The sequence below is a fragment of the Liolophura sinensis genome, chromosome 6, assembly GCF_032854445.1.
Source record: "Liolophura sinensis isolate JHLJ2023 chromosome 6, CUHK_Ljap_v2, whole genome shotgun sequence".
NCBI lineage: Eukaryota > Metazoa > Mollusca > Polyplacophora > Chitonida > Chitonidae > Liolophura > Liolophura sinensis.
The window spans coordinates 50,403,621-50,547,799 of NC_088300.1; the positions used below are offsets into that span (position 1 = coordinate 50,403,621).

At 37.8% G+C, this 144,179-nt stretch overlaps 6 protein-coding genes across 9 annotated transcripts; 3 read left to right on the top strand and 3 right to left on the bottom strand.

Moving 5' to 3' along the window:
* Nucleotides 1-4,314: 4,314 nt before the first annotated feature.
* On the bottom strand, nt 4,315-67,609 carry LOC135468692 (dynein axonemal assembly factor 9-like). Of its 2 annotated transcripts, none has more exons than XM_064747080.1 (34): nt 67,455-67,609; nt 66,640-66,722; nt 65,958-66,048; nt 65,564-65,592; nt 65,164-65,285; nt 64,308-64,413; nt 63,179-63,257; nt 62,610-62,637; nt 62,221-62,298; nt 61,846-61,904; nt 60,154-60,199; nt 59,068-59,123; nt 57,711-57,846; nt 57,082-57,163; nt 28,965-29,013; nt 20,212-20,296; nt 19,534-19,616; nt 18,962-19,006; nt 18,444-18,601; nt 16,928-17,001; nt 16,024-16,141; nt 15,034-15,137; nt 13,195-13,341; nt 12,816-12,892; nt 11,994-12,086; nt 11,623-11,740; nt 10,238-10,326; nt 9,768-9,917; nt 8,952-9,028; nt 8,273-8,321; nt 7,669-7,750; nt 6,024-6,113; nt 5,450-5,536; nt 4,315-4,364 (listed from the first exon to the last, which is right to left on the bottom strand). In XM_064747080.1, the coding sequence occupies exons 1-32, from the start codon at nt 67,532-67,534 to the stop codon at nt 6,042-6,044; spliced, it is 2,745 nt and encodes a 914-aa protein (XP_064603150.1). In that variant the 5' UTR covers nt 67,535-67,609; the 3' UTR covers nt 4,315-4,364; nt 5,450-5,536; nt 6,024-6,041. The 2 variants fall into 2 exon arrangements, with proteins under 2 accessions (XP_064603150.1, XP_064603149.1); XM_064747079.1 differs by having other exon boundaries at nt 28,965-29,016.
* Nucleotides 37,723-49,429, top strand: LOC135468694 (FMRFamide receptor-like). 3 transcript variants are annotated; one of them, XM_064747085.1, is made up of 2 exons: nt 37,723-37,924; nt 46,150-49,429. In XM_064747085.1, the coding sequence occupies exon 2, from the start codon at nt 46,362-46,364 to the stop codon at nt 47,376-47,378; it is 1,017 nt and encodes a 338-aa protein (XP_064603155.1). In that variant the 5' UTR covers nt 37,723-37,924; nt 46,150-46,361; the 3' UTR covers nt 47,379-49,429. The 3 variants fall into 3 exon arrangements, with proteins under 3 accessions (XP_064603155.1, XP_064603156.1, XP_064603157.1); XM_064747086.1 differs by having other exon boundaries at nt 37,723-37,910; XM_064747087.1 differs by lacking the exon at nt 37,723-37,924 and adding an exon at nt 39,242-39,277.
* Nucleotides 67,610-67,878: 269 nt separating the features above from the next.
* Nucleotides 67,879-76,815, top strand: LOC135467654 (protease-associated domain-containing protein 1-like). The gene is made up of 5 exons (XM_064745446.1): nt 67,879-68,018; nt 69,976-70,106; nt 70,517-70,626; nt 71,649-71,816; nt 72,791-76,815. Exons 1-5 carry the CDS (start codon nt 67,946-67,948, stop codon nt 72,909-72,911), a joined length of 603 nt encoding a protein of 200 aa, XP_064601516.1. The 5' UTR covers nt 67,879-67,945; the 3' UTR covers nt 72,912-76,815.
* A 2,142-nt stretch (nt 76,816-78,957) lies between these two features.
* Nucleotides 78,958-85,898, bottom strand: LOC135468034 (E3 ubiquitin-protein ligase KCMF1-like). The gene is made up of 8 exons (XM_064746041.1): nt 85,718-85,898; nt 84,823-84,990; nt 83,849-83,988; nt 83,411-83,512; nt 82,596-82,755; nt 81,938-82,037; nt 81,024-81,182; nt 78,958-80,638 (listed from the first exon to the last, which is right to left on the bottom strand). The coding sequence occupies exons 1-8, from the start codon at nt 85,731-85,733 to the stop codon at nt 80,035-80,037; spliced, it is 1,449 nt and encodes a 482-aa protein (XP_064602111.1). The 5' UTR covers nt 85,734-85,898; the 3' UTR covers nt 78,958-80,034.
* Nucleotides 85,899-86,402: 504 nt separating this feature from the next.
* On the top strand, nt 86,403-92,526 carry LOC135468673 (dihydropteridine reductase-like). The gene is made up of 6 exons (XM_064747050.1): nt 86,403-86,492; nt 87,727-87,916; nt 89,009-89,149; nt 89,732-89,840; nt 90,978-91,061; nt 91,862-92,526. Exons 1-6 carry the CDS (start codon nt 86,403-86,405, stop codon nt 91,959-91,961), a joined length of 714 nt encoding a protein of 237 aa, XP_064603120.1. The 3' UTR covers nt 91,962-92,526.
* A 5,001-nt stretch (nt 92,527-97,527) lies between these two features.
* Nucleotides 97,528-137,753, bottom strand: LOC135466764 (adhesion G protein-coupled receptor A3-like). The gene is made up of 14 exons (XM_064744431.1): nt 137,688-137,753; nt 128,165-128,308; nt 127,650-127,813; nt 118,500-119,047; nt 117,167-117,310; nt 112,841-112,935; nt 110,180-110,417; nt 106,285-106,489; nt 105,877-105,978; nt 105,514-105,617; nt 104,959-105,077; nt 104,201-104,386; nt 102,697-102,876; nt 97,528-101,801 (listed from the first exon to the last, which is right to left on the bottom strand). Exons 2-14 carry the CDS (start codon nt 128,266-128,268, stop codon nt 99,554-99,556), a joined length of 4,437 nt encoding a protein of 1,478 aa, XP_064600501.1. The 5' UTR covers nt 128,269-128,308; nt 137,688-137,753; the 3' UTR covers nt 97,528-99,553.
* Nucleotides 137,754-144,179: the final 6,426 nt, after the last annotated feature.

Below are 144,179 nucleotides of genomic sequence, written 5' to 3' on the forward strand. Positions count from 1 at the left end.
CAACAGTTAATATGGTCTGCAGCATATCACAACAGTTAATATGGTCTGCAGCGTATCACAACAGTTAATATGGTCTGCAGCATATCACTACAGTTAATATGGTCTGCAGCATATCACAACAGTTAATATGGTCTTCAGCATATTACTACAGTCAATTGGGGCTTCAGGATATCACTTGTCTACAGGGCCTGGCTGTTCAAAATTGTATTAGCAGTTAAGCCCGGTATTAAGTTCAGACTTGATTAAAGAGCCATTAGTTTTGTATTAGTCCAGATTGGTTTTAAGATTGAAGTCTGGCTTAACTTTTAATACACTTCTGAACAACCGGACCCAAATATTAGGGTCTTCAGGATATCACTACAGTTAATAGGGTCTTCAGGATATTAGATACGGGTACATGTAGGGACAAATCATTTATATTGTGTATAAGTACGATGGACAAGAATACAACACTTGTAATCTTGTAGACAGCTCTGACAAAAATATTTTTCATCATACAGCCAGATCTTAAATTCGATTTGATTGAATGGTATTAACCACTTCATGCAAGTAGAAGATCTTCATAAAGGGGATGCAAAGGAATTGCCAAGACTGGTAAATTCCAATAACAGCTTAAGCGTGCAAACAATTAACTTAGATCTGGCACCAAGGCTACCAAAGAGCTCTCCAGTAGAGGAAAAAAATGTAAAACTTTAGCTCAAAACTAATTTCATTATTAACAACACTGAATGTAAATACATACAGGGGTGCTGATCCTGTCTGTCCCCCATAAGGCTTATGTACTGATGGCCATTGTAAAACCAGCCCTCAGGCAACTCGGCCAGGTGACTTTCTTTCTGAAACAGATAACAAATCATATTCAAGTACAATCTATGCCATCGCTAAATGTTTTACTCGTCTCAATTCCCACTCGTGCTTGTACATTAGCATTTCATTTTCAGAACATACAGAACATACATTGTAATTCACAAGCACTACATGTATTTTGTATGTTAATGTCTGTATAAAATTTGGATGATATTAAAGTTAGAAATGACATTCATCCCCCCCCAAAAAAGAGAACAATTTTTATGAAAGGAATCATATATTGTTTTAATTATTCAGCTTTCTAAGAAATTGAACATGTAAAATAAACAAAACAAAAAATAAAATAAAATAGAAGATGGACTTTATTAACACACAGCCTTACGTGGATTTCCTTGAGAACGTCCTTTGTCAGACTGCCTCTTGTCAAGAATGCTTTCTTCTCAGGTCTCTGTGAAGACAGACAGAGCCCCGAGGGTGTAAGATGTCATTATCTGTTTATTTATTTGTTTGATTCGTGTTTTACGCCGTACTCAAGATTATTTCTCTCAAGATTGGGAAACCCATGACCATCCGGAGGTTGCTATCAGACCTTCCCACTTACGGCCAGAGAGGAAGCCAGCAAATTATCTGTTTATAACTGCATTCCTAATTATCTTTAATACAGTGTTATCATACATTGATATACTGACACACTGGAGCTTAGAGTTTTTCCGGACACTACATATAACTGTATTGTTATACTATGTGCACTTATTTTGTATATAATTCACTATTTTAAAAATGCTTTGTATGCAGTTGCTATACTTCTTCACCCTTAATTTTCAACAGATTTCATCTTTAAGGGATGCATAAAGACAAAAATAGTTTGAAAACTTCCAGGTGACAACTACTGATTTGAACTCAATCTTTACTTCAAGAGGACAACATTTTACAATTTACCAATTGTAAAGAGCCCTATCCATAAATGCCTAAAGAGCCCCATCCATAAAACACCTACAGTTAAAAATGTGATTGCTATCCTGTATGCACAAGTTTATATCAATGGTTGTCACCAACACCAAAGCAGAAAATTTCATGTCATCTTGCACTGAGTCCCCTTGTTAGGTCAATGGCTCAGACAGAATATTCAACTTACACATCACTTGTTTAAAAGTGTATTAAAAGTTTAAAGTCACTCTCCAACATTTCATAATTCTAGTCTCATCCTATAAATACATAAACAAAATATTTGTCAAGAGTAAAACAAAATATCTGTAGGGTATAAAGTTACTATAAGCATCCCTAAATCTTAATACACTTTCACACTTTGGTCTAGATTAACTCCTAAACATGAGCAAAGAAAAGAAACACTGTTAACCTCAGAAATAATACAAGCATTATTTCACAACTGATATTTTCTCAAAGTATCTGAAAAACATTCTTTTTTTATCATTTCATCTTTTTTTGTATCAGTAGCTACTTACTTGTTTAGCAGTTGTCCTCAGCCAGTCCTTCAGTGTCTTTTCCTTCAGTTCACATCCTGTGAACACCATGAAGTTACAGCTGTCCTGTTTACCTCCCTCTGCTGGCTGTTCCACTGGCTGAACCACCAACTTCTCTGTCTGAACCACATAGCGGATTTCAAAGAATTGCTGGGAACCTGTCAAAAGACATAATCACAGACATATTATCATACATTCAGCAAGTATGACAACACTGTGTAGCAGATATTGCAGTGAAATATATTTGTTTTATTTTAACTTCTCTGGGTAATATTCCAATACACAAGTTTACAGATTTGCATCTGGAACATAAATAAAGAACTGTGGTGCTGCTTAATCAAGTGGGGTTTTGTTGCGTGGTCAGTGGCTTAACCAACTTCTTGTTCTTTTCGGCATGCCCAAAGTTTGTGTACATTCTAAAGAGTGACCTACTTGACTCTATCAGGCAACAGTGTGAACTCGTGTTATTTACAACGGTTTTTTTATGAATAATATCAAATATATATTCAAGACGTCAAATCACTCACCAATAAAAGATGTCCTTCCTCGAACATGGTAAATGTTCCCAGTACAGGGATAATCTATGTTTGAGTTTTTCAAGCCTGAATAAAGAATAATGAAGAACAACTTTCAGGATTTAATCTGTGCTTGGATCCATGATTAATAATTCCCGGGAACAAACCAAAAGTTCTATAATACTGCCATACAGATAAAAGAACAGGTTTCGTTCAATGTATACGTCCAATACAAAAAGTTCGCAAAACTGTCTAATTTCCCGAACAGGACAAAAATGACTATAATTTTCAGGACAATGGATGATATGTCCCAAGGCTTGAACCTGAACTCTGTGCTATCATGTTGAAGTCATCTACCAAGTTTCAATTCAATACGTTTTCAAAAAATGTCTGGTGAACCGAAAGCCAAGGTACTGTCCATTCGTTTCGGCAATGCCCTCATTTTAACAGCTGGCTGAACAGACAGAATAAAGGGAGGTAGCCTAGTCAAGAGACGCATATGGCATTAGCTACAGGAGTAGGAAATATGTTGCTGTGCAATGAAAATGGAAAATTTTGTTTGATGCAGGGTAAAAACAAGAGTTCAGGTGAACACAACATATGCCCCAACAAATACATTTGTTTGAAATATATAAAAGTATATCAGCAGCAGTACTGTGGTGAGTATAATCCCTGAGGTGACTCTTCATGTGTGTTGATGATGTGGTTACCATGACAATCGCGCAAGTGGCCAAATGTGTCCATCATAAATGAAAACTTTATGCTGAACACAGCTGTTGTTGCCGGGACACAAAATTGTTTCTATTTATATAGTATATATGAGGAAAACAGTTACCCTGTTACTATGACAGTGTGAATCGTGATATATCGGATCTGTGTATCCACCAAAAATTAAAACTTTAAAAATCAAAAATTGTGGGGAAAACTGTTTGAGTCATATCTACTTACATCGTATACATAGGGAAAATGGCAATTTGGTAGCCATGACAACAGTGCAAATGGACAAATGTGAGTCACGACAGATCATCATCTGTTTATGTATGCAGCTAACAAAAATGAAAACTCGATGTGGAAAACAGTTTGACTCACAGCCTTGACAAGAAATCATATCTATTTATATACTATATATAAGGAAAATGGCTATCTGGTCACCATGACAACCGTGAAAAACTACAAATGTGAGTCGCGACCCATCATCATCTGTGTATCTATGTATCCACCAAAAATTAAAACTGTTGGATTTATAGCCTGGACACGAATACGGACGGAAGGAAATACGGACCAAATCGCTATAACATAATACGCTCTACCTATTGGCGGAGGCGTACAAAAAGGTATCAGGGAGCATGAAGGTATCTGGAAGGCTTAAATTTGCTTAATTGTTTATTTGTTAGTGTTTCATGCTTGCTATAGTCTTGGAACTGTACATGATGATAATTCTTCCATAAGGTTACCTTTGAGTTTATTAATCAGCTTGATCCTCTCCAGAGGCTGAGAAAAGCGCAGGATGACTTCTCCCATGTCAGGCTCTCCGTAGATGCTGTAGCAGTCAGTGTCCAGCCTACCAACAAAGGATAAGGAAAGGTATACATGGACGAAATGATCATTCCTTCCAACTTCTAGGTATCTAGCTAGGGGTGTAAGTATAAGTGAGTTAGATGAATAATCCAGTATTAAAGTCTACTGCTATCTGTTAGGCCACACCAGTTAAAGTGTTTGTTTTATGGCCAGAAGGAATCTTTCTTCAGGAGGGTATAAAAATAAAAATAAGACTGGGAAACCATTTAATTTCTTGGAAATGTGGGCTGAGAAAACAGTTCCTGTTAAAGACATGTTTATGTGAGTAGAAAGCCTTGAAAAAAAATTAAGATCAGTCAAAATTAAAACGTAGATTTTCAATTCTCTTTTTATTCTATTTTTGGATTTTTTTAATGTGGCTGCCCGTAAAACACAAAACAAAATTGGTGTCGCCTTATTGCCAAATTCCAAGGACAACCTTCAATTAGCTTTTCAATGTTCAATGCACAGTTCATCACTGACTAAGCGAGACAAGCCTTTTTATATGAGCATGCAAGATTATCTCCCCTGTCTTGCGTCTCCTACGGACATACTGACAAGCTAATCACATCCACATACTTCTTCATTACTCACTTGTTTACAGAAAGAAAGTTAACAATTTGGGTAAATAACACAAAACAGGTTGTTTCCAGTGACATCATTCAGATTTTGATGGACATTTCACTTTTGGACACTTAAAGTAAGGCACTTTTTCAGGTGATGCATTTTGAAAACTTCAGAAGTGTAAAGAATTACTACTGAAACAAACCAGTTCTAGACAGTACAGTAGTTTGTTGACTAAGGGAAATCGTGTAATTTTAAATTACACTCTGGTGATCTTAATCGAAAAGGTCAGCTAATGTAAGAAGACAAAAAAGTGGAGTGCTAAAATAAAGAATTAGAACGTCCAATACCAGTTATTTGATATGTAATTTTGCTCATTCCTAAAAAACAACAACACATATAGCTATACACTTTATTAGTTGTGGCGGTATCACCTACTGATAAAATGGCATAATATCACACAGAATTTCCTGTACTGTTTACCAAAATGTCTTGCTGCTTGTGATACGAATTTGTTGTACTCACCAGTCTGGTGTCATCAGGTATCTAGATCTGATCATGCTGTCAGCACTAAAGGCATCGGCACTCAGAATCAGAGCAATGTCAGTGCTCCTGAAATAAGCAACATCCCCGTTGTAAACATTTTGTGCTAGTGCTAGAATTGCGCTATTTTCTGTCGTTTTACTGGAAATTTTAACCTTCTGTCAGCCTCAAAATTGTTGCTATATAATTCTTACTTCTAAAATCACTCTCATTTAAACCAGAGAAATTCAGAATATCTTCGCACACTTCACAAAAATAATGTTTACATGTAACAGTTTACATAAGGCTAAGGCCGGATTGAAAATCCAGAAAATAATGCAAAATGACACATAAAATGCTCTCATGTAACCTAGGAATTATCTCAGAGAAGAAGGCCCACTTTCACAAAACTTCGTAAATCAGTATTTCGTAACTTTTCTCGTGAATGATGTTGCCTCAAGGATCCATAACCAAGATGTCTTCTACAGAAAAAGTTACGAGAAATATGACTTACGAAGTCTAACGCGAGTGGCCCCTGATGTGTAACAAGACAGGGTACAGAGTTGCCTCCCCTCACCTGGTCACCTGTGCCTGCTCAGCTAAGGATGAAGGCCACATCATCATTCACACTGCGGATAAGGTCCTGGATCTCCATCAGTGCAGGTGTCTGCCAACCAAATACAAAACGTGTGAAAATATATGGGGTTCAGTTGCACTTCACATCTGTGTCTCTTAAAGGCATGATGTATGCAATAATGGACACAAAAAGTGGTTAATTATCCAAAATAGTTAAAATAAATCCTTTTAATAAATCCAAGCTGTACTTCCACATGCCTCTCTCAAGTAATAGTGCTACAACCTGCTCACCTCAGCTAGAGCAATAAGTAAGCAGAGATTAGGGCAAAGGAAGGTTCTACACTGAAACTGCTGTTAAATGCAGGCAGATACATCCATAGATTTACTATATTTCACCCGTTAAAGTTTAGCATTTTCCAAATGACACACTTTGCTTGATTCATCCTTTTTATATGGTCACAAGGCATTCACACTTTTGTGAAGTTTAAATAGTTGTTAGAGCTACAGCCTTCCTACAGAGGTTTGCCAGGTTTGTACTTGCTGGGTGAGAAAGTTTTCCCAATGTTCAAGTTCTGCTTGATTTCCTCTGCTCAAAAACACAGTAGTCATGTACATGTACGTGAAATGTTCTTGAGTAAGAAGTAAAACTTTTCCGGTCAAATAAATACATTTTTGCAAATGGATTACCAATAAACAGAATGGTATTATGAGAAAATGAGTGGATAACCGATCATGCAACATCTGTAATGGTATCAACAACACAACATTATATCCCTGTTCTAACAATATGTGAGATAACAGCTAGGGGATGCGCAAGCTTTCCTGTTCCTGAAATATGAGAGCTCATTATCAAGTGAGAAATTGGTACTGTAATTCTTCAACCTTTTTGCATGTTTGCAAGGTTATTCTGCAGGCATTTTTCTGTGGTGAAGCCCTAAAATTACCCATCCATCCAATGTAGTTTTGTCTCTAAAATCAAATTAAAAATGTATATAGCACAAAAAGTTGGTCTTTTATATGCGAAAAGTTCGAGGAATTAAGAAACATCAACCATTCATGGCACAAGTGTAGACACTGCATAGGAAAGAGATTACGGATTAAGTTATATGTAGAGGATATTGCACTCTGAAGGTCAGATATTGAAAATATTGCTTCAGTTAGAGGGGGAAATGATAAGCAAAGCGATGCAAAGCGTCAAGTAGGTTATCATTACCACTTCCACAAGAAAAATAACAATTGGTATTTAACCTACAATGTGCAATATTCTATTTATTATTTATACTTTGACACATATCATGATTTTGTGTATCTGAACAAGTTTAAGCAATGATTCTTAGTTGTAGGCCTAGACATACTTGTACATATGCATACCATGGTTTCATACATGTAGTGTTATATGATGTCATGTGTCAATGCTACTTGGCGTGGAATGGTGAAGTTGACTAAACTTTTGTCAACATGTCATCCCACTGAGCTCAGACTTGAAAACCATGAAACAAAGTTTTCTTTTTGATGTCATGTCATGACTTGAAATATCAAAACAAAACAAAAATGATGTGAAATACTGTATAAACACTTCTATCAGTGATGCAAATCCTGACTTTTCACCTACCAGGATATATAAATAATATCTGGTCTCTACTCACCTGTGGTGATGTGGAGGAAGTAAAGACAATGTTGTTCACCCAGCCCAGAGCACAGTGGTTCAACAAAGATGGGAAAGTCAGCCTAGATAACATGGACACACAGGTGGGTCATGCAGAGGGAAACAATACTTGTTCAGAGGAAAGCAACGAGTTCCAACTATTTCTGTTAAATACTTAAATACAACTGAGATATGGATAAATTGTATCCCATAACCCAGGCCAGACGTACCAGGCCAGGTTGGCTTCAACGTTACAAAGAATTTTATATAAGCTAAAGTATCAGCCTTACGTACTGCATTTATTTATGTGATTAGTGTTTTACGCTGTACTCAAGAATATTTTCACTTATATGACGGCGGCCAGTATTATCGTGGAAGGAAACCCCCAAGGCCCGAGGGAAACTCATGACCATCTGCAGGTTGCTGAAAGACCTTCCAAGGTAAGGCCGGAGAGGAAGCCATCATGAGCTGGACTCAGAGAACCTCTTACAAATTTTTGCTCTTAAGTCATGTTAATAATGATGATCAATTATACAAATGAATGATTATGAATTTGAATAGAAAATAATGACAAACACTGCAGATCAGATGAAAATCACACCAACCTGTGTTCCATGAAAGCCGTATGAGGGTCAATACAGCAGGTTATGGCACCTGAAATAGACAGTTTGACAATCTCCAAATTTGAGAAGGTCTGACCATGCTATATCGTCTCACTAATATGTGTTGATCCATTATAAATAAATACCGTTACCCAATGCCCATCACCTGGATCACGTCTCCCTACCCTCCAACACAAGCATACACACACAGGAAACCGGACAGAGCCCAGGGGAAACCCACCACAATCCACATGTGGCTGAGAGATCTTCCCACATACGGTCGAAGAGGAAGCCAGCATGACTTGGACTTGAACTCACGACTGCATTGGTTGGAGGCTCCAGGGTCATTGCGCCGTGCTGGCATGCTAAGTCTCTCGGCCATAGAAGCCCAACTAAACAAAAATTCAGAACATTAATGTTATTTTGTCACTGATAATACTGAAGATCCACATCACCACCTTTGTGGGTCAAGTTTCTGGCTCATTTCTCATTTATATCTTCATTTTTAAGTATTAAAAACTGGATGTCATGTATTACAGACTTAGTTCACAGATACATGTAAAACCAGGTTTACGGACCCAGAGGTATACAATGGACCATATGAACAAAACAGAACATTCATAAATCTACATGTAGGCCTCAAGAAACCTGACAATATGGTATGTAAACAGTGACAGCTCACCAATTCTATAGAATTCATTGACACTGGGATCAGGGTGAGAACAGATAGCCTTTACCACCTCAATCACATCCGTGAACCTGGACAGAAATAAAACAAAAAGTATTTTAATGCAATTATTATATACACCATACAACAACACCTGAAATGACCAGTTCAGTGATTCTGGGGTAACCTATAACAGAATGACAATTTTGTGTGCAATGATCGATTGACACTATGTAATGGTTTGGAGAAAATCAGTAATGATAATAATAGATTTGCTGTTAACGTTTTGACGAATATGGGTGAAATCCATCAGCAGGATTTAGACGAATGTATATAAATGTACATGATATTTACTTTTATTTGTCCATCTGGCCTTTGGTGGCTCAATGGTACTAGGTGATACTAGGTGCTTCACTGGCCAGAGGATGTGGCATTAAATAACAATCAAATACATACATAAATCAAAACCAGGTTGAACTTTTCATTGGTGGGTGTTTAGGGAAGGACCACGTTTCTTATAGGCTCTACCAGCCTGCTTTTCTCCAGGAAAAGTCCTACTGTCATAGCTAATGTGAAAAAGCTTCAAGTACAGCATACAACACCAATCAATTATTATTTCATACTGTCATTCATCTAGCATATTTCAAGAGATAAATTTGCTTGTTTCTGATTGATTAATCCACTTTATGGGGCCATGTAAAAGCCTTTTTTGTGATGTCTGATTTATTTATTAAAAGAAAAACTTAATTACTGGCATCAAAAGTATCACTTTAAGGCCTTCATGTGCTTCTGAAAGTATTTTTAGTGAATGCTTTTCTGTTTGAAGCCTACCCTGGGGTAAGGATGAGAAGACTTGGCTGACGCGTGCTGCTTGTCAGGCGCTTTTTGCGGACCACACTCAGAGTGGAGGAGAGGGACTGTTGTAAGGCTTTTGGGTTAAAAAGACTGGCCTTATCAAGTGGTTGCTTGAATATAATCCACCTGTAAATAACAAGAATTAAGTGGTGGCTTCAAGAAAATATATACCTTCATCACTTTTTGTAACTTGGCTATGTTTTGATTTTGAGCATATTTAATGCATTACATGTACTCTTAAAAAAAATCTTTAGCAGTATTTTAATGTATGTCTTCCATTACTGAAGAACCTTTCTTTTGTTTTTTTTAGTTTTCCTTCACTTTAACAATTCATACGTTCTTGAAAAAGAAAAAGGGGTTTGATTTGTAAGTAATGCCCATGTAGGCACAGCTTGGATACTTGATCAGTTACTGTAACCATACAGTACCTATGTTCAAAACCATACCTGTTCTGTTCTTTGGCCAGGTTCATTAGGACTTGACACAGATTTTCCTTGTGACTACCAGGTAAACCACTGATGATGGTGATCAAAATCTTCATGAAAATACAAAAACAATAATAATTACAAAGTGTCCAGAGTACGAATTAAGTAAATATTTGAATAAAAATCCTTTATGCAGTGGAACAGTGGCTTTGATGTACTCTAGTCCTTACACTATATGCCAGTTCAATGTAAAGTTGTATGGCCATCAGCTCAACTGATGTGCTCTAGTTCAGTCTAAAGTTTGAATGGCCATCAGAGACTGGGACCAATTCAACTGATGTAATCCTGTCCTTACATTGTATGGCCATCAGAAACTGCGACCAACTCAACTGATGTACTCCAGTCCTTATGTTGTATAGCCATCAGAGACTGCGACCAATTCAACTGACGTACTCCAGTCCTTACGTTGTATAGCCATCAGAGACTGAGAGCAACTCAACTGATGTAATCCAGTCCTTATGTTGTATGGCCATCAGAGACTGAGAGCAACTCAACTGATGTACTCCAGTCCTTACGTTGTATGGAGAGTTCCAAAGGGGCAATGTATGTACTCCAGTCCTTACGTTGTATGGCCATCAGAGACTGCGACCAACTCAACTGATGTACTCCAGTCCTTACATTGAATGCCAGTTCAATCTAAAGTTGTATGGCCATCAGAGACTGAGACCAACTTCACGCAACTGGTCAAGTTGAGCTGCATCTTAAATTCTTGTGTATGCTGAGCTTTAGTGACTGAAAATCTTTCTCACTCCATAAAAATAATCTCTCTAGATCAATTAGTGTATTTATATGCATTAAGTAGGCAGTTTCAGATAATTTTGCAATGAACACATGTTTCAATGCACTTAATACTGTGGGTGTATATATATATATATATATATATATCTATCTATACTGTCACTAGTTGCTTTCCTGCCAATGTGCACGAAATGGCAACCTCATTCATCAGTGGCCAACACCCTACTGCCAGATTAAGGCTTTAAATGTCTCAATTTGCCTCATTTCATTCCTGTGATATGTTTTTTTTTTTTAAAGACACTTTACTCATTAGTTGGATCCATTTATTTATTCATTTATCCATTTGGTTGCAATTTTATGCTGTGCTCATGAATATTTCACCAGCATTATGGTGAGGGGAAACTGGACAGAGTCTGTGGGAAACCCATTACCACCTGCAGGTTGCTGACAGACCTTCCCACAAACGACCAGACAGGCAGCCAACATGTGCTGTGCTCGCATGCTAACAACTCCTGAGGCTTCTTCTGATGTTCCAGGGAGCTTTTTTTATAAACATACATATGTACTTATCATTTCATCCAGAAACATCTGCAGGTGTAGATACAAACCTCCTCTGGGTTTTCTGCTTGACCCACCCTCTCTACAGGCTGTTTCAAAACTGCACCAAGATCTCTCTCTGGGATAGCCACATTCCCTACACTGCTGGCTGACAAGTGATCCATGAACCTGAAGCACAAAAAAAAAAAAAAAATTAAAACATTCAATTAACTATATATTTCAACTATAATGTACTAATTCCCCCAAAACAGCTTAGCTGTCCAACAAAAGGAGAGTTCCAAAGGGGCAATACTCTGCTTGTTACAAGAAAAACATGCAAAATAAGCACTGATAAAAACATGAACACACATGGTATACTGTTATATATAATAAATAGTGTATAATAATGACTAAATGTATTTAAGCCCACTGATGTACTCACTTATTGAAGTTTTTATTTAACATTGCTGTCTTTTCCATTGGTTTCAAACTTGCTGTGCTCTCAGCCAGGAATATTCTCTCCAGATTATCGTAGCTGGGGAAAAAAATTAGAAGTTTAGTAGCCACATTGACTAACACTTGTCTTAATGTATAGTAGAGTATTCACACATAATTTCTATCATGTATAAATTCAAATTAATTGTTTCAGATTTCAGATTTGAAAAGAACCATTATTTCTTCTCCTGAATCATTTGTTTAAAGACAACAGCAATGCTCCCAGCATTAGGATAAACAAAGCTGCTAAATGCACACAGGTCATAAATGAAGACCATCCATTAAAAGTATAAAGACTCAGGTCAGAGGTACTATTTCTAACATCTATCTGTTTGCTACCCTAATTCTTCTCATTTCTGGGGACACTGTTCTACTTTTTTTTAGCTTAGTTCATTTGTTAACTATATTTAACACATTCCTTTTCACCTTATTCTGCACATACCAAAATGGTGTCTTCTGGTACCAGTCTGATGTCAATGCTACATAGTTTATAATGCTGCTTCACTGGAACACCATACTGAAGATCCACTCAGTCAAAGTGCAAGTATACTGACACAGCTCTGAGCACTTAGCTCTGCTAGTTCATAGCAATGAAATATTAAAACTGCAAAATAATTTAGTCTTAGGTTATGACCTGACAGAGAATAGAACCTAGGTTTCCTAATCATGAGGAAACATGATCTTTAAAACACATGTGTAGTAGACTTCTGTTATAATGCCCTTCTCAATCCTTCTACAGACAAGGCACAGACACTTGACATTGACTTACATGGTACTGAATTTCTCTGGTAAAACAGACAATCTCTCCAGACCCCAGTTACCCTCATCCTTCCAAGCTGGTAGTACCTACAGGAACACAATTATTCATACTGTATAATAAACTGACTGTACAATGACTATATTACATGTATGTATGCTGGGCATTCTGTTATAAGAAGTGGGGTCACGGAAGTGCATTTCACAGGCAGTATCATATCATACTGTTGTTGTTCATTAACCCATTTACAAAAGAAACTTCAAATAACATAACAGAAATATATGAGTTTTTTTTTACTGTAATAAAGGCCATCATATAAAGAGTTTTCAACAGAAACGGTTAGTTTTGAAAATAGGAAAGTTTTGAAATAAAAAAAAAAACAAAAACGTACACTTGAGAATAGGTTTTTATAGGCCCTTGATTTTGGGAAGAAGGCCACTAGAAGGGTGTTATCTGGTGATCTGAGAGAGGCAGGAATGAACATCTGTACAGAGGGAGGATATCCAACAGCCAGAACAGCCACCTTGCTAGGAGAATCCTGAAACACATGAGCATTGCAAACATCTGAATAATAAACTAGACACAATGAAGTCTGACTATCATGTCAATATTTGAAAGCATTTAATATTGCCCATGTACAAAGATATCTTCTATTTTCTGTACTGTACAATTTTTGACTGGAACTGCTACTTTGATTGGGGTATATGTATATGAACTATACGGTACTATATGGACCTGTGTTACCATTCAAACTGCTCCACTGATTGGGTTACAACACACAGGCATTGAAGTATCACATACAGTCAATGACTGAGGTACAAAAGAGTCATCAAGGTACAACAGAGATAATACTGTGGTGCAACATACAGTCATTGAGATACAACACATCAATTCTGATACAACAAAATCATTAAGGTACGACACACAGCAATTGTGGTACAGCATCTGAGGTACAGTACATGGGTGTTGCACAACATGCTGCTGCTGAGTTTTTACCAAACAGTCATACTGAGTTTTACCAAACAGTCATACTGAGTTTTACCAAACAGTCATACTGAGTTTTACCAAACAGTCATACTGAGTTTTACCAAACACATACTGAGTTTTACGGCACAAAGACACACAATTTCACAGCAGTCATTAAGTTTTTACAACACTCAGTCACTGAGATAGACCCCTAGTCATCAACCACTTGACAAAGCACATAATAAGGAAAGCTATCCCAAGAACTTCCTTACATGCATTAAACACCAAATGGATCAATTAGTTGAGGTCCTGATGAAGATTTAAGAGTGCAATCAGCAGTGGTTCAGACAGCTTCCTGCCTCAGACATGTTTGATCCCCTTGGGGGCTGGTACATGGGTAACAATGAAGGTCATCTACAATTCTGACAGTTTTCCATTGTTTGGACGAGAACAAAAAAATTTCTCACAAGTTTGATTAAGCTAGGAATCATTTCAGTCCTAGGAATGTTAGTGTAGTGAACCAATAAATTGCTAGCAAGAGCCTTATAAAATGGAATGCTTTGGGTTCCCAAGCATTACTAACAATATCAATTGACACAATTTAACCACCATATTATAAGCTGTAATGCATGTTACTGAATATTTATTTATTTTAATGGAGATTGATGTTTTGTATTGAGGAATTCACTAAAATGATATACATCAGGCATACATGTAGAAAGAGAAAACTGCCGAACTATTTTTGTTGTTATGAAATTTTTCACTTGAATGAACTGTCATGTCAGAGCTAGCGGAAACCCTGGAGAGTAAGAGAGAGAGCCATGCAGAGTAAGAGAGAGCCATACAGAGTAAGAGGGAACAATGCAGAGTAAGAGGGAATCAGGCAGAGTGAGAGGAACTGGAAGAGCAGGAAGAACCTGTGTAGAGCAAATAGGAACCATGTAGAGAATGAAGAAATCCTGTATAGCAGGGAGGAAGCTGTCACAAATGACATGGTTTTGAATAAACCTGTAGACATGACGACCTAGGGAGAACTGAATTCAAATGCTTGGCTTTATTATATGGTCAAGAGCTTAGTGCCCTCAACTATACAGGTACATGTATACTCCAGATATAATTCTGTATATAGTGTATTCACAAGAATATGAATCTTATTGCTATAATTTGTCCAAAGGCTGTAACTGTTCTTATTATACAATTGTGTTGGACCATATCAAACAACCCGGGTCGATCACATCAACTCACTAATGCAGCCTGGTCTTACCCCATCATACAGCTGTAAAGATGCCACCTGCTCTTTGGTCAGACAAATCTCCCCCACTTGTTGGTGTGAGAAGACAATTGCTCTTTCAAATATAGCCGTCTTTCCTGTAAAACAGAAATAGGTGAAGACAGAATCCCCTGAGAGTGGAGATCAGGGTCAAGCTAGTAAACTTCATAATTGATGAGGTCTCAATACTTCCCTCAGCAGCACAATTAACTTCTCGAACCGGGCTCAAAAAAAAACAACAAACCAACTCAGATCTCAGCAAACTTATACAAAACAGGAAGACATTGGACTTCTCCACACAAAATAATAGTGAAAAAGCTCTTGGAGTCAAGTGTGGAATGGAAAAATATATTTTGTAAAGCTAATACATAATATGAAATGCAAGTTATATGCCACACACATTTTGCTTGTTTTTTTTCAATTTATTAAATATATTATACTTGGTTTTATGCCCTTTGGAAATTTAGAAATTTGATAAAAAATATTATGCAATTCAGTAAAAGATGAAATAGAATTGGAAATCAATATAGCTCTTTAATATCTACTCAAGAATGAAATAACAGTCTGCGGGTTTGCTTAGATGAGTGTGTTAGAATTACAATCATTCGAAAACTCTATTTAAGGGTGTAAAGGGGGAATGGACAGCGCTACATGCCAAGGCCATTTTAGATCTGGGCAGGTTTTATCAGACAATTACCATGCTACCTCTGCCCAACACTGTACCAAGGCGGCTGTGCAACACAAGTGACGCAAATTGATTTTACCGCCAACTGAAGCAGAATTCCCCGATTTTTGACAACCAATCCTTAATCTGCTTCTTGGAGAGGAAATAGTCTGTAGGGAGAAGTGAGAGAGCTATTAAGCTCTCGGTGCTAACAACACATCAAAGCCTCATAGGCAAAGCATTTCGAACAGTTTTAACTCTAGATAAAAGCTCTGAGCTGCTATGAGATGCCGCGTTACAAAGACGCAACATGTTCAGACCTTGGACTGGGATGTTTGAGAAAGCATTGCGGGCGGTGGCCTGGCTGATTTCTGCGGGTGAAAGGAGCTTTCCCCATCGATCCTCTCCCATACTGCCTTCCTTTCTGCGGCAGCCATCCTGGATAACAGAGAAAATTGCCCAGTGATAAAGCGAGATTAGGAGTGTCAGATACGACGACATGCAGCATCAACACTGTGGGGCTGTCAAAGATCTGATGAGGGTGATGTACTGTCACCAGCACCCCTGCCTTCCAGCCTTCATCTACCCTAAAACAGAAATGTACATCTCTTTACATATATACCTAGGGTAAACAGTTTTCATTGTGTACAATGACATCTGTTTACCATATGGGAGACTGATCATCACACCAAGAGCAATGTACATGCACACCACTAAAAAGTGAATAGAGATCTGTTAAAATACAGTACCTTGTGGTATATTTTATTTAAATAACATAGCAGTTAAATTCGAAATATTAACTGACCATTTATTTATACGCAAGTAATGATGATCATAATCTTAGAGTTATGAAACCTAGCTTCTTCCAAAATGAAGTTTAACTTTTTGGGTTAAACTGCTCTTAAATTAAACTGCGTAAAAATGATTGAAGGAAAAACGCACTAAATCTTAATAAACGAACATGATACAAGTACAGTTCAAATATTATATGTAATCAAAGCAGCAGACAAAAAATCAGCCACTATTGTGGTAATTCAGGATTCTGCTGACTATTTGCAATGGTTGTTTCCATTCCCCATTGGGGTATTTACTTGCGGGGTGATGGAATCGACCAAGAATCAGACTTTGATAGCTGAAGAAGCTTAGGTGTTTAGAATAGACAGGCTTGACTTAAGGGGAAAATAAAATGAGCACCTTAATGGAAACTGACATTGATCTACTTACTGCTGACCACGTAACTAGTCTTGGAATGTCTGCTGTTAATACCAGGAATTGGGCATCGAGTTGTTCAGTCCCATCTGCAAATGTTGATAAACGCAAAAATAAAATATCCACTTAAGATCCTTGAGTTTGTGATCCCAAATGATTTAGACACAGAAATTAGTCCAAATTTCCACTCACAGGACATAGGAATTTTTGATCCTACAATATTGATTATTTGAAAGACAGAAGCTTATGGAATTTTTTAAAAATTATTCCTCGGATGACTTTGTGACCAAAAAAGAATCATCTGCGGCAGAATATTTAACAAGAATCAGCTGTACAAACAAAACTGTGTAATGGATTTATATCGGAGTTTGCTTCCTTACACAAAATGTTCTTGTGTAAATACAGAAGGGGATGGGGTGGCTTAAGGAGGTTACAGTCTCCAGGGACTGTCTGAGGTGACTCAAAGGCATAATAGAGGTTTTGGCTAAACACTGGAATCACAAAGCACTTGCAACATCACGTTCACGTAACTACCGATGTAACAACCATGGCAACCAGCACTACAGCTAGGTATTACATAGACATGACACTCACTTTCTTGTAATGTTATACACGTGAAGAGGGCTTCATGAATCTGCTCCCTAATCAATGACCAGTGTTCTTATTGTAAGGGCCAAAGAAGGAACAACACTTACAGAGATTGGCAATTTTAACACCTCAGGCCTGGATTGATTTGAAAATGAGCCTGAGTATCCCTTTAAATTTCCAATGGCAACGCATGAACTGCAGTTCTAATATTTTTAACTTCTCTGTTGTTTCATTAGGGTAACCATTTTAACATGCAAAGGTATATAACTTCGCGTACTGTTACTTTTTATGATAGCCGAGTGAATAAAGAGATGCAGACAGGTTGGCTTTGTCAGTTGTAGTAAGATTTTTCCTGTAAACTTTACATATACCTTACAGAATCCATATCATTTTGGCATCTATGCAGCGTTTAGGCGCATGTCCTTTCATGAAGAAACAATTTTTCACAATTTAATGACAAAGTAACATTTGTTCAGGTCTATCTACAAGAGCCCAGTGTATGTATGAATTCTTTGGGGTTTAACGTACAGCAGCCCAGTGAGTTCTTCAAGATCAAATAGTGTACACATAATTGTACTTGAGGCTATACAGTTGAAAAGGTACTTGTAAATGTATGTCAGGCTACGTTCATATACATATATGTGTCAAAACTATTTTCTTTGAGGTCGAATGAAAGTTTGGAAAAGCATGTTGAGCTAGATAAGTAGTATGAGCTGAAAAGTTTGAAATATCACATGTCAAGCTGTCTTAACACTTCCACAAACATCCATTTCTGGAAGGATCTGAAAGTATCAAGGGAGATGGACAAATGACAAGGAGATCTGAGACTTAGCCTCATTGCTGGCATAAGAGTAGCCTAAATCTAAGTGTTTTCAGGCTGACAACCTGTCAGCTCTATTCCCCAGTGGCTTTCAACATAAGAGTGATATTGCTGCATCTCTACCTGGCTTGCTGACTTTGATGGTGGAATCTAGGAAAGATTCTGCAAACAGCACTGAGCCCAGGGTTTTCCCAGGGGAATCCCCACTGGGCACATCATACACTGTGAGGGTGACAGTCTTGACCAGGGGACAGGCAACCCCCTCCGTCATAGGCTTCAAGCTGCAATATGACAAGACAGAAATAGCTAGTAGAAAGGTTGATGCGGTTTATACCACAAATAGACAGTAATTTATCTCGTATTTTCTGGACACTATTAGTGGTCAAATTAAACCCCATGGCGCATTGTTCTGTTGCCCTTTATACTATAATTTCTGGTTGTTATCAGCTGTATTTCTCTGAATATCTCCCAATGTCATCTTTCACCTCGTCGTTTGTTTCCCACTGCCTCGCATGACTTAAGTGCTCAGATGTCCATGATCTTGAATTACTGTACATCATGTGTATTTTCATCAGTAATTCACTAAAGGAGGGTCAATCTCATTTTCAAGAACATGCACTGATGAACAATTTTACACTTACTTTCCTTTTCTATCATATGCCTTGATTGAGAGTGAAACATTTCCACTGGAATGACAAAGACAGATAGTTATATTGCAATACTGTGATAAAACAATGATAAATGTAATTAAGATATCTGCTGAAAATCCATGAGCAGGCTCAGGGAAAGTCATGCTAAAAAGACATAATTCTACACAGTTCCATTTTAACTGTCATGACATAAGGAATAGCACACATACATGTAAGTAATAAATCTACAGACTGCCAATAAAAAGATATAACAGGACAATTTACAATTTAGGTCACCCATCAGCCTAATTTTCAATTCATAAATCAGCCTGGTTTCCACCCACCATAATGCTGGCCGCCGTGGTATAAGTGAAATATTCTTGTGTACGGCGTACAACACCAATCAAATAAATAAATCAATTCATAAATACATAATCAAATAGTCAATTGCATTTAACACAATATTCATGCAACTCCTTCCACAGCTGCACAATGTTCACTGTTCAATCTCATACATATTCATGTGTACAGAGTCATACATTTAGCTTATTTCCATGCAGCAAAGAAGGGATCCTCATACATACATCTTCTGAAGGTGTTGCTGTAAGATCTCATCTTCTATCAGGGAACATTTCTGTTTCAAAGTCAATAGGGCTTCTTTCTCTGTCTAAAAGTAGACATTATAGTTTATAAGAAGCCTAAATTAAACTTTAACATCTGTAAATAGTGAATATAATGATACATATTATATGGTATTGCCATGATAGTTACAATAACCAGTCTATATGAGATCAGATTGGTAATTCATGTATGTCGTACTGAGATCTGGTTTTAAATAACATTATTCATGTGGTCAGCCAGTTTTCACCACTTAAGAATATATCCAGAAAGTGTACTCTCAATGTTTAAGTCTGCTAGCATATATAACAGCTTTCTGAGACCCTGGGGAGAAACCAAAAAGACTGAAGGAAACCAAAGGGCTCGCTCACCTGCCTTAATGGGCAGGCAAACTGATGTGTGGCACACAGATTTTTACCTGCAGAGACTGCTGGTAATGTACATGTATTTCCATATTGGTAAAAAGGAAACGATCTTGTAAGACCATCTAAACAGCCAAACAAGTGTGGTGGTAGATGTTTTATTGCCACCGAGGCCACAAGAACAGCAGAGGCTGCTTTTGGGGAAAGTGGCATATTCCTGTGCCCTCCTTATCACACACAGACTGTAATACATGTACATGTATATAAATGTGCTAAACAAACCTGCTTGATGGATAGAGTAGTAGTATACACTGTCATTGCTTTATCCACAGCCTCAATTACAGCAGAATATAACATCTGGAAATGGCTGAAATAAAACGAAACAATGCACTTGAGCACTTTACTTTTATCATAAGTATATAAAATATCCATTGTTACTGTACGTACATGTTTGAATTGTTTCACGAAATTTAAATTCTTCTTCACTTAACTTATTTGACTGGTGATTAACATGGACCGACTTGAAGGATACACAATGGCACCCAGATTTAGGGACATTGGAAACCAGAGTGCCTAGACGAAACTAGAGTGCCTAGAAGAAACCACAGTGCCCAGAAGAAACCAGAGAGCTCACAAGAAACCAGAGTGCACAGAAGAAATCAGAGAGCCCAGAAGAAACCAGAGTGCCCCCAAAAAAAAAATGGAGTAAAATGGAGCATCCCCCCTCCACTTTGGTAAGCTGCCTACCCTTAATTTGAGACAGTTTCCCACATATGACACAGATTTTCCCTGTGTGAGTGACACACACAGTTTCACAAGCAGATGGTGAGCTTACGGTGAATGCTGTATTGATGGAAGGAAGGAAGGCTAGATTATCTCAAAAAAAATTCATGCAAGGCCATTAACTACACAGCTTTATGAGGGTTGCTGGTCACTAAATACTGCCACCAAGGTTCAAGTAGCAATAGTGGCAGCTTAGGTGACCCATATGAAATCATAGTGGCTGGTGATCATTCACAACATAACATTACAGCTTGCCCGACATTTAATAACTTCATATTGTGGTTGAGGTGTTGAACTTGTCTGGCTGGGCTAGGTAATTTATGAGGCCAACCCAGGCCTCCACAGATTCCAACAGTATATCCTCTCTGAATAGTCATCAACACTTTCCTTAATCTATACCACTATGTAAATCTATATTCACTTTATCAGCATGTGAAAGACCGGAACAGATGCAATGGATTTAAATCTCCATACTTAATATTAAAATTAAATATATCTTTTTACATCTATAAAAAGCTCAATGACAAATAAATGTACAAAAAGTCTTTTGGCTGGCTTCAGCTATAAAGCATGCCAGCTTTGGAGAAGTCAAAAGAAACTCCTAAAAGCTTGAATGAACACTATGCTTTGTGGCTGTGATTTATTTGCAGTACATTTATTTTTTTCCTCTTCCGAAACCAGGCAACAATCATCCTATCACAAATTTTTAGGGCGTTCAATTTAACTCCCACGAAACGAAGGCCGAGACTGACAATCACTGCCAATCACATGCATCCATCCAATATACTCTCCAGGTTTTGTCCACTCTGTCACAATAACAGGCAGTGTATAAAGCATGAGGACTTAACAGCAGTGTTGAACATTTGACCCTTCTCCATCCTCTTCCCACAGTACATACTGTTTCATTAAGCTTAATAATGCCTTAAGAACATCTCAGTCTTATAAAAGCGTTGCCTCCTCCAGAGAAGAAGGTGGCGGTGTACATCATTTCGTAATGGTGATTTAACAGAGGCAAACTTCCATGGACAGCAGACATGATACCCCATACAGTCACATTATCCTGACATAGGGCTAACCCGGCACTGATTTATCTTTCTTAGGCTATCTGCCTGGCTGACAATAAGCTCTGGAGATTTCATGTTAAATCTTTACTGCCCAGCCTAAATAATGACATGTGCTGTGGTAAAACAGCCAAACTGAAATGTCATGACAATGAACATATGCAATCTAAATGTTAATCCATTTTCCTTAACAAATACCCAACCAAGCTTCAAGGACCTTATAAAGTTACACCATATTGCATTCTGCTGCAAACATGTAATATAATTTTCCTTTATTTTTAGGATTACTTGGAATTTGTCATCGATCACTTGGATTTCCTCCAGCCTTCAAAATTGCAAAGGTTCAAGAATGCAGAGAAATGATTAATTGGTAACGATTTATCAACAATCTATTTATGTTTCACAAATAGCTTTAGGTGCTGAACTTGTTTTGCTGCAAGAGAAAAATTTGATTAACAAACTTGTTTGATGAACCAGTGTGGTTTTGAATGATGCTTCCAGCAATATTTTATCAGGTTTTGTTGATGAAAAAATCGGAAGAGAATCAAACCATGTGACCTTCAGAAAATTACTTCTTTAAAACATGCTGTTGGAACTCATGGCAAACTAAATAGTGATCCAATTGAAAACTTAAAAACTTTAGATTACATCACAAATAATCCACAATTTTTAATGTGTCGAAGCTTAATGTTGTCCACATATTGTGATTACATTGGAAAAAATGAGTGTTTAATTCTATTATAATTTACATCTACATGTGTATGAAAACAAGATTTACCTAAACTGTTTTGCCATTAAAAGTTCTTAATAATACCAGAAAAAGAAAAAACCTTGAAATGCCTTAAATACATCTACCCATTGTCCATCATAAAGAACAGTTGCAAGAGATAATGTTTACAGATAACGAGCAATAAAAAATGGGTCGAGGTCATTGAAAAAACCCATAAGGCTCTTCTACATGAGTAAATTCAAATGTGGTACAAGTTTGATGACAATTGCTTGAAGAGCTCAAGAGACACTTACTGTCTTTACAAGCTTAATCCCCCCCTCTCCCCCCATCAAAATTTTTTTTACCAAAGTTGCAAATATTAATACTCTTTCCAATGTCTACATGATGTAAGTGTAACTGTATTAATAAATTTGGTAAAGCTGACTAGAAGCATTTTAGAGTGTTTACAACGACAAAAAAATGGACAGCCAGATGGACGCCAATTTCAATACCCTATGGCCAATTACACGTACATGTAGCATCAAAATGAACTTGATACATGTAATGGATGATCACATTCTCTCGTTCCCACCTACAACATCCTCTAATCATGTCAAACTCAACTTCATCAATTCAGATTGCCTCATGATGACCCATCTGCCAAAATTTACATCTCCCTTTTTCCCTCTCTTCTAGCCACATCTTTTCCTTCTTCTCTCGTTCCATGCTGACACCTTCTTTTCATTTTTTTCTATTAAACATCATTTTTCACTGTAAGTTTCCTAAATTTTATCCAGCTAATTTCCTTTCTCATTAGTGAGTTCATCTTTAATGTCATATCATCCTGCTCATCTTACTCTCAATTCCCAGCCCACATTGCCAATTCTCTGCTCTTTTCCGCTAGCTTCCCTTCTAATATTGTGCTATCAGTACTAGTATTAAGAATTATGCTAATGTCCTTGTCAGATCAGAGCTTACCTGTCTTGTCACATCATGATCAGTTCAAGATTATATTTTGGTCTGACCAGGGTTACATCTTTGTTATCTTTAGCAGGTCATGTTTACGTCTTTGTCTGATCAGATGAATGTCTTATTCACATCAGGTTTACATTACAGGGTAGAACTAACATAATGGGGCCACTTTCACAAAACTTTGTAAGTCATATTGTAACATTTTCATAAAAAAACATTGTCTAAGTTATAGTGCCATATGGCAACATCATTTATGAGAAAAGTTATGAAAAATTTATTTAGAAATTTTTCTGGAAGAGGGCCATATGTGCAGTAAAAATGCATTCGATTTTGTACGTGTGTAACTCTGACAGATCAGTTTTACGTCCTTGTCAAATTAAGTTTACATACTTTACATGCTTTCTCAGTTCTTTGGTGGTTTGTGTTAAACATCTTTTTGGGAATTGGCCTTGCGATTATTGTCCTGGAACATCCATCTTGCCTGATGGCTGGCATACGAATATCTTTCGACCCATAGATATGTCAGATGTAGTTCATGCCCATACTGAGATCCAGTTTACGTCTTTGTCAATCAGGTTTACACCTTTATCAGATGTGGTTCATGTCTATACTCAGATCAGGTTTACATCGGTGTCAGATTTAGTTCATGTCTATACTCAGATCTGGTTTATATCTGTGTCAGATGAAGTTCATGTCCATACTCAGATCTGGTTTACATCTGTGTCACATGTAGTTCATGTCTATACTCAGGTCATGTGTATATCTGTATCAGATGTAGTCCATGTATATACTCAGATCAGGTTTACATCTTTGTCAGATGTTGTTCATGTCCATACTCAGATCAGGTTTATGTCTGTGTCAGATGTAGTTCATATCTACACTCAGATCAGGTTTACATTTGTGTAAAATATAGTTCATGTCTATACTCAGATCAGGTTTACTTCTGTCAGATGTAGTTCATGTCCATACTCAGATCAGGTTTACATCTGTGTCAGATGTAGTTCATGTCTATACTCAGATCAGGTTTACATCTGTGCCAGATGTAGTTCATGTCCATACTCAGATCAGGTTTACATCTGTGTCAGATGTAATTCATATCTATCCTCAGATCAGGTTTACATCTTTGTCAGATGTAGTTTATGTCACTACTCTGATTAGGATTGCATCCGTGTCAGATCTGATATCTGTGTCAGGTCAAGTTTACATCTTTGTCAGATCAGGTTTATAATTCTTTGTAAACATCAGGTCACACATGTTGAGTCACACTTTAATGCCACGTTTTTTTTTTTTTCAATTAATTCTCACAGATACGATTTGGCCAACACTGTTTCCAAGCGACATCTGGGATTTGTTTATTTCATCCTTTCGTGTTAACAGCACAACTACTTGATGATACAGGAGTAGCTTCCATACAATGAGTATAACAATCATGATTGCAGCCTTACATGAAGGATGAGATCAACACTGCAGGCGAATGCCTGAGGGTTTTTTCTCTGTTGTCTGTTGTTGTCAGTTTTACAGCCACTTCCTACCAGTCATTTGTTGATTTTTGCAACCTATTAAAGTTAAGAGTGTGATTTGAAAAGTGTCAAAAGCAAAAACACATTAATGTTGTGCAAGGGATGTATAATTCTGAAAAAAAAATTGACAGATGGAAAGCACTGTAAATCTAACACCTCTAGGTTGGCTCGGAATTAAAAGCATCATAAGTAAACAACACCACCAAGCTGGCAGTCGACAGCTACCTGATGCATGAGCGGTTTCTTTTCTTTATGTTAGCTTGAAAGGTTAACCATTAATTGTGTTAACAGACTATAAAACATTCTCAGCTAAATTAAAGCTTCTGGCCATTGACGCCAAGATACATGTACATGTGCATCTAAATGAATGATTCAAGCCACCTTAGCTGAGCACATAACATTTAAACCCAATCTCATGAGAATGGACAGTTTGACATGTTACCACTGCTCGTCAATCAAGAAGAATATAGGACTCCTAGCTTTAGTTTGGACTGCATGTAGTTAGATTAATCAGACTGTTGGGCTGTTCCCTTACAGTAAAAGCCCTTTAGGGGTTGAATAAGTTTCAGCCAGTAAAATTGTAACAACTAGGTAACATATCAGTTCTTGTTATTTATATGTTAACATAATTGACTTGGGAGAGTAGTCTTTACACCATCACCTCATCACCTCTATGACTTAAATGTGCTTTAAAATGACACTAGTGGTAAATACATGTATATTACCATATGCTCATTTTTTCATGTTCAAATATAATTTCAGCATAACCTTTAATTTCCTCTCACTGCCTGTTTCATGTCCTCCGGTGCATTTCCTCTCATATTTTGGTTCTTCACCCATCCCCTGATCTTCCCATCCTCTGGTCCCCAAATCTCCCAGTTCTTTTCCTCTCATACCCTGGTTCTTCCCCATCCCCTGATCTTCCCATTCTCTGGTCCCCAAATCTCCCAGTCCTTTTCCTCTCATACCCTGGTTCTTCCCCCATCCCCTGATCTTCCCATTCTCTGGTCCCCAAATCTCCCAGTCCTTTTCCTCTCATACCCTGGTTCTTCACCCATCCCCTGATCTTCCCATCCTCTGGTCCCCAAATCTCCCAGTTCTTTTCCTCTCATACCCTGGTTCTTCACCCATCCCCTGATCTTCCCATTCTCTGGTCCCCAAATCTCCCAGTTCTTTTCCTCTCATACCCTGGTTCTTCACCCATCCCCTGATCTTCCCATTCTCTAGTTCCCAAATCTCCCAGTCCTTTTCCTCCCATACCCTGGTTCTTCCCCCATCCCCTGATCTTCCCATTCTCTGGTCCCCAAATCTCCCAGTCCTTTTCCTCTCATACCCTGGTTCTTCACCCATCCCCTGATCTTCCCATCCTCTGGTCCCCAAATCTCCAAGTTCTTTCCCTCTCATACCCTGGTTCTTTCCCCATCCTCTGATCTTTTTCATCCTCTGGTTCCCAAATCTCCCAGTCGTTTTCCTCTCATACCCTGGTTCTTCACCCATCCCCTGATCTTCCCATCCTCTGGTCCCCAAATCTCCCAGTCCTTTTCCTCTCATCCCCCTGGTCGTTTTCCTTGCCACACCCTGTTCTTCTCCCATAACCTTGTCCTTTTCATCCCATCTCCATTTCCTTTTCTCCACTTCCCTGGTCCTCCCAATCCCTGGTTTTTTCCTCTTACCCCTGGTCCTTCTGTCCTCTGTTTTTTCCCCTCTCACTCCTTTTTTCTCCCATACTTTGGCTTTTTCTAGTCAATGTACTTTGAAAATGAACATATTCATCCATATCTTTGCACTTTCTCGCCTTGAAGATCTCTCCACTGCTATACACTATCTCATTTACCTCTCATTCTACAAGATATTCACTCTTAGGTCAATATCAGCAGCCCTATACATATAGGGTACACACACACACACACACATATATATATATATGTACCTGTTTATTAATCAGTATATACAGACGGAAGCTATTGGAAGCTTCAGCCTATCCAGATAAGCAAAGGCCTAACTAAACCCTAGCATCACACAAGCATAGTAATGAGTTTACAGGTCCCTCATCTCCAGAAATGGCCAGCAGAGATGTGGCCTCCAGAGATACTATATATTACCCAGATATTACCAAGTTTGACAAGTCAACTGATAACTTCCCTGAAACGATAGTATATTTCCATAAAACAATATTACTATTTCACTTGGACAGTTTAATGGTGTATTCCTCCATGCTGCCACTTCGCCCTTCTTCTCAGGTATTCTGGTCATATTCCAGTCAATCACCAGCAGTAAACTGTAGCGGAGATTCAGCTGGGGACGTGACCTTATTCCAGTCTGCAATTTTCTGGATCCGCTGAAACCTAGCTACATGGCTATATTATAGAGCCATTTCTGTCAGAGCCTAAGATATATTTCCAGGAACTCACCAGGTGCTTATATTGCTATAGGTTATATTTAGTGCTTACAGGAGAAGGAAGCCTCAAAAACGTGGAGTAGACGACTGATTGCTTCCTAAAGCTATTCAGTAGAAGTCAGATCTACATTATAACTGACCAGTCTCCACTGACCAAGGTGCATACCATCACGTATACCCACTTGGTTAGGGTTAAGGGAAGCTTTAGAAGGCTGTGCTGGTTTTAATTACCAAGTAGCCCCGGTTGTACAGTAACTGAAGTCCATGTTCCAGCAACTTCATGATAAAATAAGCTATAAAAAGGCTTGTAGATGTAGGTCCTGTAGATGTAGGACATAAATAAACTGACCTTTTGGGATTTTACATCCATCATTAGCGGCAGAAATAGCAATTTTAGACTGTAAATGAAGCATAACTCCTTTCCAACAGCAGAAATAATCTGTGGTTCCCACATGTACAGGGCAAAAATGATTGTGTCCTACCCAGTTAGATATACAATTCTGGCCTGTTCAGAGAGGGTGGGTATGTCCTCATGTCTTAGAATTCCTTTAAAAGGCTCCTAGAAATATGTAGTGTTCAAAATGCTTCATGGAGACGGTTAGAAAGTATGTACACAGCAGAGGGAAACAGTTTTCAACTACAGTTCTGAGACAAGGTTGGGGCACCAATCCATGATGAGTTTCCCCTTAAGGAAATGTAAGATTAAAAATATCAAATTTAATACCTTCCTTTTAAATTTTAAAATTGATAGTGCAATGTACTTGCAATCAAAGTTTGTATATTATACTGTCTCTGCCAAAATACTGCACAAACTTTGCCTTAAAACTCACAAATAATATTATGTTTTTTAGTATGTACATGGCTCTAGAATTAAATCTGGAACTGCCAGGTCACAACTGTGGTTTCCTGCATTGATGTTTTTGATACTTATTAACAAGGCCAGCAGCTGATAGGTTAGTAGCTCTCATTGAATTATTATGTGACAAAATGTTATTCTCAATGGCCGACAGTGGTCAGTTATGAAAATCTGTGCTTTAATTCTATGACTTAAATAGTCACTGTACAAGTATGAATTTGACTGGTTGATAACTAGTCAAGTTGCCTGGTTCACAAGAACATGTGTGACAGACAGACGGAATGACAGGCACACAGAATCAAAGAAATCATTCCCATGACTCTTCAGCAATTTATGGCAAGTGACAATATAACTACAGTGACGTCCAGAGGTTTGTCACGTACCAGGCAAAGTGAGATCCTTTTAATCTGGTTTCCTCAGCTTCCTGCAGTCGGACTAAAATAATTTACTGTACGCCACCAACGTATTGTACATATACATGTAGTCTTTGGTACAAGCTATCAATGCTGGAGAAAAGGGAGGGAGAGAAAGCCTGCACCTAATGCTGGCTTACTTAAGATTACTGTCAAAATGCTGACCCAGAAGGTTTTGTGATATCTAATTCCACAAACAAGCTCCACAGGACAGCTGATTAATCAGTGAGGAAAGGAATTTAAAAAAAAAATACAATCCTCCACAAATTTCATTAGGAAGGTTAAAACAGCAAATGCCAAGGGGTTGGAGACATTCAACATACCGTGTATCTTGTGATTCTTTGCTGCCAACATCTCCCATTCCATCCAAACCTGCTGCCAAAATAAAGAAAGGAAACAGAAATTATCAACAGTAGTCATTTTTAGCTATACACTACCTGTGCGGAGTTATTTTAATATAATGTATGACATGCACTTTCTTGATAGAATTCAATTTTACCAGCAAATAGGTAATATATGGGATTGCATCAGGAATGGCCATCAATTGCGGCAGAGAAACTTCTCTGTAGCACAGTTAACCCACATGTGTATGCTGACAGAACAATATAAATGTAGTTCTAGGAGTTAAGGGTATCCTCATGTGGACATTTGTCAGAAAATGGGCATATTTGTATTTGACTTTATCTTTGTCCTTATTTTATACAGCACAACAACCAACCCACCAAACTGTTCCTCAGAACACACTAAAGCATACATATCAAGGTAGTGGACTAATTAAATCCTTACTACTTATATGGCATACCTTGTAGGACAATGGAACGGACAGGAACATTCAGCATTATCTAAATTTTAAACTTAATGACACAGACAATGACACAAAACAAACCTTGTCCCTGCATCCCTTTAGGGTACCCTACGCTTATGTTGGTTACATTTCTTTAGCTGTTTAATGATTTCAAATATGATTTTGTCCAAAATCACAGGAGAGCGCCCTACACTGACACGAGTGGTGTTTCATGTGATAGTTTATACATGTATATGTGAAATGCAAAAGAGAAATGAAAGTTTTAGTCCATGCTATTGTCTTTGAACATAATTAAATTAATCTTAATTTCTGGTGGTTTTATAAATCTTATCTTGAGAAACATTTCCTTTATTATTTATCACTGAAGAAGGGTGAAAATGGATATTATACCTAATTAGCAACAGCCATTGTGCTCTGAAGTGCTTGGTAACTCAATAAATCAATTTTTAATCTGAGAGGCCATGGGATGTGCCATGTTGGCAAAACCATAAACATGATGTCATGTCACTCATACATCCCACTCATATGGCTAAAAAGCAGGATTTGTCACTCATACCCAACAATCAGATGGCTAAAAGGTAAAGTAGGGTTCGTCACTCTCACCCAACAATCACATGGCTAAAAGGCAAAGCAAGGTTGGTCACTCATACCCAACAATCACATGGCTAAAAGGCAAAGTAGAGCTTGTTACTCATACCCAACAATCACATGGCTAAAAGGCAAAGTAGAGCTTGTTACTCATACCCAACAATCACATGGCTAAAAGGCAAAGTAGGGTTCGTCACTCGTACCCAACAATCACATGGCTAAAAGGCAAAGCAAGGTTGGTCACTCTTACCTAACAATCACATGGCTAAAAGGCAAAGTAGAGCTTGTTACTCATACCCAACAATCACATGGCTAAAAGGTAAAGTAGGGTTCGTCACTCGTACCCAACAATCACATGGCTAAAAGGCAAAGCAAGGTTGGTCACTCTTACCCAACAATCACATGGCTAAAAGGCAAAGTAGAGCTTGTTACTCATACCCAACAATCACATGGCTAAAAGGCAAAGCAGGGTTGGTCACTCTTACCCAACAATCACATGGCTAAAAGGCAAAGTAGAGCTTGTTACTCATACCCAACAACCACATGGCTAAAAGGTAAAGTAGGGTTCGTCACTTGTACCCAACAATCACATGGCTAAAAGGCAAAGTAGAGCTTGTTACTCATACCCAACAATCACATGGCTAAAAGGTACAGTAGAGCTTGTTACTCTTACCCAACAATCACATGGCTAAAAGGCAAAGCAAGGTTGGTCACTCTTACCCAACAATCACATGGCTAAAAGGCAAAGTAGAGCTTGTTACTCATACCCAACAATCACATGGCTAAAAGGTAAAGTAGGGTTCGTCACTCGTACCCAACAATCACATGGCTAAAAGGCAAAGCAAGGTTGGTCACTCATACCCAACAATCACATGGCTAAAAGGTAAAGTAGAGCTTGTTACTCATACCCAATAATCAAATGGCTAAAAGGCAAAGTAGAGCTTGTTACTCATACCCAACAATCACATGGCTAAAAGGTAAAGTAGGGTTCGTCACTCTTACCCAACAATCACATGGCTAAAAGGCAAAGCAAGGTTGGTCACTCTTACCCAACAATCACATGGCTAAAAGGCAAAGTAGAGCTTGTTACTCATACCCAACAATCACACGGCTAAAAGGTAAAGTAGGGTTCATCACTTGTACCCAACAATCACATGGCTAAAAGGCAAAGCAAGGTTGGTCACTCATACCCAACAATCACATGGCTAAAAGGCAAAGTAGAGCTTGTTACTCATTCCCAACAATCACATGGCTAATAGGCAAAGTAGAGCTTGTTACTCATACCCAACAATCACATGGCTAAAAGGCAAAGTAGGGTTTGTCATTCATACCCACTCATGTGGCTAAAATGCGAAGCAGGGTTCAAGAGAAATAAGTGGAAAGAGCTGCGCATTCCTCGGTTGTTGAAATAACTAGCACCTTCTTGGCTGAAACTGATGCAGTGCTTTCCTCACTGTGCATGATTTTGCCGTAATTTGAACTGCAATATTACAAAAATAAAAAGATATGCTTTTTTAGACTTTATATGGGATACTTCATTCATACATATATACATTTGATCTAGTGTTGTTTTTTTTCTTTTAATTTTAAAAATACAGTGACCACAGTTCAAACTTTTAAACATTGTGATTCTTCACAAACCAGTTCCAACAATGTTTTGTGGTAGACTCAGGTTTAAGGTCCTACTAGGTAAGCATGAGTCTGGAAAGACTACAGGGCCTTCAGGTCAAGTCAAAACAAGTGAAACATGTTTCTGCTAGTAATTTACCATATCTATATGCTGAGATCGTAGAGGCTAAGGGACACTGAAGCCAGCAGGGCCCTGACTTAATACAGCCTAGCCATTAATCAAGAGATATTGCCTGCCAAGTTTTTCTCCTGCTCCAAATGTCTGGCAAACCAGGCTGGCTGGATGGATGAAATCAGCCAATAAATGTTGACTGTCTGAGACAGCAGCAGAGGTTGACACATACATATACCTCTGGCACAGTATTTCGGCATCAACATAATGCCCATATAGCCTTTAGGGCTCCTAATGCTTTTTTCCTCTCTTAGAACTTTTCTTTCTCCTGGATGTGCACAGCGACAGGCTAAACATGTTGGTTGAACTATTAGAGAGTCAGAAGGGTGCAACTGTCAGCCCAATGACAGAGTCTTGAATTATTAAGTATTTACTGATACAACCCACAGAAAAAAATACATGTGGCAGCATCTACATGCACAGAGTAAAATGTGTGTTTGAGTTCTTTAATCAAAGGCAAGGTGGAAAACAGTAATTTACGAGACTGCCTAGTGCATCCAAATTCGGACCACTACACCATGCACATCTTTGCTTTAGGAGCCGGCAGATGGCATGATTGCTTATATGCATCATGAAACTAGTTGTCTTTCACACACTAGATATAATAGATGATTCCAAGAATAGACGATCTTGATGTATTCCCCTCTGTATTATAATGTTGCATCAGAATAGAATAAATAAATGTAACTGTCACTAACAGTTACAAAATCAATCAATCAATCAACATCAAATTATATACCACAGGTTTAATGTCAGACATCTGCACATGTAACTATTTCGTGTGTATGGTTGTCATCTTTTTTTTCTATGCCACTGGACACACTGAAAGAATTGTGCAAGTCTAATGAAATACAGCAAGGGGCTTCCTAAACTACAGTTTGACTATGCTGACAATTATTGGCGGAGAGGCCAGAAAATCAACGGCTTAGGAACGTTTTGTAACTTTTGAGCTAAAATTCTAAAGGGTGCCAATTATAAATAGTAAAATGATGATGAGGCAAATTTCCGTCTATATTTTCTCTTAGCATTGAACATTAAAAATAAGAAGAACAATAATTTAAAAAAAACTGCTGAAAAATCTGATAAACAATGGTTTACCACCATATTACAGGAAATTTGCTGCCTTGATAAAAAAAATGAAGAATGGCCAGAAAACCCAAGGATACCATCATTGGAGGGCTTTCCTAGTTGATGATGACAGGATTAGCATTCAAACGTCACTAGTATTAAACTCTAACAGTTATAAGTAATCCTTTCAGATATAAAAAGAATGGAAGCCTTTCTTTCACAGCTATTTTTAGTAAAACAGTGAAGGAGCTAAGAGCTGATGAGATACAAGGAATACACAAAAGGTCCTTGGAAAGAGCGAAAATAAATGGCATAAAATCGCATAGATCCTTAAATGACTGACAGAGTAACAAACACTTTCTGTCAGGCTATACAAGAAATCCATGGCGACTATCCCCTTTTTTACACAGGAAGTTAAAGGTCAAATGGACAAAAAACCACATCACATTTTAACCGGAGCTTTTGGTTCAAACAATGCGATAACATAAAAAAAATGAGAAGCTTTCTCATGACAAATATGAGTTAAACATTAGTTTACACCAAAAGCAGACACCTGTATTCCAGAAAGACTCTAGTCATGTGCACGCACATTTACATTGTCAGATGTTCACTATCGGAATTTGAAGCACAAAAGTGGAAATGAAATATTAACTAACCATGGTTAGAACTTTATATGATAATATAAATAAAGTCAGTTTTACGAGTGGAAATCTGAATGCACTGATCAAGTCACCAAACTTCGGCAATACTGACAGTATGTAAGAAATCTATTACAATACTGAATGCTAGTGCTTTATAGAAAACACATGTTTATTTTACAGTGTAACGTAGATAATGAGTAGAACAAAAAACTATCCAGGTATTTAATCCAGTAACCCTTTTCTTCACTTTTGGGGAGTGAGTGGGTGAGTGCTTCGGGTTTTCACTTTTTGGGGGGTTAGTCACCTGTAAATTTATGATGCACGTGAGCACATCTCTTATAACATAACTACTAACTGTAACTAACAGGCATGTACACATCTCTTATAACATAACAACTAACTGCAACTTACTGTAAGTAACATACATGTACACATCTCTTCTAACACAACTACTAACTGTAACTAACATGCATGTACAAATCTCTTCTAACATAACTACTAACTGTAACTAACAGGCATGTACACATCTCTTATAACATAGCTAACTGTAACTAACAGGCATGTACACATCTCTTCTAACACAACTACTAACTGTAACTAACATGCATGTACACATCTCTTATAACATAACTACTAACTGTAACTAACATGCATGTACACATCTCTTCTAACATAACTACCAACTGTAACTAACACGTATGTGCACATCTCTTCTAACACAACTACTAACTGTAACTAACATGCATGTACACATCTCTTCTAACATAACTACTAACTGTAACTAACATGCATGTACACATCTCTTATAACATAACTAATTGTAACTAACATACATGTACACATCTCTTATAACATAACTACGAACTGTAACTAACACATATGTGCACATCTCTTCTAACACAACTACGAACTGTAACTAACATGCATGTACACATCTCTTCTAACACAACTACTAACTGTAACTAACATGCATGTACACATCTCTTCTAACATAACTACTAACTGTAACTAACAGGCATGTACACATCTCTTATAACATAGCTAATTGTAACTAACATGCATGTACACATCTCTTCTAACACAACTACTAACTGTAACTAACATGCATGTACACATCTCTTATAACATAGCTAACTGTAACTAACATGCATGTACACATCTCTTCTAACATAACTACTAACTCTAACTAACACATATCTGCACAGCTCTTCTAACATAACTCCTAATTGTAACTAACACGTATATACAAATCTCTTCTAACATAACTACTAACTGTAACTAACAGGCATGTACACATCTCTTATAACATAGCTAATTGTAACTAACATGCATGTACACATCTCTTCAACCACAACTACTAACTGTAACTAACACGTATGTACACATCTCTTCTAACACAACTACTAACTGTAACTAACAGGCATGTACAAATCTCTTCTAACATAACTACTAACTGTAACTAACACGTATGTACACATCTCTTCTAACACAACTACTAACTGTAACTAACACATATGTGCACATCTCTTCTAACAACTACTAAATGTAACTAGCATGTATGTACACATCTCTTCTAACATAACCAATAACTGTAACTAACATGCATGTACACATCTCTTCTAACACAACTACTAACTGTAACTAACATGCATGTACACATCTCTTCTAACACAACTACTAACTGTCACTAACATGCATGTACACATTACCCACCCAATAGTGATACATTCTGCTTCATTTTGATTGACTGATCCACATTATAGGTTCACTTAGAGAGTTTTTTTGTTTGATTAATTTCTAATCACAAAATGAAGTGTTGGCATCAGAAGTATCATCTTATGGCTTTCATGCACTTCTGAAAATGCAATTTCACTGGACACCCTTTGGGTAAAATGTAATAAGCACTGCATGTTATGTTCAGCTACATGGCCTACTAGCCACTATATTGCCGATATAGCAGCACAATTTAACGTCATGTACAAAAGAATGTTTAGGAGGCAGCCGAACTCGATACATGTAACTAGTACAAGTGGACAGATGTGTAAAATTGAGTGGAAAACCAACTTTAAGCGTAAGAAGAACATGAATTAACAACACGCATGCTGTTGAATTCTTCCATTTTTGTGATGCAAACAGATGTATAAGCGGACAGGTATCTTAATGATTAATCAACTCGTTTCATTGTTTATTTACAAATATACTGTACATGAAACTGTTGTGCAATGTGCTTATGCTTGAATTTATTTTGCTTCTTCACAAAGATCAACTGTATGAAATGTTTGAATTCTCCAGGAGACTTTGTACGTTTGTTACATTGTACTTGATTGGGCTTCAACATCAGTGTATATACTTACTTTTGTGTCACACGACATTTTAAAGACATTACACTTTTAAGACATTTAAGGAATATTAATACTTCCAGTGATGTGTGAATGGAAAACTGGTTGTTTAAGACACCAAAAACAAAGACTGTGGCCAGAAGGTTAATAGCTTGATTCACTGAATTTAAATAGGCCTGGGGGATCACATAGGGCTGACGACATGTCTCCGTGCCCGCATGGATATATAGGGTACCTCTACATGTACATGCTGTACAAGCTTCACTGAACTCAATCATTTGCTGTAAACATTTATTTACTTGACTGGTATTTTACACTCTACTGAAGAATATTTTTCTTATACGACGGCGACCAGCATTATGGTGGAAGGAAACTGAGAACAGCTCGGGGGGAAACCCATGACCATCCGCAGGTTGCTGACAGACCTTCCCACGAACGGCTGGAGAGGAAGCCAGCATGAGGTGGATTTGAACTCACAGCTACCGCATTGGTGGGAGGCCCCAGGGTCACTGGAGTGGTAATCCCCTAGGCCACAAAGGCACGTAAATAAAAAGACCAGCTCCAAGTCTCTAATTTCGTTTAACTACTGCTTTACAATCATGTCTGAGAAAGAAAGCTCAAAAGAACCCAATTAATTTGACTTCTTAGGAACTGATGAATTCCTTTTTGCAAGGAAGTCATTGTAACATAATGGCAGTGGTTTGCATCAAGCTTGGATATATTATTCATCACTATGAAATTAATGAAAATTGCTTCTCCAATCCACTGGGATCTTAGTTTTGAATGTTGACTGTTAAAAAGTTTTTTGACTATCCGAAATGGAACAAATTCCCGTCAAAGACATTATGAGCATATTGATGTGAATAATGCTACCTGTATACATGCGTCGTATAGCATGGAATTCACATATACATACTCATTTGTCATTTGATTACTGGTAATATGCACTTATTTCCCATTAATTATATAATCAATGAATATATCAATATACTTGTGAATAATTACACCTATGCTTGAGAGAGTTGGCACAGAAGAAAAAGACAAAGAGGATATGGTCTATGTGACATTTAATATTAGGTACCGGTACATATATTTTAATTATGCGTCTGTGTCTTTTGGGAACATAAACTGTAACTTACATAATTTGTGATTACAATAAATTATCTCAAAACAAATTTGCGTCCATAAGATATTAGAGCTGCATGTATTTCAATTGCTTATCTGCTTCCTATTATAACATTATATTAAATATTAATGATTTTTTTTTAGGTTGTGGAAGAACAGTAGTCAGCTTTTGTGTGAACAGGTAATCATATATAGATCTGTAATTGCATTGCACAGTCATGCGTGACAAGATGTGCTTGTGAGGAAGGCTTTGCCTGCTGTAGACAGTTACAGGGTAAATCTAGACTGGCCTTTTAGTGCCAGCGATACATGCATTATTTCAACCATTTATCATCACTGGGGATGCCGTCAGCCACTACATGTGTAGAGATAGAGGAAACTGTGATCTGGAGAGCTGATTTGAGGAGGGGTGAAGAGAAAGAGAAGGAGAGACAGAGAGAGAGAGAGAGAGAGAGCTAAGATCCTAGACAGCTAGCCACAAGCCTGCACAATGCTCAGCTGTGTAACCAGCTAACCAATGTGTGCCCAGCTTGAGAGGGGATATTTTACGTTTCCATAGAAACCTATTAAATACATGCAGAGAGGAAGGAAAAGGCAACAAAGCCAGTTGGGCAATTGGTGGCGAGAGGGTGTGAGGGCATTGCAGCCAATCCTCCAAGACTGAGTAACAATCTCTTTTTTCTTTTAAAAAAAGGGGTAACCGGCGGCAAAATGCAGATCTACAAAGAGGGGGACTGAAAAGGGGGTCAATGTTGTGGAAGGAATTAAAGCTGTGCAGCTGATTTTAGTCAGTTCTGTGAAGAGATGACACAAGCAACAGCCAGCTGACATAACTATTCAGCTTTTTCAACAGGAATCAGTTATTGGAAATCCATCCTCAACCCCAGACAAAGGAGACTGCTGTGAGGACACAATTGTAAGTACACCAGACTACATATGGCTGTCCATAATGTATACTGTACATGAAACTCAAGTTGTTGAAAGCCTATACTAGTGGATTAGAGATACACAGTGTATAAAGAGCTGTGTTTAAAAATCTATTGTACTGTACAGAATGCAGGCTGTTTGAATTGTCACATGAAATTCTCCTGCATGTACATCCTGTCAATATGCTCTAAGGCAAACACGTTGTTATCAGATAAAGATCAACTTTAGCTAAGCTATAATACAAAGACAAAAAGGTTAACTCCTATTTTATTTCTGAATCTATTTAGAGAATTAAGCAAAATGTTGTCACAGCATGCCAAGATAGTCAAGGGCCCATGCTGAAAGCCCGACCACAACCGCACTATATATAAGCCATGCTTTCCACATATACACACTTTTAAACCATGGCTGATCAGAGCAGTCAAGCAATGTTCATGCTTAATGGAAAGATTGATGCCAAGCTCATCACCATTGTCATATGTAGTATTACAGTTCTTAGGAAAGCAGCAAAAAACAAAACCTGGGTGATGAAAGAGATATTCCTTAATTAATTGACTTATTTTTTTTTTATTGTAAAGGGAAAGCATCAGTCAGGCAATGGACATACATGTGTGAGAGCATCAATCACTACAGTAGTAACCTTAGATGAAATCTGCAGCTGTGTCTGCAAATTACCCCCTCCCGTTAACCCCCTCTCCCCAACTGAGTACCCAAAATGAAAAAAGCCTTAGCCACAGCCTTAAATTACATGTAGCTTTGGTTGGTTCTGGTGCTGTTTTTGCTGTACATATATACTACCAGACAGCTGCTCCATACTAATCATACCAGATTTGGGCAACTTGGAAGACAGTTCCGAGCTAAGCAGAAATGCTATATATGCCTAGAAGTAGCCTACATAGTCTCCATGTATTCATCTAAATTCCTGTACATATCCACATTATTAGAAATAGTTATAAGAGCTGGTTTTTCATCCATCTGGGTACATTTAAAAAATATATTTCCAAAAAAAGAAATTAAAAATTGTACGAGTCAATACATTTAGCTGTATGTAACATGGGATAAGTAAAGTCACTGTAGCAACATGAATGCTTGCTGACAGAGAGCGTTTACACATAAACCTAACTACATATATTATGTTCAGTACACTTATTTATCTGATAGTTACACGGAGAATAAATGTTAAGTACACAGTCACTATTGCTTATTATACTGTAATTATCATTTTTAAGGTCCACACTATAAGAGTAGTAATCAAATGCTACAGTAGGCAAACATGTGCTAGTTATTTGAGCTTGATATTTTCCTTAAATTATAGGCCAGGGTTGGGGATCTGCTGACTAGGGTGAGTTAAAGCTATAATATACAGTATGATTTTCAAGCTGAGTTGTGAAAATGACTCCACATATATCCAGAACATGCTATGCATTCGGGCTACAAAGAGGAATTGGTTACCAGAACTGCGCAAATATTTGGTTTTGGATTGATCTCGAAATAATCACATTTACCAACGGTACATTGTGAAAACATATGTGGAAGCCTGTCAAGTCCCAAGCCCACATTTGTTTAAATCTGCCGCTATTATTCATTTTATTTATTTGATTGTTGTTTAATACCATGCTCAAGAAGCTTCACTAATCAGACGGCCAGTTCTATGGATTATGAATTAATCATAATCGCTAATTCAGAATTATGTTTGTGTATCAATTACACCACAGCTTTATGAACACAATGTACATATACAAACTTAAATATATGTCCATGCATTGAATTAGTAGGGCCATGCTATTTATATTAGATAAATCTAGAATCTAGGACCAGTTTCGTAACAAAGTATTTGATACACTCTTTTCAGAAAAATAAACTAAGCAAACAGGACACAGAAGTACATATAAAACATTTTCATATTCTGAGAACTGAAACTTTCGCTGCAAGAAGACGTGATGTTTTCATCCATGTACATGTATTACGGCTTCAGAATACATGTATGAATTCACAGAGCATTCATAAACTAGGCAGAGTTTCAATATGCAGTTATTGAAGGATTTCCATGTTGATCTCAGTTATATTTTAATCTATATGAGCATGCACAAGTGGTATATGAACTTTACAGGTCCCTTTGACACTGTAACTGGTATAAGAAAGAAGTGCCTGCATTCATCCTGCATGGACAGATTACCTCATAGAATATACTGTAAATGGCCTACATTTTCACCCCAAAAAGTGCAGTTTTAGAGACAAAAAATGTTATATAATATTACTTTTGGTGCCGAAACTTACTACTGTACGTTCTGAACAAACCTCAAAATAGCTTTCTACGATCAAGGTAACTCTCAGAATCCAACAAAATGTGCAACTTAAGTCATGGGTGAAATTTAGGTCATTTACTGTAATATGAATAAGCAGGGATCCACAGCAGAAATAGGCCTAAACACCAGGTGTTCTATTTGATAGCCTGATGGAGAGGACAATAAACTGTCAAATGTCAGCAAGTGTTATAAAGACCTCCCTGGTTTCCTGTCAACAGTCAAAGGTGTTAACAGCTTCTATAGAAAAAAGCTTACAGACAGCTGGCACAGGCTGAACACAAGCACATTATAATATTGCTATGATTCTGTCATGCACCAACTTGGTTGGTGGGATAGAAGCTATAACATACTGTATGGATGTAAAATCTGGAGATCTAGCTGGCTTAATCCAATATACAGCAACTTCTTACATTTCTGCACAAAGCGACCTCAGAACATCTTTTAAACATGAACTCCCAGGATCAGGAAAAATCTGACAGTAACTTGATCATGTATACATTTTTAGGTGCAATCTTTACAGTCCTTTGTGTTGAATTCTTGTCAAACCCTTCACAACCATGCAAGTTCATAATTGATGTTGACATTTTGCAGACTAATTTTTCTTAAAATGAATTCCAGTATAGCAAATGGCCAAATACAATAAATGAATTCAATATGCACACCACTATTGTTGTGCTAAAATTGGGTCGTGTTTCTGTGTACATCATTTCGTTGTCTTTATTAAGGCCAGGGACACAAATGTATGAAACTAACTGAAATTTAGGCATAAACACATTGTACATCAGGGGATCATACAAGTGCATGAGAGTCACAAAGTGTGATTTGCGCAGCTCTTACGAGGATCCAGCGTAAAAAGTAATCCCTGGATACCTCAGGTGGTTTACATAACAAAGGCACATCTGATTCTTTAGCACTGCAGGGTTCCACTGATAATTACCAAACACAACACAAATATCCCCAGCCATGTCATATAAATTGCTTCAGCCATCATTCTACAGCTGCTCTCCCAGAAAATAGCTTTTGCAGCATCCTGTTTTGATTTTGCTTTTACCGCTGTGGGAAACTGAGCCAAACTCCAACGCTGACAACAAACACAACTGACCTTAATGCCCTCCGAAGAAAAAAAAAAAGGAAATGTAAAGATATATCACCTTGAAGGAAACTCAGATTGGCAAGCAAGTCTAAAGGTATATCTAGTCTCTTTTTGGTGATCTTACCGGAACTGATTTCATATTGTCACTATTAATACCAGAGTTTTAATACCAGAAAAAGCAGAGTTGACGAAGAAGAAAACAGAAAAATGATAAAAAATGACAAAATCAGATGAAAGAGTGCCAAAACTTATTTGCAAATATGATCCTTAACATTTTTTTGGATTTTTTTTTTCAAGAGAAAAAGGTATTTGAAAATATTTTTGCATGGTTGGTATTTGGGACCGACTTTTGGTATTTATCATTCTTGCATAATAATGTTCTAAATAAGGATGTGATGCTTGTCTAATAAATTTATTTGAATGTAAATTTGTTATTTATATTGAAACATATGCATTTAGCCTAAATTATGATAATATTTATGAACATATTACAAATATAAATATGATCCAAAAGGAGGTTTAATACATTTGTTTGCTGAAAAGAACAAATCATAGTGCAAAAAAACATCTTCATATATGACATTATTAAACAAAGACTATAAATACCAAAAAGTGGTCCGAAATACCCACCATACAAAAATTATTTTCAAATGTCTTTTTCTTCTTAAGGAAAATTGTAAAAAAATACTGAAGACCACATTTAGGAATAACTATTCTCACTCTTTCATCCGAACTTTATGTCATTTTTATGTTTTCTCCACCTTTACCAAATTGTATGTATATATCTACACATATTTTTCTCACATAATTAATACATGATTCACAATAAATTCGCCCAAGTGTGTGCAGAACTTTGTACTTGTATAACCAACCTTATACAATCTAATCAAACCCACAAAGGCACATCTACATCAAACTATGGAGGTGTATAGGCCTATGGCATACATCCATGATCAAACAAAACCTTCGACCATAAGCAAGCAATTGGACATCAACTGACTCGCCCATCATGGTGTTAGGTGTTATACAATTTGGCATTGTCGTCATAGCTACAGCCACATGCAGACATATTATAACACACTGTGTCCAGTCTGGCTTGAAATTGTGTTCACTTTGTCTGCAGTAGACAGGCCTGATTTGTGCTCCATAATTACACCGTGCTGATTGCATAGTACTGGATTCGCTTGTGTCTTGGGAGATGAACAATTCAGGACAGGAAGGAGGTGCACCTGTTATTAGGAAATGGGGAGGGAAGGGGAGGTAGAGGGTAGGAAAAGAGGGAGGGGTAAAGAGATAGGGGTTCAGAGAGAGGTGACACAAGCTATCATCAGCCGAAATTGCGGTAGATAATAGAATAGTTGTCTGAAGCAAGTAAGGGATAGATATATGTAGCCATAGCTATAGCGCATACATGTACATCAGAGAGGCCAACAGGATTGGAATAAGCAGCCTCACTGGTTACAAACTGTCACTGATCTTGAACCAATTTACAGGGTTTGGGCGTGACTAGTTTGGGCACCCAAACATGGAAATATCACATCAAAAAAAAAAAAAATAAAATAAAATAAAAAATAAAGAGAAAAGTGCCTTGCCAAACAAAGTGAGTGCTAGACTGCCTTGTGTGGGTGACCAAACTTTTAGCCTACTGTACATCGATGAGCAGGCCCTGAAGGCTATAACAGTCTGAGACCGTCTTAGCACCTTTCATCCAGCAAAGACGATACTACACCTTTGCCCAGTTGTTCAAAAGAGTATTAGGACTTTAGCTGGGTATTAACTTTAGTCAAGCCTAAAGTGCCATTTACTTTTTATTAGGATGAGACTTAAGATTTAAGCCTGTCTTGACTTTAATACACTTTCTGAACAACTGGCCCCTGAACTATTTCATGTACTCTCACTGTAGATTACGTGAATGTATGCAATTTAATTACATTGATATAATGATGTGTATATTTCCATAATGTAGATGCAATTAAATAGAATCATTTCACTACCTTAAAAGGTCCAGATGAAAGTAAAGTGAAGATTTGTCAGTAAGCAATTATGATTGTAAAAGCCTGGCACAGCTCTGCAAAAAAAAGGCTGAAACTTTCATGGAAAACATGGTTTTAAGTACCATTAAAAATAAATAAATAAGACACCTATAGCCACACACATTACCACAAAGGTAATTTTCCTGAAGGAAAATAGGAAATCTAATTGAGTGGGTGTGCAACTCAGTCATGTCACCTAACAGATGTATATCTGACTGATGAAGAGGCAAAAAATAATGGCTGACAGGCTAAGAGTGCCACTGGCAGGTCCGCTCATTGTAAAGGTCATAAGGAAATTAGTCCAGCTTTTGTCTGCATTGTCAGAGCATCAGTAAAGGCACATGAGCACTAGTTTCAAGACAAATTCCCTAATCACCTAGTTTAACGCCTGGCTGAGCAACGCCTAATCTACCTCAGTCAGTGGAAGCATCATTAGACAGGATCTAGTCTTGCCAAGATGGGGTGCTTCCTTAATTATAAAGATTATCGAGGCCACAAACATAGCCTGACTAATTCACACAGAATGGGTAGAAGCAGTTCAGGTTTCTAAATGTTAATGATGTTAATTTTAGTTCAACATACTTCCTTTGCCACATGTCGCTGTGGTCGCTCACCTTATCATTACATTTATTTATTTCACAATTATTTTTAGTGATTATTGCTTAATGCCATACTGAAAAATTTTTTACTGATGTCATCCAGTTTTCATGGGTGAAGGATGTGCCCATGCAGAGTGAACAAATAACCTTTGTCAAATTACTGTATAAAGTTTGTATGAAGACTTCATGATCAGTCCCACAGATGCCAAGCAGTCACTTATTTTCATCAAGGCCCTCCCAACCTTGAGAGCAGGGAATCAAGAATCTCACTCCACCGTAAATTTTGTTAAAAATCTTCAAACAGTATATTTCCTGAAGAGTACAATGTGCAATAAACTCCAACTACAAGGTCATGACATATCGTCTTTAAATTAATAGTTATAAATACTTTATATGGAATGGTCAGGAATTTTAGACCAAGCAGCTGAAATATAATTGACTTTATATAAATTATGAGAAAAACAGTCTACAATTAATTTTTTCACAAGCCTGAAATTTCCATTCCAAACAGGAAGAGACAAACCCTGCAGCCACTGAGGTTGCACAATCGAGGTTCCCTTGACCTATTAAGCCTTAGTGTGTTTTTTTGAACAAGAGGCCATTTTTTGTCTCATCCTAAAAGGTTGGGTATCACTTTGTAAAGGTAATAACTTGGCATCCACATACCAGTGTAGCATTCCACATACACCATCACAAAACGTATTCATGTACATAACAGCCAAATTGTATCCATTAGAGACTTTTTTCTTCATGTAAGTATACAATTACAGATACCAATGTCACTATTCTGTGTGGTCTCTGTGTCATGTATCTGTTGTACAAAGGCCTTTCACAAACGTGCGTGCAACGGATATCAGCCATCATACAGAAAACTAAAAAATTACTATGGTAATTTGATTAGTTGAGTCATGCAGCTGATTGAAAACCTGAACAGAATTTATAAACAACAAAAAGTGTTGCCTAAAGCATATACACACTGCCTCCACTTATGACAGAAAAGGAGAAACAGAAGTTTCTTCGTCTATGAGTGCAAATGTTGGTTACAGATATCATTTTCGTATCCATATGTGCATTTCACATGTACAGAGCCTAGTGAAACAGCTCTATTGCTTTGTTCTTTACACATGGTTCATGTCTTCAGTTGAGAAAACAGGCAGTTACGAGTAATGGGATTAAATCGAAGAAGATAAAAGAGCTGAACACAACATCACAGATATCATCTGGTTTATTTATCAAGTAGTCCAAATGTTGTGGACACAATTAAACATCTAGTCAGTCAAATTACTGGTCGAGACAAAAAATACCGAAGCACATCAAATTGCAATTTTTAACAGTGAAGTCATTCGCTGTTACTTTCCCCCATAGGACAAGGCTTGAGCATTTAGACAGAATGGGCTGGAATACAATGGAAGCTAGCATTTCTGTTAGAGAGAGAGACTTATTTATGAGAGCTTAGGCCAGTAGGTCTGCCAACAAAGACCCATATTTCACGCCGCATCTCGCCTTCTCATAAGTCAAATCACTGCCTGTGCCAATCTGCATACAAACAGTCACATATATTGTCAGCAGGCAAATCAGTGAAAGCATGCAGGTAGCCTGTTGTCAAAATAACCTGTTCAGCAATCTAAAAGCTGTTCACAAAGGGACAATTGAGTCAACTCTGAAACTGACATGGGCTCAATGATATCTGAGAGAGTTAATGAAATGACTTTGGAAGAAGTGGGGTGAGGGGGTCTGTTTAGGAATCAGATCAGGGGGTGTTTTCGTCGCGGTGTCTAACCCCCTATGAGTATGAGGCTGTCACGGCCCTTCACATAATCAATACCCGGTAGCCGTTTGCCCAGTCAGAGCTTTCCTTGGTCACGCGCTTAGCACAAGCTGCAGGCAGGTTTAGTTTAATCTCTCCTTAAAGGACTGGGAAGCAAACCTGAATGATGGTTGTGGCGGGTAGGTTGGCATAACGGCACTCCAGATGAGTGCCAGCCTTGTCGCAGTCTTGATCAGATTTCCCCCCCGCAGTGGGAGTGTAAACTGAAAGTATGATAGTCTCTTAATCGATACTGACAGTTGTAAGGTCCATAGGTCAAGGTACGCAGAGGCCATTGGTCTGTCAGTGACTTGCAAATGTCCACACTTCAATATAATATGCATCTCATTTCCTTTGGTTTGTTCTCTGTTATCAGGTAATACAGTCTTGGATCTTTACTTGCGCATCTGTACCTGCCTGTCCAGGCACACTGACTCCACCATCTGCCAGACACAAATCAGTCAACAGGAAGTCCATATTCACCTCTGACGGACAGCCAGAGACAAACTTTTAAAAGCCGACCCATGACTGCCTGATGGTGCCACGAGCCAGGCTGTCTTAAAACTTTCAGCAGTATAACCATTCACAATGGATGACAGTGCATCCCTGAAAAGAGTGGAAGCGGCGAAAATTTCCTTGACCATCGAAAACTGGCATGATGTGGTGCACATTGCCTGCTACTACGGACTGCCCGTTATTATCTGTGTGGGCTTTCTGGGTGGGATTATTAACTTCATCGTCGTGGCTCGTCACCTGACATCCTCAATAGAGACCTACACCCACGGGCTTGTGTTGGGCACAGTGTTACTGCTCAGTTCTGGCGCCTTGTTGGACCTGCACAAATACATAGGCTATGTACAAATCCTGGAGATCATCCGCGGTTACGTGATTAGCTGTAAAGACTGGTTCTGGTACACCACCATTTGGCTGATGGTCATCATGAGTTTGGAGCGCTTCCTCTCCCTGACTTCTAATCGGGCGAAGGCATTGTGCAGCCCCTTGCAGGCTGGCATCACGGTTCTCATGGTCTACCTTGTCTGTCTGGTCAGTGCTCTGCCGCGCTTCTGGGAATTCCAGGCAGTTCAGCAATTTGACCCGCGCAGCAACCGCACCTTTCTGCTCTCAGAAAAGTCCAAGTCTACGGACACCCCTGAGTATAATGTAATGTACTTCTGGTATGTCACTACGATCACCATCTTCCTGCCCCACCCTCTCATGTTAGTCCTAGCCATACTGCTGTACGTCAGCATACGCAAGTCTCTACACAGTAAACGCAGACTCTCCAAAAAGCACAGCACGGGGCAGGTGCTAAATCGCAAAGTCAGCGACGAAATCTGTCTAACCCGACTCCTGATAGCTTTAATGCTTTCCTACCTTGTGCTGACTAGTCCAGATATTGTTCTTAAACTGCTCATAAAAGTGTCCCCCTACACCATTGAGAAGGGGAGTGTACTCTTCGAAACACTAACTGAGCTATTCAACACGCTATTCTACTTTAACTATATGCTGTATTTTCCCTTCTTGCTCATCTACAGCAGGATCTACAGAATCACGTGTTGTAATACATTCTGCTGCTGTTGTTGTTGCTGTGATACATCTGCCTGAAACCAATTCCAGCTGGTCCTCCCTTCCACAAGAAACGATCAACAACAATTTGGCTGATGTATGCGTGTGTGTGTATATGAACGAACTAGTAGTAGCTCGCAAACATTTGTGAAAAGTGACACAACTATAAACAATCAGGGCAGGATGTCTAAACATCTTCTTTCTTGATGAGCACCATTTGGTGGGAGATTCACCGATTAATGTAGCGGGTGTAGCCCTTATCTTCTAATCTAAAGGTTAGTGAGTTATCTCGCCAGTGTTTTACATCTTTGACGCTGCATTCAGAAGTAACATGACAGTGAAAAAATTCTTGTGAAATGAAATAGTGAAAGCCTTTATCAGCATGGAGAGACCCTTGAGGGATGAGATTGAACACTGCTTAGGAGGTTCTTCCCCGCTCTTGAACGCTGCTGCTAAATGCGAGTCAAGCAAAATCAATATTATCCAGGTGAGCTTGAATAAGGCCAATGAAGATATCAGTGGGTATTACCTTAGGCGGCTTGGCTCCATGCCTTGTGTAAATATACTCAGAAGCTTCAGTACGATTTCTGCACTGAATAGTTCCTTCAGTAGCTGGCAAGCCATTGCACGAGACACAAACAATCATCGATATCGCTTGAGAAGCTAACGGCATGTGTGTGTGTGTTATGTAAAGAGAGAAACATTATTTGATATATGTACAAAATCAGCTCACCTGGTGTGATCAAACATGTCTAAGTGTGACCAAACTGTCGGTTCTGTCATGTGAAATAATTGCACACTGATCAACATGTAACAATGGGGATGATCATTCAGTTCACCAGGAGAGAATGTTAAATGAACATTTGTTTTATACAGTATACCTTTCCTATCCATGTGAAAAAATGTTAACAAAATGATTAATGGGCCAAAAAAAAAAAAAAAAATGAACAAATGAACCTGACATTTCAGTTTAGGAACATGAGTTATCCAGTCTCCATATATAACAGTAGAGTATCTTCCACAAATTTTTCAGAAATCGTATTAAAACAGTTACAATTATGTCAGAGAAACAGGTGTTAAATTCTTCGTGCATATTCCTAGCACCTCACAAAATGGAAAAATGTGGTGAGTGGCGACAACACTATGATATCATTCCAAGGATAATGGTTCACACAATAACATCCATGTCTAAAGCAGCATGTTTAGATGCAGTCTACCTTGATAAATATACATGTATGAAGGATCACAAGAAAAAACTATTTAGTTCATGCCTTTGAAATTTTGATTTCTTGAGTATCTTTGAATTCAATATGAACACTGGACCCATTCCCTGAAATATCAGTACCATGGCTCATCGTTGCTAGTAATCTCTCCTCAGTCACACATACACACCCTAATTCTACGGCATTTCCAACCATGTCTGCAACCAATATTTTAAAACATTCTGAGAGAACTATGACTTCAGAGAAATAATTAGCACATTAGTTTTATTAAGCTTATATCTTTAATGAAAACATACAAGTAATTTTTAGCTTCTTTTTCATAATAATTGTAAACACAACTTTCCCTGAAAAAAAAAAAACGGCTTTAGTGGTTGAAAAGGTTGAATATTTGTAAAGAAGTCAGTTGGCGGCTTCAGATAAATATGGACTAAATAACATGTGTTCAACTGATTCATCATGTGTATCACTGATTCAGTGTGTGTGTCACTGATTCATCAGGTGTGTCACTGATTCAGTGTGTGTACAAGTTATCCTCTTGTCAAACCTATAAAGACATGGTATCACTGCCATTATTACAAATGAGGTCACTTGCTTCAACTAAGACATGTTGGATGCAAATATGGAACACCAAACTGGATACTGCTGATGAGAGCTGAGTCTGACCAACAGAACTAATTCAGAAAATACTGATTCATACATATATGTAGATACAGTATATCTACTGCTGCTGTTTGACACAACACAGTCTAAATCTGCTGGGTACTGAAATCTTAAATTCACTCTGATTACATTGTATTTACAACAATTTCACTTACATGTACAACAATACTGTGAGAAATATTGGGACCCTGTCTTTTTTTAGTGGTTTTTTTTTTGAAGTCGACCAGACCATAAGTTGAAATGAAACTAAGTCATGAGAGCTGTTTCAGACATTTAATGTTTTATAAATGTGCATGATTTTCTGATTGATAACTATTGTCTCCTATATAAGATGTTGACATTACTATTCATTTTATGTAACTATGAAGGTATTTTTGTCTCTATTCTCATTGTATACTAATGTCAGATATGATATTGTGTTTGATCATACATGTATTAAATGGTTATACACACATTGTACAATTTACATCATACACAAATGAAAACTGTATTAAACCTGCCTGAACTTGTACAGTATTCCAGTTTTCCATATCTTTCATTATTGCTCTCGAAACCATTGTTGAGACTTTTATACATTCCTGGGGTCATTCATTCATAGAGTATAAACTAATTTTTTTCTTTAATCATTACTCATAATATTACATTAATGAATATGTGAAAGCTGACTCATATCTGTAAGGAAGGCTATGGGTTTATGGATTTATGAAACATAATGTTTCCAGTGTTCCTTATTTAGTTTGATGTATATCTTTACATGTAGGGGTAAAATTTTCATTAGTACATTAATGCTGCTCCCAGATACATTTTATATTTATTATAGGTCTGCCAGCAACCTGCGGATGGTTGTCGGTTTCCGCTGGGCTCTACCAAGTTTCCTCCCACCATACTGATGGCCGCCGTCGTCTAAGTGAAATATTCTTGAGAAAGGCGTAAACACCAATCAAATTAATAGACAAATATTTATTATAATATCAATAGTTTTAATACATCACACATGACATGCTGACTGAGGAGCCTCATTGGCTTTTTCAGCCAAAACAATGCTCTGGGCTCAGTCAATTGTTACTTGTCTGACCAATCAGGTCACAGGCTCAAATTCAACTCTTGCTTTTGTTTGGAACAGATCTAAGTCTAACTGGAGGTTTATCATGAGTGCTTGGTGATGGAAGGGCACTACCAATTACTCAAGGAAATCTGGTTCTACTACCAATAACCCTGACTGCCATTCTACAGATAGAAAACATTGGAGTCTGGTATTGAACGCCTATCAAACAAATAAATTATACCCCATTAAATACATAGACATTGGTGTTTACCCCAATCTGAATTTTCAATGGATATTTGTGCACAAATCATTTTTACTGTACCATAAGGCAATCTTATTGAAAAAAAAAAGTCTTGGTTGTTTAATGATTTCCACATGGCTCGCAGACATGGCCTGGTGCTTAGTAAATTGTTTACTGGGAATGCTAACATCTGCTGAAATATCTTCTTACCAACACAGATCTTTGTGCTGACACATATTCATCCAAAACAAATACAACAGAATTCTCTGCCAACCCCCCAAATAATTAATGGGATATGCACCTATTACACACATGTACACACACACCCATGCTTTAATCAAGAATTTACTAACATAACCTTTCTTCATTTAACAATGAGATCCCCTATGATGGTGCTTTGTGCAATTCAGGTCTAAGGGGATAATGGCATCAAATCTGAATTTTACGGACACATTCAAGTTGCTGTATCTTTCAATACCTTTTTCGTATACTTTGTAACATCATCTGCATCAATTTTAAAGAACATAATATGTCCGAAGAAATTAAGTCAGAGACCCCAATAGACCCCACTGCTGGATCCATTTCACATCCTACAGAATACTGGCACATACGCAGCTAGTTACATGTATATGGGATTTGCCTTATGTAAAAACAATTATAAAACGAAAAAAGAAAAACTTAAAATATACTCTTTTACAATAAATACATGAAACTCAACCTTTACACGAGCCTGTGGTACCGGATTGAGTGTACACAGGAGTGTTGACCTCTCAGTTAAGGCCTCAGGGCCTCTGTCAGATCATCAGAGAGATCATGGCTATATGAGAGTCAAAGGTGGCCAAAGTAACGGATAATTAGAGCTACGCACAACAACATGTCTCTAGACTAGCAATTTGAGAAGGTCTTTGCTTCAATCTCACCCAGCCAGACAGAATCAATAGATTCTGCGCCTCCCCACATCGACACATTACTAATGACTGCATACACAACACTTTTCACAAATTCTCTTCTGTGTGTATCCATGTATACTGGGAATGCGATATTATTTTGGACTACTACTGGCTGTTTTGTTTTCTTTTTTAAGAAAGCACAAGCAAATAAGACATTATCACCACTAGATATAATATCTCAGAGACAGACACATCACAATGATATGGCTGCAATATTGCCAATGAAGTTAGGCCACAATTATTCGTTCAGAAATGCAGAGTGAACCTATGAGAAGAAAAACATAATATGTACTATAGGAAGGAGGACCCAGTGGCACAAAAATGTCACACATGTATGACAATCACACATATAGGACAATGGTACACTAATAGTGACAAACAAAATATCATACAACAAATGTTCATTAAAAAACATGTTGCCAGCCAGTTTGTGAAACTAGGCCTAGGTGTATACATATGGTACAAGTACAGCAGGTCATATCCAATATGACCATGACTGTGCCTGTAGGTCACTTCACCTGTACCTTCAGACACACACTACTGATGCACAGGTAAATATATGTATAACAAATAAACCAGGACAAATCATCTCACAACTTGTGACAATGTTTACTTTCTATAGTCAACACTTCACATTAAGGGCCAATACAAATATGACAATGCTCAAAATGATCAGTGTACAGAATGCAGGTGTTCTATGTGGAGTCTTTTTTGAAGCACTGCATTTCACGTGAAGTTTGGTATTTTGGGGGCTCTTCTGGATGCACATTAAGGCTTTAAAATGATACTTCTAATTAACGAATCTTCACCTAAAAAAACCCTCTTAGGTGGTGGCATATAATCAATGGATGAATCAATCAGAATCAAGAAAAATGTGTCACTTGAAAAATGCTGAACTTTATGAGAATCCATGGTAATTTGCTTACAAGGTTCTTATCCTAGGCCACAGTCCTCCAAGTTTTGTTATGATGTAACTCTCTGAGTTAGTGTACCAACATGCCACATAGAGGTCACAAAATTTAACAGACTGAGTGGAACATGTAATCCTACCAGGAGTAAAATTATAGCCTCAACCATTGGTGCACATTACTTGATATCAAAAACACAAATCTCCAAATCTAATCTGTATCTGGCAAGAAAACATCTATATGTAAGTGCAGTCTGGTTTGCCATATAGTGGTCTGGGTCAAATTTGGAATTGGATGGGATTAAGCATAAACAGTTTATGTTGTGAGTATAGCTCCAGCGAAGTGACTATGATGAATGAGGGCTATTAGTATATTCAGTGCTGATTAGTGTGTAGGTGGATTGTCACAGAATGATCACTTGATGAAAAGGACAAGATTATGTTAGTAAAGGATATGACTCCAATACTTCATTGTCCAGGCAAAAAAAACATCTGTTTTGTAAAAAAAAATCCATTATTTCATTGTGCATATACATACTTGTTGTTGTATAAAAAAATATTACAAACATAACGAGAAACATTTGTCTTTAATTAAATTTAAATTTGTGGGTTGAAAGTATTTCTTACGTTCTGAGCGTCAAACATTGGCTCAGCATAGTGTTGATACTTTTTATTTATTTAATTTGTGTTTTATGTGTATCAAGAATATTTCACTTATACAACAGCGATGAGCATTATAGTGGGAGTAAACCAGGCAGAGCCCGAAGGAAACTAACAACCATCAGTAGACCACCATTGCTGTCAGATCTTCCATGACCTGGACTTGAACTCACAGCAATCGCATTGGTGATTGGTCCTGAGTCACTGTGCTGTCCTAAATGTTCGTTCTACTGTAGGAAACAAAAACCTGCTGGACAGAACCGTAGCTATTAGTAGAGAGAATTAGCATTACATACCAAGGACAGTGAACATTGCTAACACCTTTGCATGTAAGAAGTGCCTATCCTCAGATGCCAGAATCATGGTCAGGCCGTACAGTCTGCTACAAGTTCATCTGTGTTAAAGTAAACTTAAGATTCAGACTGCAAAAAACATGTTTGCATAAATGTCTGTCAACATATCCTTGTTCTTCTTTCTTCAAAAATTATTAATGCCATGCTTTGTAGATCACGTAAACATTTTTCTTTTGCTGATCAAGCGTTTCTTCACCAGGTACTTTACTTCAAGTATTTCAATCCTCCGGCAGATGTCTGTACATGTGTAAATTAAATCTACCAGGACTTCCTGATATAGCCGACATTCATCCAGCAGTGTTCACAGCGGAGACGAGCATCCATCAGCAAATTACCATACAAGGAGGAGCTATCTGGGAGCAGTTGTACACGTACAAAGGTTGCCAATGTTTACCAGCAGCCACAAAATCTGGAATTAGACTGCAAAGGCAGTTGTCAGTTCTGGGCTTTCCTCATCCAATGCAAATTACGTCTTGACAATTCAACAAACAAGAATTTGAAATTAACCTGAACACAAGACCTTGAATATAAGGATGTACTTATGAACCAGTGGATTGCATTATGATCAGTTTTTTTGCCTTATATCAACACAGATTACCATATGATTTCAGACAACTGAATGCTTTATCTGTCAATGGTTCATCCTTACTGGTATGAAACCTACACATAATATCCATGTGCAATGTACATGTACAAACAGGAAAGAAAGATGTCAATAACAAAAAAACACAACAACAAAAAAAGAGAGCTCAGGAAATGTTACCAGAAACTGTTGCATACACAAAGAAGAAAGATTATAACTGAGCCTGAAAGACACTGATGATAGCAAAATAACACTAAAGCACTTCCTAACACATCAGGGACCACTCTGGTTGTCACCGACGTCTTCTCAACAAGAGACACATTAAAACACATACTGCCTGCAGATGTTAAAAAAAAAATTCTCCCAAGTGCGAAATAAAGAAACATGGAATGATATGCATGGTGCTGTTTCACCTGTTCTCTTCTGTTTAATGTCCTAATTACCCAAAAACATTTACAAGTAAATCTCTTTCTTTTTCTTTAAAAACAGAAGAAAAAGGAGAGACACTAATGCTGAGTGCTTGTTTAGAATGATAGACAAGTCAAGGCTAAGATGTTTTCTTGATACTATAAATTATTTCAGCATAAAGTGTATTGTTACAAGGACAGAAGCTATAACTTAGAGGGGCACACTGTGGCCTAATGGTCAGTGTGCTAGTGCAGCACAATGACCCAGAAGCCTCTCACCAACACTGTTGCTGGCTTTCTCTACAGTTGTATGTGGGAGGGTCTCTCAGCAACCTGTGGATGGTCATGGGTTTTTATCCCACCATAATGCTGGCCATCCTATTATAAGTGAAACATTCTTGAATACAGTGTGAAACACCAATCAAACAGATAAATAAATTTAGTTTAACGTCTGCTCTTTCCAGTGTCGGCCAATCAGCATGTTACACATGTCTGCTAGCACAGGTGTTCAGGCCACTTTATGAGAAGAAAGCCTACAGTCTATTTCAATCACTGAATCCCCCTGAACTGCTGGAAAATGAACCATTGGTCTAATTCTCATCAGGCAGACCCCAGTAATACATCTTAGCGCTCAAACCTAGGACCAACTCAATTATAATTCCAAACCAAACTGTGCCAATGGACTCGAAATCCAATTCAAATTGCAGGGGACTTTGGAAATTGTACGGCGATCACCTCCAGCAAGTACACAATCAAATCTACATAATGGCAGCTATGCCATTAGAAGAAAGCTAGGCAAATCAGCTAATCAATGGCTTCTATACAAGAGGTGAAGGCCAATCAGGTCCTAGATTCAAACATGGAAGAATGTCTATACATCTAAAAAAATGTTAACGAGCCTTCAAATGAAAATAAAGCGCTGATCTATTCCAGAGAGAATAGACAAGACATCTGGCTAGTCTACACAACCATAATATACAATTATGGCACCACAAGAGAACGTACATGTACCTGAAAGGAACACCTCATGTACGCTTTCAACAAGGAATTATGCAAAGTTACTTGGGGATGGGAGATATTTCATCCAAGCGAAAGCTAAAAACTGCACAATTCAAGGAACCCTCATCTGTAACTTTTTCTTCATTGCAATAAACCATAGCTACACGTACAAGCCCCCTGTGTACTAAAACAGACATACACGTACAGGGGAAGAAATGACAGGTGTTTGCTATAAATGCCAAACTTTGTCTTAAAATCAATAAATCTATCTATGGAGATATGACGTTTTAAATCTCTAGGTACAAGTACACCCTGGACATCAAATATGGTCATTATCAATGTATTATCTTTATGTGCAATGCTGTAGCTATTATATCCACAACCCCCTCCCCCGCTCCTAACACACTCTTCTTGTGGGTTGTCTTGGTGGCTTCCCAATGAAAATAGCCAATAAATTTATTTTTAAACTTTTGTGCAGCCTCCTATAGATTTTATTAGAGCAACTATATCACCTGCCACTTTTGATATCTTCACATCTGCGACAAAAATGACAACTATAACTTGAAAAACAATATCAAACGTCAAAACTGTGATGCGTTGAATATGGTGGAGTAACTGTGACAATTGATAATGCAGTGGCCATTGCTTACTACTGTGTTGATTCAAATGTATGGATGAGATTTCTTATGGCACAAATGTTGGTTAGTGACCAAGAAAATTTTCCATGAACAAACAAGTCTACAACTGCATTTATGAGTACTATAACATGTTGTCCATCAGGGAAGTGCTATTGTTTTTAGCATGCCTAAAACTCATAGATGTTTGGAAAGATGGCTTGTCTTTTGTATTTACACTGAATGAGAAGCGTTCTATAATTCTCAACTGTAAAACTCTACATGATGATTTGTTTGTGTAATTAAGCAGTCCATTTTAATGGTGAAATCAGACTCTTATCTGGTCTGTTAAGGTAATTACAGAAACACAACCAATCTAAGAAAGGGTGAGGAGACATAGTTTTAAACCCTGTTAAGCAGCACTAGTGTGATGCAAGATGTCCAGTCTTTGTTACTTCAAAAATTTACAGTAACCTGACGTCTACAATACTACAATGTAGCAACTGACCTACAGTCACTCTATCTTTCATGTGATGACATTCTTGTTGAGCTGGGAAAAGAACGTCTGATGTCAGTAAAATGACCTGCTATCTAATATTCAACAGTGTGACAAATCAGACTTTCATTAATTTATGCCTAACTGATCAAACTGAAGACAAAGTCAGTGCTTAGGGTCTTGAAAGTTATTACTACCAAAAACATGTGAAAATCTTATCAAGATGGCCAAGAAAACATAACTTTTTATTGTGTACTTTTGGACAAATACCAGCAAATGTTTCACTAAGGATAACCTTGAATTCCAAATGGACTCAATCCCCACCCTCATGAATATTCATGAACTTTAAATTACCCATAAAAGCAAATGTAGCAGTAACCTAATGTTATATTAAACACAAAAAGCTCTATTTTACCAAAGTAGACAAAATTAACCCAAAGTGAGCAAGAGCCTTTCTTGTCCTCTATATATGTTCATGTTCACGCCACAAGACATGGCAATATCTCTCAATGTCTAGCAGATTTATGTTTATGTACATTCATGTAGTCTGTGTACAGGTCTCAAAACATGAAACTTCCAATGTAAGTAACACAACCTGACCTACCTCTGAATGGGACATGGAGTGGTCCAAGGCAATAGGTTCTCGCACAGCAAAGGGGGCTTTTAGGGGCTACAGCCTGGCAAACCTAAACACAGCCATAAACAATATCAGTTTTTGTTCATAGTGGCGGGCATGGGTAGTGCAGACACGGGTCCAGACACTATTTTATTTTTCACTGATGGGGCTCTTACAAATCAGTGCCATTATGTTTTTTTACCTATCAAGTTACAACTAAGGTTTTGAGCAATAAAAAATCACAATAAGTGATGATCATTTCACACTGACATTACTTTGAGATTACTCAAAAACAGGGAAATATACTCAGTATAAGTTATATTAACACACAAGCATATTTTTCCCATTTGTTTTCTCTGATAAAAAAAACACTGATGTTTTGGGTTTTTGGTTTTCTGATCTGTTTATTGTGTACTTTTTTGACAAATATCAGCAAATATTCCACTATGGATAACCCTGAGCTCAAAATGGACTCAATCCCCACCCTCATAAATATTCATAAACTTCAAATTGCCCATGAAAGCAAATCAAGGTCCCTCAGACTGACCACCATCAGCTAAAAACAGTACAATATCGTCAGCATTGGAAATACAGTTTATCATTTGTCTGCCACTCACCATCAAATTCAATTGACCATCGATTGTGGAGGTTTTCTCATTTTGTAGACATGAGTTCTCCCCCCTATGAAGTTCTTCAATGTTGTTTCTGGAGGCGTGTGCCCCAAACAGGACAAATGGGCATCTGAGCTGTTGGCTAATAAACACAAATAACACCTGTCTGAACTGGTTGAACGATCAATAATGCTTCGATAACAAACTTTACCCATATATCCTTGGTCTTATCACAGTAAAAGGGAAATAGTATATGGGGAAAAAAAACCCACAAAAACCAATGTGCCCATTTGTCTGGGGGATTTTTTGGCAATCTCCCTATGACCATTTCCATCAGACCTAATTATAAAGTGGATAAAACAGATGAAAGAAAATGCTCTCAGACAGAGAAAAAAAACCAGAGGAAATTCCATATATATCATCTGGATATTCTCTGAGAAGGTTATTCCCATAACTTTGCACTAGCTCTTTCATATCGACCTGGCTGACTGGCTGCACTGGATAAGATGTAGAATGGAATTGTTACAAACGTCAAAGACATGTAAGCAGAACATGTACATGCACTTGAAATAAAACATTTCAGTCTAATTTTGCATAATTTAAAAAGAACACAAACAGATTTTGACTATTTATTCTACACAAATTTATTTATCTGACTGGCATTGACAGATTTAGGCAAGGCGAGAGGTTTGGGAGGGAAGGGTGTCTCAGTGTCTCTCAGACGCCCTATTCTGACAAAATTAACATTGGAGAGATAGCAAAAATACGAGAAACAAGACAGCCTGCTTTGATTGGTTTATTTATTTCATTGGTGTTTTATGCCGTACTCAAGAATATTTCACTTATACGACAGCGACCAGCATTATGGTGGAATGAAACCGGACAAAGCCCAAGGGAAACCCCCCACCATCTGCAGTTTGCTGGCAGACCTTCTCACGTATGGCCGGAGAGGAAGCCACCATGAGCTGGACTTGAACTCATAGCGACCACATTGGTGAGAGGCTCCTGGGCTAGCCCGCTAACCAACTGAGCCAAACTGATTCGAAATTCTGGGTATATCCATGCTGTCATTTACTGCTCTCTGGTTTATAAATTTGTATGTGTACAGGAAACTACAGTGGCTCAATCAAACCTCAGCCCTTGCAAAGTACTTGTCACAATCTCCTGACTTAAAACAGGAGCCAAACCAGCAAGACCTGGATTCTGCTACTGTCAAAACAATGTAATAGCTAATTACAGTCAGCTAGGGCTTCCTTGATGACGGAGAGTTAATTAAAAATTATCAGTTATCATTATATGTTTATCACACACTGAGGATGTTTTTAGACATCAAAATTAAACGTGAACCAGCCAAATAACCTACCTTTGTGGGTTGTTTGTTTCACTAACACGTCCGTGTTTGTAGTATGTCAACAGTGGCTGTGAACATCAAAGGGAAATAGCTAGGTAAGACAACTCTGTCTATATATAGGACAAACTATTTTTTTTATTTACCCTGAGTTACTTTACAAGATTTAGTGATAAGTGAAGAACATGACTGCTCAACTACAGACGAAGCAGGACATGGAATATTCCACCCAAACACGGCCAATGTCAATATGTTCCAGTGTAATATACCTCATAATGAGCTTGGGAATAATTTTTAAGATGGTGCAGGACATAATGGCAAATCTTTCATCTATTCACATTATTAAAAATGTTACAATGTTATTTAGATGTACATGACAATCTTGTCCTGTACCAAACTGTTGGCCCCTATCATAACACTCAGGCAGTGGCATTTTTCAAAAACAGTAACACATTTTTCTTGATTTTGATTCATTCATCCACCTTATAGGGCCACTTTTGATCAAATTTTCAGAAAAACTAAAGTGTCAGCATCAAAAGTATCATTTTATGGCCTTTATACGCCCCTGAAGGTTCATTTTTACATGCCAAACTTGGGGACCAATATTACAACCTTTTCACATATGAAAGAGCAACTTTCACTGCAATGCATATTTATTTTGGATTTTGGAGACAAACCTGTATTGGCTGGATTGGCCAGTTTTATGGCTTCACAAAAAAGTATAATTTTATCAGTGGAAACAGAATAATGCCTTCAGAAAATGCTTGAATAAACACCTTGTAAACATACGAAAAGGTTGAGGAATTACAGTATATATAGTATTTGCTACAGCCTGACACTGTCCTCGTTTTGCTGCTTATTTCCATGCTTGCATGAATCTACAACAGATTATGGAATTTCTGCCCAAGTTTCGCATGTGTCAGACTGTCTCACTTAAGGAGGATTTCAAATTCAGTAATTACACTAATTTGCATTATCTACAGCTAGATTTGAACTTACATTCTCAATGATCACAGGCCTATCAACTGCAGAGAGAACACCGCTTTAGACGAATGAGACAGTATGACTCATCACAGATTAAAGTTTAACCATGATACGTACTTCTCCTACTGTACCTTCTGTGAGGCAACCGGTCTCACCATCCAAGCTGAAAATAAAATATGAAATTGATTGTAATGTAACCCTAGCCACATTAATTCAGTATTAACAAGAGTCAAGGTGAACACAACATACTCCCCAACAATTGCATTTGTTGTGAAATGTATGAAAGAATACCAGCATAACTGTGGTGAATATAATCCCTGAGGAGGAATTTTCATGGGTATTGATGATGGTATAGTGGTAGCCCGGACAGGAAATCATTTCTATTTAAATATATAGTATATATAAGGAAAATGGCTATTCGGTTACCATGACAACTGCGAAAGTGAACAAATGTGAGTCATGACATATCGTCATCTGTGTATCTATGTATGCCCCAAAAATTAAAACGGTACGTAAAAAACAGTTAGAGTTGTAGCGCTGACTCGAAAACATATCTATTTATATAGTGTATATAATGAAAATGTCTACCTAGTAATCATGGCAACCGTGCAAATGGACAAATGTGAGTTGCAACACATCATCATCTATGTATCTATATATACACCAAAAATTAAAACTCTACGCAGAAAACAGTTGGAGTTGTAGCCTGGACACGAATTCATATCTATTTATACAATATATATAAGGAAAATTGCTATCTTGTTACCATGACAACTGCGAAATGGACATATGTGAGTCCAGTTACATAGTCATCGGTGTATCTATGTATCCACCAAAAATTAAAACTCTATGTGGAAAACTGTTGGAGTTATAGCCGGGACATGAAATCATACCTATTTATATATTATACATGTGGGAATGGCAATTTGGTAACCATGACAACTGCGGAGATGGACAAATGTGAGTCCCAATACATCGTCATCTGTGTATGTATGTGTCCACCAAAACTTTGTAGTTGGAGTTATAGCCCGGACACGTATACGCTAAAATCCGGACTCAAATACGCTACACGACAAAATTGCTACAACATAATACGTATAAAAATGTCAGTATTTAATATAATCAACAAGCAATAACTCAAAATACGACAATAACTCTTCAGACAAAACTGCAGATTTTCCAGCAAGACCTGGATTAAAAACAGTAACCTCATATATGTACGTCAAAATCTAGAGATCAGGGTAAGGGCAGACGACTCAATCAACAACTGTCTTTTAAAAGGCCAAGCAAGTAGAACACCTATTCTGTTCTAGTATGGAGTGATAATCAGGTCACACAACAAGTATGACACCTGTGTCACTCAGTAAAAGGAAACGTAAACTGATCTGTCGTAAGACATCACTTATGCCAACATTAATGAAGATGTCATGTAGTTGTGGCACAGTTATTGGACATTGTGAGGGTATTCTTTCCTTTCGACCTGTCAATAAGAATCTTGTAAACAGGAAATCTAGACCACTGACTTACACAGGTAAGAAGGCCAGCATAAACCCATTCATAGATACCCTAATTCCTCAACATATCTGCATATGAAAGAGCTACTTTCAGTTTGGTTTTTTATCATGCACCGTTTTAATATGATTCAGAAGACAAAAGCACATGGGTTAAGTTGCTCAGTTTGAGGGCTTCACAAAAAGTATAATTTTATCGGTCCACATCACTCATAAGCCCTCATAACGCATTTCAACAAACATCCTACAAACAGGCATAAAGGCTAAAGAATTACAGTACATGTATTCCTGTACTTACATGTGAATATCAAGTGATGTCAGAAGGGAACTCCACTGCCTCTCAAACAAAGGCAAATTCTGCAAGAGATATCAAAGACAAATGCACAAATAAACAGCGTAAGCACATGCTATGCAATAAGATATGCTTTAACTTCATACAGCTGTATAATTTCAAAGTTTAAACTTGAATGAAATAGCCAGTAACACAAAGATTTCATGCTCAGATAATGTCTGAGATAATGTCTTTTCTCTTGATTAAAACTATTTGCTCTGACTGCCATTTCATACAACATCCAAGGCAGATTACCAGCTGGTTGTCTGTGGCGGGACTTATATTTGTATTTATGTATGAGGATATCATCAGTCTAGTGCACGTATACTCTATGTCACAGACCTTGGAGATAAGTGTTTCCATGGTAACAGGGTCAGCCATACTGTACAGTTGTTCAACTTGAACACCAACATCCTCGACCTGGGGGGAAAAATGCAAAATCAAAACTTTGGTCATACAAGGTAAAGTAAATTTAGATCATCAACTTAACCAGTTATGGAGTATACACTGGTTTATTTTGTTTAAAATTGTGCAATGTCATGAGGAAAAAGTGAACAGGAATAATCAGAACACACTTTTATTTGACCGACTGTCTAGGAGAGAGCACAAAAATTTAAAAACTGATGATTCTTCTTGTGTTCTGAGAGCAAAATGTAAAGATTGTTTCTCATTATCAACAGTCAGCGCCAAAACACTCTAGCACTCTGCGTAATTAACCATACTTAACTCACTTGATACTTCATTGTGAAGAATCCACCACTGTCAAAGTAAAATAAAGATTAAAAAGATAAACCTACCTAATTAATTCCAGCGATAAACCCACATTCATACCATAGGTATGCAAGGCTTTGATTTCTCAAAGAAAAGGCAAATCTAGAACTCGGGATTACAAAAACATCTACATGCACAATGACTGGCTGATAAACCTAGGAGATTATGGGGTTAAAGCTTATGTCTCAGACACCACTAATTTCATGTACAATACCTGTCAATAATACATGCATTCCATGTCAAATTAGCAATTTCTTAGCAAATTGACGGACAAGGCTAATACTTACTATAAACTACAATGTCAAAATACTCATGTACGGACAAACAATCGTACAGACATACACATATCAAGGTAAGGTCCATGTCATGAAGTTCAAGATGAATTTGGTAATGGTTGCCTCATTGGTTCTACAAATATCATGTAGACAAGGTCACGATGAATGACAATCCCTGGACAGCACAAGCACAATACAGGTATATCTCTCCAGATATAAAAATGCTACATTAGACAAAATGTTATACTCCATACCCTCCCATCTCGTCCAAGGCAAAAGCCTGTACAATTGGCCATTTCTCAATCTTCATCTTGTCAAAAGGCTGGGACTGTGCTGCAAATGGAAAAACATTCGTATGACATATTTCACGAAGATTATGATGATTTGTTTTTAGCTCAGGTTGCTTGAACTTCAATATCACTTTTCAACAGACATTGCAGTTCAGTGCATACAACAATGATGTTTAGTGAATAAAGCTGTTTACGGGAGAAATGTTTCACTCATATGATGGCCATGGTTTTATGAGTGGAGGAAATGGAGTGGTCAGGGTAATGTATATTTAGCTAGTTACTGACAAACTTCTTGTGTGACGTACAGATATGACCACCATACTGGAAAAAGACAACTGGTCTTCAATCAACATCTGACTTCACAAAAATGACAAAAAGTGCATTGTTCACTGCTTACTTGCATGAGTGTCACACAAAAACTGAGATCAAAGGCCAGAGTTGAACCCACACCTCTTGTGTCCCAACGATTCAAAGACAAGCATGTTAATCACTTGGCCACGGCCTGGGCATCATTTCACAAATAAATCTTCAGTTGTAAATCTTAATCGTAAGTCCTAAGCCATACCAGTCGGTACACACTAAGGAAGAGGAAGTATTGTTTTATGAAACGGTCGTATGTCGCAAGATTTAACTTAGGATCAGAGTTGTGACATAAGACTCTTAGTGAAATGGGAGCCAAACCCCCAGTTGATAATGGCTGAATAAAGAGACCTTTCTACACTGTAAAAGTATGCTCTGTGACATGTACTGTACATGAAACACTGAGGTTTTGTCCAATTTGAGGGTTGCTGACACTGTATATTTTCATCTTCTATTACTGAGTAACCGTGTAACAAATCCTTCAGAAAACCCATTAAGTCAGCACAAAACACTGATGTACCAGATAATCGCTTCAGCCTCATCTTTGGTTTCACAGCTGAACAAATGAAACGATAACCTAGTCAGCAGGTGCAGATGGTATTGGCTGCAGGATACAAGAATATACACGTCTCTCATGCGATGGTTGCTGTCCAATGATAACCAGGGTCTTTTGTCTGATGTATGAATGTATCAATACAGCTGGTGTGGTGTCCACGTACATACATGTACATACCTAGATCAGCAGAGCTGTGAGGGATTCCTACTGAACCACAGTCATGGAACATATTCACAAAGCTCCGCATCTTGAATTCTTCCGCCGTGTCCTCATCAAAATGGCACTGAAAAGATGGACAGAGATGTGGCATGTAATCTGCAGAAAAAACTAAATGCAATCAACAAGTGCAACAAGAGCAAAATCACTCTTTTACCCATTTTCAAAATGTCTCTTTGCTAAAATAAAATGCACATGAGTACACCCAAAATAGGCCAGTCATTAATAAGTGTATTTGAGCTGTAAAAGTTCTAAACCTATAAGTTTTGGCTTTGGACAGTTACTCAAGATTATATTTATTACACACAAGTATTATGATGAGACCAGTTTCACAAAGATCACACCGGATATTACTGTAACAATGGTGTAATAATTCTTTATACATGTTATATGTCTAATTGGGCTACTGCATTATTTTTAGCATTTACTTCCACGGGGTCCACTCTACAAAGTGCGTGGAAATTACATGTACTGGTAACTGGAGTGATATATTGCCATGACAATGCACCTGTCTCAAAGATGCATGCACTTTGCAGAACCGGTCCCAGGTGTGCAAAGGACATAAATATCAAAATCACTACAATATCCTTCTAATAACAAATTAAACATCATGTTGACAAATATGATAATTCTAGCATCCTGTGATATTGTTTGGGAGTTTGTTTACATTTGTACATGTCCACCAAACTATACTTACAGTTCTGGGCGTGTTTTACAAAGCTGTCAAAACACTGGGCCCAGCACTTACCACAGTATCTTGTCATGGAAATTGCAGAAAATCTCTTAAGTACTAGTAAACACAGCACAGATCACTTACATCATCCCGCAGACAGTGAAGGCGTAGGTTCCTCCAGTGGCTGATGTAGTCTATCAGGTAAGGGTACAAGCCAGAGTGACAGTACACATGAACACTGTGACGCTTCACAACCATCACTAAATCTACAATAGTGAAAGGTGGCACACAAATATAACTTGGCATTATTCTGAGTATGGATCTGTTTATACAGATACAGTATTAAGAACACTGTTCTAATTAAACATTTGGTTTCACTATTCTGTTAATGCTGAAAACCCATGTACCTCATTTAATACAACATAAAAAAAAAACATGACACTACAGAATGCTATTCAAATATAAAATGTATCTGTACAACAATTCTTATATTTTCAACTACCATATATATAAATAAAGGGTTTTGTATAATCTTTACACTTACCATCAAACTGATCTTCATCAACCAAAGGCCTGGAAGAGAAAGAATCAAGTTCCCATGCAAGTTTACAGACAGTAACTCCGTCTTTTGAACAATAGAATCATGTAAGATGTGTTTACACACAGACTCAGCAAAACTAAACTGTTAAAACACCAAACTTTAATTACTATCCAATTTAAATGCATGAATCCAGAACAAAAACTATCAGCAATCAACAACTATGCTTTAATATGATATTCATACAATCAACGTGTTAACATTATATAGTTGGAATGCACATCATCGGACATGATGTTTGCTGTTTGAACAGGGGGCAAAAAAAAAAAAAACAAAAAAAAAACAAAAAAAAAACACAAATACAAAAAACATGCACAGATGCATTCTTAAAAAGTATTACCTTCCCATGATTGATTTCCAGGCATCACAAAAACCAAACAGAAGATAGTTTGCCAGGTTCTTACTTCCATCGTGATGTCGACTGTCAATTCCTGCAATAACGGACAAACTGGTATCTACATGTACGTAATCAATCCATTACACTCTAACCACTTCTTCAAATAATGTGTAATATTTAACACAGAATATGTAACAACCCTAAATGACCTAAAATTTCATCCATCACTAAGTCGCGGATTTTTCCAGATTCTGGGAGTCTGATTGATTTTAGATAGGTACTTGGGGAGGTGGTTGGAAGATAGAACGATATTCTACACGGAAAATGTAAATTTTAGCACCAAAAGTGCATTTATTTGCCTCCAAAAATGCTTTTTTTGGCCAAATTTTTAGGTCATTTAGGGTATTATGAGGTATATTTTTGTGCGCTCCATACACAAAAATACTTATCAGAATATCGTGTTGGGGGAATGTATGGCATACACTGTTGACAGACTTGGATTCAGTTGCCTGCAGTACACCTTACTTAGCTTTTTTTTATACAGGTAAGTATATCTTATAATACATCCTCTTGTATTGAAATTCAAATCTACCAAGTACATATCTCACATTGCATCCCAGAATATAGGTACATGTACAGATGCATGCATACAGATTTATATTGGAGAGAGTTTTACAGGAATTACCTAAAACACAGAGTATAGAATCTATTCCTGGCAGAGAACCATTCTCCCTCATTAACTCCTGCACTCTCCTCAGACGAGAAGCACTGGAAAACAAAGAATAGATAAGTTGAAAAAAAGTACGTGTATAAATAGGCCTATACAGTATTTCTTGACAGTAATCTTTGTCAAATAAGGGGCCTTCGTGACCTAAATGGTTAACAAGATAACACAGCAAAGTGACTCTCCATGATGCAGTCATTGTGAGTTCCAGCTCAGCTAATGTTGGTATCCTATCCGTATTTATGCACCAAGGTCTTCCAGCAACTTGCGCATGGTCGTGGGTGAAATAAACCATTTAAAACAAATAGGCCTACCTAAGTTCTAAAGAAAAGTAAGGTGAAAAGTAGAAGTTATTTCTATCTATCGCATCTACTGAAACTTACTTCATTATTTGAACGTCAAAACTTACCATGTGATTTGAGGGTGTGAGTGATTTGGGGATTCAGATATTGTTACAACAACAACAGCAACATTTTTCATCCCATGAAACTTGGGAAATTTGGTCAGGGACCCAGGGAAATACACAGTTTGCTGTGATAATCTGTGCCACCATTTACAATTTCAACACAACAGCTGTACAATGTACTGAACATTTAATTTATGACAATTAACCCACAGAGTTTAAAAACTACAGGGGCAACACACGACCAGAGTGAAAAAAAGAGGCACCTCGGACTTATTATAGTTTCCTCGTTTCATCTTGACAAAACACATTTCTACGACTATGAGTTATCCTTTTGTTTTTTTGAAAACCAGTTTAACGCTGGTATACGTACCTCACAATCGGAGTCAATGATTCTGACTTAGTATTTTTCAAAGAAGCTCGAGGACTTCTTACCCTCCGTAAAGCTGACATGTTGCGTTGACAGGGACGCTGAGGTTGGCGCTTCCGTGCACTTGTGGCGGGTTGTGATTCTAAGGGAGGTGACTCTGAATTTCCTTCCCTGCTTATTTTTCTTTTTGAGTTACTCGCCTTGGAAGGTGTGGAAAAGTGGAAAGAAAGAATAAAAAGATGATCTAAACATCATCAGAATTTATTCACGTGGTAACCTGCCTTATATAGCCCATTGAATTTGACTACCATGACCGAATTAATAGTATTGCGTGAAAAAATAAATACATAAAATAGAAACAGACGCTTTTCTCTGACGTCATCGGAAGTAGTGTGAAGTGCTGACATCACAGTTTTTGTGATGAATGTACAGTAGCAGACGTTTCACATTTTTAGCAGTTTGATGTATGCAATGTGGTAGAAATCGGGACGAAAATGGGTGACAAAGCTGGTGACAACTTTTGTTTTATAAGTATTTTGCTTGTATTCTCACAGTGTATTCGTACAGGTATGTATACAGCTATATACCGAATGTGCCCCCGTAAGTGGTGTCGACATTTGGGTCCTCAGTAAATATGTTAGTTGCGGAATGTAACTGTGAAATCGACCAACACAAAGTGTTGAGAGAGTTATGAGGAATAACTGCTTCTGATGTGTTGGATGGAGGGTAAGCCACATTTTCCGCATCTTCACATGTGCATTAAATCACTGATGTCAACCGAGTGGTCCCCATGATTAACTCACCTGTTCAGAGTCTCGCCGAACCAAAGACGACCTGATAGTTGTACATACAAGTTACGTGATCGATATGAACGCAGAAAAAAATAAGGTAGTTCATGGGAGATAATACTCATGACAAAATTGTAGTAACACTCGGCAAGTCTAGTAGTCCATTTGGCTGGTTCACTCCCTGCTGTCGTCAGATGGTGCTAATCGTTTCCGCCTCACAAGTGATCAAAATGGTGACAGAGGGCTTAAAGTTGTACTGGGTCATTTTTGGTTCGGCGAGACTCAGAACAGGTTAGTTGCGTATGGGGACCACTCGGTTGACATCAGTGAAGGCTAAGGAAGATTTAATACGCGTGTGAAGATGCGATAAATATGGCTTACTGTCCATCCGACACATTAGAAGCAGTTATTTCCCGTAACTTTCCCAACACTTTCTGTTCATCTATTTCAGAGACACATTCTGCAACTATGAACATGCACAATTTTAACAGATACCTTTAGGGATGGATATCGACTGTCAAAAGAAGTATAGAATTGAAGACACAAGTACTAACAATTATGTATAATGTCTTATCAGCCTGAATGACCAGCACAAAAGTATGTAAGACGAGCTTTGGTCTGTAGTTCATTATTGAGAGCTTGAAAAAATAATAATAAATAACTTCAGTTATTCAGTCATGGAACCAACACAATCATCTAGTCCAAGACTGCTGTCACATTAGATTTGGCAAAATTTTGTTTGGCCAAGGATGGCCTCAAATCCCTAGATTGTTCTTGCGTCTAGTTGCACAAAAACGTTACCAGAGCTATATATGTAGGTGAGTCACTAAGTGCTTGGGGTTTAACGACGTACTTAACAATTTTTCAGTCATATGACGACCGGGCCCTTAAAGTGCATGTGATGTGCCTCCTTGTAGCAGGATGGATTTCCACCACTCGTGTCTAGTGCTGCTTCACTGAGATGACTTGCCGAAGGCGAGTAAGCTGCCCCACCCGAGCCATTATACTGATACAGGTCAACCAGTCCTTGTGCCATCCCCTTAATGTTAACATCAAGTGAATAAAAAGGTCTTAGGTGTGACCTGACCCAGGTCTGACCCTGGATCTATATATGTAGGCCGTCTGACATTAAGTTCCTTAGAGATCCCGACGTCTTCCATAAATATTGCCTTATACATCATGATTGATTGACATCTGACTGTAACGCTCATTCTTATGACCAGTAACCCTTAAACTAGCTTGCTAAAATGATGTGGAGTTTACATCTGTCATCATGTGCCAGTCGTCAAAAAGCACATGCCTGAAAACGATTAATAAAAAAAAGAGAGGCATATTCTTACTTCCCTTTTCATGGAAGGCTACTGATATTAATTATGAGAAAATTGAAGTATAAACTAAAAAGTTAATTGCAAGAATAAATAATCTTTAGAGATTAAAAGATTAAACTTTCACATATTATACCCAGAAATTCATTTTTCAGATAACATAAATAAAAAAGAAACCAACCAATACCTACCTAAACTTCACAAACTGAGATTGTTACACCTGAAAAAAAAGAGACTACTATTAAATTTTGCCTGGCTTGAAAGTGTGCTTTTTTGTCCAGATAAAATGGATGAACTGTATTTAAGTTGGATATTTAAGTGATTCTCATAGTTTTATGGCTGGATTATATTATTCTTAGGAACATATGTCCATGCATTAATTGTGATTTATTTGTTATGCCACATTTGCAGTCCGTCAAGAGCTAGCAAGTGTCTCTGACCTCAGAGTTTTGGACGAATCCTTGCATTTTGAGCTGGTGGAACCAGAACAGGTCGCATACACATACAAAATTAGGCCAGCAAAAGATATTGGGATAAGTTTTGTAAGTACATTTAGATCTGTGTTTTCATTAAGTATGAAATGAAGTCCTCTGAGCGCACTTTATAATATATTTCATGTGTGTTTGACCTTTGAACACAACATGTATCTGCCTTTAATTCTAACAAAAATGTTTGTTTTAGAATGTGCTACATGTATTTTAGAAGGTGCTACTTGTATTTCAGAAGACGCTACATGTACGTACGGTTTTAGTGTACATGTGTGTCTTAGCTTACAGTTAACAAAGCAGTAATACCAGTGTGGCAAAAGCCTGTTTCTTTCCTAGCTATATGAAGTGTACAATGCTAAAGATGATGTTAAATATCACTCACTTAAACACAAATTGTAATATTTCCATAATTTTGGTCAACACATTATTTTTCATGAAGTGGCCTGGTTTTTTTTCTCTTTCAGCAAAGACGATACACAGGGATTAATTTAGTGCCAGCTGAACCGTATGATGGCTGTAGTAGGATTGAGAATCATTACTTAATACAGGAGCAGGTGGCTCTTATACAGAGAGGGTAAGTTAATAAAGGGGCAGAAAAACATTTTGGTTGTATACGTGTAGTCATTGCTCCCACTGCTCATGCATGTAAGGATGTTACTGGTAATACTGTGGTGGTTGTTTTAGCTGCGAGTCTTGTTTACTTGTGGTATAGGCCTGAAGTGCTCTTTGAAAAGAGCAGTTGTAACCAGTGCTATAGTCTGTTTATTTTTGAGAGTCGCCTATATCCATCTGTCTGTAAAATCAGTCATACTTACTACCAAAATTGCATTTAGTCAGTGATACGTTATGTTGTAAGTCCATATTCTTCCAAAGAAAATCAAGTCAGAACACTTTTTCTAATTCATAATGATAAACTGCATTAATAGGTGCACCAACATGTGGTAAGAACAAACTCCATGCAGTAACACAGCCTACACTACATTCTCAAAATTTCCTAATATCCAGCTTTAAAACCATACTGCCGTGAGATCATATACTACAGCAGATAAAACTGAATTCATTTATTAAGGTTATATTTTACTAAAACGTTTAAACAATTTCAAATATGGCAGTGTCATAAACAGGGCAGTAAAATTGATAGCAGTTCAAGTAACTGATGTCGCCCTCCATCAAAACATGCTGAACTCTGCCCAATATCCAGCATGCCACTCGTTTTTTAATAATCATTTTAATTAGAAAAAGTTTTCTAACTTCATTTTCCTTGCAATAATGTGAACTTCAAACATATCAATGTGTAGGACTTAAGTTGTTGGGTGTCGCTGACTAAAGGCAATTTTGGTAGAGAGTACTGATATCGTTTATTTATTTAATTGGTGTTTTACACCATACCCTAGAGTATTTCACTTTCATAACGGCTGCCAACATTATGTTGGAAGGAAACTGGGCAGAGCCTGAGGGAAGCACACAACCATTTGCAGGCTGCTGGCAGACCTTCCCACATGAGGAATTTAGCATGAGCTAGATTTGATCATTGATTTCATTCAATTTGGATGTAAACTGTGTTTTAATGGCAGTGTTATATTTGCTTGCTTTCAGAGGCTGTTCATTTTTAACAAAAACAATTCAAGCTCAAAATGCAGGTGCTGCAGCAGTGATCATAACTGACAATGACATCAACAATGATGCTGATTATATAGACATGATAAAAGATGAAACGGGGAGGAGAGCAGCTATACCAGCAGTTTATCTTTTAGGAAAAGATGGGTGAGGAAAATGTCACACAACTTATTCAGGAGGTGTGGCAGTCACCTAATCCAGTGCATTGGTAGTTCGGTTGATAAACCTCGCTGCCATTACACGTATATAAGCCGAACATTTTTGAGTACAGTTAATTCATCATGTCATAATCTGTGCCTAATTTTGGAAGTCCTCAAACTCTTAAAGGTTTAGGGTCCTACATGGCTTAGTTGGTTACTGCACTAGCACAGCGTGATGACCCAACACTCTCTCACCAGTGCGGTTGCTGTGAGTTCAAGTCCAGCTCACGCTGGCTTCCTTTCTGGCCATACATGGGAAGGTCTGTCAGCAACCTGCGAATGGTCGTGGGTTTCCCCCGGGCTTTGCCTGGTTTCCACCCACCATAATGCTGGCCGCCATCATATAAGTGAAATATTCTTGAGTACGGCATAAAACACCAATCAAATAAATAAATAAATCTTAACGGTTTAAACCAAAATGAAAAAAAAAATAAAGACATTTAAATATCTAAATGGGCACCACTTTTGGTTAGCGTGTCAGCACAGTGCAATGACTCTGGAGGCTCTCACCAATGCGGTTGCCTTGTTGGCTTCTTCTTCACCTGTGCGTGGAGAGGTCTGTCAGCAACCTTAGAGTGATCATGGGTTTCCCCCAGGCTCTGGCCGGTTTCCTCCCACCATAATGCTGGCCATCATTGTAACATGAAATATTTTTGAGTACAGCGTAAAACACCAATCATACCATAAATGATAAAAAAATATCCAAAATGGGTTAATGGTCTATTAATTTAGACAGTGACCTTTTGCTTATTCATTCCTGTACAAAACTATTTTATTTGTATTGTTTGACATAAAGACCTAAACTAGTAGGAAAGTATAAGATACATGGCCTATCCAGTCAATATCAGTGATTAAAAAGTGGGAGAAAAACAATTTTCAACAAATGATCCTAATTAAATGTAATATGCATTTTCATTTCAGACACATGATACGAAAAGCATTACAAGATTATGGTCTTGTGGCTGCGGTTATCAACATCCCAGTCAACATCACAGGTATCCCTGTGAACAGAATCCATCAGCCTCCGTGGGTGGTGTGGTGAGGCAAGCTGATGGGGAGGGGAGAGAGGAGTTGGTGGGCAGGGCACAGGGAAAGATTAAAACTGGGAAGAAGGGGAGTAAATGGAATCTTCACCTCGACAACTATTAGGCAGTTCAGTTATAATGAATGTAACATTGAAATTTAGAACAGTTAAGATTTGACTTCAGCAGATTTTAAAATGTTTTGTTATCCAGCAGATGGAAAGTGTGTATGTATCTGGTAACTGGGGATTGATGGTGTGTTATTCTTTCTAGATTTTGTTTTGCTTGTATTTTGTATTAAATGATGTTCGAAAATGAGTCATGTCCGACTCTTTTGAAAGTCTTAATATTTTGCATTCCAGCTGATGGAGTAGACCATTTGGAATAAGTTAAAATTGTTTGTTGCACAACTTGGTTTGATAATTATATTTTTTAGAGATGATCAGATGAAAAAACTTAGCATACATGTTTTATGCGATATTTCTGATGTTTTCTGAATAATAATTCAGCCTTTTCTTGCCACAGTTTTTGAGTAGTTCACACGTACTATTGTACTAAAACATACCTTTATACGGTGTACAGCACGTTGACTTAGGCCATTTATGTACAGGCAACATAAAACTGTATTTTTGTACCCCTCAGTGCCTCATCATATTGTTTGATTGCACAAGTAGATAGATATATGATATTGTGCTGTATTCAAATGGTGCTGGTGACCCAGCAGACTTCTATGTTAATTTGTACATGGAGAGTACATCTCATGAGTTTACGTCATTACCATTTGAATCTGAATTGGACTATTTCTGAGAGCTTCGGTCAGTAGTTTTAGTATTACGTTTAAAGCCCACAAATGGCTTAAGAAGACATTATTTGAATCTTACATAGAAAAGTCTTCGGAATTTAGGGTGATATTGTTTGACTTGCATAGAAAACTCCCAACAGTTTAGGGTAGCATTGTTAAACTTTTGCGTAGAAAACTCCCATTAGTTTATTGTAGTATTGTTTGAATCTTGCATTGAAAACACCCAGCACTTCAGGATAGCATTGTGTGACTTATATAGAAAGTTTCCAACAGTTTAGGGTGGCATTGATTAACTCTTTGATATAAACTCTTTGACTCTTACAGTACAATGACTCTTGCATGTGCATGGAAAACTCATGAAACTTTAGGTTACCATTGAAAAATTTCAGTCCATTTTTCTATTTCTTGAAATTGGAACTGGGTTACATTAATAAGTCTGCAAATTAGAACCCTTGAATCCTGAATTTAAACTCTTGTAAATGTAGTGCTTAATTTAGTTTTTGGGTGGTTTTGACTGGATCTTTTTAACATCTGAGTACTATGCTGGTACTATGAATGCTTATTGTATCGTTTGGGAATTATCAATTTCTTTAAGGATTGAAATCCTGCATGTCTCATATTTTTATGTGTTAGTTATTGATGCAGCAGCATATCTCTTAGTGTTTGAAAAACAATGCAATTAAGAAAAAATGGAATAGTAAGACACAGTTCTAATGAAAGTCATTAAGACATAAAAAAAGTTTGGTTATTCCATAGAGTAAACTCCTACAGGAGTGACAGGTGAAACATAATGTATTGTTATACCTCATGAAGAGGATTCTGGTTTTCATTGGTCAATACATGATCACAATGACATATTTTGCGAAACCTGATGTACAACAATAACCAACTGTAGCAAAGCAATGTCACACTCGTAAAGTAAAATCCCACATTTATGAAGCAATAACCAATGACAACATAAGTGTCTCAATCTGAGAATTCTTAATATCCCATCCCACGGTATGCAGTATCTGTATATCAGTTGCATTTAAACATTTGGATTAAAGAAATTCATTGTACTTCATTTTGCGTTGTTCTTTTGCAGTCAGATGTGGGTCATGGGTTTTCCCCTGGCTCTGGCTGGTTTCCTCCCATCATAATTCTGGCTGCTGTCATATGAGTGAAATATTCTTGAATACGGCATAAAACACAGATCAAATAAATACATCATTTGGGGCTGTGACAACTTTGAAAAACACATGTTCTGTGGTAAAAAAAATGCCACGAATAATAATCCTGTGACATTGACTACCTCAGTCAACCATTTTTTCTTTTTTTTGGTCGTGACCAAGAGAGTTTTGGAATGCTTGTAAAGCCCCCCTCCCACACCCATCATGATTTATCAATATTTTACATTTTTTTTTCAAGATTAGGACTGCAGAGTTAGCAACAACTATCTCCCTTATAGCAAGCATCAGAGTTGAAATGCACAGTTACACGTAACTGATAAGAAGAGAGATGTGGTCAGAACAGATGTTAGTTAAATGACAATCCTGATGGTGAAGGGTTTGAAGTATAAATATGGAGCGCATTAAGCTCATCATGTAGCATTTAGTGACCTGGTAATGGGGAAATTGTACCTTATAAACAATATTTTGGTTGTAACTTTTTTTCTGTGATCCAGTATGTTCAGAATTTACATGTGTTATTCTAGGTTTGACCTATGGGCATTATCACTTGCATATGCTCGAGTCTTGACTTGTTCTGTGCAGTTACTGTATTTCACCTAAACTTAAGCTTTTTCCAAGTGACACATTTTTGCTAGATTCTGCATGATTCTTCTGCTTTATTGGGTCATTTAATAGCTTTTGTTTGTGAAGTGTGATTAACTTCTTATCAGAAAACCTGAAGTGTTGGCATCAAAAGTATCAAGACCTTCATTGGTATCTGAAAGTGGATTTTAAGAGGCATAACTTCAGGTGAAATGCAGTAATTATTCTGGACGGGATGATTTGCAGTCTTACATGAAGAATATCTTCTCAGTGTTTATGCACAGGGATGTGGTAATAATTTAAGGGATGTAGTCCCTGTGCTGGTTTAAATGCCTGGGGCCACATTAACAAAACTTGAACTTCTCCTAATGTTTTTCGTATAGCCCATGTCACCTAGGTTATAGTGTCAAAAAAGCATGTTATATGATTCATGAGGAAATTTGTAAAAATGGACATACAAAGTTTTGTGAAAGTGCCACAGGTTCTGGATCATCCCAATTTAATCGAAGTGAATAAATGCAGCTGGATATAGTAATATCTATAATTACTATAGGACATCAATATAAACCATATTGTAAATTTGTAATCATCAAATCGCTAACCATTACAATTAGGTTATTGTTACATAATACGACTTGGCATCTGATATTGACTCTCGTTCATAATATATAATTGATGCACAGTGTTTGTCTAATGATAATTACATGTATGTATTTAATCGACCTAATCAAAAATTGCGTGTTACTATGAAACATAAACGTGTTCAGCATTGGTCAAAGCCTAGTACTTCCTTTCAGCAGTCATGTCTTTCTAAATCAAAACCAGCCCCACTTTTTGTTTGTTTTCTTCTTTTTCCTTTTGAAGTGTGATTTAGGCCAGCTGATTTAGGCTTAGTCCTGGAAATATTTGTCCTGCACATTAATTAGTTTCTTAAAAATGTCTTTTGAAGGTTAAAAAAGAGTTACTGTGTATATTCATTTGTATGATGTCAGTGGTAGTGAACGTGTATACAATAACAGCAAGTAAGTAGCATATTCTATTTAGGTTTATTCTAATATACTTACCATATGTTGGAAGTTCTGCCAGCAACCTGCAGATGGTCGTGGGTTTTCCCAGGGCTGTGCCTGGTTTCCTCTCATCATAATGCTGGTCGCCGTCATATAAGTGAAATATTCTTGTGTGCCGCGTAAAACACCAATCAAATAAATAAATAAATAAATCTAATATACTGAGCTTGTCCATAACATCAGAATACATTTATTGTATAACATCCAGACATGGTTAAAACTTTGTCAGGCTGTCTCTATTTGTGTGTTGATTTTATTCATTGGACATGTGTATAATGTTCACTGTTTGTTGATGGAAGCCTAGAGGTGCCTTTACATGAATAAAGTGTTTTGTTTTAGCATTTGTTGTGTTTGTTGGTTTATTTGTTAGCTTTTTATATTACTTATTTAACGTTTATTTCACTCAGGAAGTTTTCTATTATGTGAAAGTGAGAGGAAGAAAATGCCGCGCCCAGTGTAAATCACGGACCTTTGGCCTGCCACTGACAACCTTTTTTGTTGCCATTTCAAACCTTCTGATCCACGTCACAGACTGAATCTATTGATGTTCATCTCACATTAAAGACAGTTCTTCTGCTGGAATAATGATATATTATGTTACATGATATGACCATGTGAATATCAGAATATTCACTCTTGGATATGTGTGGAGGAAAAGTATGAATACCCCAGGTGAAACCACAGCACCTAGCCAGTTTCCTAATTAAAGCCCTGACTTAAGGCTGCTGTAGTACATGACTGGGGCCAGATACTTTCCTGAAGAGCAACTGACAGAATGATACAAAATGTGTAAAACAGCGGTTGTGAAGAAGTGTTTGTTGATGTGTTTTTTGTTTTAACACAATATTAGTCTTCTCACAACATTGCCCCCCTATTTGCAGGTTTGTACCAATGCTGACATATATACAGTAGTCTGGTCACTGGAGCTCTATGTTCACCAGACGTATCATGCCCCACCCACTGACAGTATACATACACCCTCTTGGATGACCAGTACTTGGATGACCAGTACTTGGGCAATCGGTATACATGAATTGTCAAGCTAGGAAAGTACCAAGGTGCATTAGTGAGTACATGTGGCATACTGCATCACGCCAAATCCTTCGGAGGTCAAGCGGCCATCTGAACTTGACACAATCAAGCCTCTTTGCAGGGCAGACTTACTTTGCAAGGCGTATCTGTAATAGTGGTATTACTGTGTTCTAAAGGACAGACAAGTGATGCGCTACATAACAGAGAATGGTGTACCTGGCTTCAGGGCCTAGTTTCACAAAGTGGGGTACAACTTTGTTTTATCATACATTTGTTGTACCTTGTTTTGCATGTCACTATTATTGTCCTATATGTGCGATTATTGAACATTTACGACATCGTTGTGAAAGTGGGCCCAGGTTTTTACTGAAATATTAGAATCTTGTAAAATCCTAATATTTATATGATGAACTCATTTTGGTTTAAAGGAGACTAAAAATGATGGAAGTTAAACCCTAAACTGGATTTGTAATCCATCATTCAAGTTTCAGCTGATTAATGACTCCTGTTTAAGCTCACTATGACAACCAGTCATCCATGGAAAAACATATTGAAGCTTGCCTTTGATAAATGTACCAATACACACTCCCAAAGTGATCAGTTATAAGTGATACTTCAGTGCCAAGAAAACCAGGCAGCGAAGTTAAAATGAAATGGATACTCTATGGAATGTAGCTAACACAACGGTTCAAAAACATTTACTAGTACAGCAGTTATGCTGGAATGGCACATTTTTTTTATTTATTTAATTGGTGTTTTCTGACGTACTCAAGAATGTTTCACTTATACAACAGTGGCCAGCATTATGGTGGGAGGAAACGAGGCATCTACATTTGAAAATGTGTCATTTACATCAGTGATGGGCAACGTCAAGTGTTCTTGCATGTCACACCAGGCTAAAATGGAAGTGACAGAAAACTTGTTTCCCTATTATTCCTATTTAATACAATGTATCTTTTTCACAATTTAAAGGAGAAGAAAACTTAAAAACATGACACTATAGGATGAAAAGAGCGGAAAACGAACTGTACTGTGCGCTACCTTCTGGAAAGAAGAGGTCTACCGGAAATGTACGAACTGCACTTCGGTGGTTTCCGACGGCAATTCTCCTCCTAACACAGAAGACTTCCGGACTAGCTCTTAGGCAAAATGGAGTTGCACACAGCAGATTTTGGCGCTGACTTAATTAATAACAACTTGAGGAACTTGTCATTTTACCCGTCTTTTAGGACGTACAAGTCTTGACGCTATAGGGGCATCTGTAAAATATCATTTTGTGATCAGTTTTTGGATGATATTCATACAGTGCAAAATCTTGCTTTTCAATGTGAAATTCTGTAGAGAACAGAACAGCAAAACATGAAAAATGCATTGATTTTTCATAGCTAACAAAAATGAACAGAAAGCTGATAAAGTTATTATAGTATTTTGTGTATTTATTTTAGCTTGAACACCGACTGTAGTGTGCCCTCTGTACACGTTTAATAATTACACAGGTCTGCTTTGGACAGGCTACCTTTTGGTTGTCCAAATCCCAATCATCACAAAGTTCATATAGCACAGTTTCTCGATCATCTAGCTACTTGTAAGCACGGTCTCATTCTCTGGGGAGAAAACTTGATATGATTATGGAATTCCCCAGGCTCCATTCAGTAATCAATAATAATACCTGTGGCTGGGTAATGAATGGCTCCCCTCTCCAATAAGGTAGTTGTACAGTGAAAGTGGCATCAAGGGGGTCCAGGTGGTGGGTAGAGTGTTAAACTGTGCCAGGAGATATATCATAAAATACAAGGAAAACCAATCTCAAGTCCACAACACCCTGGGTTACATGTAACTGATTGTAAAGGTAAAGGTTGGCCTTTCTGCTCAAAACAGCACAAACAGAATTCACTGACGGCTCCTGGTTTCTGATTACAAACTGACAAGACACTTTCACACTCTTCAGATGCTCTCTCAGCAAGGCAAACTTCACACAAACCTATGTAAACTTTGTTCACTTGCACAGCTGCAGAACCTAGTTTTTGTTTTTTTTACATATCACCACTTATGTCCTGAAATATTGTCCTGGCACAACCAATCCCAAGGTTGGCTTCATTTTGGATTATTCAATCCATACAAGTGTTCTAAGTTTTGTCTGCACTTTGGCAAATATGACAATTTACATGTATCACAGGTCAATATAGTACTTCAACTTTTTTCAACAAAAGTCCTCTTAAAAAAAGAAGAAAGGAAAATGCTATGAAGTGGTTTCACACAAGCCACGTATATACATAGGTGACAGCCACTCGTCCGATAGCTTTACAACTGATTTGACACTTGTAGTCATATTGAACCACTTTACACAAAAAGCAAAAGCCTTGAACTACAGCAGCTTTAACCTCTCCAATAAATAATACAAATTGATACGGAAATAAATTGAAAAAAAAAAAATCATAGGATCAACAATCCTTTTTTCCAGTTCAACGAATGGTTCAAACTATGTTGGCTATTAATGCGGAGGAGGTTCTGACTTTTTGGTAGCTTCTACATGCTTGAGCAGGTTCCTCTTGGCAGCCGGGGGATTCATCCTTGGATCTCTTAGTCCTGTTGGTGAAGGCCTTGTATGAGACTGGGGAGAGGTCCCAACGGCTACACCAGCACCAGGCACTGGACTGGGATGAACGCCTTGCCCTGGGGAGAGAGGGGCCCTAATAGCAGGACCTGGAACCAGCACCTGGGCCTGCTGCCCCATCGACTGTACCATCCCACCGCTGCCACCAACCTGACCCTGTGTTGATGTTGAACTCGCCTTCCTCTTCAAGCCCTGTGAGGACACATCAGTAGGAGGTGGGGGACGCTGAGAGCGTTTGGTTTCTACAGGCTCATTACTGGAGCTCTGCTGAGGACTTGCCCCACTGCCTGATGGTGGCTGGGAGCCATGTGGGCCAGTTTCTGTCTGCTCTGACAAAGAACTTATCCACTCCGAAAAATCCCCTAATTGTAAATGTTCTGTCAATGTGGATAAGAGCAACTCTTGTACAAATAATCCCCGATCCGTTCTTTCTGCTTCCACATTCTGTCCACCACTTTCTGAATTAGAGTTATCAATGCACCTACAAAAACAAAACCACAATAATTTAGTTAGCTTTCACATCAACGGGCACATTGTCCCTGTGCAGAATACTGAAGAATGTCACCAATTCTTAACCAATTACATACAGAATTCTGGTCACATATGAAGACCAGCTGTCATCTTAGGATAACAGCAGATATAAAATAGGACATTCAGTTTTTTCCTCAATTATTCAACATATCCCAGTTTCTAACCGAATTAAATGTGGAGCTATCAGAAAAGACAACAGCAAGCTGGCCTTAAAGTTAAAGTGAAATAAAACCACATAAATATTAAAGCTCAATGGACATGCATTCCTAGCTAGATGATAAAATGCTGAACAGATATGACAAGTAACCTCACTTTCATCAGAACCACAAACAAACCTTGGCAACAAAAACTGTGAACTAGGAGTGTTGTTGTTGTTACTAGATGTGGAACTGGTTAAGTCTGCAGAAATGCCAGGACCACTTCCACCCACTGCGTTTCGGCCTGTGTTTACTGTGGAATCTGTAGACCTTCTTGGTAAACGTTCTAACTGTTGTCTGGAACAGGTGAAAAAAAAAACAGAATCCCATTTGATCAGTTACAATTACAGAAAGATTGCAAACATTATTATTGCATACTGATGTTCATTCATTACTCTGAAAAGAAATGCAAGCAATAGACATTGGAATTAACCTACCAAAGAGCTAGAGGTACAGGAAGAATCTGTGAAAACTTCCAACCTTCCTGTAAGACTTGCCCATCATCTGAACAACTAAACCATCTTCAGTTTAATAATCACAGCTGAGCAAAATATGCGAGATCTTGATCATAATTTTAGAAGCTCTCAAGTTTGAAGAGGTATTAAAAATTTCTCCAAAACAAAATAACAGCAATTATCAGTTTTAAAAATGAATGAATGAACGCTTGGGGTTTAACGTCACTCATGATACTGAGGTAACTCAGGGTTTCAGACCACAATGTCAGATCACAATGTACAACCCACATCATATATATTACCACAAAATTTATTTACTTATTTTATTGGTATTTTACGGGCCAAACTCAAGAATATTTCATTTATACGATGGCAACCAGCATTATGGCGAGGGGGAAACCCACAGAGCCTGGGGGACACCCACCACAATCCGCTGACAGATCTTCCCACATATGGCCGGAGAGGAAGCCAGCGTGAGTTGGACTTGTGTTACAACAATAAAAACTTTATGAAGGATCACATACGCCAATGCATCTTTAATTCTATTACTACAAGATACGTTTAAGAATTAGGCATGAGACTTGTGCAAATAGTTACCTTGTTGAATGCAGTTGCATTTCCAGTTGCTGCAGCTGAGAGGAGACACTCTGAGCAGCAGCAGCCCGGCTTCTAACGCTTGACAACTGTGAAAGTAATTCTGAAAAAGGAAACAAAGTCTCTTCTTTGAATAGAAGTAAACACATGGTAGAATGTCTTATTCAAAACTAAACACTTAAGTCAGCTGATTTCACCTGTCCATTAACTATCCTAATGACCAAACTCTTTAGAGGAAAAAACTGATTATGGGTTAATGCCGCATTGTAAATTTTCCAGCAATATCGTGGCAATATTTGCAAGGAAATAGATGTTTTGGAAACACTAGATGCATGCTTTGGGATTATCAAAGAGTAATAATTGACAAAATTATGAAATACACCCCAGAAAACAGTAACATTTTCTCAGAGAAACACTAGAATATACTTCATACCACAAGAACGTGATAAGAAACTTGACTTTTCTTACAAAACCAACTGCATAGTAGAGTTCTCAAAATGTATAAATCTGCACACGTAACACTAAACACAATAAAGAAAAACAAAACAGCAAACAAAATCGCCCTCCAAACATAAATGTTTGACAAATAGCGACAACTGAGTGCAATACAAAAGAGTTACTGCGAGTCCTTAAAAATAATCCAACAAGAGTGAGTGGATACCTGCAATAGGATCCATAGTTTCCCTACCACTTGGTGAAAGCCCAGTTAAAGTTGATCCAGCTGAGGAGAAATGCATGTTTGTGCGCCGAGAGCGAGTGGCCCCTACTCCTCGACTAGGATGGGGTATCCGTCGGGTGTGGCGAATGCCCGCAGGCTCATCGTGCAAAGGAGTTAAGAAAAACTTTATAATTAAAATGTACATCAGAAAAAGAGCAAGTTTACTCGCAAAAATTAAGTATAGGTTAACTTTGCCTTAATTTTTGTCAACAATGATCAACATACATGTAATAACTTATGACACTTGTTTACTCCAACCATAACTGCAGCCACACTCAAATCTAGCGTTTGTTATGGACAGACGTGAACTGGATTGTGTTATATCCAATTTCAAGTGTACTGTCTCTGAAGCCATACAATGCTAATGAAGATTTGCCAAAAAAAGCTAGTCTTGGCCTAAGATACACCACTGACCTTTGGCAAGCCCATAACAGACTTCCCCACCTGTGGCGTACAGATACCTACACCATACTGGTGGAACACTAAATGAACATAAACCTTGTTGTCACAGCTGCTAAAAGTTAAGCAACTTGAATTAACTCTTACACCATCCCTTCATCTTAATCAGCATTTCAAAAACATGTAATTAAGTTTAACATATTTAATATACATTGACTGCTAAGTGGGATACATTTCCTATACTAAGTACAAACCATTAAATCAAAACCATTTTCGTCCATCCAAAACTGTATGAACATGACATGCCAAAGGCTTTTCAATGACTCAACTAGATGACAGTAATGTTCAGTAAAGGATATAAAGTCTCGTGGGCTTCTATGTTCCAGGGTAAGATGTGCTGCAAAGTCGTCAGTCACATGGTTAGGGTCACCACCGGGAAGTGCTGCACATATAGGGCATACCTGTAACCCCAAAATACCCATGTGCAATCCTCCATTAACATCTGTCCTTCATATCATGTTCTGATGACATTAGTTTAAGGAATAAACAGCAGCACTTACTCATAATCTGACATTATTCTATATGCATAAAATTTTCAGAGCAACAAATGAAATAATCTGACAAAAATGTAAATAAATTGAAAAAACAAGTTTGTGAATTCATAAATATTACAGTCAAGTGAATTAATATTAAGTGATAAAGTTACAGCGTTAACTTTACTAGCATAAATGTTCAAGTTAATTCCTGATAAGAAATTACATCTTAGTTAAACTAAATCTGTACAAATAAAAGCTCACCACTTCTGTATTGGTATCTGCATGCTCAGCAGTGACATGCTCCTGCAGGGTTGTTTCTGTGTACCCCATCTTACCACAGAAAGGACAAGTGAAAGCCTGGGGTTGCTCAGCTGTCAGTGCCTCTCCTCCATAATAAAGATCTGCAAACACAGCAGAAAAATTCATTTAAGTTTTCAAATTAAGTTTTTAAGTTAAGGCAAAAACTAGATACATGTACAATTGGTCATGCACTCCACATACCATTCTTTGTCACTGAGGTCACTTTACCACCTTTACTCATTATCACTATCATGTGGTGTTAAACCCCAATCATTACTTCAATATACTGGAACCAGGCTGTGCCCAGAGATAACCACCATGTCTCCTCTCCTTACATGCAAATCTAGACTTAGACTTCTAAACAACATGACTGTCATTCCTAATTCAATAACATTGTATATCACACAATTTTCACATCACAAGTATACTTCTTATTCCTGTGCTGGCAACATTTAGAAATGGCCAGTTGATTTCTAAACCAGCTAGAATATCCAGTCCTATTCCTACCCCTACAAATCTGCAGGCGAACCAAGGAGAGCTGGATACAAATGTGTTACCTCATTGGTCAAGGGTCAGCTGACTTCTGACAATTAGTTTGCCTGGCTCTCGTAAGACTAAGAGGATGTCTAGAATTCATTTAATTTTATCATTAATAGTTTTATAATGCCTAACTATTCACATTTATATAATACTGATCACATTAATGGGTTCAGGAAACGAGAGCCGCAGAAGTAAAACATTGTCCGCTACCAGGTACCTGATAAACCTCTGGACTTCACTCCACAGCTGAACAGCGAAAGATGGATTTTAAACTCACAAGTGGAAAAAACGGAGTTGACGGAGTCAGTAGCCACTACTTGGAAAAGCTCACACATTCATTTGTTTAAAAATTAAAGGCCAAGAATTTTGTCAACATATCTAATTTCAATTCTTACCGAAGTCGGTCCTTGTCAAAATGCATTGCATTGGATGATCAGTAGTATGTCGTGTAGTAGTTGCACCGGACTCGTAACATGTAGCACACAAATCATAATCGTAACAAATCAAACATTTGTATCTCCTGCCTCGGAAATTTCCCTTCAAACAAGAGTCACAGCTGACACCTGAAAACAGAAATGAAATTAGCCACGTGTAATGACTATCATGTGGTTTGATAATTCCGATGCAAGAGCGGCAAATATAGAGAAACAATGAAACCCTTCACCAAAACAGCGAAATGTCAGAAACATGATCTTCAAGCAAAAAAAGTAGACAGGAGGAATAAAAATAAATCGAGAGCAAATATTCAATACTATTAGTGTACTTTATAAAGTCTTACACCTTGTTGTCACAGCAACTAAAAGTTGAATTTCATACTTTTATCTCAGTGACATACCTCTCGGCTAAAAAAAGTAGCAATGTCATAGACAACCTCAACAGATAACATTTGATGTCAACAACAGACGTCCCACTGATGCTCTCTCCTATTAGCACGATTGAAACAGATACTGTGGTAATGCAATTTCATTATAAATTGCTAATAAATCGTTTAGCTGTTTACTTTACACTATCATGTTAAGAAATCAAACTACTGCACATCTCAGTCATATTCATGGGCAATCGCCACTACTTCAATGCTTGTCCCGGAAGTGAGCAAAAATTTCATCTATTAACAAACAGACATTCAAATCGGGCTCAGACAATGGGGCCATTAACTGTCTGTCGTGTTCTCGAACCGGTCCTTTAATGCGTAGTTATGTTTTTATGCATCCATACGAAGTATTTATTATTGTGAAAACATTCCCGTTACTCAAACTTAGTAGCCATCTTGAAGTTCCCCGACATACTTACCCTCATGGCGGGACATTCTAGACGAAAAGATCTGGAATTTGGCAATAAATTAAGACCAAAATTATCGAAAAGCGTATTAAAAGTAATCATGTAGCCATAAGCAGCAATCTACGCAATATATTAACAGCAGAATCACAGCTCTCCTCCCCAGAAATTGTCGAATCTACTTTCGACATGGAAGGTCCATGGTGACGTCACTGCGAACTCTCGGATTTACGAGAGAGCGGCGATCTCAACACAAAATCGCATTTTAAATACCAGCATCAACATTTTATAGTCAACATTTAGAAATTTATGAGAATGGTGTGGTCAAATGTGTAAAGAAAAAGTAATTTTAATTAAATTTTGTTCTAAGTAGCCTACAGCGTAAGCCATAAAAATTAGCTTAGAAAAACGTTTTTCAAAACGAGGCATTGTATAATGATACAGAATAAAATGAAGCAAATGTTTGTCAACCTCAATGATTTCCATGAAATGTGGAGCCTTTTGTTATCGGGGAAAACTCATTACGTGAGTCATTTTTGAGGTGAAATGCATGGAAATAGTCAAATATAACGAGTATTTCCGACATGACAGTTTCGCTGTTAGCCAATGAAAATAGCCAAAAGGTTGGTCATTACCAGACCTTCGATGCAGATTCGTTGTAAGCTATTAGACTCTGTGAGCTACTCTGACAACAAGCAGCATGGCATCTCAAGTCGGTCGTGTTTTAGTGTATGGTGGTAAAGGGGCACTTGGTTCCACCGTTGTGCGATTTTTCAAAACCAGAAATTATGTAAGTCATCCGACAATTCTTTCTGAGGGGTTAAATTATGTTTTATAATATTTCAGTGCACTGTTAAGGAAATTTATGCATGCAAGCATGAGCTCCGGATGCTGTGACGTTGGTAACGCCCACATGAGTGGAAACTGGAATAGCAATAAGCAGTCGAAACCTACTCGATACATATCATTAAATATGCTCGATATTTGGAATATCGAGATTTTATCATAGTCATTTGGTGATAAACCGTATGTCAGTCACAAAATTAGATAGAATGCCACTATAAACTAATTTCTCCTAGGCTTATATATATATTATTCTCATCACTTAATTTGTATCTTATCATATGCCATATACACAGTGCTTAATTTTGCCTTATTACGGATATTTATTTTTATTTTTTGATTGATGTTTAAAATACTCAAGAATTTTTTCACTTGAAGTAAAAGAAAGCTGAAATATGAAGTAAGGTTCATCGTACAAACAACTTAAAACTAAATACTACTTTCATTTATCTTTTTAGATTTTTGTGAAGGGAGTTAAAGCCGTTTAAACCTTTGAAGTCTGAAGTGGGCCTTATAGACCATACTATCAGAGTTTAGGAGCTCTGACATCACAGGAGGTGTTTCCAAATTTAATTATAATACTGAATGTTGTAGTAACTCTTTTAACCCATGAGTAAGACATTACGGAAGTAATGTACTCAAAAATCACTTCCTTCTGGTGAACCTCAGGAAAAAAGGGTGATGTGACGTCAGAGTTCCTAAATAATGTCTGTATGGCCTACAAAGCTCACCATAAAATTCAAATATTTTAATGCCTTTCAACAATCTTCAAAAATCTAGAAAAAAGTATTTTTACAAATAGCTTTCAGTGGTCTATGTGATGAACCGTACTTCATATTTTAGCTTTCTTTTGCTTTAAAAGAGAGGAGAATGCGATTAGGCTCCTGACGAACCTCCAGGTACAAAGCAGAAAGAACTAGACTTGAGCATGCGTCCATATTGGTTAAGGGCCTGAGAGTCGCATACAAATGGTCATGATGCACATCCATTGTGTGTAATGTACGTATCTGTATATTCCAGTGATAAAGCCTTGGAATGCATGTTTGTTATGATTGTTTTAAAACGTACATGTATGTTATCAGTTTGTGTTCATTACCGCTACATGTGAATTTTCTGAAAGAATTTCATCAGTGAACAAGTAGGCCTACAAGTATGCATTGATTTAATGTCTAATTTTGCAGTGGGTTGGATCCATTGACCTAGCAGCAAATGATGAAGCAAATGGTAACGTGATTGTAAAGATGACTGAATCATGGGTCCAGCAGGAGGAGCAGATAACTCAGGATGTGGCAGAGATGATCGGTGACCAGAAGGTGGACGCCATCCTCTGTGTGGCGGGGGGATGGGCAGGAGGAAATGCTGCGTCCAAAAGTTTGTTTTTTTAGGATTACTACATACATACATACACTCGTGGGAAATTGGTTAATAGTCATAAATACTTAACAAGAGATCACATTTACATGTAATTGTTAGTGATGGTCAATAAAAATATTTCCTTTGATGGTTTCCTCCATCTATATGTCTGTCTGTCTGTTTGTGATGTTATATCAGTCTGTGAGTTTCAGTGTAACTCATGCTTCATAATTTGGTCCAGCACTGATGATGCTTCATGTTCTAATCCAGCACTGATGATGCTTCATGTTCTAATCCAGCACTGATGATGCTTCATGTTCTAATCCAGCACTAATGACGCTTCATGTTCTAATCCAGCACTAATGATGCTTCATGTTCTATTCCAGCACTGATGACGCTTCTTGTTCTAATCCAGCACTGATGATGCTTCAAGTTCTAATCCAGCACTGATAATGATTCATGTTTCGGTCCAGCACTGATGATTCTTCATATCCTAGTCCAGCAATGATAATGCTTTATGTTCTGGTCGAGCACTGATGATACTTCATAATGTGTTCCAGCACCGATGATGCTTCGCATTCTAATCCAGCACTGATGATGCTTCATAATCTGGTCGAGCACTGATGAGGCTTCATGTTCTAATCCAGCATTGACGATGCTTTGTGTTTGAAGCATAAGTTAGTCCAGGGAAAAAGGCAGTAGAGGAGAGTGTGAAGAGGGTGGAGGGAGGTGTTGGTGTCTTGAATTAACATGGAGGAGGTAGAAAAAATAGGAGAAAATCTGGAATCTGGCTAAATCTCCATGTATGCTTCTAGTACAGAACTAAATAGTCTGCATATTCTAGTCCAGTACTACAGCTATAATCACTCCCAGTGACAAAGGTTTGAAAGGTATATCCTGAGAACTGGTCACTCAGTCATTGTGTGACATTATATGTACATGCCTGGTGTTTTTGGCATGGCCTTTCATTGACTACGAATAGTGTTGGGTTGACATCTGCCTGCTACAAGGAGACACTTTTCTGATATGACCGAAATGGTGCTTAAAGTGACTTTACATGGCATTTTAAGTCTCAAATAAAACTTATAACATACATGCATTGCGTTTCAGATTTTGTGAAGAACTGTGACTTGAGCTGGAAGCAGAGTGTCTGGAGTTCTGTCTTGGCCGCTGGACTGGCTACCAAACACCTGAGGGAAGGGGGACTACTCACACTGCCCGGCGCCCACCCAGCTCTACAGGCCACACCAGGTGGGTGACAGGGAGTGATGATACCAGCTGCAGCTGTCAATGATTAAGTCATTAACATAGGTCTTAACACATGTTATTATTCATTATGTGAAATATTCTTGATTTTTTTTGCATAGAACACATATCTTTTATGTAAAGTCAAACATTAAATAGTAAGATTTGGTAAATATGGTACATTTACCTCATAACACAAGTGTATGTTCAGCATATGGCCCGTATTTAGCGTGAAGACATCATTAATTACTGTGACAGTAACATATGGTGTTGTGGTGTAAAATGCTCTTAGCTAAGGGCTACTAAACACTAAGAATGCTTCATGGAACTGACCCATGACCCATAAAGCCCAAAATAGAATTCAGATATTGGAATGCATATAATTTCATTTTAGAAAATTGTAAAATATGAGTAAAAATATTTAGTTTTTGGCAGTCTGTGTGGTGATACTGACTTAAATTTCGTGCTTTCTTATCCTTTAAGATTGAGTTTATTTTCCTATTTATTTTTAAGATTTAGTTCATTCAGTTTTATATATCTGATAAAGATCATAAGTATGAATCTTATTTCCTTGCTGTGTTTCCTAAGGTATGATTGGCTATGGGATGGCTAAGGCAGCTGTCCATCATCTGACACAGAGCCTGGCTGGTAAGGGGAGTGGCCTACCAGACAACACTACCGTGGCAACCTTATTACCGTGAGTAACACAGATATCATGTCATGACGAACTGTTTCATTGGTATGGTTGGTATGTGTGACTGAAGTGTAAACTGCTGAAGAGAAATACTGTTTATCAGAAAGCTTACTCTCAGCATTAATGAATAGCAGATGGGTGTATTCTTGTGTCGTCAGATTTGACATTCATGTCATAATTTTTGTTAAAAACTCTGCAGATGTTCATTGGTTTTCCCCCGTTTTGCAAGAAATTGTTTCTTTTTTTGTTTTTAATTTTGGTTAATGAAAATGATAGGGATTTTGAAGAAATGAACATTGAGAAGAACCAAAAATTGTTTTTAAACTTTCAGGCTTTTGAGTTTCGCCCAGTGTTGGGGGTTTGGTCAAATTTAGCAAAAGAAACATGATTTTTAATGATAGCCTGGTTTTATAGTTTCAGCCATTGTTATGAGCAATGCATTGACAGTTTTGTTTAGAACATATTTTGAAGACTTTGGCAACGTGTCAGAAATTGAAATTGCATTGTCGCCTTTTAACACAACAGTAGATAATATCAGAAAGCAAACAGCAAATCTGTCCTGCAAAAAATTTCCTTCAAAAAATGTCCATCTTTAGTAATCCCTGTTTTCCTGTGGTAACTGTTCTCATAAATTTAAAAAAGTTGAAATTGTGTTTTAAAGTTATTGTGATCTTTACTGATAAAGAACTTCTTTTGAAAAAAAAAGAAACCCAGATATTTGAGTTCATGGTGTCTGACTTATGTACATACACCTATGTCCATATCTAAAGTTACTATTAATTATGAAGTGATTTGGTGTTAACATTTTCCTGTGGTTTTGTACATGCACCTATGTCCATATCTAAAGTTACTATTAATTATGAAGTGATTTGGTGTTAACATTTTCCTGTGGTTTCCTCCTATCATAATGCTGTTTGCTGTCGTATAAGTGAAATATTTTTGAGTACAGCATAAAACACCAAGGAAATAAAATGAAATTGGTATAAACAGATATATATTTTACTGGCCTAGCCTGTAGTGCTATGCTGCAAGTTTACAGCAAGAGTTGTCTCCCTTAGTCCACTCACGTGAGCGGCATCCAACATTCTCTTAGTCTTCTTTATGGGTTCAGTAAAATGTTTGTATTTTCTTTGTTTCTAGGATTACACTCGACACACCTATGAATCGGAAGAACATGCCTCAAGGTGATTTTTCAACCTGGACTTCCCTTGAGTTTGTGGCCGAGTGAGTTTTTAATTTTTGATTATTCTTTTTTTAACAGAGAGGGCCGAAAATAATACGTTGGTATACAATTGCTATGATCTAGATAACATTATACTGTGCATGGCTTTTGACACCAGCGAAACTGTACTGCTCTATGATGGCCTAGTGGTTGGAGTGTCCATTTTATAAAATGGAGACAAGACCGTACCACAAGACAAAACAAGCCACAAACTTGTTTTTCTAAACTTGTTTTGTTTCATGGAGCATCATATCTGGTGTCGTTGGCTTAATGTTTCAGTGAGGCAGAACTATGTGTGGAAACAGAAACATAATGCTGTTTGGAGACATGCCGTAATATCGCTGATATCAGAATGAAAGATTGCTATATCCTTAGAAAATTGCCAGAGACAATTTTTGCAGTTATCACTTGTGGTACAGTTGACATTTGAAATTGCAGTTTGAAATTTGAACATTTGAAATCACAATGTTTGACAGGGTTTGTCAACCAGATAAGCCTAGACTTATCCTATTCCTTGTGGGCTTTAAGTTCTTGTTTATGTACAACATTATAAACATAAAGTTGTTCCAAGTTATAAAGCAAATGAACAAACATTCTTTGTTTTTTAGGAGGCTGACATTCCCAACACGATTTCTAGGAAATAGCAGGCTAAAATGTAGAGGTTTTTTGTGGATTATGAAAAGAAAAAAGGGTTTCATCACAAATGTATATTTCATCGTACTGGCTTCCGAAACAGCATAATGTAAATATTAAGTACCTGGAAAGCTGTGCATGTTAACAGTGGTAATTTTATCTGTTGCAGGTTATTGTATAAGTGGGCAGCCAACGAGACGAGACCAAAAAGTGGCAGCCTGGTACAGTTGATCACTAAGGAAGGGAAAACAGAGACAGTGGCTGCCTAATTAGGGCTGAGATAATCCACCAGACTTGTCTTACCTGAATCTCTGACTGTAAATCTGCCAGAGATAATCCACCAGATTAATCTTACAAGAATCTCGAAACAAATGATTCATATGTCGCCAGATTTGACTGACATGTCATGAAAGGAGTGTGAAGAAAAATCCCACATGATTGGTCAGGCTAGATCCCATTATTACCATGTAGTCGTATAAAGCGGCCTAAATCTACTAGTCATTACCATTTCAGCCTTTATGCATGTCATTGTAGATTAGTCGTTTATTTAGTATCAGTATGCATGTATAGTGGTGATACATAATACCATTGTCCATAATTCATTATTCCTGCTGAGAGAATTAAATATGAATTTTAATATACTTTTCATATACACACATATATTGATATTTACTGTTGAGAATTGTTTTCTTTATTTTTTTGACACTATCTTCTCCATTTATGTTGGTCAACTCCTCCTGTAGTTGGATTGAAGATGCTTTAAAAAAGGGCACTTTTGAAATACATGTATGTGCCATAAGGTCATGTATGTGTCATAAAGTCATGTATATGCCATAAGGTCATGTATGTGCCATAAGGTCATGTATGTGCCATAAGGTCATGTATGTGCCATAATGTCATGTATATGCCATAAGGTCATGTATGTACCATAAGGTCATGTATGTGCCATAAGGTCATGTATGTGCCATAAGGTCGTGTATGTGCCATAAGGTCGTGTATGTACCATAAGGTCATATATGTGCCATAAGGTCATATATGTGCCATAAGGTCATATATGTGCCATAAGGTCGTGTATGTACCATACGGTCATATATGTGCCATAAGGTCATGTATGTGCCATAAGGTCATGTATGTGCATTAAGGTCATATATGTGCCATAAGGTCATGTATGTGCCATAAGGTCATGTATGTACCATAAGATCATGTATGTGCCATAAGGTCATGTATGTGCCATAAGATCATGTATGTGCCATAAGGTCATGTATGTGCCATAAGGTCATGTATGTGCCATAAGGTCATGTATGTGCCATAAGGTCGTGTATGTGCCATAAGGTCGTGTATGTACCATAAGATCATGTATGTGCCATAAGGTCATGTATGTGCCATAAGGTCATATATGTGCCGTAAGGTCGTGTATGTGCCATAAGGTCGTGTATGTGCCATAAGGTCGTGTATGTACCATACGGTCATATATGTGCCATAAGGTCATATATGTGCCATAAGGTCGTGTATGTACCATACCGTCATATATGTGCCATAAGGTCATATGTGCCATAAGGTCATGTATGTGCATTAAGGTCATATATGTGCCATAAGGTCATGTATGTGCCATAAGGTCATGTATGTACCATAAGATCATGTATGTGCCATAAGGTCATGTATGTGCCATAAGGTCATGTATATGCCATAAAGTCGTGTATGTGCCATAAGGTCATGTATATGCCATAAGCTTATGTTTTTGTCATACATATAAGCTGTTACAATGATAATCAAAAGTTACCAGTGTTAGGGTTCTGTTTGGTGTAGATCAGAAATTGTTTGAAAATTGCACAGGTTGCAGTTGTACATATCTGGTAGTTTCAGTGGCTTTTACTTCCTGCTGATTGATCATGTTTGGCACTTATTGGCACTGCAGTTGATGCAGATGTTGGATTCTGTTGAAGGTATAATGTTGATTTTTACCATTCCTATTCTAATGTCTATGTGAATCTTATTTTGATCCATTGTCATTAACTGTGAATTCCCAGTACATGAGATAATAGAATGAGGATACCATGCCCAAGAAGAGTAGCTTGGCAAGATAGTGCTTGACTACAAAGACTGTTCATTGAAAACGACTTCAACAGTGACTTGACGTGTGTTTCTAGAAGTATAAATTTAATTGATGCTATTACCCATTTCATAAGAGTGTACTAAAGGTTGTGCTTTTTAGTAAATCCCACTGGCTGTCACTGGCCCTCCCATACATTTGTGGAAACCTTTTATAACGAGGTTGTGTGATCTATTACGTGCCATTTCTTAATCCAGGCCAGCCATTTCTACAAATAAAACTTCTATTTCTCAAAGTACCTGTAAACAATTCAATTGCTGCATAAACTTTTCTTGAGGCAAACTGTATAGACCTTTCCACACTGTCAATCAAGTACACACAGTTGACCAGTCATCAGTTCCATTTTTTAATCCTTTAAACCAAATGTTGAACATTGGTTACAAATGCTCAGTCTTTCTGTGACGTTGTGATGTCACAATTCCTTTTATTGGCAATCAAATGAAAAGTAACACCTTTGTCATGAGAAGGGAATGGTGGGACATCAGGTGTGTTGGATCCATCCATTTCTTTATGGTACCTTCATGTTTATGATCCTTCAGTATAACCAGTAGTTTCATTGTTTCATTTTTTTTCAGTGCTATCTTTGCATTAAGACATAATCATCCATCTGATGATCCACATTGATCCTGTATTTCCCAAACTATTAAGATGTATGAATTCATATTTTATTATCACCGATTTTTTTTGTCTGTAGATATATAATGCAATTTAATACAGGTTCATGGACTGTATCTACAAATGGTTGTGCTCGTCAAAAGTTTTCTTTATAATCACTTTCTTTACTCGTGCGGAAAAGTTTTGAAACTTGTTTTTTTCCCTCAACCCTTGAATGGCCTGCTGATCCTATTTAGAGCAGAAGTAAATGTCATCATTGATATGTTTCATGACATTGCCACTGTTGTTATATCTTAGTTTATACATACTTGTGCATGTATGTATCAATACTTAAATACCAGTTATTCCTAGTTTATCCACCGTTAAACTCAAGTATGTCAAGAGAGTGAAACACTAATCAAACAAACCGGTAAATCAAAGACTGATGAACCAGTGTGAGTAAGATCTCCCATGCCAATGACATTAACCTGCAGCTAAGGTTGTGTGTTGTAATGTTTTTACTTTTTATTTGTCTGAAGAACAGTATTTTTTTCGGCTTGAAGAGAGTTCGACGTTATTTTTGAGTCTCTATGCTTTACTCAGAATTTAGTATTCTTTTAAGAAATCACAATTTTGTGTGGACTGAATTTCTATTAATGCCAAGATTGCCAAAAGAAAATGTCAGTACCATGGCTTCATTTTAAAAGGTGCATTCTGATTGGTATACTTTATATTTACCAATTTTGCAAGGTTAGATATATATATATATATATACTGATGTACATGTATACAGTAGATCAGCTATGTATATTTTGTAGGTGCCATTAGATGTGCAGTAAGCTTATCCAGCATATGCATTTGTTTTCACACATGTAAAGTCAAGGTGTGTTTACCTTGAATGAGTTGATTGGGTCATTTGTTTGATGTACATTCCATAATTGCATGATTGACTGCATCATTAGCCAGTCAGGTGCATTGGTGTTGATCAAAGCCTACAGTTTGTTCTGGTAATTATCATTTTGTTTCATTACAAGTGTAAAAGATGGATTACGGTTGCATAAAATATAACATGAACCTTGAAACATGAAAGAGCATACCACTTTTAAATGAAGTATGTATTATTTAAAAGATCATTCCATGCTGATACCATCATTGTTTACTTTCATCATTGTTTACATTTTTTTTTACAGTGTTTAAAATGCAAATAGATTGAGCTTGTTCAGCGGACTCCATTGGAGCATGTTCAACAGGCTGAAGTACAAGGGCGTCACCAAGTATTTTAAGCTGCTAAATGAGCTCTGGTTGCTATATTCTACATTTAACATGAATATACATGTAGTACCATATCTATGTAGGTAATATAACACAGAACACGTTTACTACTGAGAGGAATCTGACATTATTGTGCTTCAGCCAGTCCAATATGATTAAGAACAAATCAACTGTAGAACCTCAGTTTGGTATAACATTTTATTAAGTGCAAAACAAATCATGAAAATCATACTTGAAATCTGTGTGAATTGACCTTTCAAGCGATGCATACTTTATGTGGAGGTGGTCTGTTCCTTTAGGTGATGTTGATGGATAGGGCATATCAGATAAAGCATAACACACATAAACATGCATATAACTGTACACATAATTGTTGATCAGACATCAATATATAATCTCTGAATATTATTGTGCAGCTTAAAGGAAAGACCTCTAAAAATAGACATCACTAACTAGACCACTTAAAACTATGTATAAATATATGTTCATTTATTTTTGTAGATTCTTTTGAAAAGAGTTAATGACGCTCAAACATTTCACTTCTAAGGTGGGCTTTATGGACCATACTATCAGAGGTTAGGAACTTTGGCATCACAGGAAGTTTATTCAACTTTAATCATGACACTGGATGTTCGAAGAAAAATAAATGAAAGTATTTTTATGCATAGTTTTCAGATGTCTTTATGATGAATCTTACTTCATATTTTTGCTTTCTTTGAGTTTATTTTATTCTAATTGGATATACACTTTCCCATTTCTGTGTATTTACATATGGGCCTACATGTAGGTTTACTTTAACTTGCAGTTCCTGTTTTAATTTTTGATCCAGGAACTAACTGTGAGCAAGAGATTTGAAAATGCATTTTAGCTGTAGCAAATAGTTTGTTCCTAGTGTATAAGTTTAAATGGTAATACAAGGAATGCCTGCCCTAGATTCATGTTCATTTACTGCTGTACTTAAATCATATTGTATGAAGATATGGGTGTGGTTTTAGAGAAGAATGTGTAGATGAAGGTCTACCTACTTGTATCTAAACATAGCTATGTTGTTTTGAGAGAAAATCATGTACTTGTCAAATATAGAGGGTAATAAACCTAGTTACGTGTATAAATTCTGGACTGTCGACTTTGTGAAAATTGGAGTAAGGTGCAGCATGGATTTCTCACATGATATCCCACAATATCATTCATCTTGTAAAATATACCGAACAAGAAGTGTTATTCCTGACAGAGTAAAGCCAATATTGCACTTTTGAGGAAAATTCCTAGTTCAAGATTCAAAAAGTACATGGATTTAACTAAATGCATGTAACTTCCAGGCTGCTTGGCTTAGCTTTTTGAAAAAGGTGCAGCATGGTTGATTCCTCATTTTATAACAAATTCTCTCAGCAGGAAAACTGTCTATGCTGCTTTCAACACATCTATACCATAAGCAGGAGAAACGAAAATTTTTACACATTTTTGTAACTTTTATAACACTGTGCAAAAGTTCATAAAGACAGCCATGAAACCATGGAGAAACCATGTGGAAAATACTGCAGAAACTGCAGGAAGGAAAGTTGGGACTGTCCACAGAGAACAGTGAGGCAGCTACCAGCACATATACCTCTCCTTGAGACCTTGAGACCTCTCATAAACATCTACATGTAGTCATGTCATGTCTGAAAACACCTCGCATGTATGGACACCAAACCGACCAGTCGTCTTAGTGTCTCATATTGAGGATTAACTAAAATTCTGAAATCTTCAGCATAAACATCTACATGTAGTCAAGTCATGTCTGAAAACACCTCGCATGTATGGACACCAAACCGACCAGTTGTCTTTGTGTCTCATATTGAGGATTAACTAACATTCTGAAAACTTCAGCATAAACATCTACATGTAGTCCTGTCATGTCTGAAAACACCTCGCATGTATGGACACCAAACTGATCAGTCGTCTTAGTGTCTCATATTGAGGATTAACTAAAATTCTGAAATTTTCAGCATAGTGTATTGAGCTTGCGGTATCGATCGTGAAACCATCATCTTTTCCCTCTGCGTGTTCTGAATTTCTCCATTAAGGCAATCTGAACCAACCAGTGTGGTATTATCTCAGTGCCTCCTATGTCTTCCCAACAGCCATGTGATCCACTCCAGTTTTATAGCGGGGCACAGATCAAACATTTCACTGTCTTCCTGGGACATTTACCGTAACCCAGGAGTATCAGTATGATGATCTATTGCTCTATAATTAAATCCATGGTGAAATGAATCCTCATCTGATATAATGGCTCACGGGACATCCTTAAACAAGTTTTATGCCAGATAACAGCAGGCTGGATTTGTCCCAGGAAACCTTGACAAAGCCCGCACCAGGAAACCCGCCAGGCTAATATACATGTAATACTAGACTAAGGCTTTTGCTGAACCTCATTTTACTGTAATGTGTCTTCAGGGAGTAGAACTGGAATAGGAATAAAACAATTCTCAGTAGAACGACCTTGATTTCAAGTTCAACTTTATTACACATACATCTCAATTACTGAGCTGTGCGTAAGTCTTACACATCTCCAACAACTGGATGTCTAAAACCTTCCCTACAGAAAACCAACCACAACATCCAATCACATTTGTCCGTATCAATCATGTGGCCATGTATCCATGGGAACTGTTGCTATGCCACTGGCAAAGCTCATAAATAACTCTTGGTGGACTCTGTTGTGTCCTTTATACGCAATGGATCTCTACGATTTGCTTTGCTAAGCACAGTAATACATACAAATATCATAAACATGGATTGAAAACAAATTACCAACAATGCTTAACTTGATGACCAGTATAGTACACACATAAAAAATAAACAACTGAAAACCAACATAACTTGGCTGCCATATTAAGCACGCATATGATATGGACAACCCATTAATATTAGGGTTATTTGTCTCTTTGTTTAAATAGTATACAAAAGTATCAACATAATAAGTGACTTGCAAAATAGATGTCATTCAAATGTTCCCACCGTTGCATATTTCTGTTTTAGCAACATAATTAATGAAAAAGCACATGTATGTTGTAACTATAACTGGACTGTTTAAGTAGCTCCTCTTGCTGCCCTTCCCCAGAAATAAAACATAAGAATTTTCCACTTTCTGAAACATTATAATCTTGTAATAGAGAACATCTTTCAAAGAAAGCGATAGTAAGTACTGAACCACATAAAAATCTATCTGCATTCGTAATTTTCCGACAAAGTTTAACTTAAAAATTAAATTATGTTTCTTGTTCTGATAATTGAATAACACTCGAAGCTTTCTCAGTCATAAAACTCAGTTATAAAATCAGCATTGACGGAAACACATTAATTAGAACTGTGTATGTTATTATGTACCTTATGTTGCTGCTGGCATCTACAGTATGCTCCCAAAACAACAGACTTAATGAATAAGAAATAAGCAGTTTCCAGAAACAATGCCACGCTTTACCTAAAACACAAATTTTATGAATAATGAAAAGAGAGAACATGTAACTTGACTGGTTGAATGTCAAAATGATTTGCATAGTTATGAAGAAGCCTTCATCAACTACCCTTTATTATACCACCTAAAAACAACTTCCTGGTATTAAAACAGCTTACCAATTTTCTTTTTTTTCTCACCCTGTGTAGTTATGGATTAAAGTAACAAGATTGTTTTGATTGGTTGGTTGGAAGAGCAATAATGGTGACTGGCATTTCTGATCATACATGTAGTAGCGCAGGTTCCAGGAAGAATGAGAGACGAGGTATATTCTGCAAGGTCCTGTACCAGACAACCAGACACTGAATGGCAACCAGACACTGAATGGCAACCAGACACTGAAGTTCAAAATCATACACATCACAATCAATCCTCACATGTTGATGTTAAACACTGGTTTCCTTTTTCATTCGGTTTCTCCGCTCTTTTTGTAGCACCCAAATGTCTTCGTCAATACTGTCATCAGAGCTGGAGCTAGTGTCCTCCGCCATGGCTTCCATGCCACCAGGTAGGATCTCATCGTAAGCACTAGTGGAGCGCGGGAACCAGTACACCTTTTCTCCCGGCTCCATGCCGACCTTCCCGCTATCCTGCTGCCGCTTCTGCCGCAGCCTATCCCTGTATTTGTGATTGACATAAGCGTAGGGTATTTTACGTGGTCTGTCCCTGAACTGTTCGTCCCACTCTGAGGACGTGTGCATGCCTGACCCGTAAGACTGTTTGGAGTGGCGGCGGTTGCGATTGCGCCTTGTGCCGTGCGAGTGGTGCCGCTTTCTGTGAGATGGTTCTGAATTGTGGTCAGAAAAGTCATGTGACCGTGAGCGGTAGTTGTGCAGCTGACTGTCTGAATCATGATGCACGCTGCGGCTGTTGTTGGACAAGTTTGTCTGGGTAATATCTGAGCGAGAGGGTGATTCGGCAGGATGACCGGCAGGGATACGCCGCTCTATCTCCTGTAGAAAGTTTTTCTGTCGGCGGCGCCGCACGTTGCTGTCGGAGCTGTAACAGTCAGATGAGGTCCTGTAGTGCTTACTGCTGTCTGACATTCGGCGGGAGTTTTTCCTCGTGTTATCACTGACATTGTTGAGGCATTCTGTACAACAGTCCTTGTCTAAGACGGGTGGATGTTTGTGCGGACCCTCCACCAGGGGGAGCTGCTGTGGGTTAAGTCTCTGAATGCCATGAAGACTAGAGCCTTGAGTCTCTTGACTTACCTGGCTCTGGCCGTCAAAGTCTCGCGGACGAGGTATTGAAACATTCCTCTGTAACATTTCCGATGCTGGGCTAGACGCCATCGACCGATTAGGCGACATGCGTGGCATTCTATAGTTATCACAGCCACAAGAATTCTGTCCCCTGATGCCCAGTGTGTTCATGCACGATGGTTCCTGGCAGTACGGTATGGAGGAGTCTGGCTGGGACATGGGGTAATGACTACTGCTACATACACTTCCTGCCAGCACCTCTGATGCGGGGCCCCCTATAGGAGACAGGTCACTGCGGTCGTAAGGCACCACCGCGTGGAAGGCAGACTGATGCGTGGCCTGAATGTTCATTGGCAGCTGCTTGTTGCGCCGGATGCTGTCATACGAAGGCGGCATCTCGTCCTGACTAGTTGGCTGACGGCCATTACCGCCAGAGTGCCGAGGATTAGCTTGAATTTGAATCTCAATACTAAAGTGCGTATTTGCCTCGCTGCTTGTACATTGGCTCTGGCGCTTTGAAGCGCTTTCGTTCAGTAAATTGTCCAGGTTGCTGTTATAGCTACCACTGCAAGTGTTTATCTCCTTGCCTAAGTCTTTGTTAATTTTTTTGGTCTGGTTGTGTCGTTTCTCCCAGAACTTCTTGGCCACCCCGTTTTGACGTGGGTTGTAGAAGCTGGGGAAGCTCTGGTCCTGCCCAATACTACCAAACGACACCTCTGTGAGTGAAGCTGTTGCCGACGGCACCAAGTTAATGTTCGACTGCTTTTTCGCACCGTTCTTCATTTGGTGCTGCTTTTGTTCCTTATGAATATTAACAACCTTTCCCGTCAATGAAGACGATTCCACGCTGCTCGGGCAGCGCATCACATGACCATTGGTGTGATTCATGCGACTGGGCAGTTCAGAATCACACTGGTACACAGCCTGCTGCTCACAGGAGAAAAAACGCTTCCAACTGGAGCGCGAGTCTTGTCGCATCAGGCAGTAATAGCCCAGCATGAAGCCTCCTAGCACAACACTAGTAAAGCCATATAAATAACTGAATATAATCTCTTGCCGTGGAATAATAGTCCTGAAGGGTCGCGCCACGGCAAACGCCCCACACACCCACACCACGATATACAAAAACAGTGTGGCCACCAGCGCGCGTAACTGGCTGATCGGCCGGTGTTCTGTGTCAAGGATACTTGACATGGATGTGGCATTTGTCTGCGTCAATGAGGCAGTCTCTATATTTGTGAACTCCTGATTGGGCGTGAGTTCTATCTCATTTGTATGAAGCTCCTCCATTTCATCAGAGTAGTTCAGGTTGTTAGGTGCTCCTCGAATCACGTAGGAAATCCTCATGAAGAACACCAGGTTAATGACAACCAACAATGCAACTGGGCCGTAAAATGCTCCCAGGCTTGGGTCCCAAGATAGGAAACAACTGAAACAAGCAGTGGAAATGAAATTAACACACATTTGGTTAAGCTAATTCAAGGCCAGTTTTGTAGAAGAACCCAACACACAATATGCACAATGGAAGATTTGAATCTTCCATTACTTTAATTAGACATTTGATTTGTATGACTAAACTCAAAATCAGGGACTTATCTGAGAGGAGACAGAAAAGTTCTTGGCCTGAAGTGCTTAAAGAAGATTTGTCAAACATGGTAAGGTTTGTAGCGCAATTACTCAGAGTGTAATGATCCTAAGGGCTTTTAACTTCCTTTATACATTGATAGGGAGGTGCTTATATAACGAGATGCGATAGGGGGATCAACTCATAGTACATCAGGTCCCGGGATCATGAAGTGTTTTAATTTAATCATTCAACTTACGTTCCTTTCTTTTATTTCAGCTGAAATTTGTTTTACAATAACTTACCCACAATTTAAGCTGTTAAACAATATTTTGACCTCGTTACATAAGAAATAACAACTTTAAAATGATTTTAAATTTTCATTTAGGTCTGACATAAATTTGTGATCCCAGGGCTAGGACAAGAACTTTTCTACCTCCTCTCTACAAGAGTGCTAAGAATCAAGCATTTTAATGGATGTATCAACGATGATCGCGCACGATTTGAACAAACGAATTTCATCACTTGTCAGGTATACATTGCACACTAAATATGACGACAGTCATATTGCTATTGTAAAGTATCGGACATTTTAATGAATGTGAAACTCAATCCATGAAGAGCATAATTCAAACAAGCAACAGTTTTCTTTTATCAGACATCCAGTTAATTTTGCGACGTTCAGAATGAGCTGCAGAAAAGAAACTTTTCTAACTGACAAAGCAGACAGTGATGTTGATATTGACAGGTGAGCACTCACTATTCACTCTCACTGTAATGGTTGAGATTGACAGCAGCGGTGATGCCACAGATGATGATGGGCACACCCCAGCCCAGAAGGTAGAAGCGAAGGATGGGTTTGGGGGGCAGGGGCATGGGGATGGGCTCAGGCGGTGGTGCTGGGGGCTCCTCAGCCTTTGTGAACTTCTTCAGCATATTACTGTAACATCACATATGTATTATTAGCATATATCACCTTGCTCTCAATCACATGCATGACCATTAAATAATGAGATCATAAAATAAACCGCAGTGTACATTTACATTAACATGGAAATATAATGATAACCTAAATACAATGTGATATATATCTTTAGTAATGTTCTGTTAACTAACAGGACCCTAAAATTAAAAAAAAAGTTGAGAAGCTCTAATGCAATTTTGCATACCAAAACAGTTAAAAAGAAAAAACATAAAAAATTAAACAAGCAGTTATCTCCCCTTCACTAATGGAATTATGTTTCTGGCTTCATTTGTCTGAAGGCAAATATTACAGGTACTTAGATGTAAATACATGCCAACAAGTTTTCAATTTAGTACATTTATGAATTTTTTCTGGATTCAAGCACTTGAAAACATTATTATGAACTTTCTTGTTGAAAAGAGAAAAAGTGTATGAATACATGTTTACGTATATGACACATTACACTGCATGAAAGTGGATACATCTTTACATATATGACACATTACACTGCATGAAAGTGGATACATGTTTATGTATATGACAAATCACACTGCATGAAAGTGGATACATCTTTACATATATGACACATTACACTGCATGAAAGTGGATACATGTTTATGTATATGACAAATCACACTGCATGAAAGTGGATACATGTTTATGTATATGACAAATCACACTGCATGAAAGTGGATACATCTTAACATATATGACACATTACACTGCATGAAAGTGGATACATGTTTATGTATATGACAAATCACACTGCATGAAAGTGGATGCATGTTTACGTATATGACACATTACACTGCATGAAAGTGGATACCTGTTTACGGATATGACACATTACAATGCATGAAAGTGGATACATGTTAACGGATATGACACATTACACTGCATGAAAGTGGATACATGTTTACGGATAAGACACATTACACTGCATGAAAGTGGATACGTGTTTACGGATATGACACATTACACTGCATGAAAGTGGATAAATGTTTACTTATATGACACATCACACTGCATGAAAGTGGATACATGTTTATGTATATGACACATTACACTGCACGAAAGTGGATAAATGTTTACTTACATGACACATCACACTGCATGAAAGTGGATACATGTTTACGGATATGACACATTACACTGCATGAAAGTGAATACGTGTTTACGTATATGACACATTACACTGCATGAAAGTGGATACGTGTTTACTTATATGACACATTACACTGCATTTAAAGTGGATACATGCATGCACAACAGTAACGTAGAAATGGACACAACGCTATACCTGGATGCTATTGTGATCCAGAAGATGGTGCAAAGTGTGAAGTAATGGATGGCAATCCCCACCACCTGACACGCTCTCTCCTGGTCCGTACGATTCACACCCATCGTAAACCCGATACAAAGCAGTAAAATGCTGATGGAGATGTTAATCACAGAGTGTTTAGCTTTCTTGGGAATACGTATAAATCTGGCGAAAAATGGTAAAAAAAGCCAGTGAAACATATGGCATAGATGTCAAGAATGGAAAATAAAAAGCATCTTACAGATATTGCCAAACATACAAAGTAAAGAACTCATAGTTTCGTCTAAGGCAATAGTGCTGTTTCACTGTTTGGTTATGTACTTATTTTTTTTATTGTAAAGATTTAAATAAAACATGTATGGCGAGGAAAAATCACACAAATATGTAGCAGGCAACACCAGATAGAAGAAAATGTGCTCTTTTCAGCCCATTGTGTCATGTTTTTAAGTTTTCTTCTCCTTTGATGCTCTGTGATTTCCAACATACTCAAGAATATTTCATGGTGGTCACATTGCACAGTTTATTGGTGGTGGAAACTCAGCAGGACTCGAGACCCTGTTTAAGGACCCTTGCACCTGACAAACTTCCTCAATGGCATCAGCAAAAAAAAAAAAAAATTGTCTGTTGCTTGCCTTTAGACTGAAGATAACCAAATATATATGACAAACAGTGCTGTCCATGACCAAGTACCTCTCCGTGAAATACAAGCATCTCAATGATTATCCAGGTCTACTTACTTGAAGCAGGTAACATAGGTGACGATGACGGCCATGAGGCAGATGGCCAGTAGGCAACTGCCAGCGTAAATCACGGGCTCCATCATGAAGAAAACACCAGCTAGTCTAGAGGACAGATTCTGAAACAGGCAGCACAGTATAGCTCACACATAACGCTTGATTCTCACACATACATTGTATCAAAAATATGTGTAACTGAGTAAACTTAACATTAAGCATTTCTTTAATTCACTTAAATTTGAAGTTTTCTTAGCCTTGTAAATATACCTGGGCGAAAATCTGGCAGTTACTCATGTTTTCTTAACCACGAAACTAATCAACCGGAAATGAGGTCAAAAAGGCAGTTACAACGAATTGAAATTTAAGCATTCATTTGATTTTTTGAGATTTCCCCGACATATTTCATTGGGAACTGAGTTAAAAAACATGTATCCTTATGGCGACCAGCAATTCAAAATTTATTTAGCTTCAGTTTGATTTATTTGTGCTGTAACACAGTAGCAAATATCTAAAACCTACAATCTGTTTAACATTTTAGTGACAGTTTCTTCATACCTGAAGTATAACAAAGTTGGTGAGATGGTAGCAGTGGAAGACAGACACATTGTCGTGTTGTTCTGTGATCTTACATCCATCTGTCCTCCAGTCTCCATGGCCACCTGCAACAGCCAATCAAAGATTAGCATACAAATCTGTTTCTAATCAGTTTGGCCTTCATGAAGTCCATCTACACTGTGCCTCAAAAAAAGCCTATGCTTAAAAATAGTTGAAACGAAAATAATTCAAATGAGCATACATTGTATTGCAAATAAAACACTGAACATGTTCATATATTGTCAACACTATTTTATTAGATATTTTATAGTTTGCACAAGAGTTTTTTAACAGCACAAGAATTGCTTCGACATAAACCATTACCATTAGCTGCGAAATCCCAGTAAGCTGCCACAAGTTGTCTGGAGGTGTCAGACACCTGGAGCAGACCAATCACAGGGTCTGTTAGATTGGCCACAGACTGACCTGAAGAGAGATAAGAGCACATTGTTCATTGGTCTTTAACAATGAAAGCTGTCTTAAATAGGGGAGTCATAACAAAAGTAAATGTATATAATATTTGATTCTGCACAAGCTAAAATGCAGTAGAAAAATATTTGGTTATTATTACTTTCATTAAAAACCAGGTACCAATATCAATCTTTAGATAAGCATTTACACATTATACATGTAAATAAACTATGGGCAAATTTTGTCTACCTCCCGACAAACTGTTAAACGATTATATGAAAATACTCCATTACTCTCCAATTGTCATGAAGCCTTTCTTACCTATGCTTGCAGCCACTACTGGTGAGACAGATCTCCAGTTATGTCCCCTGAGGAGGGGATCTTCATGGCTGGAGGCAGTGATGGGGAATAGGGCAGCATCCTGGTAAACTAGTATAGTAACCCCAATCTCTTCCATGCTAACACCCTCTAACACAGGCACCTTCTGGAACAGGGTACGGGGCAGCAGGATGGCAGCCTGTACCACCTTTAGATGTAGGGTTAAGAAAGGTAAATCAGACAGGTATAATACATGGGCATTTTCATGACAGTGCATCAGGGTACAGTGATTAAGATGTCGCCTGAAAAGAATTTTTTGTCATTTTTTGGACCTAAATCAATTTTTAACTGGCATATAACTACCAGTATCCAACTCATTAATATCCTTTTAAAGTACATGTATGAAATTCTAAGAGAAGTGATCACAGATTCAAAGGGAGAAAAAAGCTCTTCTCTACCCCCTCCTTCCTGCAACAGTAAAAAAAAAAAAAAACCCACACACACTTGTGCAGGTTTTATACTGAACCAGGACTAAAGCCTGGGGCGGCATCATCAAATGAAGTCCTAAATCAACTAACTATATAATCAGGAAAATAAATGTACACAATCCAAACTAAACAGGAAATCAGAAATGGTAGTGATAAGTCTGTACCTAAACTATCAAAGTCTGCAAATGCACTATAAGAGAATTCTGGCCATACTTTCACAAAACTGTGTAGATCCATTCCTCATATTAAAATTAAGTCTGCTAATGACAACTAAGATTGTCTTTCATGCCCACAAATTGGAAGAAATGAATTCACAAAGCTTTCGTGACTCTAATGTACAGAAAATAAAATTGCATGAAGAAGATGGGGGATATACATATATAAGTGTGTATGCATGTGAGATGTGATGCCAAAGCTTTGATGAGTGGCCTATGTCAAGCAGTTATCACGGTATAAAGCACTGATGAATGACTTTTTTTTTCAAGCAGTTATCACAGAAAGCTCTGAGCACAATGCACCAGCCCTGTATAGCATGATAATGGGGGACTATAGCATGGGTACATATACCTGTATGTACAATCTTACCAACCAGAGCAAGCGGGTTCTCCCTGTCATTTACACTAAATCTTTTACACCTACCTAAATGATCTCAAAATTAATGACTACTTTTCTCATTTTTCTCAGATTCTAATTTTTCTATTTGTTTCAGAAAGGTGTTTTGAGGTTTGTTCAGGAGGTATGGTGATACCCTACCAACAAATGTCCATTTCAGCACCAAAGTAATAGTTTATGACATTTATTTGTCTAAAAAAAATGTATTTTATGGTTGATGTATGGGGTCACTTAAGGTATATACTTCCAACCAATCTTTAGTAGGAATGGTCAACCCTCAGTGTCAGTCAATATTGCTGAACTGGCTAACTTTTCTCAAAAAACCGAAGAATTTGACTGGGCCATCTGTTGACAGACTGACACAGGTATTTCTGCAGATTTAGTTAGCCACAAGCCAATACAGGTAGCAGACAGCAGTTCTGTTGATTAAGACTAACACTGGGGTATCTCCATCTACTGCATAATACATGATAACCAGACATCTACCCTGTTTATAGTTCATGCAAATGACACATTGTTTTGTTCATTCATATCTAAATCTATGATGTACCCTTCATCTCTATACATGTATACACATATACATGTAATTTTATTTCCCTAAATATCACGTACTAAATACAATAAGTATGATCGATTACTGTGTTTTTTTAGTACACTTGTTCTTCAGTCTTGAAGAGATGTTTGTGACACAAGTAAAAATGGAACACACTGATGGACAAATGGCTTCACAGGTATTTTGAAATTTGATGTAACTTCTTTTCCTGGGATTTAAAAATATCTTTCTTAACATATTTAAGTTCATAGTCTCGCAAAAACTCAGACTGTCTCTTATTACCTGGTGTCCTATTGGCAGTCTGGTAATCAAATAGTTAAAGCCTTGAAATACAACACCCTGAAACAGTTCTTCAAAGTGATGATGTAAAGGAAATCTGGCCAACTTTTTAATTTTTAATACTGTAAAAGAGAAAAATGTGCGATGTCACAGGAATCCAATCTGATTTCTCTGGTATCATGTCTTTGAAGCACTGTGTTGTTTTTGTGCAATTTTAAACTTATAAATGACTCACACTCCCAGATTATCTGCTGGAGGGTGTCAGGTAATCAAAGACATTGCAAAGTTCAAATTTAAGCTACTTATCAGTTTGTTGGAGTATGGCATTTCAAACACTGGCACATCTATGTCTACTGAGCAAGATGTTTAATGCGTTTGAAAAACTGTTTTTATTTAGTACATGTCATTTTAGTCTTGGACATTTGGACGCTGTACTTGTTTCATAAACTGACCTGGTCAAACTTGGTCTCGTTGAAGAGGGTTGCGAAGGGAGTCTCCATGTCCTCATCCTCTATCTAAAGTCGAGAGGAATCTATCAGTCCTGAGTTTTATTACGATTTTGGACGGAGACACAGATAACAGGGTCTAAATGTTAGTAGCTACTGTCAGTTGGGAACAAGGGGCCTACTTTCTGCCAATCACAGAATCTACCAGTCTAGGTTAGTTTGCTATCCGATCACCAACATAAAACTCTGAATGGCCTTGTAGAACAATGATTTTGTGTTTCATCTAAGCACACTATGAAGATGATATAATAAAGACCTATAATGTTGTTAAGTTCTAAATGCAGGACGATTATTTAGCGAACTACAATATGCTGTTAGACATTTATTATCAACAACAAACTCGGTTTGGCTTGATTGTGTGTTTAAGCATAGGAGCAGTGTTAGATAGCAGGGGCCACTTTCACAAAACTTTGTAAGTCATATTTCGTATAAACAAAAAATTATCTGGGTTGTAGTGCCATAAGGCGACATCATTTACGAGAAAAAATACGAAAAATTGATTTACTAAGTCTTGTGAAACAGGGCCAGTTATGTTGATGGTATTAAGAGAGAAGGACAACAAATTGTTAAGACAGATGAACAAAAAAGTGTGGACAGCTTCAGCCATAAAAAAAGGTTGAGGTGAAATAAACATATGGACAATGGGAGTTGGACGGTAAAACATTGATATTTTAGGGGAAAAAATCTATGATGTCAAGATTTATAATGGTAAGAACATTTAAAGACAACAAAAACTGCACCACTACAAGTATGTACAACTAAAGAAAAAAGGTAAGCATGCTACAGACACCGGATACACATAAAGTACAGAAAATTAAAACAAAAAATAAGATATACATGTTTCATAAAATTAACACATTTTCCTGACTGAAAGCAGTTATTTTCAAACTTCCAATTACGTAAGTAAATAAAATTTGTGCTGATCTATTGTAATCTATTTGAGAATATTTGTTTCACTGATTTATTTATTTGCTTGGAGTTTTATGCCAGTCAAGAATTTTTCACTTATACAACAGTGGCCAGCATAGGGAAACCCACAACTGTTTGCAGGTTGCTGTCAGATCTTCCCACATTACAGCCTTATAAAGAAGCCGGCCTGAACTCAGTGATCACATTGGTGAGAGGCTCTTGAGTCACTCATTGTGCTGTACTAGCACAATAACCACTAGGCCATTGAAGCCTCCCCACCCCCTACCCCCCAGGAAAAAATATGACTTCCACATTCAATTGCTGAAGGAGTCAGGATCCTAATACCTGAAGGAAACCATTGCATGTTCTAAAACTCTTACATAGTGACAGGTACCTCAGTAAGTAACCTCTGCACATAAGTGATACCAAAACTAACAATTAACTCCAGTGTTTGATATCTGGGTGTATAATATTGAAGTACTGAATTTTCAATCTGATGGAACGAACTGACATTATCTGGTGGATTAATCTGAGACCTTAACAGTCTATACCTCTGTAGCAGCACGGGCAAACAGTGTCTCATTCATAGACTCGAAACAGGTCAACTCTTCAAGCCCGCGCGTTTGAGGCAAATTAGTTCCATCCCGCCTCAATCCTGTCGTACATGCAATTCCTGGAAACGGTGTTACAGACATCTTCCTGGCTTCGATGGCGATGTTCTCCGCTAGAGCATGCTGGGAAGATGTAGCCAGGAGTTGTTCTGCCACCCTCTCTACAATGCCCACCAGTCTGCCAACAGATGAAACACCCACAATGCTACATATACTGAAACCAGTCCACGTTTCATATATCTGCATGTATCTGTATAAAGTGACATTAACTTATTTTGTATTTTATAATGCGAGCCAGCATTAAAATAGCTGAACGTGGAATAAAAAGGAAAGTTACAATCCGCCTTTTCATACTGTCCCATCTTGATGTGTTGTGCATTTTCTGTTTTTCAAGACTGTAATATATGTCTTCAACAGACAACAATTAGATGGTTGGCTCGTCAACATTTCCCACATATTACATGTACGTGATACCCTTCCCAAACTTTCAAAACAGATTCATTCTCCCATAAAACAAAACAAGATGCCCTAACATATGTATCTGTTTGAAATGTATAAGAGAATACCAGCAGCATTGTGGTGAGTATGACCTGAGGGGAACCTTCATGGGTGTTGATGATAGAAATGTGGTTACCATGACTACCACGCAAGTGGACAAATGTGTTCACCAAAAATGAAAACTTTATGCTGAAAACAATAGGAGTCTGGCTTGGACACAAAATCATTTCTATTTATATAGTGTATATGAGGAAAATGGGCACTGTGAAAATGGAGAAATGTGAGTCGCGACACATCATCTAAGTATCCAACAAAAATTAAAACTATATCCTGAAAACTGTTGGAGTTATAGCCCAGACATCAAGTCATATCTATTTATATAGTACACAAAGGGAAATGGCAATCTGGTAACCATGACAACCACAAAAATGAACAAATGTGAGGACTTGCGACACATCGAAAACTGTGAATGTATATGTATCCACCAAAAATTGGAACTGTTTGTAGTTATAGCCCGGACACGAAATCTCTTCTATTCATATAATATATGTAGGGAAAATGGCAATTTATTAACCAACCGCGCAAATGGACAAAAAATGAAAACTCTTCGCGGAAAACAGTTGGAGCTATATCCCTGACACAAAATCATATCTATCAACTGTACAGATAGCGATCTGGTAACCATGACAACTGCAAAAATCAACAATTTTGAATCGCGACACATTGTTATATGTCTATCTATGCATCCACGATAAAGTAAAACTCTCCATGAAAAACAAATGGAGATATAGCCTGAACAAGAATATGAAAGAACGGATGAGAAAAATCAGTGTTACGTAAAACGCTCTGCCTAATGGTGGGGGCATATAAAAATTACACGGGTGTGGTCGGTTACACGAGCAAAAATGCTATCCGCTTTCCGATCATCATTATAATAATAAAAACCCAGAGAAACCAAAATTTCAGTACGCATTATTCTAAATTCTGAAATTCTTTGAAGGAACAGAAGCAAAGCACATGGATCATAAAATTTAAATGAAACATTTCAGTTCATCATCAAAGTCTGAGCTGATATTTTCTAAACTAGAACCAAATCATACAGTGTATAAATAACACAGATGTATTTGTGGTTTTAGACAAAAGTAAAACAAGCATCTGCCATTACATGCAGGACATTTTCTTCACCTGCCTCCTTTTAAATAGATATCAATCATGACAAAATTTCTACAAAATGGCCAAAATTGAATTATTCCTGATCAAAAATAAGTTTAAAGTTGTCTTTTAAAATTAATAGGCTAACAGCCACAAAGGCTGAGTTAACCAAGGGCAACCATTTCTGATAAAAACTTGATTCTCTTGCACAGGCAGATGTTACATTCAGCTAAAGTAACCTCACACCCTCCATTACTGCTGCTGCTTGGGTGTGACAGGTGAACCTCATGAGGAGTTAACAACGATACCACAATGTTGGTTTGGCTTGAGGATGAATTGAACTTCCGGAAATCTCAGCTACGTAAGACTACGGAGGTGCTCAATCCTGTAAGTCCTTCAGAAAGTAATCTGGACTACAGAGTTCAGGGGACGATATTTTTTTTTTTCAAGAAAGAGGAGATTTGAAGAAGATTGTGGATGAAAGATTGGGGGGCGGGGGGGGGGGGGGGGGCACTCAGGGTGCTACAAAGATGACCAAGATCTTTTAATGTACACTGCAGGTAATTGGAGGGGACAGTGAGATTATCTTCCTGTTTTCTAACCTTTAACTTTAAACACTTTAATTTTCAATCTTTAAGGTATGTTATCTCAGCTTATAGGCCCTTTCACATTTTATTCTTCTGTGCATTATGTACATTAGTAAAGCAGGTCGGAGTAAAAAATTGATATCTGGACGCTATTTTTCCTTAACAACCTAATCAGAATTATGTAAAGCTGCTAATGTTTCTTTAAGTTTATTCACACTACTTGCAATCACTCCATTTAATTACATGTTCGGTACATATACAAACTTTAAAGACAAAGTAATAGTGTTTTGTACCACAAGCCCCCTGTTGGCCGTAGCACAATCTGTAAACAAACCCTAGTATGTAGACAGCCCACTAATCTCACCGTGTGCAAGCTTGTCCATCCTGCTGTGCCTTCCCAAGCAATGTCTTCTCTATCTTCATAATGGAGCTGATGGCATTAAGGACAGTATCTGAAAGCTAAACACAAAACACTGATATTACTACACATGTACTGTGCCAAATCAGCTTAACACATAATACCAGCAGTGATACATATGAAGTACCTGTAAGTCAAATTTCCAACATATTTAGCGGCTCCACTGCAAATCATAGCAGACTGTAAAAAACACAATTTTTTTGGGCACTTTCACTTTTGCTGGATGCTTTGTCACAAAATAACACATGACAACACGAACCACTGAAGCAAAACCACAAACCATGCTGTTCAAATACTTTGGACATCATTGTAACAATTTTGATTTTTTTTTTTTTTTTTTTTTTTGATTGGTGTTTTACGCCGTACTCAAGAATATTTCACTTATACGACGGCGGCCAGCATTATGGTGGGTGGAAAACGGGCAGAGCCCGGCGGAAACCCACGACCATCCGCAGGTTGCTGACAGACCTTCCCACGTACGGCCGGAGAGGAAGCCAGCATGAGCTGGTCTTGAACTCACAGCGACCGCATTGGTGAGAGGCTTCTGGGTCACTACGCTGCGCTAGCGCGCTAACCGACTGAGCCACAGAGGCCCCGTAACAATTTTGAAATCCTAATTTAATATCACCTCAGCAATATTTTCACATCAGATAATGCTAACTGTATAGAAAACAATTCAAATTTCGGGACACTTCAGTTGTATCCATTAAATGGTCTTACACATGGTATATAACACATTTCTCCCCAAGTTAAGCATTTTCACATATGAGACTGGTATGAGAGATACGCAACTGCTGGGTATGGTTTACCAAAGCTGAATTTTAGGTATGGTACATTTACTCAAGCGTGACCAAAGCTGCAAGATTTAACCCAGGAATCCCTATCTCGGCTATCAGCCAATCAGCATCGATTCTGTATCCCTGTAAGTGTTGACATCAAAAGTATCATTTCAAGCAATTAATTGCTATTGAAAGTGCATTTTTACCTACATGTAACAAACTTTACCTGAAATACAGTACTCTTCAACGTTAGTGTCAGTTAAGCTTAACTGCTTATATAACTGAAAATTCAGTCACCAGTACAACCATAGTTTTCTAAGCATTTTTCAAATTACAAATTATAATGTACACACACACACAAAAACACTGCATGATATATCACTCCAATGATAATCAGCAGTTAACTTCAAGGAACCAGGACATACCTTTTTATTTCAACATGAAACATATTTCAGTGAGGAAGATGTGTACTGTAAGTTTTCATTTTATCCTTAAAACTAAGGAAATATGGAAGATGACAAAAAGCAGGCAAATTAGAACTATAACCATGTTTAACACATCAAAATGAGGATGGTGCAAACTGACATGAGTCAGGTTTGAACTCACATCTCTACTGGAGAATAATGAAAGTACACATTCATACATGTATGGAGTGTACACTATTCAGTAGACTAGTGGCAGTATGTCTATAAAATACATTGCTTTCATTGTTATTGATGGTCAAGATTATTGGAGACAGTTCCTAAAAGTTTATCATGGTTTTGCAATATTGCTTTTTTTATGCGAAATGAACAGTAATCCTAATAAATTGCTTGAGTTGCATCTTTCTCTCTGTGAGAGTTAATTTCCCTCACCTGTTCTTATGGCAGAGGTGATCTGATCTCAGAAAAACACTTCTTCCTGCTTAATGATGACGTATTGGATCACTTACTCGTTTGTCTTTTTATGATAAGCCTTCAAACTAAACACAATAAAACAGCCAAGAGACACAAATACCCTGAAAATTGCCAACCAGGATGGCTGTGAATTAGTTTGCGCTGTATGGAGATGATGTTATCTGAGGGGCGACAGACAGCATAATTGTAGACGCTGCGTGTAACTTCAGAGGCCCCCACCTGGGTTTTGACGCCCAAACACCCGCCTGCCAAGAAAGCTGGCATTACTGGATTTCACAGGCTGATATTTAGGTGTCAGTGTTATGTTTATAAGTGCAGCCACTCATCCCCAAATCTCGTTGCAGAATCTGGGACAAATCTGTGTCCGTGATATGTAGACTACAAGAACGCCCATAAAGAACCTGGCCAATCCTCTCTGGACACAGTTCCATCTGGTGAGCTAGTGTTATCGCAGTTGTGTAATCCTTATTGTGAGCCATATCTGATCATTGGGCCTAGATTATACTTCATGTAATGAGATGCCCCTAATACTCTCATTTTGAGTCCCATAAACATGTCACCCAGAGGACAAAGACCAAGACCAAGAGATGCACACCGGATTTACTCCAGAGAAATCTATTCTACACAGCTGATTTCCGTAGCCACTCTACTAGCAGTCTCAGAAATAATTCATGCCTAACCGTCTCCTGTTCTTCTCAATAACCATAACTCACTAAGCCAGAACACCGCCCTCATCCTGGAGACCTTAACAAACATACGAAGGATCTAGGCGACCCTGAGCCTGAAAGCTGAGGGAATCAGTAATCTCTACAGAAATGTGGAGAATATCAACCAGCCTATATTCACCATTCATTTCTTTTCAAACAGAGAGTTTTGTCTAAGAGCTCTGACTCACAACAGCAATCAGTGACTTTATACTTTTTTCCTGCATGCATCGGAGTTAAACTTTTGAAAGTTGCTGGAAGCAATGTTTGCTGGTAATTATGAATCCAAAACACTTTGCATCTCAGCCAAAACTATTTTTCCAAAACCCATGCTATACTTTCCCTATGGATCTGTTATGAATGATGCTTCCAGACGTACTGTTCAGTCCTAAGTCAATGAATCATTTAGCCTCACAATGGTTATATACCAGGTACCTTGGTTTGCTTCATCATATAAAAGAAAAAACACAAAAATCACCTGGAACTTCATCCAAAACTGACATTTATTTTTTTTTTAAGGTCTTTTTTTATTGAATAAAATGTAGTTCCATGTAAATGTTTGAACTGTCCCATTGCTGAAGTTTGTCATTGCATTGGTGTGTGGACGCGATGATCAGGAAAGCATAGCTTCTGATAGCCAGTTCACAATCATTCTGCAGACAAACCCCTCGCAGACGAGCAGCACACTGTAATACTACTGTAATACCACAAGCGAACTTTTAATCTGGCCTCTACTGTAGCTTAGAGGCACAAAAATCATGAGCAGTTAACATGATAACATAAAATCACATTAAGTCCTCTAACGTCAGGCCTTGGCAGCCAAACATGTATATATACAGTATGTTATCTTGATCCATTTGTATTCTTTCCATAAAGCCAAGGTGGACTGATCTAATTAACCTGGCTTACAAGTCAATTACACTATCGTATTCGTTTTATATTATCTGATAAAGTAAATGTCATGCTTAATGCAGCAAATCCAAACACACAAATCTGTTTACATTGTTATCACAAAAATTTGATTTTTAATCTGCTGTTTTTTAATTATGATTTTGTGATATGCTATCCTAGTGTTTTCAAGGATTAGCTAAATGTGACATGTGTACATACAGACAGCCTTTATGTCGACCTGCTGAAGCTGGTATTACCAATGACCAAACTACTTTTTGTGTACAACTAAAGATGGACACATCCTATGAGACCAAACCATTGTCTAATCACTTATCAACATTCTATTTTGTGTACTTCCTTAGTTCTGAATAATTCAGGTTGTGCAAGGGATTGTCAGTAATATTGGAAAAGTTTCTGAACCTTTGTAAAGCCTATTACAAAGCCATCATAGGGAGACAGAAGCACACATGTAAATGTGACAGAATCTTAATGTAAACAACAAAGCCTGAATCAAAAAGCCTGAATCAAAAATCCTGGACCAAAAATAAGGACAATATTTAAAATCTTGAACAAAACCATGATTTTATCACAATCTAGATAAAATGCCATCAAAGTGTTTGTCCTGAAAAGTTGTGGGAACAGCCAATGTATCCACTTGTTTTCGTACATCGGTCTGAACTTTCTAATTCTCCAGGTAAATCAAATGGTTAGGACCCAAATACTTCAAACATGAAACAGTCGACTCAAGCTATCTTTCAGGAGATTAAAAATCAAGGCAATAATCAAGGAAATGGACACTCTCCTGCACCAAAATGGTATTTTGACATGGGCCAACTGTTTGGCACAGGACAAAACTGCCATGCAAATACATTGTAACTTTTTTCATAATAAGAATAGCTGGAAGATTTACCATTATGTCCTGCAACAATTTATAACATTATTTTTGCAATATGATTATATAATTTGTTAAGTTTGGAAGCTGTCACCCTAAGCCCTCCTTACCTTTGGTTCTTCACTGATGAAAGGGGTGATCCTGGCAATGCAGTCTGATGCAAACATGATATCCACAGAGTCCTTGAGGAGCCCAGAGTTTGGGAGAAAGTCCTGAGCTAACTGGTACACAGATGCATCATCATCCAATTCCAACTGGAGAGAAAACATGAAGACAACAACGTAACAAAAGAGTGATATCAGGATTCCTTTTGTAGTGGCAACATGATCATCAGCAAAACCATCATAGTCTACAGGAATCAATTAATGTCTGGACATTTAAGGAATAACAATATAATAATAATATACAATTTACAATTTCTTACTGAACATTATTACGGCACCAGTCTCTGTGCTATTTTTTTCATTGCCTTTTTTCTTTTTTTCACATTGGGTTTTGTGTTACTTTTGACATTGTTTCAGTGACACCACAATGTTTTCTCCTTGTCCTAACTAATGCTACATGTAGCACATTTACAAAGCAGCTTCACTACAATGCCATGTTTAGATACCATGTAGACACTGTAGGACACCTACAACAGTATATTGACACCATTTAACTGCTTTAATGAGGGTTGGATCTTTACCTTGGTACATGTTTAACAGGTGTTTTGTAGAGGGTTAGAGTCACGAAAGATGCTAAGTCAGTTCTTGGCACTTTAGACACGAAGCAGCAGTACACTTCATCTCCATTTTATATTGTACATTATCTAGTATGGAGTGTATTGTTGTTAATATATAACATTCTGCTACTAATACCTTTCTTATTCCTGTTTATCATAGGAAAACTGACAATTTTTGTGTAAGCCAAAAAATAATTTTGGAGTATTTAAGCCTGCAGATTTAAAGAATGAAATGCACTCAGTACAAGTCACTGGAGGCTATTACCATGGGAATCTATTTTGAGCTCTTAAGATACCCCTTAACTGTGACCTATTAGTCAAGAATCCCTTCACTACCTCTGACATAAACTTTCAACCCAGTCCTAACACTTTATACAGCTAATTACTGCCATAAAGCTTGTTACCGCAATGCAAACCAAATGTATGGAAAAAAAAGTTTGCTTGCCACACAGTTAATGTTTACAGAACAAAAAAAAAAAAAAAAAAGACTTTGACACGTATTATGTATCTGACATATTGACAGTCTGCATCTAATCCAGAGATGAGACAGACACTGGGATGAAAAAAAGAGGTAAATACCTCACACATTTCATATTAAAGTAATTATTTTTAGCACTTCTAAGCTAAATACAGAAATCTTCTCCCAAAAAATTTTGCATAAAAAAACGGTATTCCCCTAAACAGGGGAAAAAAAATATTACGCCTGACAATCTGAATCTCACCTCGGCACAGGCCTGTAGTTTACGGGTTGTCTCGCTGATGTAGCTACACTGTTTCACGTTCAAGTTCTCCCAGCGCCCCAGGTTGTTGCAGTAGTAAGTTGCAGGTGCTCTCTTCTCACCCATCTTACACGGCTGCTGTTTCTGGATGCCAGCCACTGTTCGCTCCCAGACATAGACGCCCTTGTTGGTCCTGACGGTCACTTCAGGACAGGACGTTGCTGTGTCCGAGATGACGGTGATGGTGACCGACTTACTGACATCGCCCTGGGGGGTGGAGACACGACACTGCCAGATACCATTGTGTTGTTTCTCCAGGCTTTCAAGTGCGAGGCTGTGGGTCATGATGGTCCTGTCTGGTGACTTCGCCGTGTGAACGAAGATCCCCAGCGTCCGATTGGTGTGCACCTCCCGCCCACCACGCAGCCAGGACATTTTGGTGGCAGGGTCAATGACAGAGGCTAGGCACTCGAACGGTAACTTGTCCCCTTCGAAAACTACTTGACTGGTGGCTGGTGACACCTCAAACAGTGGTAACTGTAGTTCATGTTCTGAAATTACACCAGGAGAAGATCAATATGTTAGTGCGAGCAGATTTGCTGTTTTACGCTGCACTTACGCTGTTCATTTACAAATTATATGGCTTGAGGAATTTATGAGACAAATTTGTGAAACTCGTCAAACACTTGACAAAAAACTGCCCAAAGACACTATGCATTTTCCAGTTTATGGGTTCAACTATAGACTTGGAGGCTACATATTTATATCATTTAATCACCAAATTGTCGTTTGTGCTAATAGTGTCAGTCGCTAAATCATCTTCATTGTAAAATTATTTTGTATTGATTTATTTCTTTTTTTTTTTTTTTTTTGAAACTGGGCAATTTATTGGTTGCCCTCAGGGAGTTTTAATTTTCCAACATTTCTCTGCGAACAGAGAAATAATTTAATCTACCCTAAATCCATCCGCACAACTGATATGTGGGTGCAAAATATAGGACTAATTCTGTTTTCTCATATAAATTTTTCAGGTCAATATAACCAGATTATTTTAAACATTCTGGATCTGGTTTGAGCAGAATATAAATAATGTAATGAAGCAAAGCATAGACTGGTATGCAAATCCTACATACTTGCAATAATAATTATTTCTCAACGCTGAATGTCAAGTAAGCCAACAAAAAAGTACCACCTTTTAAAGTCTTTGGTATGACTCAACCCGGAGTTGATCCCATCTCCCTATATCAGGGGTACACTCTAAACACTGGGTCGCCGAAGTGGTTCTTTGTTTACACCGGATTGGTTTTACCACAAAGAAAAGACTACACATTCATGATTTTAATCAAAAATTGAACCAAATTCAGTGTTATTTCCGCTAGTGTATAATTAACCAAAATATGCATGTTGATTCATTTCAACCATAACCTGTAAGGCAATAACCCACTGCAAGACATATTGCTCAAGAAATAAAGATAAATGTGAAATTATACTTCACAAAAGAAAGACAAATTCTCCGAATGCCAAGATGGTTCTTTTTGCATATTGTTGGAAGTTTGAAAGAAACATGGTTAGGGCATTAAGCATTGGCTGTTATCTGGAGTTTCCATTATACGACTTAACGAAGATGCTGAAATGCCATAATATTTTATCAAATCTACACGTAATCTATCACATAATATTTTTTCCACCATTTGACGAGTAATGTGCCTGGCACCTTTGGGGCACATTAACAAGGCCCTGTCATACTACTGACAAGTGTAACATACAACTGTTATTTCAACACCAAGATCTCATATTGATGGGTGATTTGGGCAAAGCCGCAGAGGGGCGATAACACTGAGGGCCTACAAGGGCACAAAAGGGCAGCCACAGAGGTAACGATCAACTTGAAGAATGGCACTTTGAAAAGAGAGATACACAAAAAGAGAGAGAAAAATTCTTCGATCAAAATAAAAACTACTCGTTTCTGCAGCACTGCAATCTTGGACTGAAATTTAATATTTTCCATGCTGAAAAAATCCAGCTCAATATTTCTCATTTTAGCAATGTTACGAAACCTGTTTAAGTGTGGCCCCTTGAAGATGAGAATGCAAGGCAGTGTTGAAGAGAAGACTTGGGGAAGGAACAAAAAAAAGCAGCTGAGAAATGATGTGACTTTCCAATAAACTCCCCAGGGAGTAATTAAAGACAACAGAGCAAGTCTGAGTCATCATATGGCCTAAGATATTCAACTAATTATTTCTGTGAGATAATTAAAAAACCTTGAAAAAAATGGGTGGATTTGAAAAAAAAATTAACAAATTTTTTTAACTCTTTGCAATGAGAAACAGAAAATTTGATCCCCTTCTTGAAAATTTGAAGAGGGATTAACAGGACCCGCGTGTAGAACAGCTATCTCGTGCCTTCAAAGATGACATCCAACTCCTCCCGCCTTCAGCGGCTAAATCCATCAGAAATCATGATTATTATAAAATAAATATAGAAATCAGTGCAGGAAAGCCATTCTTTTGAAGCACATGACAAATAAACAAGAGGCCATGATGAGTTATCATGTAAAATTGATATCAGGATATAAAATTAAATACTTTTGTAACTGAAAAAAAAAAAAACAGGGGTTCATGACACTGCATTTAGACGGTGATTCTGGATCAAAGGCGTATCTGGTCTGCACAGAGATGACAGAAGGGGAGTGCACATCAAGTCTACCAAGTGCTGCTTAACACAGTATTCTTCAAAGTCAGACAAAATTTCCTTGCACTAGCTCAGGCACACAAAGGTCTTCTGACACATTTTTACATGTACATTTTCAACGACTTAAATTCCACAATGACAGATTAACATAATTTTCTGAATGAACTAAAGTCTAAATACACTTTGATCCTTGCAAACGAATAACTCAAGACAAACTCAAAGCAGTCATTCTCAATACACATGTACATGTACCCAGTGGCATACAGTTACAAATACACGAAGATGTAAACATTTTATTTTGACAAAACCAATCCACACTTTATACAATTATGCAAACTGTATACACATGCAAAATGAAGCCAATGGAATCATTCCAATCTTTCCCTAGGTCCTTTTTTTCTCCTATCAAGGTGGAAAATTCCGCCTGTAATATAAAATAGTCTGTTTTTATTTCCTCTCGGAGGAAAAGTCTGATCTCTGCAACTTCTGGCGGAAACAGGGCGAAGCTTAATGGCCTGCTTTGTGAAGCGGATGAACTTTTTCACCACACGTCAATAATAATTATGTATTAGCGAAGCCTCTGAAGGGGAATCCACTTGATCTGGTCCAACTAAGCAGTCCAGCCAGCAGGAAAACCACCTCCGGTTACCTCCAATCAAACTCAAATATGCAAATTTAAAGTGAAGGTCCTTATTGCACAATTTTGGCCAAACCATCGCCCAAGGCCATAGTGCCACGAAATCAAACTTGGCTGTCGCTACCACCAAAATTGAACAGCAGAGCAATCGATGTCCACCTCTTGTAAGGAAAGGGTAGGGATATTGATTGGTCCTGACAATGATCAGATCTGTACACAGTCAATCTGCCTACAAATTGGAACAGTATGTGAGCCACCTCCTGGCTTAACCCACGCTCCCTTAAGTTATTGACAACACCACGCCACCTTTAACACGCTGCACTGCAACCCGGGTCGTTTCCCCGGATCTTTCCAAAATGAGCAATGCATGTTTACTTTTGCTTCAGTGGACAAGATTGAGCGTAACAGGTATACAGCCCATTCTCCTCGCTAGCCCTGTTGAAGTAGCCCCACCACTCAGGCATCAGGCTGTTCCACTATGACAATGAAACAGGCATCAAACCAAATTAAAGGAACGTGACAAATGGCTGTAAACAATACAGACACCAAGTCTGGAACAATTCAACAAAAAACATGGACAATGGGTTTTAATGGGTCACTTGTGGAAATGGCCACTTATCAACTCTCAACAGCGAAATCCAAGTAGTAATGAAGTTAACTGTTCCTGTTGCAAGTTTTGCCACCGAATCCTTAAGTCAATAACTCAATGGCATATACTGTCCATGTACAAGAAGTTAAGCATAAATAGCTGATGTAATATTGATACAGCTCAAGTGTACATGTATGTTCGTATCTTATATTCCTGTAGCTAAAAGTCACAAAGCTCAAATCCATGATTTGTGTCCAATAGGCCAAAAGATTGTCCAATAGTCCAAAAGGTTGTCCAATAGTCCAAAAGGTTGTCAAAGTCTGGGTCTAATTTTCATGCATCTTGTCCTTTATTGATTTGTGTTCAATGTGCAACTCAAGTCCATTTTTCATTCCTAACATTCACACAATTCAAGGAGTAAGATTTGTGTCCAATTCACACAGATGAAGCTCAAGTTTTGGGTCCAATATTTACAGAGCTAAAGTCCTTGTTTTGTGTTCAATATTCACACACCTCAAATCAGCTGAAGTTTTCACACACCTAAAGTACATGATGCATCTCCAATATTCACACAGCTGAAGGCCATTCTCTGTAAATAATATTCAAACAGCTCCTGTCTTATGTTTGTGTGCACATATAATACTCATACAGCTCCTGTCTTATGTTTGTGTGCACATATAATATTCCTATAGCTCCTGTCCTATGTTTGTGTGCACATATAATATTCCTATAGCTCCTGTCTTATGTTTGTGTGCACATATAATATTCCTATAGCTCCTGTCTTATGTTTGTGTGCACATATAATATTCCTGCAGCTCCTGTCTTATGTTTGTGTGCACATATAATATTCCTATAGCTCCTGTCTTATGTTTGTGTGCACATATAATATTCATACAGCTCCTGTCTTATGTTTGTGTGCACATATATGATTCCTACAGCTCCTGTCTTATGTTTGTGTGCACATATAATATTCCTACAGCTCCTGTCTTATGTTTGTGTGCACATATAATATTCCTACAGCTCCTGTCTTATGTTTGTGTGCACATATAATATTCATACAGCTCCTGTCCTATGTTTGTGTGCACATATAATATTCCTACAGCTCCTGTCTTATGTTTGTGTGCACATATAATATTCATACAGCTCCTGTCTTATGTTTGTATGCACATATAATATTCCTACAGCTCCTGTCTTATGTTTGTGTGCACATATAATATTCATACAGCTCCTGTCTTATGTTTGTGTGCACATATAATATTCCTATAGCTCCTGTCTTATGTTTGTGTGCACATATAATATTCATACAGCTCCTGTCCTATGTTTGTGTGCACATATAATATTAATACAGCTCCTGTATATAATATTCATACAGCTCCTGTCTTATGTTTGTGTGCACATGGAATATTCATACAGCTCGTCTTATGTTTGTGTGCACATATAATACTCATACAGCTCCTGTCTTATGTTTGTGTGCACATATAATATTCCTACAGCTCCTGTCTTATGTTTGTGTGCACAAATAATATTCATACAGCTCCTGTCTTATGTTTGTGTGCACATATAATATTCCTATAGCTCCTGTCTTATGTTTGTGTGCACATATAATATTCCTACAGCTCCTGTCTTATGTTTGTGTGCACATATAATATTCATACAGCTCCTGTCTTATGTTTGTGTGCACATATAATATTCCTACAGCTCCTGTCTTATGTTTGTGTGCACATATAATATTCCTACAGCTCCTGTCTTATGTTTGTGTGCACATATAATATTCATACAGCTTCTGTCTTATGTTTGTGTGCACATATAATATTCATACAGCTCCTGTCTTATGTTTGTGTGCACATGGAATATTCCTACAGCTCCTGTCTTATGTTTGTGTGCACATATAATACTCATACAGCTCCTGTCTTATGTTTGTGTGTACATATAGTATTCCTACAGCTGTCCACATCATGTTCCTTTATATTCACACATTTCAGTTTTGTGATTTTTGTCTAATAAGTCCCTCTTTTTCCTGACACAGTCCAAAATACACCTCTTATCCAATTTCCATCTTACCCTTGAAAGCCCAGGCAACACCTTTCATGCCATTCACACAGCCAAACTGACCTGTTCCAGGGAAAATCTGCCAGTAAACACATGGCGGCCACTAATGATACCCGAGTTTTATTAAGTTTTTAACCACTGCAGTGTACACGTCATCTTTTTCAGTTGCACCCGACTTTATTGCCATTTCCATCTGCTCATCACTTAAAAAATTTGGTCATGTGCAAGAAAAATACAGCCAAGGCAAATATGCCATTGTAATTGCTTTTTATATAAAAAAACTCAAGAATGATCCAAGTGATAGTGGCATTTCAATGAATGTGCAATGATTTTTAAATGCAGGCCTAAGTACATGTACAGAGAATCTGCCTTATTTTCCAATATTCCTTACCTTCCAATCAGTCACATTTGAGCTTACTATATACATTCCTCATCTCATTCAGTTCAAATGTGCAACAGAAAAATGGACTACATGTATAATAATTAATACCATTTCAGACAGTTGGAATTTTGAAAATGTTTCATGTCTAATGACCCAAAAATAAAAGGTTGCATTCTTATTTAAGGTCCGAAATCCTTCAATCAACCATGGGTAGAAAGACGTTGCCCTTTTGCCCAAGGGTTACCTGCCAATTAACTGGTAAATCTTCCTAATCATCAATTCCACTTGGACTTGGAGGCACCTGGTAAGAGCAACTGTACCGGTGTAAAGTAACCTGTCAGTAACACATCAAAGACTTGGGTACTGTTAGGTATGGATCTGTTTTGACCACTCTGTCGGTACTAGTCAATACTAATTTTACAGTATACACAGGGTACCGCCTTCAGAGAGCGGCCACAAATTTGCAATTTAATACAACAACAACAGATCCTTGGGGGAGAAAATCATTCCTGCGCAGGAGAGGCCTAATGAAATTTCCGCTGCGAAATGAGGGGGAAATTTCCAAGAATGTCTGCACCATCAATATGCAACAGTTTCTCCTTGGCTGAAACATGTTGATTGTCCAATCGACCAACATCAATATATCTACGCCACACCTAATGAGACTAGCAGACTGCCTCTTCCAATGACATCAGTATAACCTGTTAACCTCACTGAATGCTCACTGATTAAGGAACCGGCCACAGCTGGGTCGAGCACAAGGTTGGAAAAATGTCAATTTTCATCTACATCTAATGTGCCAAATGAACAACTTAGCTCCCTTATTTGGCAGGGTGATTGAATAAGGCAGGGTGCCATCTCGTTTACGCATACCACCAGTCAATGGCTCGTTCCTGGATCACACAGACTCAGTATGGTGTTGGATTACACTGGGCAGTGTACAAAAGATACATATACCTACAGTCTTCAATTTTCTGCATGTTACACCAATGGTAAAAGGGATCTCTATAGATAGATGTACATGTATGCTTACTGTACCTCAAAAATGTTCCTCTCTTTTTCAGTGATTATGTTCAGACTGCTGTAAGAAGCGCATCACACAGAGCGATTCTCTTAAATTTCACAGCTGAACTTGAACTTAATATATGTATCGTGGATACTATTATAGAGATAAATGCAGGCCTTGAAGTATTACGAGAAAGTTGAATTTAAGACGTAAATGTGGTAGATCAAGTGGATGTATTCTGGAAATATACATAAGTTGATCTCGAAGCGCAATCAAACAACATATGTGACTGTTTACTGAAACTGAGCCATAGGAACAAGTATATAGTATTTAATACATATAGGTATACCATGAAACTATACAGCATTGAACACATTCTATCTTCACTTTTCTTTCCAATATTGAAGAGCAAAGCGATTTAAATTCTGTGCATCAAAAAAGATGAAAATGTTATCTTTAAAATAAGTACATGTACAACCTATAAAATGATCAACAACTGGTACAGGCCCTGCCAGGAAACACTGACATGATTTGCTGACTCAAAATGCCATGAAAATCAGACATAATCTAATGCCTTAAGCTAAGGTCCCTTCAGTGCCTCATAAATGTACATGTATCTGGCCACAGAGACTTGATCTGTACTGAGGACGCTATGGCTCAGTGCTGTGTTTTTATTATCAGGCCACAGACTATCTCAAGCAAAATCAAATCTGAATGCCATGCAATTTCACGCATAAACACAGATTTACCGCAGAGAGTTTGTTATTTATGTACATGTACATTTCATATTTCTCACATTACATGAGCGTTGAATGAAAAAAAAAAATGACTGCAATATATGGACAAAATGGTTCCCTGGATGTACGCTGGACCTTGGCCTACAACAGCTCATTGGCTCAATGATTGATTATATTATCAAGCTTACTGAAGCTCACCACAATCTATATCAAGTTGGAAAATGCTCTAGGCTGAGTGCCAATAAACAGCCAGGAACAGAGAGTCCTATGTAGACTAGTCCCATCGATATATTACAGAGAAGTTACCTCAACAGTGATCAGTAATTGTAAGTGGCCGGAACTGGATTCTGTACAATTTATCATTTCTCAAAAGATGATTTAGATTTGGACATCAGATTCCCTGAATGCTCACAATAGTGCACAAGAATTCTTCAAAATTTATTAGTCTTACTCCATGGATTGGTGCTTTAAGGGCTACTCTAAATCACTTCATTTCTATCAAGGCACCCAGGTTTATGGGTGGAGATAATTGAAGCTAATAGTCCTGAGGAAAGATGATGTAAAGCCACATCCAGTTCCATGGAAACTCAAAAACAAATATCATATAACCCTATCTTTACAGCTCAAATTACCCAGTTTTTGGGGAGTTCGTACTTCTTAAATTCTACAATGTATCTTTTTTTTCTTTGTTGTCAATTTTTTTTTCCACTAACAAGAATTTTACACACCAAGCCCAAAGGAAAAACAGTCTGAATGTTACCGTCTCCGTAACAAGCAGATTTGTGCCTTCTTACTGGAGGCATAGAGGGCCACTCAGTTATTGGATAATTAGATTAATGGATGGACACTTAGTCCTCGAGCAAATCAGGGTTGACATTTACCTACACACTGACAAGATGTCCAGGCAAATCAGATCACAGATTAGAACTTTATGTATCTTCAAGTAATTATTCTCACATACATACATTCCTTCCCTAAAGATACATTTACAACAGTCAGATTTACAGGGGAATTTGTCTACACAAGTATCATCAAGAGTGGCTTACGAGCGAACAATCTTACCACAATGGAGATCCTTCTTCTTGAGTGTTTTCAGCGATTTCCCGCTGACTTCTCTAGGAATGGCACAAATGGTAGATGATCGAATGCGGACTTCCCTGTCCTTACTCCACTGTACCATCCACTGCAAGTGACAGTCACAGCGTAGGTACTCCGACTGAAAGTCTCTGCAAAACGGTACCATTTGGTCAGTATATTCCATAGGATCCAGGGTGAAAATCACAGTGGACAACATATGTAAACTGCAAAATAGCAAACTTTGTCTCCATTCCAAAACAATGTTTTTTTTTGTTATTTTTTTTTTTTTATACATACATGTAATCGGCTTAATCAAACCACTGCATGCCAAGTTACCAGACTGAGAGACAAGGATAGATTTTTGTGGCATTTTTTCCCCAACCTTTTTGACAACCCAGCGCTACAGCCCACATATACATCAGCAGACGAAGCTCCACATCCTCTGGCCTCACCAGAAACCAATCAATCAAGAATCTCTATGTACATGTAATTTTACTCACAATCTTTTCAAGGCAGGAAGTGAGTTAAAGGTTCCTTCTGGGATTGTGTTGATGCGGTTCTTGGTCAGGTATAGCTTCTCCAATTTGGGCATCCCTGTGAACATGCTGGCGTTCAGGCTTCCTATCTTGTTATCAGACAGGTCCCTAAATCAAACAGAAACACAGGATTGATTAACTGACTGATCGACTGTTTGTTCTTTAACACTGTATTCACAAATTGTCCACTCATATGTTGGCATAAACTGTGGGAAATGCGGGTACTCTTTCAATGAATATACACATTTGTTATGTTATTGAAATGTCAGGATTGCCTTTGCTGATAAAAATGTTACTTCACATGCTAGATATCACTTTTGTTATTACCTTTTAACATTTCACACAGAGATGCCATGACATAAAAAAAAGAAACATTTTATTTTATATCTGACTTTCCTATGTCACATAATATGACAAGACGTCATACAAGGTCAAATGCGACGTCACACTATATACATGTGCATGTCTGTGAAGGCCTACAGCTAAAAATTCAACATAATGTTGAAATAGCCAAAATCATCATATACAATATCAAAATATAAATAATAATCAGAATACTGCACAGTGACCTTCAACCTTCACTGTTATTTTGTGTAATAATTTTCACTTCTCACTTGAGCAATATTTATGGTATTCAAATTTCATGGTGCAATATCATATACATGTAGATACATAGTAATATGTACATATCATATTTGTATCTTTCCAATCTGTACTAAATGTATACACCTGCACGGAGATGATTATCTGTATTTCTGGTCATCAGTCACATATCATACAGGTATCTTAATCCTTCTTCAATCACAGTTTATTGCATAGGTCATATATGGGTGTGACAGAACCGGAGTTGTTATACATGGGTGTGACAGAGAATCTTTATAGATAAAAAGTTATACATATACAGATTTCTTGAAATACTATTTAAACAGATACTAGTAAACAGAACCAGAGTTTCATACATGGGTGTGACAGAACCAGAGTTTCATACAGAACCAGAGTTTCATACATGGGTGTGACAGAACCAGAGTTTCATACATGGGTGTGACAGAACCAGAGTTGTCATACTACGTCAAATACAACCTGACATAAACTCCATTAAATCATACAGTTTTGTCGATGTGATTGTTCTTTACATTTGTCCATGAGAAGAGAGTTTGAAATCTTGCCACCTTCAGAGTGAAGATTCGTGCGCTTCCACTCACTGCAATTCTAATAACTCATCCCACATGTACACACAACTGTAACATGTCCACTCTACATGCACCACTGCTAATAATTCCCAAATTAAAGAGTAAAAGTTAATGCCATCATATTTACATTTACAATACTGATTTACTGAAAACACAGACCTTGTGACATTTATTGAAAATCTACAGCCTTGCTGACAATCATGTTTGAACTTTGAAAAAAAGTACAAGACCCTTAATTTCTATTAATGAGAATAACCTGTGACACTCACCAAGAAAACGATACTACAAGTAGCTAATCATCAATTAAAACGCCACTGAAAACCCTCTTGAAGATACTTTTATTTATTGCACTACATTTTTTTCACATCTAACATGAAGTTAAATATGTGTATAATAAGGGGTCATGTTGATAGTGGCAGTTTCAAGTAAGATCTTGTTGCAGCAACCTTTATTCCTTATTGTTTATTTAAATATGTTTCATACACAGAATATATTTTTACATTTTAATTATGTAACATGTATCCACATACATGTACAGTTTAGACACAAGCATGTCTCTTTACAGGACAAACTTATGCAGTAGCAATGATGTACTTGTAAATGCACAGGGAATAAGCTGTTTAACTGAGCTACCCATAAACCACATGTAATATGATATTTAAGCTCCTTCCACCATAATCTAATCATGTTTTGAAAACAACTTAATTACATGTAATTTAATCTATAATTCCATCCAATTTCCTTGTCAACACTCTCTTCTCCCTGCCTGTAGAATGCCCCCTTTCTAGCCCAATCTTGCCATCCAATCACAGCCTGGCTGAATTAGCCTCTGACAATAAAACATGCCAAAGGTCATGGAGTGCAGCTGGATGTGCCATGTGGAAGACAGGGTTGACATTTCAGTGCTCACTTGGCACATGCCAGGCATGCTTCTACTCATACACCTCACACATACTGTGCTGTTGTGTGATGAGAAACTTGCAGTAACCACTTAAGGTCCCTATACCACAACAATACACTCTCTACACTGGGACACTTGTCATTGTCACTTCATGATACTTTTTAAGACGCTAAACAGGTGGCAGGGAAGTGTCAGGCGAATCAACTCCTATACAGGTACATGCATGTCTCTTCACACTCACAGATCCAACACTCTAAACTTCAGGCAGACGAAAAACACACATAGCTGAATGTAGGCCTACTGGTTAGATGCACCTTATGTATATGCTTGGGGTTTTATGCCGTACTTAACAATTTTTCAGTCATATGACGACACAGTCATATGACGAGTCATTTGGTGGGTGTACATGTATTGTGTTCTCTTGTGGCAGTGCGAGACCATGCTGTCAAAGTGCTGTCACTACTAAAGTATTATGCCGAAGACACCAGATATGACACCGAAACCGGGCCAACCAGATGTTTCCTTGCTCTAACCTCTCGAGGATGAGTGCCAAGCAAGGCAACAAGAAGCACCATAACCTCAAACCAACCATCATGTCTGAATGTATGAGCCATGAACTGCACACCTACACGTATGAATCAGAGACCAAATAAGCATTGCTAATTTCTACACAAACAGCAATTGCTGGTTTCATGCACACTTTCTGAACAGCGCAGTGGACAGCATATATGTATCATTACACACGTAACTGCATGATGGCAGCAAACTTGAATATATGTATTGCAAACACTGTAATTGCATCTGTAATATTCAGAATACATCCACATACAATTGTAATTTGAAACAAATCTTCACTGTATCCACTGGTGAAAACAGCCTTGTGAAAATAAGGCCTACATGTGCATGCACTACAGATTACATACATTGTACATGCATGCAAGGATCCTGTAACCTCCAAACGCCCTCACACAAAAGTGACGTCAGACAACTTCTGTGAAACTGCCTAGGGCAGAATTTTTTTAATTATCCAGGAAAAACAATTTCATATCCACTGAAACCAAATAAATGAAAACGTTCCCGGACACTTGTATGTTATCTTCTCGTAGGGGCTTGGCAGCTAAGCCACAAAGTGGCAACTAATGTGATATTTAGAGAAGTACATGTACATGTAATCTTTGACATACATGTACATGTACACTTAAGTTTGAGGTTCATATTACTGGCACAAGATACTAACTGTGTTCATGCAAGAGACAAACATATTAACAAATACTGTATCATACTACAATACAAACAGTCTTTAATAACAAATCTAAACTTTGTTTATATGCCTGAATCTGAAAGAATGTGACTGAATACTGATCAAACATGTGGTGCCTAGCTCTTAGCATGCCCTACCAGGAATTCTCCACTCCACATGTACTGATACTGTAAACACATTACCTAACTTAAATGACATAATAAAATGAAAACCAATTCAAATAATTTGTAGAAGAAGTGAAGGCAAATAAGATGTACATATAACTGGTAATCTTGTTATCAGCCTTAAATCACTGGCCTCCAAATAACCCTACCAGACTAGATTCCACACGACACATGGGAATTCTGTAGGAGGTTTACTTTCTGGACAATCCTAATGTTTGATGTCTTAAACATTGTCTGGCTGTAAGATGGCTTTTCCATTATCAATATCTGTGGATGTTTAAGCCTGTGATATAGAGTCAAGTATCAGATGATTGGATTTTGTCAGATGGGGATTCCACATTCAGACAATGCCATCTCTAGACGTCGTAATGCGTATGCCTTGAGGAACTGTGGAAAATCCTAACGTTCAGGTCGACACTGGAGACAGCTCAGCGTCTTAAGCCTTAGCGGCGCGATCTCAGAATCCAATATGCCAGCCTTACCATAACCACGGATGTTATCTTAATCCATATCAATATACCGTGTGTTTGATCTCCCGAGCCTGATGAACGAAGGCTTGCTCAGGTCAACAGCAATCATATGCAATTACTGCTAAGCTTCTCTCTTCCTAGAAGCAGTGCTCTTTTCAGGCAGTCAGGCAATGGGACGTCGACAATCTGCCGTCTTCAAGAAAATTAATCAGGCTTTGTTGACGAATGATGTATATGGGGAGAAATGAAGTTTTATATCAGTAAATGGTAATATCTGGGTGTTGTCAGGATGTAGGCTTTCACTGCCTTTGTCCGGAAAATATCTTCAGATGGCCTAGAAGGGTCTTCAGTAGGACAATAACTGTATGTGGCTACAGAAAATCCCCCATTATGCACCAAACAATGTATTTACCAGTCCATTGTGCTCTTCCCTGCAGCAGATTAAGAGATTCCCTGATGAGCAAGAATATAAAAATCACCTTGGCCTACAATCATGTATATAAATATATATATATATATATATATATATATATATATATACAGTCAAGCGGACAAGAAGCATGAACCATCCTAGGGATACAAAAAAGATGAGCAGGAAAACTTTAATATAATCTTCTAGGTTTATTCTTGGAGACAAGCTGAGTAGCAGTCCATCATAAACAATTTTACTGTTTGTGTGTCATACAACAGTGCCGCAAATTTAATTTTGTTCATTGAATTATACGGATAATTTGACTATTTTCCTCTCCATTACTAATATTAATGATACTATTTTGTTAATCCATTTTCTCCAGCTATCAGACAAATAATTGCACCGAAAACAGAGAATAGGTAGAGTCAAATTAATGACACCTGTAGTAAAAGAATGAGAATTCAACAAAGGTCTGATAGTAACCTATTTTTGTTCAAGCACTTGGTACATCATATTTTATAAGTTATAAGGATTCCTGACTAGCTAAAAAATACTACCTACAACTTAAATTTGTTTTAACACATAAACTGAGGTGTTTTACATTTTACTACCCTTTTCATGTATTTCAAATGATGCTGTTGATACAAGGCACACCCTTATGTGTTATCGACAGCATACTGCCACCACGGCACCTAGAACAATGGCGACAAGATATCATCATTACATATTACTCAGAGCAGCAATGCAGAAATTATGTAGCCAAATCTAAAGGTGATGAAGTACACATCAACCCTTATAAATCCCAACTCCCAAATACCAGGCCAAATACTTCATTATCTGAGCACAATACTGGGGCATGTCCTTTGAAAAGCCCACTGTCACTCTTGATGTGTGGTTGATCAAAGGCACATTAATCTCGCTCATCGGTATTGAATTTCACAAAGGCGCGAGATAAACATTTACAGGAAAATTTCAGGCTTAATGCGTTCAAGGATAAGATAAATGTACCTGAATACTTAGATTCTGTCGGCACAGATGTACATGTATAAAGACAGTTTTACACATAGGTATTCAGAAGATGAAATAGCTACATGTATGCAAAAGTTTTCTTTAATATGCAAAATATATAGATTTACATGTGAATAATGAACATAAATATTTATGAAAAGTTACATGTGCTATTTAATATACATCAAACAACATGTAAGACAGACAATACAATGCACGAAAAGCTTTTCATTTTAGAGCAGTTCCAATGTTACTTTTTAACTTTGCCGATTTAATTTTCAATATTATTTTAGCGTATTTATAAAAGTGTTGTCTCAGTTTAATGCCACGCCACAGATACATGTCCATTACTCCGTACCCTGTCAAAGCACACTGACATCTGACCAACTAGTATGGTAAGTATCACCTTATCAATATGTTGTGAAAGGCTACAAGAAGGAATTACACCTCAGTACTGAGCTATCAAGAACATATCTAACCTCAATATACATCATCTGCCTTAAAAATGTGATTTTTCTTGTGATGTTTTGTACTTAACCCAAACACATACACATACATGTATATGTATACATGTATATGCACATAATGGTTCACTGAACAGTATATAAAATATTCAACGAAATGTACATGCATGACTTTTACAACATTTGGATAAAAAAACTTTCAACAAATTTCATTTGGGTCCAATGTGCAGCAGTTTACTTCCGTCTTGTAACACATCAAGTACAAATTGCATCTGACAAAAATAAAATGTAATCAAAGTAATCTGTAAATGTCATCATCAATACTAGACAAAGAAACTACATTTGGCAAGTAAAAGTATTTTTAGATAAAAAAAATAAAATCATCGAGAAGGCACAGTGACCTCCGATACCCTGACTGACAAAGACTATGGTGTGTCCAGAAGCTCGGACCGCCCATGAAGGGTGCTACCATCAATTAACCACCTCTATCTCCTTCGGCAATTAAGTTTACCTGGGGACTAATACCTGGTCTTAGATCAATCAGATAGCTCAGGTGAGTGTGACAGGTAGTGGTGGACAGGTAGAACAACGATCGACATTGGCACATGTTCGTACCTCGGTAATTCTGTTAGAATCAGCCAATTAGGTTGCAGCCGGGTTCCAATTACCAGAGAAAATGTCGATAAAAACACCGTTAATCAGTATGGCAGGCGATTTCTCTGGCAATCTCTCCCGATTGATTAATGATAAAGGAGAGGTCCAATGCCTGACAGGTATGACATTAAAGAAAGTTAATGACCAGGTGACAACATTAACAAGATTTTTGCCAGCAACCGAGATGTCAATGCATGAAAGGTTAAGGCGGTCACAAAAGCAAATAGAGAATCTGACAATGGAAAAAAAAAACTCACAAGTTTCTGTTGAAATATCCACACTTAATTCTAAGGCAAACAATGTGCAAAGTGCACAAGAATTTCAGTCTTTAATTCTCACTAAATCTTGTATTATACAGGTAATTATGTGATTATTTTCATCAGAATATTGGTAGGGGTGTCAACACATGTTCTGCTTGTAAGTATAGTGAGAAATTTTTATAGGAAAATAAACAAGAAGGAATTTGTATTGAATATAGATGTTCAGGTACCACCACAAATGGTGAACTGTTCAGCCCACTGACTTGTAAATCAAACAGAAAACAATAAAAGTCGTCCTTTATGTGAGCAAGTCTGAATAAAACTCAAGGTGTGTCCACTTTTCTTGGGAATAAAGAAACACTTCAACAGTCATTGGGCTCAGCTGGTGTAATTCAAATAAAATCCAGTTGTTTCTGCCCTGAAGCCTATATACATTTATCATGTACGTACAGGGTAAGTTTTCAAACCCACCCTTCAAGTCCTCTAAACTTCTAAACCTTGTACAAATGACCCCCTATTTTTTGTCATAACTTCTTTGTTCAAATAACAATGTGGTTTATAAATCAAACTACACGTCATAAAAGCCTGCATTAGAGGCCAACATAACCAACTGCTCTCACTAGAGATCAAGATCCCGATATTACAAATGAGAGATAGAAGAGAAATTGTAAAAGTTTTTCTATGTATAGTTATTATGAAGCCTCATTATGGTATAGAGGAACATGGAGATTAGAAATAGGAAGGGGAGGAGGTGATACTGAGGAACATGGGGCTTGGAAATACATATAGGAAGGGTGATATGGGGAACGTGGGACTTTGAGGAATCACGGGAGGGGGGGGGGATGTTGAGAAACATGGGGAATGGGGACAGGTTATATTGGTCTATAGGTTTATGTTTATCTCATGCCTAGAGTAACTATTTCTGGTGTTCTATAACTACATGTACTTGTTTGAAACAATAGGTGTATGTGTGAAAGTCTCTGCTACTGATTCACATATGTTCCAACCAAAAACTGTGCCAATATGCATACTGCACCTTTCAGCTTTTTAAATGAACCTCAACAAAGAAGTGAATGTTACACATGTGATGCCTCTCATAACCTTGGCTTTTACCCTTCAGATACATTAGCCAGAAGTTAATAGGGCTGTTTTTCCACAATGATTAACCATCATTTGGCAAAAAGCCTCAAAAAGGCTGTAATGATATTCTAAGGTCACGTGTCAGTGATATTTGTACAATTTGCTTCAATGAGCCCAATCAACCTCTGACCTTCATCCGTTAAAATAAGTTTCTATCCTTTGCCGTCTTTGAGTGGCCGACCAGCAAACAGAGAGTGAATTAACGCTACGCTTTAAGAGGTCAGCCATGTTTTCCTTATTCCTGACGTTTCCACGGCAACCACATGAAATCTGGGTAATTCTGCCTTTCGTCTGCGCTAATTTGGCACATGAATTATAGCTCAATAGAAAACGATAAGTTTGTCTGTGGGAAATCAATGAAAAGGGGGACAGTAATTGATGTCAAACAGTCACAAGCTAAAGTTGACACCAATAACACAGCCGCAGAAAATCTCCGACTAACCAGCGTATTATTTTAGAGTATCAAAGCCTACCAGAAATGCCAAGTCAATTACCTCTGCGTCTGTCAGGCCAATAAAACTTTGTTACAGCTCTGTTTACTGTTCCACAATGATATTATTCTAAGGTATCAAAAGCACTGTCCAAACATAATTTGTATGAAGTCTGGAAGATCTAAGTAGCAAATGGCCCTGTGGTCACTCATTTCACACCCGTCCCTGTTTCAGTTCAGTGCAAACCCTTGCAAAAGACAGAGACTTGAACATGATACTTCATGTCACAACTGGGTGCATCAAACAAGGTTGGCTGTATTATTACATGGCCATGTGTAACCTAAATCCTCAACGACTCTAGCAACTGAAATTAATATACATTCATGCTTGATGGAATTGCAAACACTACCATTTGCATAATGAAATGTCCAGGAACGGATTCAGGAATTACAACACTGTTAGTTAATTGTGATGAAATACATGTATATGTATACACGTCTGAAATTCTCCACAAATGTTCTTAGATAAGCTGCACCATTCCTCCATTAATGTATTAAATTTCTTATTATTTCACACTAACTACATCATTTCCTATTTTCTGAATTTTTACAGTTTCTTATCGTAATGAGAGCATGATCTTAAGAAGCAAAACGCATAAACCCTTCCAGCTTATGATAACTTTAGACTAAAGCTAGCTTTATTTCAAATTGCAGATCAAATTAGGTAGCTAGCCTATCTCACACGAGATTTAGAATAAAACTATAATTTACTTACTAAAATATGAAATTTATTATGGGTTCGACAGAGTAGTGTTGCAGCTACTTGCATACATGCTCCGTGAAAGTTTATAACATGGATGCTGGAAATTTTTGGACATGATACATTATGAACCATAAAGGCCAATGAGTTAATAATCAGCTAAATTTAACATATTCTATAACATAATACCAATATCATTTTGAAGTTGCTGACTTAAGCCTTTCAGTTCAAAAGCACAGTTGGTTCCTCCGGGTTCTGCCCAGTTTACCCTCACCATAATGCTGGACCCTGTTGTATAAGTGAAATATTCTTGGGTACAGCATAAAACATCAATCAAACACATAAATAAATCTTCAGTACAGTAAGTACTTACAAACGTTCCAGATTGCTCAATCCCTGGAAGGCACCTGGCTGGAGAAGGCTGATGTCATTGTCAGATAGGTCCCTGCCAAAGATAAAAACATAAGAATGTACATAATTGGACATGTTTATTTGACAATAACGAGATGTGGAGTCCTAAGATATTTCTGTATACGACATAATAAAATGCATGCAATCAACATCCACGACCAATGCACAGGTCCAAAACAAGTGTTACATAGAATTTACAGGTAGATGTACAAGACATGTGTTGCACAGGACATACAGGTGATTAAAGACAATTGCTGCATAGAATGTACAGGTGCATGACAACAGCAGCATAGAATTTACAGGTGGTTAAAGACAATTGCTGCATAGAATGTATAGGTACATGAATTTTGTTGCATATAATGTACAGGTGGTTAAAGACAATTGCTGCATAGAATGTATAGGTACCTGAATTTTGTTGCATATAATGTACAGGTGGTTTAAGACAATTGCTGCACAGAATGCACAAGACAACCATTGCACAGGACATACAGGTGGTTATAGACAATTGCTGCATACAAAGTACAGGTGCATGACAAGTGATGCATAGAATGCACATGTACAAGACAACTGTTGCATAGAATATACAGGTTATTAAAGACATTTGCTGCATAGAATGTACAGGTACATCAAATGTATTAAACGAGAGAAGTAGTTTTCATTTGTTCCGAGCCTCCGGAATGAAAAGATACACGGACCAATGAAAACGTTGGAATTTATATTAAACGTGGTGCATATCGAAACGATATGTCATGCCTTTATTACCTGGAAAAATGAACATTTATGGGATAAATGTATATACGACAAGTGTTTTAGAAACTATACATGAACAGTAAAATGGCTGAATGCAATACACAGGTACAGGTTAGCTGTTATTGTACACAGAACGTGTTTTATGTATAGAATTTACACCCGGCGTCAGAGGAAGGGGCTGGAACTTGTAGCAACATAGCCATACAGTGTTGGCTACAGAGGCAGTGAGGTGGTCCATATGAAGCCCAGCTGTAACTGTCACTCTATAGCCAGCATGTAAAACGAATACAGGAATTTGTGAAAGTTGACAAGATTACTGTCAAGATGTAAAATTGACACCAAATTGACAGAATTTTATAAGTTTATAAGTCAGTTTTTCTTTTTTCGTAAACTGGTCTTGACCTTAACAGTAGTTTAAAGCTAAATCACCACCTAAATGTTTGGTAAGGACACGGAATGTTACTCGTGCACATAACATTATATAGTGGTCTGGATTATAAAGGGAACATGTACTCCTTATCTTACAAAAACACAAAGCACTTGTTAGGTTTCCTATTGTTAGAATTTGCCGCAAAATGACCTTCTGGGTGCTTAATTTAAAACCACGCAGTAAAGTCTCTTAGGGCTGAGATGGATACCAGTTCTACCGGTGATATACAGTATTAAGAATGTGACAATGACAAATTTCCTCCATTGTGCGGACCAGGAAATCGACGTCTTCACTCATCCATCATTCTCCAACAAAAAAAAAGCAAGACTAGCGGAGCATGCACCTGGGCAATTATCCCATCTAACGACTTACACCTCCAAACAACACCTTCACATAGCTTCACAGGGCTTTTCCTTTGCTCCACGACTATACCTTTGGCTTATGGGGTGCATGTATGCAATTTAAGACTGAATTTCTACATGGTACAGGCTTACAGGTAAAAATGTCATTTCATAAAAAAGAACTTGAAGTCAGGTTGTGCTTCCTATGTACATGCAGTCTGAACTTTGCTCCAGGACATAAATGTGGATATTTTACCACGTTTTTGTCTTAACTGATCCCTATGTTGATAGTTGAACACCTCTTTGAAATTTTTTTCCACATCTAGAAAGAGGTGTTCAACTGTCAAGAGGGTCACCACAAAAAAATTTTTTGGGACTGATCTGAAGTGGAATGACCCTTTTCCAATAACATTATAGAACTGATACATTTAACAAAAAATGCAATAGATCAATTTTTTATGAATCAATGAGATCACAGGCTCATGTACATGTACACACACAAGAATAAGCAAAAGTACACAAATGTACACCTGGCCATTGTCATGTGAATACATATGTATGATTATTCAGGCAAATTTACATTTATGTACATACAGTACAAGAGGTAATTAGATAAAGCATGAGGGTAATACAGATAGTATCTCTACCAGACTCCAGCCCTTTTGGGAACATGATAACCCAGCCCTATAGCTAGCCCCCTCCCCAACTAAAACCTCCAATAACCAGACAGTAGTTACATTGTTCAGTATCAGGTATGCTCCTAGCACAGATCAACTACCTGCCAGTATATCATATCATTTGATTGTATACTTAGGCCTAGGCTCAAGATTAAAACTCCCCATTGGGTTTGCCAATTATCACAGGTAACGCAAACACAGTCGGATGGCTCAGGCTGGGCAGGAGTTAACCTTACTTATGTGTGTCAATATAAGTTGAGGTTTACTTTGATAGTCCACATGACAGGCTTAAGGATGGGTCAATATTATGGTGGATGTCTTCACCCCCTTGTTCAGGTTAGGCTTTGTCGAATTTTATGCCTGACTTCATTGAGATATAAACGAATACCTGTGTGTTCCCTTTAAGAATAAATTTTTGTTTGACCTTATTCATCAGGTCATCACAATGAATGTTAAAATGTACATGTAATGTATATACACGTGTATATCAAGCAAAATGTGCCACTTGAAACTTGCTAAACTTTAGGTGAAACAAGGTATGTCCCAACACAACAAGGTTGAAGGAAGAAAACAATTTAGCAAAGCAACAGCCAACATTCATGTCCATGAAGATCCTTTATGATGTGTAATATTACTGAACCAGAAGAGAGATATTGGCCTAGAATGTTCCTTGCCGTAGAAAACTTCAACAATTACATTATGTGCAACGATAAGCTCATGAGGCAATGTTTTCAGTTGTAACCAATTTAGTGATGTGGAAAAGCATCAAAAGAGCAAACAAGTATGCTTTACAAGCCCTCTTCAAAGTCCATTCCACAAACCCTCAGGGAAAACATTTCAGATCGGTTAAATGCAAAAACATACACTGGGAAGGGCTTTGAAATTATTTCCAAGAACAGCAGCATTACTTGTCCAGTACGACTCAAATGATATACATGAAAGTGTAGAACAAGATCTGATCAAAGCCGAACCCATACAACTGATCTTGGCAAATAACAGACATTAGCAGAGTTCTAGATCTGCACTCAACCCAATACAATTCAATGCACAGTGATGTTCATCTTTGCTAAATAATAACTGTGGCATAGAGTATATAAACACAATCTGCAACACAAAACATAAAAATGTAGAGATACATGTATGCAACATAAACAGATGTTGAACAATGTAAATATATGCAGGCATATACATGTACATGTACTGTAAATGATGCTAAACATAATCTGTTTGTTGTATTAAATACACAAGCTTCATAAAATATTATTTGTTACACTGGTGGTTGAAAAGGTTGAAGAATTAGGGTGCATAAATGTACAAACAGACTGGAAGCCACTGTAGTGCCATTTCCTCTGTACATGTACATATACACTTGAATGGTATTGGCTTGCCTCTACATCGTGGAAGCAATGGAGACCACAAGAGGCCAGTTCCCCAAAGTGTACCAGTATTAATGTTTATTTATTTACATGTATTTATTTATTTGACTCCTGTTTTACCGCATACTCAAGAACATTTCACTTAAACGAAGACGGCAAGCACTATGATGGAAGAAACCTAGAAGGGTCTGGGGGAAACTCATGACCATCTGCAGGTTGCTGAAAGACCTCCCCATGTACGATCAGAAAGGAAGCCAGCAACTGACTTGAACACACACACACACGTGCGCGTAATATACTGTATGTATATTTTGCCATTATATGTGTATAACATATTTTTGTCTGGTCCCTGTAGTGTTTCATCCCAGAATAAATTACCAGTTTAGCTCAATAGTGTGGGTATCCTGTGGTGACCACATGGAGCACTGCCTGACTGCCCAACATCACAACACCCAGGCTAAATCAACCCTGAAAACCTCAGCCTTAATTCAACTCCAGATGGGGCCATGCCCTTACATTGATGTCTCTCTTGCTTTTTTTGCTAACCAAAAGGTGTACGTCAAACTTTAACAAGGTGAGAAAGTTGTGTTAGTCTCCCGACTCCAGTGGTTAACTAGGGGTGGTTTTCTTCGTCTTTTACCCATCCTAACCTGACTGATGACACATCCCCACTAGCCTTCCAATGTGCACCAACATCAAATAAAACACTACCCCAGGTTGATGGTTCCTGCTACACTAATGTTGTCTTAAGCTCAAAGGAAGTAAATCCAATCGGCCAATCCAATAGAGTTTGACACAAAGACTAAGAGCATGATGTGTGGGGGGTGATGGTTGGTTCCCCCAGTAATTTTTTTAATCCAAAACATTCTCTGCCTTCCCAACCCTCCAGCCAGCCACCATACACCACACCTCTCTTCACATTTAAAATAAAAAAATAAATTATTTTTTCTCTGCACACTGCCCCTTTAATGCACTGTCCTGTCCTGGGTAAAACACTCTAATTTTTTTTTCTTCCCAGCCCTGGACAGCTTAGCCCGAGCCTGTTGAAGCCCCAGGTTATATAATAGAGAGTGACAACCAGCACCGTGCCTTGTTGCTATTCATTACAGAATACTCTGGGGAATTTAATCACACAAAACTTCTGTCTGTCAAAACTCATTAAAAGTCAAAAAAAAAAAAAAAAAAAAAGAAGAAGAAGAAATAAAGCGGGACAGCCCTCTTTAATTTGAGCATCCACGCAACACCCACACTTTTAACCTGGTTGGTGAATTAATGTTCCTTGAAATTCAGTATTCAGGAATAGCTTTTTAAATTTGAAAAGAGATAATGATAAAAAAAACATCATATGTTTTCTTAAACATTTAAACAGACTGATTAACCTGTCAAATAATGGCCATGTACAAATTTAGAGTTTGCAAGCAGTTCTCATTCAACAAAGATCAAAGGATGCAATGTTTGGTTTACTAAAGTTGCTCAAGAAGTTTAGTTTCTCAAGAGTAATTTGCAATTTCACCGCATTTCTGGCATTTGAAATGATTTGTTTTTTTTTATGATCTGCCACACATGGCTAAAATAACACAATATGCTATGTAGACGTGGACATACAAGTACATGTAGCACATACCATGATCATATGTGAGCTGGATATCAGGGAAAGTCATAACAATATCAGTTGGAAACCTTTCTTACACACACATGTGCATGTATATGGGCTACCAGGCATTTTGTGTGCCTCTTTCCCCCAACATGTACATCCACACGTTTGGACCAGCTACCACCTCGCTGGACATTAACAGTGAAACAGATGTTGGAATGAGATCATCATATACATGTACATACAGGTATATCCTGCCAAGATAATGCTGACTAAATGCACTGGCACAAATACAGTAACATGCTCAAGTGCCATTACAAGTAGAACTCCAACATTAAGCACAGAGTGAAGCACAGGAGGTTTAAATCTCTCACATCACTTAATTTGTTAACCTCTTTAATCGAAGCAATGGCTAAATAATTTCATTTCAGGAGAACACGATTTCGGCTTCATTTATAATCACAGCCTATTTAGTCTTCATATTCCAATGTCACTTTGTTCGATGTTATCCAATTATAACATGCATGTATGTACATGTGCAAGAGAAGACCTGGTCTTCAAACTTGTCAAAATAGTCATGATTTTCTTTATCACAATGACAAGTACATGTATTTGCTTTCGCATTTCTTTGCCTCCATGTCAAATTCATATTAATCAACTTTCAGCTTGTCAGTATGATTCTTAATTCACCATGACCACAATTTAAAAATCCATGTGTTTTCTGCGGGTCACCACGGACACGGAAAAGCTGTTATAATGCCACAGGATATGTCACCATTAATTCATAACTAGTTGACTCCTTCTGTAGTCACTCTGGACACACGGGCTGATCACGGCTGCAGATGAAGTGCAGTGAGCAGCTGCAGTGGTCAGTGTCCAGTTGTTGACAGGTTGGAGTCGCTAGGGGCAAGAGGCCTCCAAGACGTTCCTTGAATTATGAATTTTTTATAAGTGACTTGAGAGTGATTAAAACAGATGTGGATGGTGCGTGCTGGGTCTGGGTACCTGAGCTATTGAGGCTGTCCATCAGAAGAAAAAGTTGGGTGGGGGGAGGTGGGATAGCAATGACAGATCATTATCTCTGGGCTTCACTGCTAACTCAGCGTCACCTTCTGCCAGCAAATCCTGGAGCTGACAGCCGTCACTGACATCAGTATGGGTGGCACCATAACTCGCTTCCCGCTCCAGATCACTCTGGCCCCATCATCGATCCTGCCAGCCACATGCAATCGCTAACCCATCCAATCTAGGAAAGTATCCAGCATAGAACTGTCCCAGATCTGAGG

Coding starts and splice junctions, on each gene's coding strand:
- LOC135468673 (XM_064747050.1), top strand. CDS start 86,403: ATGGCATCTCAAGTCGGTCGTGTTTTAGTGTATGGTGGTAAAGGGGCA. Junction 89,150..89,731: donor AGCTCTACAGGCCACACCAG/GTGGGTGACAGG, acceptor GTGTTTCCTAAG/GTATGATTGGCTATGGGATG. Junction 89,841..90,977: donor ACCGTGGCAACCTTATTACC/GTGAGTAACACA, acceptor CTTTGTTTCTAG/GATTACACTCGACACACCTA.
- LOC135468034 (XM_064746041.1), bottom strand. Junction 83,989..84,822: donor TTTGACAAGGACCGACTTCG/GTAAGAATTGAA, acceptor CTGTGTTTGCAG/ATCTTTATTATGGAGGAGAG. Junction 82,756..83,410: donor ATAGAAGCCCACGAGACTTT/ATATCCTTTACT, acceptor ACTCCTTTGCAC/GATGAGCCTGCGGGCATTCG.
- LOC135466764 (XM_064744431.1), bottom strand. CDS start 128,268: ATGTTCACAGGGATGCCCAAATTGGAGAAGCTATACCTGACCAAGAAC. Junction 110,418..112,840: donor GATGGACAAGCTTGCACACG/GTGAGATTAGTG, acceptor ATCTGTTGGCAG/ACTGGTGGGCATTGTAGAGA. Junction 105,979..106,284: donor AGTAGTGGCTGCAAGCATAG/GTAAGAAAGGCT, acceptor ATCTCTCTTCAG/GTCAGTCTGTGGCCAATCTA.
- LOC135468694 (XM_064747085.1), top strand. CDS start 46,362: ATGGATGACAGTGCATCCCTGAAAAGAGTGGAAGCGGCGAAAATTTCC.
- LOC135467654 (XM_064745446.1), top strand. CDS start 67,946: ATGGGTGACAAAGCTGGTGACAACTTTTGTTTTATAAGTATTTTGCTT. Junction 70,627..71,648: donor GTGGCTCTTATACAGAGAGG/GTAAGTTAATAA, acceptor GCTTGCTTTCAG/AGGCTGTTCATTTTTAACAA. Junction 71,817..72,790: donor TATCTTTTAGGAAAAGATGG/GTGAGGAAAATG, acceptor TTTTCATTTCAG/ACACATGATACGAAAAGCAT.
- LOC135468692 (XM_064747079.1), bottom strand. CDS start 67,534: ATGTCAGCTTTACGGAGGGTAAGAAGTCCTCGAGCTTCTTTGAAAAAT. Junction 20,297..28,964: donor AAAGAATCACAAGATACACG/GTATGTTGAATG, acceptor GTTTTATTTCAG/CCATTTCCAGATGTTATATT. Junction 17,002..18,443: donor CATCAAAGTCAGCAAGCCAG/GTAGAGATGCAG, acceptor CAACATTTGCAG/ATGGGACTGAACAACTCGAT.